At 55.2% G+C, this 140782-nt stretch overlaps 2 protein-coding genes and 1 pseudogene across 2 annotated transcripts in view; 2 read left to right on the plus strand and 1 right to left on the minus strand.

The window, feature by feature from the left end:
• Nucleotides 1-23964: 23964 nt before the first annotated feature.
• On the minus strand, nt 23965-86863 carry LOC118708653 (histidine-rich glycoprotein-like). The gene is made up of 5 exons (XM_036420044.1): nt 86786-86863; nt 61642-61658; nt 59573-60418; nt 25907-26090; nt 23965-24012 (listed from the first exon to the last, which is right to left on the minus strand). Exons 1-5 carry the CDS (start codon nt 86861-86863, stop codon nt 23965-23967), a joined length of 1173 nt encoding a protein of 390 aa, XP_036275937.1.
• Nucleotides 86864-113049: 26186 nt separating this feature from the next.
• Nucleotides 113050-113744, plus strand: LOC118708661 (annotated as a pseudogene).
• A 16322-nt stretch (nt 113745-130066) lies between these two features.
• Nucleotides 130067-140782, plus strand: part of CDH4 (cadherin 4) — a 281683-nt gene continuing 270967 nt past the window's right edge. Inside the window, exons 1-2 of the mRNA XM_036420047.2 lie at nt 130067-130320; nt 132299-132410. Coding sequence (XP_036275940.1) covers nt 130264-130320; nt 132299-132410 — 169 coding nt within the window. The 5' untranslated portion in view covers nt 130067-130263. The remainder of the gene's footprint in view (nt 130321-132298; nt 132411-140782) is intronic.

The raw sequence follows: 140782 nt of genomic DNA on the forward strand, positions 1-140782 counted from the left end.
TTGCCATTGAGTCAAGTGTTCTGCCTGAGTGTGTTAGACCCGGTGGGTTGTTGCATTCCTGCCTCTGTTTCTTTGTGTATCTTCTGTCTGCTTGTATCCATTGCTGGAAGATGAGGGCGCTGACGCCCCCAGCTATTACTGTCGAACCGTCTGTCTCCCCTCCCATCCTATCGGTTCTGGTTTCTTACCCTCTGCTGGTCTGTGACTGGGTGATTGGATGTTTTTAGTTATATCTCCTGCTGTATCGGGATCCTACCTGGATGGGGCTTCCACACCTGTGCCCTTCTGGCAGGGCCACCTGGCTCAGGAAAGTCAAAGATATCCAAATGGATTTGCCGACCCCAGGACCTCCCTTCTGAATTTTAAGAGACAAGTGCTGGCCTTAACTAGTTTGGCTCAGTGGATAGAGCAGTGTTTTTCAACCTTTTTTGGGCAAAGGCACACTTGTTTCATGAAAAAAATCACGAGGCACACCACCATTAGAAAATGTTAAAAAATTTAACTCTGTGCCTATATTGACTATATATAAAGTAATTCTCTTGAATAGGAATCAAATAAACACAAAGAAAGTATTTTATAATTACTTTATTATGAAATATTAAGTAAACAAAATAGTGAAAAATTATAAAATTCTTGTCTTGTCTGCACCTACGGCACACCAGGCAACATCTCGCGGCACACTAGTGTGCCGCGGAACAGCGGTTGAAAAACGCTGGGATAGAGCATCAGCCTGTGGACTGAAGGGTCCCAGGTTTGATTCCTGTCAAGGGCATGTACCTTGGCTGTGGGCACATCCTCGGTAGAGGGTCTGCAGGAGGCAGCTGGTCGATGTTTTTAACTCTCTATCTCTCTCCCTTCCTCTCTGTAACAACAACAACAAAAAATCAATAGAATATATATATATATATATATATATATATATATATATATATATATTTTTTTTTTTTTTTTTTTTTTTAAGAGACAAGTACTGGTCTCAGGGCTCGGTAAGAAGTAGAGACAGAAGCTCAGCAACCTGCCAGGGCCCTGGGGTTATTGCCTCACGGGGAGGATTGCCAACAACTATTTGAAGTGGCTCGCTCACAAAGCACCACAGGGTAGTCCTTCACCTGCAAAATTGCCATGGCAACCCTCCCCTCCCCCCAGGGACTTAGTTATATGTGTGTTTTGCTGAAAACAGTATCTTTTCTAAAAGACCGCTACCTAGATAAGAGTGCACTGGGGAGTCCAAGACAGAAATGAAAGGATGGCCCGTCAGCCTGATGCCTCTTTAAGAAGAGGAACGTGATGTTCTTTGCTACCTGCACCCCAGCTCCTCTCTTCCTCTCACTCCCTCCCCCATCATTCTTATGCTCACACTGTCAGGAACTCTCAAATCAGGCCCTCAGCTCGGAGACCCAGGCTGTGTGTGCTGCCGAGACGGTGACGTGGTCCCATATTTAGGGACGTGGGGGGCCGCAGGCTCTCGCAGGCAGCTCCACCTATTCCTGGAGGCAACTCAGAAGTGCCCGGGAGTGAAAGGACACGGGGAGGCTCCATGTAACTCAGCCTCTTGTTCACTCCATCTCTGAGGGAAGCGGGGGAGGCCGCGGAGCCGCCGCCTCCCAGCTCCAGGGCTCTGGGTACCGGTGGCCGGGAGCCGCTGTTACACAGAGGCGGGCAAAGCCCTCAGATGGCCATGCGTGTGGAGGGCTTGCATCTGGGTCACGTGGTGTGGAGAAGGCCGCCGGCCTCCTGCTGCCTCCCGCCCAGCAGCACACGGAGCTCAGTGCCCTAGTCAGTAACGGGCTTTGCTTTTGTGTTTGGAGGCAGACACGCTCTGTGGGCGCTCCCAGCAGTGAGTCCAGCCTGGCATTCTCCCTGTGCCATCCCCAGGGACTGCGAGGACACCCTGGCTTTGACAGGAGGCCTGGAGGCTGTAGAGCCGGGTACCCTCCCCGTCTGCATAGTCACATGCTCACTGCGCTGGTGCTTCATGAGTTCCCACAGCCCGAGAGTTCAGATGGGCTGGGGACTGGACATTGTTTGAACGGTGTGTTTATTGTTGTTTTATTTCGTCTCAAAGCCGCGCTCTGTGAGTGGGAGGCTGGGTGAGCCCACGTCCCCTCGTTCCAGGAGCTCCCGCCCCGAGGAAGCAGTGGCCAGAGAGGAACTCCCTCGCAGCCCAGAGAGCAGCCCTGTTGGCCAGTGCCAGGTCCACAACATGGCGGTGCTGAATGGAGCCATGAGCTCATGCGGCTGTGTTGTTCCTTCAGACTCCGAGAACAGGCTCCTGCTACCCAGCTCCGCTCCCTCATTTAGTGTTTCCAACCTCGGCCCCACTCAGTGGGTGTGTGGCTGGGGCAGGGAATAGAGACTTGCACAGGGCAGGCCTGCTGGCGAGCACAGTTTCTCTCCGTGATGGACCCGGGGCCTCTGCTTCACTGCCCGCCCTGCGGGGAGCTCGGCTTCCCCCGCACACCGAGGCCACACGTCCCTGGAGCTGAAAGGCCCGATGGCTCGGGTGACGGTGTCAAACGGCAAGCACCACAGCGAGGAAGAGAGGGTCTGACGGCTGGTTGAGGAGCACGGGTATTTTGGAACAAGAAATAGCCTCGCAGCTGCTTTTCTGCTCTGAACATCAGCTGCTGCCCTACACAACCCACCCCGCACGGAGCCGTGACCCTGCAGCCGTGATCACTCGGGCTCTGAGCTCTGAGCAGCAGCCTCGGCACCCTCAGGGAGCACAGCCTGCAGTGCCCTTCCTGGGGCTCTGCCCACATGTGTGCAGGGTCTCTCTCCCCTTCTCCCCCCTCAGCTCCCATGTCTCCTCTCTGCTACTCTCCTGACACCCACAGTGGGTCTTGCCCACCTTCTCCTCTGTGGCTCCTGAGAAGAAGTGAGCGGATCGTCATTAGGGACAGGGATGCTCAGTGGTGGCCCTCCTGGCTCGGGAGCTCTGTGATCGGCTGGCAGCTGGGGGTCCCCGTGCGGAGCACACAGGGGCCCAGGGACAAAGGCAGACAGAGGTGTGGATACGGACTTGGACTAGGGCACAATGTGGACAGGTCACATGCGCAGACAGGGACGTGGAGAGGGTCCTGGGAGCAGCAGATGTCGCTGTGGGCGCGGCACGGACGCAGAGATGGCTGTGGGGGGGGGGGGACGTGCAGCTATGAGGACAGACGCAGGACAGAGGTCACAGCGGGGCAGGATGGATGAATGGACACTAACTGCCTTCCACACTTCCTCTCAGCCCACCCCACAGGCACAGCTAGCACACAGCCCCCCTCGGAGGCCCCATTCCCTCCTCTCTGAAATGGGGTGCAGCCACCTACTCAGAGGGCCGAGGGGCAGAGGAAGAAAGCAAGCACAGGCAGTGGGTGAGCTGGTATCACCATTTCTGGACAAATTCAGAGTCCCCAAACCTGCCAAAGCGTAACAATTCCCAAGGAAAACTCGGCTCTGGACCCGCCCGACTCCAGCTTCAGAATGCCCCCGTGGGCCATGGGCTTTACCTGGGGCCTGGGAACTCCCACAGAGAGACACGTCCAGGAGACACCGGCCTGGCCCCACCCAGCTCAGACCCACCTGAACAGGAAGCCGCTGCTGAGGGGTGGTACGAGGCCTTCCCAATCCCTGGGCCTTCACTTGCCTCAACGGGACAGAGGACAGGAAGGGGCAGCATGAGCCAGAATGCGGACTGCCTTGGGGCCAGAAGCGAGCTCCTCCAAACCCGCCTTCCTTTCCCAATTAAGCATCCTCCGCGGAGGCTGGCCGGTCACCAGGCACCAGGACGCACTGAGCAGGAGCAGGCTGCCTACAAATCGCTGCCTTTACCTTGGTGATTGCACAGCCCCTCCCGCTCCAGCTGGCTGAGCTGCAAAATTATTAAATTCAAACTCACTGATATATAAACACACACATACACACACAGCTCCCCATAGCCACGGGCTGAGTTAATCAAATGTGCTTGCTGCACATCTCATGCAGTTTCACACAAGCATGAATCTCACACGGAGGCAAACGGAGAAAAAGCCGGGAGCCCACGGTGGTCCTGGGGAGGGTATCAGGGGACCAAGAGGTCTCCGGCTTTCCTGAGGCTCCTCTAAACCACAGAACCCTGCAGCACCCTCGGCTCTCACCCCTCCTGAGCTGATGCGTGTGCCAGGTGAGACCAGGCAGGAGCATTCAGGGCCAGTGAGACATCTTGGCTGTGAGATGGCGCAAAACCACACCCAAGTCTCGGAGCCTTCCGCACGCGATTGCTGGGCACCTGCAGAGCTCCTGAGCTCACTGCTCAGCAAGGGCGCAGACAGCAGCCAGTCCCGACGTCGCCGATGACATGATGGAAGCCTGATGCTGCAGCCACAGACCACGGGGTCATGGGTGGTGGGGCTGTGCTTACAGAGGCAGGCATTGGTGGACTCCATCCGAGGGTCACAGTTAGCCATCCCCTAGTCCAAGGCAGCATGGGAGGCGTGTGGAGTCAAATTGGAAAAACACAGTGTCCTGATGGTGACCTCATGGTCAGGGCTAGTTAAAGGAGCCACTTCAGAGACCCATGTCTGAGACAAATGGGACAGCCCATCAGCTCCGAAGCAAACGCTACCCAAACAGGCAAGGCCACACGATGGGGACACGTCACTCCTGGTGTTTCCTTTGGAAGTTCAGAGGTGCACTGTTTCCCTAAAAGGTGGGTTCCGGGCTCCAGACACATAGCCAGAAACTGCTCCGCCATCAGCTCTGCTCAGAGATGCTGTCTGGGCCACAGGGTGGCTGCAGCCTCACCAGCCCCGCCGGCCTGGCTCTCCTGAGCCTCTGTGGGTGTCAGCAGGCACAGTGGTTGTGGTGACATCAGAGAGGGTGACAGAGGCAAGGCCCAAGGAACACACACAGGCAATATTGAGTGCCTGCATGGTGACACCCCCGGAGCTGTGTGACCTCGGGACACCGTCCAGCATTTCCCTCCTGGGCTCTGAGTGATGCTCTGGCAGGTAGTTCTTGAGGCATAAGATTAGAAAAAACCCTGCATTGAACCTCTAGATTGCTGTGGGTGGTGTGGACATTTTAATGATGCTGATTCTATCAATCTATGAACACGGTATGTTCTTTCACTTGTTTATATTTTCTCCTATCTCTTTTTTTCAACGTCATATAGTTTTCTGAGTACAGGTCTTTTACCTCTTTGGTTAAGTTTATTTCTAGGTATCCTAATTTTCTGTTGCAATGGAAAATTAGGGTTTTTTTTTTTTTTTTTTTTTTTAGTTTTTCTTTTTGTGAGTTCAATATTGGTGCATAAAAAAAGCCATTGATTTCTGGATGTTAATTTTGTATCCTGCTACATTGCCAAACTTATTTATTAAGTCTAGTAGTTTTTTAAGAAGTCTTTAGGGTTTTCTGTGTACAATGTCATGTCACCTGTGAATAATGAGAGTTTTACTTCTTGTCCAATTAGGATGCCTTTTATTTCTTCTTCTTGTCTTATCATTATGGCTAGCACTTCCAGGACTATATCAAACAGGGGTGGTGAAAGTGGGCATCCCTATCTTGTTCCTGTTCTTAGGGGAAATGATTTTAGTTTTTGCCCACTGAGTATGACGTTGGCTGTAGGTTTGTCATATATGGCCTTCATCATGTTGAGATATGCTCCCTCTATTCCCACTTTGCTAAGAGTTTTTAAGACTGGATGTTGGATTTTATCAAATGCTTTTTCTGTGTCTATTGATATGACCATGTGATTTTTTATCTTTCAGTTTGTTTATGTGATTTATGATATTTATTGATTTACAAATATTGTACCAGCCTTGAATCCCTGGAATAAATCCCACTTGGTCATAGTGTATGATCATTTTAACATATTTTTGGATTAGATTTGTTAATATTTTGTTGAAGATTTTAGCATGTATGTTCATCAGGGATAGTGGCTTATAATTCTCTTTCTTTATCTGATGATTTTGGGATAAGGACAATGCTGGCTTCATAGAAGGAGCCACAGACCCCAGTGACCACAGTGACCCCAGCTTCCTGCTTCACCAGGCCCAGAACAAACGAGACAGGCTCTTCACCATTTGACCTTTCCCTCCCTGCCTTGGTAACCACAGTCCCTACCCCCACAGTGGGTGGGAGCCATCGTTGCTGGCTCCCCACCCTGCCCCCAACCTGTGCAGCTGACACCTGCCCCGTAAGCCTGGGTCCTCTTTCTCCATCTTCTCTGTGATCCGCCTCCTATACCTGACTCCAGCCCCGCCCAAGTAGACCCTCGCACCTTCCATTAAACCCTGCCTCCTGGAGAGTCTTGTCGGTGTCCATTTTCCACATTCACAGCTGTTTCTAACTCTCTCTCACATGTAGATCTTGGCTTTGCCACCACACACAGACCTGGTGAGCAGGGACTGAACTTGATGTGTCTCTAACGAGGGTGTATTACTTGGACTTCTTCCTTACTTGGTGTCACAGATAATGTGAAACCAACTGGCACCATCCAAGTCCTGTCCTCTTGTGCACCCATCGCAATGGTCAGACACTGCGGCCTCTATATACAGCGGGAGAACAGAGTACAGGTGGCACCTTCAGGGCTTTGTTTGGGGGCTGGCCCACCATGGCTATGACATTGACCTGGATTCTGGAAAAAGTACCTGATGTAGAATCGGACAGTCACCTTCCTGCACTCCCATCAGTTTCATCAGACTGTGCACCTTTCCACATGCTCTATCTTCCCCATAATAAAACCTTCTCTTCAGTCCATTAGATGAAACACAGCGAGCAAAACAGAAGTTTAAATGGATAGAATGTCCACAAATGGGAGTCAGACCATGAATCAGCCACTACCCCACTCACCAGGAAAATGCAAATTAAAACCACAAGTGGATGTCATGACACCCTTTCAGGATGGTCAAATTTTAAGAAAAACACTGGCAATACCAATGCTGGCCAGAAGGAGGAGCGCAGGAGCCCACACTCATTCCCAGGGACATGAGAAAGGCACAGTCACTATGGACCACAGTTGGGACTTTCTTGTAAGTTTAAACTTACTGAATAACGCACAACCCGACCCAGGAACTTACCTCTGTAACACAAAACGCTGCATGCAGTATTGCTGACAAAAGGAAACACTGGTTTTTCTTTTATAATTCTTTATTGTTGAAAGTATTACATATGTCCCCATTTTCCCTCCATTGACCCCCTCCATCTCGCTCCTCCCCTCTACCCGCTCAGCCCAGGCCTTCAGCATTCTATTGTCATAACTCTTTTTCTAAATGTTTTTATTGATTTTTAGAGAGAGAGGAAAGGAGCGGGGTAGCGAGAAACGTGGATGATAGAGGAACATCATCAATCTGCTGCCTCCTGCACATCTCCTACTGGGGATCGAGCCCACAACCACATCCCAGGCATGTGCCCTGACCAGGAATTAAACCAGGGACCCTTTGGTTCCTGGGTCATGCTATTGAGCAACACTGGCCAGGCAGGAAACAACTCCCGATAGACTCAGCAAGGTGCATGAATCTCCAATGCACTCCACTCCTTGACAGAAGCCAGCCTCAAAGACTCCAGACTGTGGCATTCCATTTACATGTCACTATGGAGAAGGTGGGGCTGGAGGGACAGAAACTGGGTTAGTGTCTGCCAGGGACTGAGACAGGGGCTGAAATGTTCTGTGTCTGGATTATGGTTGTGACTGTATGCTTTGTATAGCTGTTGAATAGAAAGAGGGAAGAAAGGAAAGAGAAAGGGATGGAAGACAGTAGATATGGATGGATGGATGGATGGATGGATGACTAGATGGATGAATAGATGGGTAAATGGATGGATGGATGATGAATAGGTGGATAGATTATGGATGAATAGATATGTGGATGGAGGGATGGATGGACAAATTATGGATGGATGGATAATGAAGAGATGGATGAATATGTGTATGGATGGATGAATAGATGGATGGATGGATGGATGGATGAATGAATGAATGAGTGAATGGGTTAGTATATGGTGAATGGGATAGGATAGGATGGGTGAATGGTGGATAGGAAGATGAGTAGATCAATGGCTGGGTTTATGGATTAGTCAGAAGGAAGCAGGTGCTGCTCACCTGGAGTCTTTATCTCCCAGATAAAACACCTCAAAGCTGTGTGAGCAGCCATCACATGCACACCAATTTATTCTCTATCATATAAAGGACTGCAGGTTTATGGAGCAAAACAGCCACCGTTGGTTTTACTAACAAAGACCCTCCAGCAGGTTGTGAGGACCTGCTCAGTAGCTTCAGTTCCACCAGGCCCTGGGCTGTGTGGCTGCTTCTAATCCTGCTCTCCCTGCCTGTGCTCGCGGGCTGTGTCTGTGTCATTACGCTGGGACGCACTCCTCACCGCAGGCGCAGGGAAACCACCACAGCAAGCTCTGATTAAGCACGAGGGAGAGAGGCAGAGGCTGACCTAGTTTGGATAAAATGGGGCCTTGCTCGAACCTCCCCAGATGGTGATGTCAGTCACACGGAGCTCTCTGTGCCGACCCGGCACCGCTTCCCTCCGCTCTCTTATTACCATCTTTTGCACGAGGCTTGTTCTTTTTGCATTGAGCGGGATTACAGAGGATGGAAATAACTGCAGAAACCTGACTGTTCTGCATGAACAAAGCCGAAGGCGCTCCGGCATCCTCAGCGCTGCTCGCAGAGGCGGCTTCAACCTGACAAATGAAGGGCTTTCGGGAGTTACACTGGTCTGTGCAAATGGGGCCGTGCTGGCCGCGGATCCCGCAATGCCGAGAAGGCTCCGGGTGGCGAGACAGCGCCTACGGCTCCGGTGACAGGTGCTAGCTCGAGGTCCCCAGTGGGCAGGGGGTGATGAGGGAAGTGAGGAGCTCAGAAAACTGGCAGGCAACACTGAAAGGTGTGAAAGGACTCTGGCGACAGGGCAGAGCCAGCAGGTAAGAGAATGCCTGTGCATTTCGAGAGTAGAGTGCAGACCCCTGACAGAAGTTTATAGGCAAGATGGCTGTGTTTGAGATAAAACCAAATATTACCTGTGTAACATGGCCCTGCCTTTCTGCTCCACCTCACCTCCCAGCTCTGCCTTCTTCGTTGCTCTGCCCAGCACCCATCCTTCAATCCTGGCAGAACTCCCCTCAGGCCATCTTCTCAGACCCAGGCCATCTGTGCTCCCGCTCTAGCTGCCACAGAGTGCCTCCCCTCCCTGGCCACCCGGCAGGTCCGACCCCATCTCTCTCCGATGTGCTGACTCTGGTTTTACTTCCTTTTCAGCACTCTGCGCCCTCAGACAGTGCGGCCTCTTCCCGAGGACGGAGCGCTGCCTCCCCAACTTGGCACGGACGCGCTCAGGGGCAAACAGCGACCCCTGGATCAGCCATTCTGTCCACAGCCAAGAAGTCAGAGGGCCCTGTTACTTTCAAACACGGAGAGCATGCCTCTGACATGGAGCCGCCCAGCCTCCCACACGGAGAGCACACCTCCCACATGGAGAACACGCCTCCACACGGAGCTGCCCAGCCTCCCGTGCTTCAAGCTCCAGCCACCCTCCTGCCACAGGACTCAGAAGCCCAAGGGTGTGCATTGCAGTCATAGCTCTTGTTTTTAAAAATCTGGAGATTTATGGCAATTTTGTGATTATTTGATGTATCAAACAGTAATCGATATCTCTCTTTAGGGCACTTTTAGACATGACTATATTTCACTGTTTTCTCTAACCTCGCGTTTTCTCCTGCCTGAAAACCTGGGTGTTTCTACATTCAGTTCTCCCAGCTTCCGGTGCGCACGCAGCTCCAAGAAGTCTAATGAACGAGAGTTTATAAAGTGCCCCATACACAACCGCCTGGCACATCGCGGGAGGGTCCCCAGCACTTCTCCAGGGGCTTGGCTGGTGCCCTGCCCTCCGGTGTCCCCATGGACCAGCCCGTCCTCAAGGTAACGCAGGGATGGGAGAGGGGGCCTTATCCGGCCGGTTACTTAGCATGTTACTTTCACATGAAGACAAGCAGAGGCTCCCACATGCACGGAATTCCCCAATGAGGTGGGTCCCTTTTATACTCCAGGGAGCTTTCCAAAATCCACCCAGCTCGGGCGACCACTCCACGTAATTCTTGCCCAGAGGTTTCAGTAAGGAGGTCACCTCTTGAATAAAAGGACGCAGCCCTCTCCTGCCAGGAAAGCGATGGGGTGTCCACAACACAACCACCAGCAGCGGGACCTCCGACGTGTGACCTGAGACTCCACACCTGGCTGCTTCAGAAGGAGACGGTCCCCGACTGCGAACTGCCTGCAGCCTGATTCGCCCAGAACTGAGGCAGCCCCAGGGGGTCCCTGCCGCCTGCGCCCCGTGGCAGCACCAGGTCGTCAGGCATGGTCCGTGCTCACAAGTTGCTGGGCCCACCAGAAGCCCCCAGGATGGAGCTCAGAGCAGACGCTGGCTCTGAAGGCCTGTGTTGCTTTACCCAAGCCCCGTGCAGAGCAGTGGTGGTGGAAGAATCACAGGCTGTGCCCGGGAGGCGGCTCAGGGTGCCGACTCGGCTAAGACACACAGGTGCCCGCGTACCTGAGGCCAGCTCACACAGGACCCTCCAGTTTTCACCTTTGGCCTCGTGAAAGATGAGCCCAGCTGGGCAGTGAGGACGAGTGCCAACTGACCCGACCACCTGCAGTCAAGTCTTTCTCCTCCTCGGCAGGACCCTGACCCTCTCAGGCCTGCTCCCTCAGAGGGGGCACGCTGAGCTGCTCCCTCCGCCAGGGAGAGCGCTCTGCTGCCAGGCCTTTGTGATGCCCGAAGGTCATACAGACTGCTCGGGGCTGCGGGCATTCTCACTGATCCGACACCGAGACGCAGCAAGAGGCAGTTTCTGAACAGTTAGATGCAACCATATCTGAAGTCACATTCGTGACCTTTGCATATCTGACACACTGAACCCTTTACCCATAATGGGTTTACACAGGACTGCTCATTGGATGACGATGGTTCCAAATTGTATGCAGGTTTTCCACTAAAATGATCAAAAACTCACGTTTGCAAATATCCCAGGTCCCATCCAAAGTCTCTGCTGTTGGGGAGGCTGCTGAGCTCAGGAGAGGTAGACACACGTTTTCCAAAATGCTGATTAATTTGGAAACTCAAATTGTATTATTGACAACAAATACTGTCTGTTATTTTGCTCAAAGTGACAGGTCCTCTAGTTCATGTCTTTAAATATATATATATATTTTTAATTTTAGACGAATTATCGGAAGAGAGAAAATTATCCTTTACTGAACAGCCCTGGCTGGTGAAGACAATGACAGTGGAATTCAAATTTCACACTCACTTCCTGGCCCAGCCAAGCACACAGCTTCCTCAGCAGTGTTTGCGTTGCTGGGACCAGGGTGTGATATGGTGCACATGTGTGTGCAAGAGGTGTGCTGTTGTGCTTTTAAGACGTTAGAAGATCCCATAAGAAAGGGCACTTCTCTATTTGGAGCATCATGGCTGTATGAGTCTCTCCATGGACAATACGATGTGTACGCACTGGCATCTCCAATGTCTGTGAGGACTAGTAGTTCGGGAAGTCGCGTTGCATTTCAAAGAAGAAATTGCCAATGCTGCGTGGCTCCGCTCCGCATGGGGCCGGAACCGTCACGGGGGAGGACATGGGAGGAGCCCCTCACCCGCCCCGGTTCTCCCGGAGGCTCAGGATTTGTTGCCCGCATCCATGGCTCCAGCACCCCGGCACGGTCCCTCCCGGCCTCTGGTCCCGCATCCCTGGAGAGGAGACGCCTCGAGGGGAGGCTGATGGGCGTGTGCACAGCTGTCGAGCCGGCGGTTAAACGGGTGAAACCACTTTCCTCTAAAGATGAGCCTCCTTCTTACCAACGCAGAGATCCACTCCGAGAAACAGAAGCAAACGCTGCAAAGCGACCATGACTCTGCAGGCCACCTCCCACTGCCCTGGGGTCTGGCCCCTGGGCCCCGGCCCGCGGCGTCACCAGGCCGAGGAGTGTGGGTGGTGCTCCCACTGCAGAGTGGCTTCTGGGCCCTCTGTCTTCCTGCGGTCTCAGTGCTCCGGCAGGCGGTCGATGCTGGAATGAAATGGAATTCCTATGACTCCAAACACAATTGACTGATGGCGGGTCCCTCCTACCCCCCTAACTGGTGGGTTAAGGTTTCGTGAGCATCAGACCAAAGACTAATTGATCTCGGCGGTGGAAATAGGGCCCAAGGGAAAGGGAAGCATCACTGCAAATCACTAAATCAAATCCATGTGGTGTTTTCAGTGACCAGGCTGTTGTGTTTGAAGTGTGTGTGTGTGGGGGGGGGTGTGGGCAGGGGCCTTCGTGCCATAGGGGTGTGGGATGGGGTCAAGCTTTTGTTCTAAGGTAGGGGTGTCGAACTCAATCAGAGAAGGGGCCAAAATCTAAAATCCAGCCTAAATCGCGGGCCGAATGGTTTACTGAACTGTCATTGTGATGGAAACGCAGCGGAGTGCAGTGATGACAGCGCGGTGCGGGCCACATTGCAAGGCCTGGCGGGACGGATTTGGCCCGCGGGCCTTGTGTTTGACACATGTGTTCTAAGGTCTAAATCTGCAGATCCTACCAGTCTTCGCTTTGGCAGAACTTTCATTGCAGTACTGGCTCCTGCCTGGTTAATCCCTTTGGCTGCGTCCTTGACTCATGTGGCTCTACGTGTGGGGATGGAGCCTCCTTCAGGAACAGTTGGATCCAGGAACTCCGGTGATGCCAGGTTCCCCTTCCACATCTCTCATCTTCTCGCTGCAGGCTCCCACCCTCCCCACAGGAGACCAAGTAGCTGACAGAAGCCCCAGCCCCTAACCTCCCCAGCCCCTAACCTCCCCTTTTGGCCCCCTGGGGAGGGGAGCCCCACTTCCAGTATAGGGAAGGCACCCACAAGTGGACCACAGCAGGAGAGCAAGGCCCTGGGGGACATTTGGCAACGTTGGTGTCAAAATATCCATGAGGCTTCTGCCATCGGCAAGGGGCCTCAAGTGCCAGGCCCCCACACCCCGAGGACGCGCACCCGTCCTCCCGGAGGCTCCAACGCCCATAGACACGCGTGGAGGAAGAAGCCTGGCGCCAGGTGCTGTCCGCCAGCGGCATGCACCCGTGTGGCACACGCCGGACTCCCAGGGAAGCGGGCACTGTGTGGCTCAGGGACTGCAGGGGCGTGGGTATCCCACACGGAGCTGCTCCCCATTTTGGAGAGTCTGGTGGGTTCAAGCTGCCGGACAGCATGCTCCCATGGGTTCTGCTTCATGCACCCTGAGGAGGAGCCAGGGTGCTGGTCCCTGAGTGTTCACACCCAGAAATATGCATTTATTAGAAATGGCTTTCCTTCCACCGGCCTTTCTATCACAGTTAGGGCGTAAACTTGATTTCTGATTAAATTATGTGTGCGGGCGGGGCTGTTATTTCACGGCGGAGCAGCACGTGTGTCCTGAGCACTCACCTCGTGCCGATGCAGAGGGGAGGGTGGGGAAGGACAGAGCCCCCGACCACAGCGAGGGCGGTCCCAGAGGAGGGTCCCGGCTGCAGACAGCGCTTCAGAGCACACACACTGGGGAGCACGTGCAGAAAGATGTGGATGTGAAGTCTGGGCCTGTGGCTCGGGCTCCACCGACCAGAGGTTTGTCATGGAAACCGGCTCTGACCATTAGAGGCGGAGAGGCCCAAGGTCGGCAGAGGGCCCGCTGGGACAGCTGATGGAGAGACTCCAGCCCCAGGACCAACTTAGGCAGAGACTTAGGCAGAGACAAAGGCAGTAGAAGTCGGGGTCCTCGCTTGAAGGGGGGCAGGCAGGACCACTTCCTTCTTTCTAGGTGAGAGGTTGGCTTTTCTATTCCACCCAGGCCTGCGGCTGATTGGGTGAGGCCCCCCCAAGCCGCCTGCCCCCACCAGGAAAGCAATCTGCTTTGCTCAGTGCAGATCCAAAGGCTCACTGCACCCAGGAAGCCCCACAGACACACCCAGGGCCGCGTCTGACCAAGTGCCCGGCACCCTGTGACCCGGTCAGGTGGACACATACATGACCCATTCATTGGGCATGAAAACTGGGTCACAGAGGGAGCGGGGGGAGAGGAGCTTCTCCCAGAGGATCCAGCACGCTGAGCAGCCGGCCCACATGGAGCAACCTGGGTTCCGTGCTCAGGGGGGAAGAGCGCCAGGCGCCATCTTAACAGAATGGCCCGGAAGCCTGACCCCACGTGCCCTCAGACAGCGGCAGCCCGTGGTTCTCTCAAGGCATTCCCCGTTCCCGTCCTCTGGAAGGACTAAAGCATCGTTGTGTAGAGCCCCAACTCAGACACTCATCCTGCTCCTCCTCATGGGGGAGGGAGGGGCACACTGCTCCTCCTGCAGGCAGTGCTGGCTCCTCCCCACAGTCCGGACTGGACGCCGGGATGGCAGAGAGCTGGGCAGGGATACGAGGGGAGCCAGCTGCTGCCGGCCCTTCCGTGGTTGGGACCCGTGGCCCGCCACTGGCCTGGCCCCGCTGTTTCAGACCAACATCTGGGAGCCCTGCAGCAGTGACTCACCGAGCAGTGAGGTCCCCCAGCAACCCAGGGTGCCCACCATTTCATAAACAAGCCAGGCTCCGCCCAGAAAACACTGCGGCAGACAGGTGCCCATGCTCGGCCTGCCCTGCCGCCTGGCTCCGAGCCCGCAGCACCCTGTGGCGGGAAGAGCGGAGAATCGGAAGGGAGCACCATCGGCTCAGCCCCGCCCGCTGGCTCTCAGCCAGGCCTCTCTGGGCGATGCTCACAGGACAAGCCACAGGCAGCACACTGACAGGAACACGACGCTCACTCTTGTTCTGGAGCGTTCCCCGCATTGTGGTGAACTGCCCACGGCCCGCAAGGCTCACCTTTGATCGAGGAGAGAGAAACCCACCCGACCATCCGGCTGCTTACGTCCCTTGACCAGCTTTACGAGGTGTATTTCACACAAGGGGCAGCATGCGCCCATGGGAAGTGCACAGCTCAGTGAGTTAGAGACTCCATCAAGGGGGACCATCCCCATAAATCAGTTCCAGACGGTGCACTCCAAGTAGCACCTTCTTCCTCTTCCCAGTCAACCCTGCTTGGACCCCAAGCCCAGGAGCCCGCTCTCCCCTAGACTAGAGAAACGCACCCGGCCCGCCCTGGGCCACTCAGCACCCACCCGGATTATCAGACCGGCTGGCAGAGGGAAAGGCCTTATTACAGCCTGTGATGACAGCTGCTGCGTTTCATTGTCAGCCACTCCCACCTCACTGCGCCTGATTTACAAACCAAAGGTCGTCCAGGTGCGCGTGCGCAGGAAGGAGCACAGCACACTTAGTTCCCTGCTCCTCCCACTTCGGTCACGCCGGGGGCCTTGGACCACGCCCCCTGTGCACGAGGGGGACTGCTGTACACTCACCGTCACACCCACCCTGCTACAATCCCATGAGATTGGCGATATAGATTCCCATTTTACAGATGAAGAAACTGAGGCCGAGAGAGATTAAGAAATTTGCCCAAAGTCACCCAGCTTCAGGGAGATAATGAAACCAGGGTCCACAGACCCGCCATCCTGGCACAGAGCCCACAAGTCTTATGCCAGCCAGGCCTCCCCTCCCCAGAGTTTCTCCACCAACGGAGTCCTGCAAACACCCCCACAGCCAAGGCTGGGCTCTCACACCTGCCTCTGGGAAGTGTCAGCTTTAACAGAAGTCATTTGTTAACAATAGTTGTTTGCTCAGATTTTTTGCTCGATCAATAGCATACAAATTAAATAAATGCCACAGCCCGGGTGGTGTGGCTCAGTGGTTGAACCTATGAACCAAGAGCTCAGGATTTGATTCCTGGTCAGGGCACATGCTCAGGTTGTGACAGAGGCTGATAATCTGATAGCTAGAGCACTTGAATTAATATCAGAAATAATCATATTATTGTCAATCTTAGAACACATACGTTTATGTGAGTAGGGGGTTAAGTTTCTCTCATGTGATCAGGGGGTTTACATTTTCCTTAAAGTTACCTTTGCGAGGCCTGTGCTAAGTGATCAGGGAGGTGACTCAGCTGTGAATCCAGCAAGCAGAACCAATAAGCATGGTCAGGCCAGCCCACTAGGAGTCAAACATCATCTCATCCACATCCTCTCATCATCCTCCCATCGCCTGATGGCTACAACAGCTGACGACTGTGGGCTCCCAGGGCTGCTCGGCCCCCCGCACCCCCTCTCCTATAGGATCCTGCCCCTGCACCTGCTGGAAGGTGGGGTTTGATGCTTGTAGGTGCCCTGTCTTCTGGGTGGGCTGGCCTCCTCAATAAGCGCCTCATATGATTCACCCTGCCTTCATATGGGACACAGCGAGAGGCAGCCCGAGCCCAGCCAGGGCTCCCGGTCACAGGTGTGGGCTCGACCCCAGTAGGGGATCTCTCTCATTGGTGTTTCTATCTCTCACTCCATCTGACTTCCTTTTGAAATAAATACAAACATTAAAAAATAAGAAACCACACTGGACACACCAAACACCAGCACACGATACATGTGAGTTCGCTCAGAAAATGCAACCTCACACGTTGGCCAGTTTCAGGACACAGCAGGCAGGCGCAGGCCCAGCTCTTGCCGAGTCCCTTGCCGTGTCCTGCTCATTCTCCTCCTCCATGGATGTTTTCTGGAAGGGTCCAAGGCCTGGAGCCCATGGCGGGGCCGCCAGCACCCTTTTTATAAGGAGCACATTGAAGCAATGGTGAGAGGAGAACCCGGGTTTGAACCGGGGCCTGGGTGCTCAGTCACATCTTTAGCAGCTGGGTCCCTCCATAACCACGTGGCTTCTCTTGGACCCACAGTCATCCCCAGGACACACGTTTTCCTTCCCATCAGAGTTGGCATGTGGCCGGTGCCTCGGTGCCAGGCCAGCGCCATACAAGCCCATGTGGTCTCTACCACGGCAAACAAATTGAAGCCATATCCCCATCCCTGCGCTGAGCGCCACCGGAGGGGCACCTGGGGCCACCCAAGGTGGCACAAGGCCTGCCCGAGCTTTGAGCTGCACCATCAGCTTTCCTGGGTGTCCAGTCTGCAGACCACAGACCAGGGCTACCAGCCTCTGGGAGCCTGTGAGCCCATGCTTTGTAATAAATCTAGATAGATACAGATGGAGGTAGAGAGAGAGAGAGAGAGAGGGAGAGAGAGAGAGAGAGAGAGAGAGAGAGAGAGAGAGAGAGAGAGAGAGAGAGGGAGGGAGAGAAAGAGAAAGAGAGAGGGAGAGAGGGAGATGAGAGATAGGTAAGAGGTGGATAGATGACATGTAAGTAGATGATAGAGGTCATTGATGGACAGGTAGGTAGCTAGACGATAGATAGGTGACAGATAATAAATAGCTGGTAGATAGATGGCAGGTGAGACATAGATAGGTAATAGATAAATCCACCCTATTGGTGAGCTTTCCTTCCTTCCACCCACCATCCCTCTATCCAACAAGTTGTCCTGGGGGCCTGCGTGTGCTCGACTCCACAAGCAGATGCAGATAAAACGGTGAAGAAAAGCCAGACTCAGTTCTGCCTCAGAGAGCAGATGGCTTGAACCAGGAGAGAGACGGGCGTCCAGCAAGCACAGGACATGGTCCCATGGGAGGCGGGAGGCGGCAGGAGGCCCGGCTGGGTGAAGCTGCCCCGGAGCCTGTGTCCCCAAGCCCACGCTTCTGGGAGAAGGCACATGGTGCTCACAGGAAACCGCTTTGCATGGACGTGTGCTTTACGGTGCCATGGCAGCCGAGCTTCCCAATCTGACTGACACAACTACCTGTGCTGCAGGGCCAGCGCCGCTCTCAGAAGTCGTAGCTGTGTGCCCCCATGGGCACTTCCAGAAAAGAGACAGAATCTTAGCTGAGACTCACCCACGCCCGCGGCGGACCGCCCACACTCAGGGCGCAGATCGGGCCGCCTGCTCCATGTCATGGCAGGGTGATGCGGGTCAGCTCCTTCCTGGGGATGGAGGTTAGACCCACCCACACTCTGCTCTGTCTGCGGGCGGGCGGGCGGTGGAGAGGCTGTGCCAGGAGGCGCACCCGGTGCACAATTCCATGGGTGACATTGTGAAATGGCAGCTAGCCCTCACCGAACGCTCTTACGCCAATCCCTGTGCTGATGCTAACCTCGGGGGCGTCTCCCTGCCCCAAACCCACTGGTCCAGCTTCCTACCTTCAACCCCAGCACCCACAGGCCCTGGGAGTCGCCCAGTCCTCACTCAGGAGAGCGTCGCGCTTTTTCCTGCCCCGGCAGAGTGTTGGTGGGAGAAAGGATGCCTACCTAGAAAGGATGCCCACCGAGGGCTGGGCCAGGCACACACAGCCTGAGCCTCAGGAGGACGCCACGTTCTGGCCAAAAGCCCGTCAGGAGGGGCTGAGAGCGGCCTGGGCCTGGGACTGATGCACATCAGCGTCGAGGTGAGCTGTGTGGTGCATGCCCAGGCATCGAGCGGAAGTTCTGGTCCAGGGTTCAGCGTGGGCCCCGGAACCAGCGTTTACCCATCACCAGGGCTCTCGCAACCACCTTCAGAGAGCCCGTCCATCCGGCAGCCGCGCTTTCTGCTGCCTCAGGAAGGGCCCGTGTCTCTGAAGCACTAAGGCAACTGCAGGGTGTGTGACCCACTGGCCATGCTCGGGGGATGGGCAGTGACTCTGGGAACACGTTACTGATGGTTGGGTGTCCCAATAATTCCATAAGGGACGTATGCAGGTGAACTAGGGTGCCTCAGCCAGAAATCTGACACGTACGACCCCAGGTACTTCATTAATAATCCACCGAGCATAAATTACACACCAGACAAACATGCAATGCACGATTCACTCACGGTTTGTTTACCAGAGTCCTGGTGGGTTCCAGACCTCGGCAGGCCACCCCACCCGGGGATCCGCACTGACACACACACACAGTTCACGGAGGACGTTACAGCTGCAGCTCAGCTTAAGTTGAGGCCTCTCACGACGGCTCAGGGTCCGAGGCTCAGGGTTGGGGCTCGAGGCTCGGGCAGAGCTTTCACTGGTACAGGCAGAGGGGAGTGGAGAGAGACCCTCTGTGGAGGAGCAGAAGGAACATCTCTGATCTCCTGTGGAGCTTGCTCTTTTTATGTGTCTTCAGTGCTCAGATGTGTCTTTAGTGTGTCTTATCAGCGGGTCCCAGGAGCCTTGCTATCCGGTCTTACATACGGGGTACAGATCACTTTATCTATTTCCTACACACAGGCCACTCAAGGGTGTTTATCAGTTTGTTTACATTCCATTCCATACTTTCAGATATCATACTTCAATTCCACACTTTAATACTTATTCTATATTGTATTTATCCTTATTACTGTTACTACCTGTATAACATTGGGGACCATGCCACCTAGCCACAGGGGGCTGCACCAGGGCACTGGCCACGCCCACCCGCTCACTGTCCCCTGTCCCCTTGGGGACAGAGAACAATGGGTATCTACCGAGGGACAGGGAGTGACAGCACCTACTGCGCTTGGGGCCCGGCAAAGCTCTAGGTCCCTGAGAAGGAGTTCATGCATAATATCGTTTTAAACATTTCAATGCGGAAAAATGTGAATGCTCGAGAAGAGAGACTAGCATAAGACCCCCCATGACGGCCCTGACTTAATCATTACTGCTACTTGGCTCCATCGCTGCACCGCCTTCGCTCAGGCCTGGTAAGAGCTCCTGCCTGTGTGAGCGTCACTAGTGGGGCACTCAGTACGTGTCTCTTAAAGGGAAAGATGCTCATAAACAGGAACATAATCCAACATAAGAAGATAAGCGTCCTCCCTTGATGTCACAGATAGCACGTCCCCATTCACATCTCTCCAGTGGCCCTAAAAACGTCCCCTACAATCGATTGGTTCAGATCTAACCCAGATGGCAGGCACTGGCTGCAGTGGGCCATTGTGTCACTTAAGGAGCTTTGAAAGGAGCAAAGTCCTCGTCTAGCTCCCCCTAGTGGTTGGGGTGAGTGCAGGAACCGATGTGTCACATCCTCTCTCCATTTCTCCTCCTCCTTCTCACTCTCTCTCGAAAAGAAATCAATGGAAAATATCCTTGGGTGAGGACACAACAACAACAAAACCACGGCCTTCATCCATGCCACGGGCCAGGCGGAGAGGTGCCTCGTGGAATCACGGGGCAGCCCCCATGCCATTGTAGTTGCCTGTTTCCAGGAGAAAACCGAGGCTCCCAGAGCCCATAGAACTCAGCACCGACGCTTTGGCTTAGAAACGAGATCCGGCTGGGAGCCTCATCCCAGACACGGAGAGGAAGGCTACAAGACAGAGCATCACCAGGACCCAGCAGAGGAGGCTGGCCAGGCCAACACCTCTTGTGAGGCAGTGGCGGTTCACCCAGTCAGGGCACATGCCCAGATTACAGTTCAATCCCGGGGCGCATGCAGGAGGCAGCGTGGGTCACTCTTCTCCAGTTTACAGCTCAGCCATCTCCAAAGGGACCCCAAGACGCGTCCTCCTGACAAGAGCCTCGGAGTTCCCATCGGGATGCTCTCCAGAGAGAACTGTGGGGAGGCTGTGTCCACCTCTAGACGCGGGTGCGATGCCAGTGTTTCCTGACCCTCCACACGTGGCATGGGGCATTTGGGGAATTTTTCATTAAAAGGGACAAGTGCAGGCGAAGTCATGAGTGATTGTGCATCAGATGGGAAAGCTGGATGTGTGCTGTCTGCCAATGACTCCCAGCCTCTCAGGCAGAGCACGGCCTTGCTCTGGACTCCTCAGCCCCCCCCCTTCACACACATACACACACACACACACACACACACACACACACCCGCCCTGTGCATGGACGAGGACTCTCTGTCAGGAAGAGGAGCAGCCCTCAGGTCTCCTCATACCAGCAAAGTGGCTTCTGGGCCCTTGATTCCCGGTGGGAAGCTCCATCCTAAAAGGAGCCTCGCATCCGTCCTGGGGCATCAGGAAATCCAGCCTCCATCACCGGGTTTACTGACGGGACCAAGGAGGCCGCCCAGCTCCCCAGGAGTGGGCCCAGAAGAGCCAGGCCTGGCAAGGAGGGGTGCCGGCCCCTCCTGGGCGAGCAGCCCCACAGCCTGGCCCACGTGAGGGACGAGCCAGTGAGGAGGAATCCTCCCCTCGCAGCTGGATGCAGCTGATGGTCTTCATCTCTCTGGTCCCCCCTCCCCACTCCTCCTCCTCTCTTCCCCTCCCACTCCACCCCCGCTTCTCCCGTGGAAGCCAAAGACTCTATCCTTACTTTTACAACCAAACGTCGCATTTCACAAAGGCCTGCGCCTTCTCCCTGAGAGCTGGCGGCCCAGCTCCTGCACAGAGTGGCTCTTTGGGCCTGTCATCGAGCTTCGGACAAAAGCCGCCCGCCACACGATGTGGCCTGGAAGCACCCACATGCCACTGGAAAGAGAACCTGTCTTGCCACTCAAAGGTGTGCTGTCTCCCTAGCGCCCTCACAGCGGCGTGTATGTGTGAAGAGTCATTTGACAACGCCTGATGTGAGCTGAGGGCACATCCTAACTGCGGCACAGCTGCTCAGGGAGCCGCCCATGGAGCCCGCAGCGTCTGCTCCCGGAGAGCGCGCCCTCCTTCCCAGCATCTGCTCTCACAGGCAATGCCACTCGGAAGGCAGAGTGCGCGTTCTGGAGGCAAAGCCTGGCCTTTCTGCCTAAAACAAGTGCGCTGCTCAGAGCAGCACCATCCATGGCGATCCTCAGTGCCCCTCGGAGGGAGCCGGCCCAGACCCCCAGGCAGCCGGGCCACATGACAGGCACCTGGTGGTCTGTTTGCAGAGAGCTCCACTCAGCGCTGCCCTGCCGCCTTGGCAGGGAGACTGCACAGCTGTCCCAGGACGAGGATCTGCATCCTGCACCCTCGGAGTTTCAAGAAGCCTTAGGGACTGTGGCCAACACCAGCCGGCCCCTGGCCACTGCACTGCTGGACACTCACGCTGACCCAGGGGGCAGAGAGCCCAGCTGGAAGCACATGTACTACCCAACTCACAGCCCAAGGGCCACGCCTCAGAGCCAAGGTTAACTGGCTTTAATCCAGTGAGTTTCAGAGGGTTTACTGTATCGGAAGACTTAACCAGTGAAGACTTCAAATAGCCTCTCTCTCCCTCTCCTCTCTCTCCCTCTTCTTCCCCTTGTCCCTCTTCTCTCTCTCCCTCCCTCGCCCCTTCCCCTTCCTCCCGGTCTCTCCCCAGACACACTGTTTCCTACATCCAGCCCGGAGCCCCTGGCCACTGCTGCACCCCCAGGGGAGAGGATGGGTCCTCTCTGGGCACAAGGGTGAAGGATACAACTTAGACCATGTTTGTCAAACCTAATCGTCTCTGGAAATTACTCAGAACCCCCAGGAGCTGCTGCCTGTGTCCATCAGCCTTTACCACATCAGAAGTTAAAGCTGAGACATTTCAGAACTCCAGAAAGGGTAACACGCATGCCCGTGGCCAGCAGAGGAATGATGTCATCATCGCTGGGTGGCCTGGAAGGCACCACTGTACCTTACAAAGCACAGTTAGGACGGCCAGCCGCCTCCCGTGTTGCTGTGAAGATAAGCTCACACCGCGTCCTGAGAACCAGGCCCAGCTGGAGTGAAGTCACAGACAGCCCCAGGTCTCCGCTGTGCCCGACTCTGCAAGGTTTGGCTTACGAAAAGAATAATCAGAATATAAATATTAAAAGGCTTGTTCATGTCCAGCCAGTGTGGCTCAGTGGTTGAGTTGGCCTATGAACCAGGAGCTCACAGTTTGATTCCCAATCAGGGCACATGCCCAGATTGTGGGCTCAATGCCCAGCATGGGGCATGCAGGAGACAGCCAATCAATGACTCTCTCATCATTGATGTTTCTATCTTTCTCTCCCTTTCTTTCTGAAATCAATAAAAAAAAAAGTATTTGTTAAAAAAAAACCTTGCTCATTAGAAGGCTGAGGGATTTACTACACAATGGTATATACATATGCTTAAAAACACTCACATAATGTAAACACTGAAATTATTATAATCATGGCATCGCCGTGGTATATTATTTACAATGAATTCTGTGCCTGCAGGGGATTAACTGAGCTAAGTGGGTAGCTAACTACAGGCAGTCCACTCGGGTCCTAAGCTCCTGCTCTCTGAGGCATCCTCTGAGGATCTTCTGCCCTAAGTTAAGGTTCAGTCCCAGCTCTCTCCCCCAGGGGGCGCCATGAACAGCAGATCCTCCAATGCTGTTGTTCTGTTATAACCATCCCGGGGGAGGAGCAGCCTCTGGCCCCGCCTCCCGGGACAGTGAGCCCTTTGGGAAGTGAGGCCTCCAGCCCCAGGGGAGGCCCCGCAGCTGGCGCCTGTGCCAGCAGCAATGAGCTGTCTCCCCAGCCTCCTCCCCGAAGTGGAGGCTCCAGGCCAGTGAACCACAGAGCCCTCAGGAGCCCCTCTGACTCGGTGGTGCCCGAAGCAGAAGACAGCAGGAAGGGGGCGAGGCCAGCCTGGGCCTCCTGGAGGGAGCCCATGCCCCTTTATCTCCCGGCGCTCACTGCAGTCCTATAAAATGTTAGCTGTTCGTACTGGATCTCCTCTCGGCGCCTCCGGCTCCTTCTGGCCGCTGGCTGGGTTTTTGCAAATGCACAAACGGAACTGCTTTCCCAGTGGAAACCAGGGCCTGGCTGCCCAGGTGAGGAAGACGAGACGGTGGTCTAGGTGTCCTGGGGACCCTGAGTCCTGTCCACCAAGTCTGGAGTGGGGCTAACCCCAGTCTGCCAGCCCACTGCCTAGCAGCCAGTGCAGGTGTTCAGTGTGCAGGTGCACGGTGCTCAGTGCTCAGGTGCTCAGTGCTCAGTTCTCCGGTGCTCAGTGTTTAGGTGCTCAGTACTTAGTGCTCAGGTGCTCAGTGTTCAGGTGCTCTGTGCTCAGGTGCTCAGTACTCAGTGTTTAGGTGCTCAGTACTCAGTGCTCAGGTGCTCAGTGCTTAGGTGCTCAATGCTCAGTTCCCGGGCCAGTAGGCAGCGTGTGTCCCCTGGACCTCTCGGTCAGTCCAGACGCACAGTGAGGACCTCCAGCAGGTCCCCAGCTGGTTCCTGTGATCACAGGGGTATGGCCACTGTCCGGGGCAGTGCACCTGGTGCCTAGCCCTGCAGCCCTCACTCTGTCCTTGGAAAGTTCCAGTCTTCCCCTGAGCTGCTCGGCTCAGCAACGTCCAAGATCGCAAAGCCTCCAGCCCATAATGGGGTCTCCTATGAGTTCCCTTTGTTTTGTTGTAACAAATTCACCACTTTACACATTTCTTTTAAAAAGAGTGTATTCCGAGTTAGCACTGTTATAAGAATTTAAAAGAAAAGTCTTATTTGTTTTCTTGTTTTGATTTCTTATTAAATGCTATCAAAGTGGGAGTAGTTTTTCAGCAGCAACAGCGTGGCCTGCATTAACCTCCCCTTTCCTGTGGGAATTGTGCTCCTTGAGGACGATATGCCGCACATGAACGCGTGTTCTGGGGCTGGGCCGGGAAGGCAGGGGAGACACCCCTGCTCCTGAGAGTCAGGGCACCTGCAGAGCCGCCTGTCCGCACCTGAGGCGAAGGGACACACACACCTTAGCAGACACCTTATGTCTGCTCAGCCCAATTAAATAAGGATGTTTTACAGCCATTGGCTTTAATACCGCGATGTGAACCCTCCCATCACGTCCATCATTAAATATGTCCTCCTCAGACCTGCTGTTTAGGCACTTCGGTTCCTGTTGGCATGGTTTATAACTTCAGAGATGAAAGGCTGAGATTGTCACTACCTACACCATTTGTCTCCTGCTAAAATTTTCCAGCCCTTATCTCCTTCTCAAAGGAACATAATTTAAATATGAATAATGAAAAGTGCTTCCAGAAACATAAGCCCAATAATGCTTTCTGAGGTGCAAACTGCTTAATGTGAGACTTGGATGCAGCACAAAAGAATTGCATGTTAGCAAATTGTGCTTCTAGCTTGGCGCTGGGATAAGGCGGGGGCTGGCCGCCGGGGAGGGACTGGGCGTGAGGAAGGCGCCCCTCAGGCTGCCCGCGAGGGGCTTGCGCACAGCCACTCCGGCAAGCCCTCAGCGCGGAAATGGCAATTCTCCACCCCCGACCACGCGCTTTAATACTACACACATGGTTACTCTTCCATGGAGATGAATTTTCAGAGAGAACTGACGTGTTAAAAAGCCAATATGTAAATTTATTTCTTTGCTCCAAAAAAATCAACTTCTATATAAGTTATTCATGGGGAAATAAGGGAATTTTAATCCATTAGGACTTTGAATCTGCCATCTCTTTTTTTCCTTCTCTTTCTCTTTCTCTTTCTCTCTCCCTCTCCTCCCTCTCCCCCAAGCCATGAACACACTTGTGTTTTCCAAGCATAAGTTGGCTGTGAGGGAGGCTTTATATGACTCTCAGGCTCACTACGACACCCCGGTTCCTAGGCTTTTCCCATTTCACACTAAAGCAGAATAAGCTGAGGCTGGACCTTGTAAACTGAGCTGCCAAAATAGGTTCGCCCTCATGGTTTTCCAAATTCGAGCCAAGAAGAGCATTTAGGCTCGGAACCTGAAGGTGATGGAGCGCGGACGTGGGCGGCCGCGCGGGGACTGGGCGGGCTCTGCGGGGACGTGGGCGGCCGCGCGGGGACTGGGCGTGCTCTGCTGGGACGTGGGCGGCCACGCGGGGACTGGGCGGGCTCTGCATGGCAGGTGTGGCACCTCCCGCTCGGCCCTCAGGGCTCTCACCGCGTCCCTGGGTGTACAGAATCCCATCGTTCCGTAGCAGCTGCAGAGGGAGAGGTTGGTTGGTGCTTAGCACTCCGTGCGGTGGGTGAGGCGGTTCCTGCTCAGTTCCGTCTGGGGCCGAGTTAGGCCTTTGTGGCCTGCGCAGGGTGGGCGCTGAGAGCCCGCCAGGCGTCCTGAGGAAGGGCGAGCGCTGGCTGGTGAGGTTTGCTGCGCACGCACCAGGGACCGGCTTCCTTTCGGGTGAGCTACCACCCGCTGCCTGCAGGCCGCTGAAGCCAGCTCCCCGCACAGCAGGTCTGCTCGGAAGGCGGTGAGCTGCGGGACGTAGGGGTCGAAGCAGGACAGCGTCCACGGGGGCAGAGGAGCCCCGAGGCCCTTGCTCTGAGGGAGCTGGGTGGCTGTTCTGCAAGGTGGGGCTTCAGACCCCTGGGTCCTCAAAAGCAGAACTGTCTGCCAGGCGCAGCCCCAGGCGTAACACCCGCAAACGCAAACTCGGGTGTGCACGAAAGTTAACCAAATGGCAGCTCAGCATGTCCAGGCCTCCCACCCTCCCGGGGTCCTTTAAGAAGAAAAGCCGTGGAGAGACCCCAGCCCACCTTTGCTGGCTCCGCTGGCATGCCTCCGTCCAGGCAGGCAGCTGGAATCTAAGGGCCACCACTCCTGTGCCACCGGGACATGGGGGCACTGCCCAGATGAGGGCCACCTATCAGAGACACCCCCCCCCAAAGTCCAGCTGCCACTGAGCTCTGGAGGGTGGTACAGGGGGCTGGGAGGCCCACAACCATTAAAGCCCCTGGCGCCTTGTGGGAGCAGCACGAGGGGCCGAGGCGGCTGGAGCCTCACGGGTGTTGCTGAGCCCTGAGTAGCTGGTGTAAGGAGTTCCGTGGCTCAGCCTGGATTTCTAGGAATTTCAGAGGAAGGGGGGGCATTCTGCCGTGCTGGTACAGAGGTGACCACAGGCCCAGGCACATGTGTGTGCAAGATAGCACCACACATGGGCCGCGGAGGGCACTGAGGGACGCGAGGAGAAGGTCGCCCCGGGAAACGCTGCTCTGCCCATGTGGCTGGCCCCGGACTGAGAAGCCCTACACGCACCCAGTGCCTCGCTTCTCCTCCAAAGGGACGGAGCACACATGCAGCAGAAGCCTCGGCCGGTGCTGGAGTGCAGGCCTTCGGGACGCAGTCTGTGCAGGGACCTGAGTGTGACCTCGGGCAGGCGAGAAGGAGTAGGGCGCCCTTCTCAGTGCAGAGGCCTCGGTGCCAGCCCTCCCGTGCCAGGCAGGGAGGTCCCCGTCCCTGGTGTCTGTGCGGCCCCTGGGCACAGCCTCCGCTGGACCACAGCCGGTGAGATGCCAGGTAGAGGCCCTCCAGCACCAGGCAGTCTGGTGTAAAATTTGGGATAGGAGGGGAGCGGAGAGACAGGAGGGCGCACTGCCATGCAGGTGCTTAACAAGCTGCAGGGGCAGCGGTTCCAGGGGCGCTTCTGGGGTCGGCCCAGAGGGGCTGTCAGAGGCTCCCGAGAAATTCCCTCCAAGCTCCCACATGAGGGGCGGCTCTGGGGCAGGTTTTCAACAGCAGGGGTTCCGTCCCAGGAGACCTCGGCCATTTAGAGGCAGTTGCTTCTGGGTTTACCCTGCAAACGTGGACCTGAGAGGCCAGCACACAGCCTCAGCCAGGGCTCCGGGAAGAGCCCAATCCCAGAAAGACTCTTGGACAGTACTGGTGCCTATCCTGTCAGAGTGTGATGTGCCTGTCACAGTGTGGTGTGCCTGTCACAGTGTGATGTGCCTGTCAGAATGTGGTGTGCCTGTCAGAGTATGATGTGCCTGTCAGAGTGTGGTGTGCCTGTCAGAGTGTGGTGTGCCTGTCAGAGTGTGATGTGTGTGCCTGTCAGAGTGTGATGTGCCTGTCAGAGTGTGATGTGTGTGCCTGTCAGAGTGTGATGTGTGTGCCTGTCAGAGTGTGATGTGCCTGTCAGAGTGTGATGTGTGTGCCTGTCAGAGTGTGATGTGTGTGCCTGTCAGAGTGTGGTGTGCCTGTCACAGTGTGATGTGCCTGTCAGAATGTGGTGTGCCTGTCAGAGTATGATGTGCCTGTCAGAGTGTGGTGTGCCTGTCAGAGTGTGGTGTGCCTGTCAGAGTGTGATGTGTGTGCCTGTCAGAGTGTGGTGTGCCTGTCAGTGTGGTGTGCCTGTCACAGTGTGGTGTGCCTGTCAGAGTGTGATGTGTGTGCCTGTCAGAGTGTGGTGTGCCTGTCACAGTGTGATGTGCCTGTCAGCATGTGGTGTGCCTGTCAGAGTATGATGTGCCTGTCAGAGTGTGGTGTGCCTGTCAGAGTGTGATGTGTGTGCCTGTCAGAGTGTGATGTGCCTGTCAGAGTGTGGTGTGCCTGTCAGTGTGGTGTGCCTGTCAGAGTGTGGTGTGCCTGTCAGAGTGTGATGTGTGTGCCTGTCAGAGTGTGGTGTGCCTGTCACAGTGTGATGTGCCTGTCAGCATGTGGTGTGCCTGTCAGAGTATGATGTGCCTGTCAGAGTGTGGTGTGCCTGTCAGAGTGTGATGTGTGTGCCTGTCAGAGTGTGATGTGCCTGTCAGAGTGTTATGTGCCTGTCAGAGTGTGGTGTGCCTGTCAGAGTGTGATGTGTGTGCCTGTCAGAGTGTGGTGTGCCTGTCAGAGTGTGGTGTGCCTGTCAGAGTGTGGTGTGCCTGTCAGAGTGTGGTGTGTGTGCCTGTCAGAGTGTGGTGTGCCTGTCAGAGTGTGGTGTGCCTGTCAGAGTGTGATGTGCCTGTCAGAGTGTGGTGTGCCTGTCACAGTGTGATGTGCCTGTCAGAGTGTGATGTGCCTGTCAGAGTGTGGTGTGCCTGTCAGAGTGTGGTGTGCCTGTCAGAGTGTGGTGTGTGTGCCTGTCAGAGTGTGGTGTGCCTGTCAGAGTGTGGTGTGTGTGCCTGTCAGAGTGTGGTGTGCCTGTCAGAGTGTGGTGTGCCTGTCAGAGTGTGATGTGCCTGTCAGAGTGTGGTGTGCCTGTCAGAGTGTGGTGTGCCTGTCAGAGTGTGGTGTGTGTGCCTGTCAGAGTGTGGTGTGCCTGTCAGAGTGTGGTGTGTGTGCCTGTCAGAGTGTGGTGTGCCTGTCAGAGTATGATGTGCCTGTCAGAGTGTGGTGTGCCTGTCAGAGTGTGATGTGTGTGCCTGTCAGAGTGGGATGTGCCTGTCAGAGTGTGGTGTGCCTGTCAGAGTGTGGTGTGTGTGCCTGTCAGAGTGTGGTGTGCCTGTCAGAGTATGATGTGCCTGTCAGAGTGTGGTGTGCCTGTCAGAGTGTGATGTGTGTGCCTGTCAGAGTATGATGTGCCTGTCAGAGTGTTATGTGCCTGTCAGAGTGTGGTGTGCCTGTCAGAGTGTGATGTGTGTGCCTGTCAGAGTGTGGTGTGCCTGTCAGAGTGTGGTGTGCCTGTCAGAGTGTGGTGTGCCTGTCAGAGTGTGGTGTGCCTGTCAGAGTGTGATGTGTGTGCCTGTCAGAGTGTGATGTGCCTGTCAGAGTGTGATGTGTGTGTCAGAGTGTGATGTGTGTGCCTGTCAGAGTGTGGTGTGCCTGTCACAGTGTGATGTGCCTGTCAGAATGTGGTGTGCCTGTCAGAGTATGATGTGCCTGTCAGAGTGTGGTGTGCCTGTCAGAGTGTGGTGTGCCTGTCAGAGTGTGGTGTGCCTGTCAGAGTGTGGTGTGCCTGTCAGTGTGGTGTGCCTGTCACAGTGTGGTGTGCCTGTCAGAGTGTGATGTGTGTGCCTGTCAGAGTGTGGTGTGCCTGTCACAGTGTGATGTGCCTGTCAGCATGTGGTGTGCCTGTCAGAGTATGATGTGCCTGTCAGAGTGTGGTGTGCCTGTCAGAGTGTGATGTGTGTGCCTGTCAGAGTGTGATGTGCCTGTCAGAGTGTGGTGTGCCTGTCAGTGTGGTGTGCCTGTCAGAGTGTGGTGTGCCTGTCAGAGTGTGATGTGTGTGCCTGTCAGAGTGTGGTGTGCCTGTCACAGTGTGATGTGCCTGTCAGCATGTGGTGTGCCTGTCAGAGTGTGATGTGCCTGTCAGAGTGTGGTGTGCCTGTCAGAGTGTGATGTGTGTGCCTGTCAGAGTGTGATGTGCCTGTCAGAGTGTTATGTGCCTGTCAGAGTGTGGTGTGCCTGTCAGAGTGTGATGTGTGTGCCTGTCAGAGTGTGGTGTGCCTGTCAGAGTGTGGTGTGCCTGTCAGAGTGTGGTGTGCCTGTCAGAGTGTGGTGTGTGTGCCTGTCAGAGTGTGGTGTGCCTGTCAGAGTGTGGTGTGTGTGCCTGTCAGAGTGTGGTGTGCCTGTCAGAGTGTGGTGTGCCTGTCAGAGTGTGGTGTGCCTGTCAGAGTGTGATGTGCCTGTCAGAGTGTGGTGTGCCTGTCACAGTGTGATGTGCCTGTCAGAGTGTGATGTGCCTGTCAGAGTGTGGTGTGCCTGTCAGAGTGTGGTGTGCCTGTCAGAGTGTGGTGTGTGTGCCTGTCAGAGTGTGGTGTGCCTGTCAGAGTGTGGTGTGTGTGCCTGTCAGAGTGTGGTGTGCCTGTCAGAGTATGATGTGCCTGTCAGAGTGTGGTGTGCCTGTCAGAGTGTGGTGTGCCTGTCAGAGTGTGGTGTGCCTGTCAGAGTGTGATGTGTGTGCCTGTCAGAGTGTGATGTGCCTGTCAGAGTGTGGTATGCCTGTCAGAGTGTGATGTGTGTGCCTGTCAGAGTGTGATGTGCCTGTCACAGTGTGGTGTGCCTGTCACAGTGTGGTGTGAGCATCGGGCAGCACTGCGCCTGTGCCTGTCAGAGTGTGGTGTGTGTGCCTTTTGGAGTGTGGTGTGCCTTTTGGAGTGTGGTGTGCCTGTCAGAGTGTGGTGTGTGTGCCTGTCAGAGTGTGGTGTGCCTGTCAGAGTGTGGTATACCTGTCAGAGTGTGGTGTGTGTGCCTGTCACAGTGTGGTGTGCCTGTTAGAGTGTGGTGTGCTTGTCACAGTGTGGTGTGTGCCTGTCACAGTGTGGTGTGTGTGCCTGTCAGAGTGTGGTATGCCTGTCACAGTGTGGTGTGACTGTCAGAGTGTGATGTGTGTGCCTTTCGGAGTGTGGTGTGCCTGTCACAGTGTGGTGTGTGTGCCTGTCAGAGTGTGGTGTGTGTGCCTGTCAGAGTGTGGTATATGTGCCTGTCAGAGTGTGGTGTGCCTGTCACAGTGTGGTGTGTCTGCCTGTCAGAGTGTGGTGTGCCTGTCAGAGTGTGGTGTGCCTGTCAGAGTGTGATGTGTGTGCCTGTCAGAGTGTGGCGTGCCTGTCACAGTGTGGTGTGTGTACCTGTCAGAGTGTGGTGTGCCTGTCAGAGTGTGGTGTGCCTGTCAGAGTGTGGTGTTTGTACCTGTCAGAGTGTGGCATGCCTGTCAGAGTGTGGTGTGCCTGTCAGAGTGTGGTGTATGTGCCTGTCAGAGTGTGGTGTGCCTGTCACAGTGTGGTGTGTGTGCCTGTCAGAGTGTGGTGTGCCTGTCAGAGTGTGGTGTATGTGCCTGTCAGAGTGTGGTGTGCCTGTCAGAGTGTGGTGTGCCTGTCACAGTGTGGTGTGTGTGCCTGTCAGAGTGTGGTGTGCCTGTCAGGGTGTGGTGTGCCTGTCAGAGTGTGGTGTGCCTGTTAGAGTGTGGTGTGTGTGCCTGTCAGAGTGTGGTGTGTGTGCCTGTCACAGTGTGGTGTGTGTGCCTGTCAGAGTGTGGTGTGCCTGTCACAGTGTGATGTGCCTGTCAGAATGTGGTGTGCCTTTCAGAGTATGATGTGCCTGTCAGAGTGTGGTGTGCCTGTCAGAGTGTGGTGTGCCTGTCAGAGTGTGGTGTGCCTGTCAGTGTGGTGTGCCTGTCACAGTGTGGTGTGCCTGTCAGAGTGTGATGTGTGTGCCTGTCAGAGTGTGGTGTGCCTGTCACAGTGTGATGTGCCTGTCAGCATGTGGTGTGCCTGTCAGAGTATGATGTGCCTGTCAGAGTGTGGTGTGCCTGTCAGAGTGTGATGTGTGTGCCTGTCAGAGTGGGATGTGCCTGTCAGAGTGTGGTGTGCCTGTCAGAGTGTGATGTGTGTGCCTGTCAGAGTGTGGTATGCCTGTCAGAGTGTGGTGTGCCTGTCAGAGTGTGATGTGTGTGCCTGTCAGAGTGTGATGTGCCTGTCAGAGTGTGGTGTGCCTGTCAGTGTGGTGTGCCTGTCAGAGTGTGGTGTGCCTGTCAGAGTGTGATGTGTGTGCCTGTCAGAGTGTGGTGTGCCTGTCACAGTGTGATGTGCCTGTCAGCATGTGGTGTGCCTGTCAGAGTATGATGTGCCTGTCAGAGTGTGGTGTGCCTGTCAGAGTGTGATGTGTGTGCCTGTCAGAGTGTGGTGTGCCTGTCAGAGTGTGATGTGTGTGCCTGTCAGAGTGTGGCGTGCCTGTCACAGTGTGGTGTGTGTACCTGTCAGAGTGTGGTGTGCCTGTCAGAGTGTGGTGTGCCTGTCAGAGTGTGGTGTGTGTACCTGTCAGAGTGTGGCATGCCTGTCAGAGTGTGGTGTGCCTGTCAGAGTGTGGTGTGTGTGCCTGTCAGAGTGTGGTGTGCCTGTCAGAGTGTGGTGTATGTGCCTGTCAGAGTGTGGTGTGCCTATCAGAGTGTGGTGTGCCTGTCACAGTGTGGTGTGTGTGCCTGTCAGAGTGTGGTGTGCCTGTCAGGGTGTGGTGTGCCTGTCAGAGTGTGGTGTGCCTGTTAGAGTGTGGTGTGTGTGCCTGTCAGAGTGTGGTGTGTGTGCCTGTCACAGTGTGGTGTGTGTGCCTGTCAGAGTGTGGTGTGCCTGTCAGGGTGTGATGTGCCTGTCAGAGTATGATGTGCCTGTCAGAGTGTGGTGTGCCTGTCAGAGTGTGGTGTGCCTGTCAGAGTGTGGTGTGCCTGTCAGTGTGGTGTGCCTGTCACAGTGTGGTGTGCCTGTCAGAGTGTGATGTGTGTGCCTGTCAGAGTGTGGTGTGCCTGTCACAGTGTGATGTGCCTGTCAGCATGTGGTGTGCCTGTCAGAGTATGATGTGCCTGTCAGAGTGTGGTGTGCCTGTCAGAGTGTGATGTGTGTGCCTGTCAGAGTGGGATGTGCCTGTCAGAGTGTGGTGTGCCTGTCAGAGTGTGATGTGTGTGCCTGTCAGAGTGTGGTATGCCTGTCAGAGTGTGGTGTGCCTGTCAGAGTGTGATGTGTGTGCCTGTCAGAGTGTGATGTGCCTGTCAGAGTGTGGTGTGCCTGTCAGTGTGGTGTGCCTGTCAGAGTGTGGTGTGCCTGTCAGAGTGTGATGTGTGTGCCTGTCAGAGTGTGGTGTGCCTGTCACAGTGTGATGTGCCTGTCAGCATGTGGTGTGCCTGTCAGAGTATGATGTGCCTGTCAGAGTGTGGTGTGCCTGTCAGAGTGTGATGTGTGTGCCTGTCAGAGTGTGATGTGCCTGTCAGAGTGTTATGTGCCTGTCAGAGTGTGGTGTGCCTGTCAGAGTGTGATGTGTGTGCCTGTCAGAGTGTGGTGTGCCTGTCAGAGTGTGGTGTGCCTGTCAGAGTGTGGTGTGCCTGTCAGAGTGTGGTGTGTGTGCCTGTCAGAGTGTGGTGTGCCTGTCAGAGTGTGGTGTATGTGCCTGTCAGAGTGTGGTGTGCCTGTCAGAGTGTGATGTGTGTGCCTGTCAGAGTGTGATGTGTGTGCCTGTCAGAGTGTGATGTGCCTGTCAGAGTGTGGTGTGCCTGTCACAGTGTGATGTGCCTGTCAGAGTGTGATGTGCCTGTCAGAGTGTGGTGTGCCTGTCAGAGTGTGGTGTGCCTGTCAGAGTGTGGTGTGTGTGCCTGTCAGAGTGTGGTGTGCCTGTCAGAGTGTGGTGTGTGTGCCTGTCAGAGTGTGGTGTGCCTGTCAGAGTGTGGTGTGCCTGTCAGAGTGTGGTGTGCCTGTCAGAGTGTGATGTGTGTGCCTGTCAGAGTGTGATGTGCCTGTCACAGTGTGGTGTGCCTGTCACAGTGTGGTGTGAGCATCGGGCAGCACTGCGCCTGTGCCTGTCAGAGTGTGGTGTGTGTGCCTTTTGGAGTGTGGTGTGCCTTTTGGAGTGTGGTGTGCCTGTCAGAGTGTGGTGTGTGTGCCTGTCAGAGTGTGGTGTGCCTGTCAGAGTGTGATGTGCCTGTCAGAGTGTGGTATACCTGTCAGAGTGTGGTGTGTGTGCCTGTCACAGTGTGGTGTGCCTGTTAGAGTGTGGTGTGCTTGTCACAGTGTGGTGTGTGCCTGTCACAGTGTGGTGTGTGTGCCTGTCAGAGTGTGGTATGCCTGTCACAGTGTGGTGTGACTGTCAGAGTGTGATGTGTGTGCCTTTCGGAGTGTGGTGTGCCTGTCACAGTGTGGTGTGTGTGCCTGTCAGAGTGTGGTGTGTGTGCCTGTCAGAGTGTGGTATATGTGCCTGTCAGAGTGTGGTGTGCCTGTCACAGTGTGGTGTGTCTGCCTGTCAGAGTGTGGTGTGCCTGTCAGAGTGTGGTGTGCCTGTCAGAGTGTGATGTGTGTGCCTGTCAGAGTGTGGCGTGCCTGTCACAGTGTGGTGTGTGTACCTGTCAGAGTGTGGTGTGCCTGTCAGAGTGTGGTGTGCCTGTCAGAGTGTGGTGTGTGTACCTGTCAGAGTGTGGCATGCCTGTCAGAGTGTGGTGTGCCTGTCAGAGTGTGGTGTATGTGCCTGTCAGAGTGTGGTGTGCCTGTCACAGTGTGGTGTGTGTGCCTGTCAGAGTGTGGTGTGCCTGTCAGAGTGTGGTGTATGTGCCTGTCAGAGTGTGGTGTGCCTGTCACAGTGTGGTGTGCCTGTCACAGTGTGGTGTGTGTGCCTGTCAGAGTGTGGTGTGCCTGTCAGGGTGTGGTGTGCCTGTCAGAGTGTGGTGTGCCTGTTAGAGTGTGGTGTGTGTGCCTGACACAGTGTGGTGTGTGTGCCTGTCAGAGTGTGGTGTGCCTTTCGGAGTGTGGTGTGCCTGTCAGAGTGTGGTGTGTGTGCCTGTCAGAGTGTGGTGTGCCTGTCAGAGTGTGGTGTGTGTGCTTTTCGGAGTGTGGTGTATGTGCCTGTCAGAGTGTGGTGTATGTGCCTGTCAGAGTGTGGTGTGCCTGTCAGGGTGTGGTGTGCCTGTCAGAGTGTGGTGTGTGTGCCTGTCACAGTGTGGTGTGTGTGCCTGTCAGAGTGTGGTGTGCCTGTCAGAGTGTGGTGTGTGTGCCTGTCAGAGTGTGGTGTATGTGCCTGTCAGAGTGTGGTGTGCCTGTCAGAGTGTGGTGTGCCTGTCACAGTGTGGTGTGTGTGCCTGTCAGAGTGTGGTGTGTGTACCTGTCAGAGTGTGGTGTGTGTGCTTTTCGGAGTGTGGTGTGAGCTCTGCTGCCCTGACACTGGCTTCCTGGGTGCGCCTGGGCCCTCGCACTGAGGACCACGCGGGGAGCTGGGTGAGAGCCTCCCGGCTCCCTCTGCCCCGAGACGGGTCCTCCCGCCTCACTGAAACCTTCGGAACAGCGTCACCGTGCAGATCACCCACTTAAGGCCTCACACAAAACCCAATTGCCAATTTGCCTTTTATTTCTTACACTTAAAGTGCTTTGCCTTTAAATAATTGGCAGTAGATTGTTCATTTCACTGCCATGCAAAGCGGCTGTTTGTCCCGGGAGCTGTTAAGTTCGCGATTGTTGGCCCAGACCCAGGTGTCTCCAGGGAAGGCTGCGCGGCAGGGAGGCTCAAGAGGTCAAGGGCCTCGGGACCTGCCCCGGCTTGGGGTGCAGCTGAGGCGGACGTGAGGTGCCGTGGAACAGGGTGCCTCTCCTGGAGCACTGACCGTGGTGATGGCCTGGCCCGCCCTGACACTGGCCACAGAAGAGAGGGGTTTGGGCCTTTCTGCCCCTCCAGAGTGAGGGCAGTGGCTGCGGAAGAGAAGCTTGAGATGGGGTATGACCCCCCTTCCCCACCGGCCACCTCCCACCCGGGCCGGGCCCCCTCTGACACCTGACAGTGCTCTCGGGGACTTTCTCTTCTGCCTGCGCCTCCACCCAGGTCCCCACGGCCAGCCCGACCTCAGCACCTCCTCCTCCTCACCAGGGGCTCAGGGAGGGTGGAGCTGGCTCAGCCTAGGGGTGCCGCTGGGCTCCGCAAGGAGGGGGCCCCATCCAGGGCACCATGGCCTCATGGGAACGCAGGCAGGTGTGTGCCATGCACCCCTTCACCTGCCCAGTGTGGCTCATCTCCGGGAAACTCGTGGGGTACACCTGTCCTTCCAACAACCGAGCCTTCCCTTAGGGGGGCAGCGGAGAGGGAGGTGTTAGGAGGCAGAAATTGGTGTGAAAACTTGTCAAGGCTGCAGCCGCCCACGGACACAGGTCCCGCAGCCGAGAGAAGACACGCAGTTCACAGGCACACAGTGGCCTTAACTGTGGCTGATTCCCACGGCCACCTCGGTGTCCACTGTCAGAGGGACATGGACGGTGACCGGAAGTCTGCGACCCAAGGAGCAGTGCCGCGGGGACACACGGCCTCAGGGGCCAGGGACCAGAGGCACAGTGTGCTGTGGTCCTAGCAAACGGACGGCGCTTTGGCAGGAAGTGTGTGCACTCACGGAAGCTGGAGGAGGAAGTCAGTGCACAGGGATGGCTGGTCCGCAGTGGCTGTGTCACTGCTGTGTCTTTTCTACCAAAATAAGCTCACTGGCAGGATGACCTGAGGGAAGCCGTCAGGGGGGTGGCATGGGGAGCAGACGAGGCACCGCCCCGCAGGGAGAGCCGTCACAGCTGCTTTCTCGCACCCACGTGGGTGTGAGATTCATGTCAGCGTGGAAGTGCCACGTGCAGAATCCAGTACTCTTTCAGGCTGGAGACAGCAAAAACACACGCCCTTGGCTAAGCAGCCACCCACACATTGAGTGAACAAATGACAGGATGTGAAAGGAAGGGGGCGCCGCCCTGAGTCTGCTGTGTAGAGATGAGGTACGGGTTGCTGGCCCCCTCAACCAGGTGCCTCCACGCCGGGCAGTGGGCCACCCTGCAGCCCATCTCTCCACCCAAGGCCAGCAGCGGGTGACCACCTCCCCGGGGTCAGAAACGGCCGCACAGGCCATGGGACCAGGCTTGCGGACAGCTTCCCCCAGGGCCCAGCCCCACGGCCTCTGTCGGGTCTGTCGGGAATGATCACTTATGCCCTCTGGGGTCTGTGCGGATCCTCACTCCCAATGGGAGCTGCCTGTGAGGCTGCGTGTGGGGCTGTGTGTGGGGCTGTGTATGGGGCTGTGTGTGGGCTGTGAGTGGGGCTGTGTGTGGGCTGTGAGTGGGGCTGTGAGTGGGGCTGTGTGTGGGGTTGTGTGTGGGGCTGTGTGTGGGGCTGTGTGTGGGCTGTGAGTGGGGCTGTGTGTGGGCTGTGAGTGGGGCTGTGTGTGGGGATGTGTGTGGGGATGTGTGTGGGGCTGTGTGTGGGCTGTGAGTGAGGCTGTGTGTGGGCTGTGAGTGGGGCTGTGAGTGGGGCTGTGTGTGGGGCTGTGTGTGGGGATGTGTGTGGGGCTGTGTGGGGCTGTGAGTGGGGTTGTGAGTGGGGCTGCGTGTGGGGCTGTGAGTGGGGCTGAGTGTGGGGCTGTGTGAGGGGCTGTGTGTGGGGCTGTGAGTGGGACTGTGTGTGGGGCTGTGTGTGGGGCTGTGTGTGGGCTGTGAGTGGGGCTGTGTGTAGGGCTGTGTGTGGGGCTGTGTACGGGGCTGTGTGAGGGGCTGTGTGTGGGGCTGTGTGTAGGCTGTGAGTGGGGCTGTATGCAGGGCTGTGTGTGGGCTGTGTGTGGGGCTGTGTGTGGGGCTGTGTGTGGGGTTGTGTATGGGGCTGTGAGTGGGACTGTGTGTGGGGCTGTGTGTGGGGCTGTGTGTGGGCTGTGAGTGGGGCTGTGTGCAGGGCTGTGTGTGGGCTGTGTGTGGGGCTGTGTGTGGGGCTGTGTGTGGGGCTGTGAGTGGGGCTGTGTGTGGGGATGTGTGTGGGGCTGTGTGTGAGGGGCTGTGTGTGGGGCTGTGAGTGGGGCTGTGTGTGGGGATGTGTGTGGGGCTGTGAGTGGGGCTGTGTGTGGGGCTGTGTGAGGGGCTGTGTGTGGGGCTGTGAGTGGGACTGTGTGTGGGGCTGTGTGTGGGGCTGTGTGCGGGGCTGTGAGTGGGGCTGTGTGCAGGGCTGTGTGTGGGGCTGTGTGGGGCTGTGTGAGGGGCTGTGTGTGGGGCTGTGTGTGGGCTGTGTGAGGGGCTGTGTGTAGGGCTGTGTGGGGCTGTGTGCGGGGCTGTGTGTTGGGTTGTGTGTGGGGCTGTAAGTGGGGCTGTGTGTGGGGCTGTGTATGGGGCTGTGTGTGGGGTTGTGTGTGGGGCTGAGTGGGGCTGTGTGTGGGGCTGAGTGTGGGGCTGTGTGTGGGGCTGTGTGTGGGGCTGTGAGTGGGGCTGTGTGTGGGGCTGTGTGTGGGGCTGTGTGTGGGGCTGTGTGTGGGGCTGTGTGTGGGGCTGTGTGTGGGGCTGTGAGTGGGCTGTGTGTGGGGCTGTGAGTGGGGTTGTGAGTGGGGCTGCGTGTGGGGCTGTGAGTGGGGCTGAGTGTGGGGCTGTGTGTGAGGGGCTGTGTGTGAGGCTGTGTGAGGGGCTGTGTGTGAGGGGCTGTGTGTGGGGCTGTGTGTGGGGCTGTGTGTGGGGCTGTGTGGGGCTGTGTGCGGGGCTGTGTATGGGGCTGTGTGTGGGGCTGTGTGTGGGGTTGTGTGTGGGGCTGTGAGTGGGACTGTGTGTGGGACTGTGTGGGGGGCTGTGTGCGGGGCTGTGTGAGGGGCTGTGTGTGGGGCTGTGTGTGGGCTGTGTATGGGGCTGTGAGTGGGACTGTGTGTGGGGCTGTGTGGGGGGCTGTGTGCGGGGCTGTGTGCGGGGCTGTGAGGGGCTGTGTGTGGAGCTGTGAGTGGGGCTGTGAGGGGCTGTGTGTGGGGCTGTGTGGGGCTGTGTATGGGGCTGTGTGTGGGGTTGTGTGTGGGGCTGTGAGTGGGGCTGTGTGTGGGGCTGTGTGTGGGGATGTGTGTGGGGTTGTGTGTGGGGCTGAGTGGGGCTGTGTGTGGGGCTGAGTGTGGGGCTGTGTGTGGGGCTGTGTGTGGGGCTGCGTGTGGGGCTGTGTGCGGGGCTTTGTGTGGGGCTGTGAGTGGGGCTGTGTGGGGGGCTGTGAGTGGGGATGTGTGTGGGGCTGTGATTGGGGCTGAGTGTGGGGTTGTGTATGGGGCTGTGTGTGGGGTTGTGTGTGGGGCTGTGAGTGGGGATGTGTGTGGGGCTGTGAGTGGGGTTGTGAGTGGGGCTGTGTGTGGGGCTGTGTGAGGGGCTGTGTGTGAGGGGCTGTGTGTGGGGCTGTGTGAGGGGCTGTGTGGGGCTGTGTGAGGGGCTGTGTGTGAGGCTGTGTGTGGGGATGTGTGTGGGGCTGTGTGGGGCTGTGTGTGGGGATGTGTGTGGGGCTGTGAGTGGGGCTGAGTGTGGGGCTGTGTGTGGGGCTGAGTGTGGGCTGTGAGTGGGGCTGTGTGTGGGGCTGTGTGTGGGGCTGAGTGTGGGCTGTGAGTGGGGCTGTGTGTGGGGCTGTGTGTGGGGCTGAGTGTGGGCTGTGAGTGGGGCTGTGTGCGGGGCTGAGTGTGGGGCTGTGTGTGGGGATGTGTGTGGGGCTGTGAGTGGGGCTGTGAGTGGGGCTGTGTGTGGGGCTGTGAGTGGGGCTGTGTGTGGGGATGTGTGTGGGCTGTGAGTGGGGCTGTGTGTGGGGCTGTGTGTGGGGCTGAGTGTGGGCTGTGAGTGGGGCTGTGTGTGGGGATGTGTGTGGGGCTGTGAGTGGGGCTGTGAGTGGGGCTGTGTGTGGGGCTGTGTGTGGGGCTGAGTGTGGGCTGTGAGTGGGGCTGAGTGTGGGCTGTGAGTGGGGCTGTGTGTGGGCTGTGAGTGGGGCTGAGTGTGGGCTGTGAGTGGGCCTGTGAGTGGGGCTGTGAGTGGGGCTGTGTGTGGGGATGTGTGTGGGGCTGTGTGTGGGGATGTGTGTGGGGCTGTGAGTGGGGCTGTGAGTGGGGCTGTGAGTGGGGCTGTGTGTGGGGCTGAGTGTGGGCTGTGAGTGGGTCTGTGAGTGGGGCTGTGTGTGGGGCTTTGTGTGGGCTGTGAGTGGGGCAGTGTCCCGGCTGTGATTGGTGGTTTGTAGTCACCCGGGGTGCAGCAGTAACAGGAAAGGCTGGTCCCCGGGTCACGGTGCCTCCGGTGTCTGTAGGGAGGGGAACGTTACACTGGGCCCAGACTCAGAGGGGCTCCGCTGGGCCGGGTGTGAGGAGCAGGTGGAGAGCAGCTGCACCACTGGGCGCCGCGGCCACAGGGGAAGCTGGCCCCATAGTCACGGCTCCCTGAGGAAGCTGGCCGCTTCCCCTCTGGCCCCGTGTCCCATGCTGAGTGTCAGTGAGCAGTGAGCATGGCCCCTCAGGGAAACAGGCAGTGCGGACGCTGACAGGCATTGGCCGCCAGTTACCCGAGGCCGCCTCTGCGGGGAGGAGCAGGTGCTTGCTTAGCCCCACCCAGGCGTGGGGAATGCAGGAAAATACAGAGGAACTGGGTTCCTCAAAGAAGCTCCCTAAATACCACCTCACACCCCAGGCAGGCGGGGTGCACAGACCTAACGGTGAGAGCCCTCTGAGCTCCCAGCACCGTTACCATCACCAGCCTCCCTGGCTCTCCCGCACCACACAGTGATGCCACCACCGGTGTGGCGGGACCGGCTGACCTTTCCGGTCCTGGGCCTGGCCCACGGCCCACTTCAGGAGCTGGTGTCTTCTGTCTCTTTTTTCCCAGAGCCCTCGACAGGCCGACAGGGGAGTCCAGGGGCCACGTCCTAGGGCAGAGGTTTGGGACTCAGGGGCTCAGGGGAGGAAGGGCACATGGAGGAACAGAGGGCATCTCCACGAATGCCAGGTGAGACCTTGTTTGCTAGTATCAGCATTATAACAGGTAAAAGAAACAGGCAGGGTTCATTTTACTAATGTACTTTATTTAACCCAGTGAGCTCAGCTGACCAGCAGACACTGAGTTACCCTGACGCAGGATGGCTGTGTGAGGTGAAAGAGAAGGCTAAGGGACTGCCTGGCTAAAGGAACCAGACAGCCTCCATTGCCTGCCTCTGCAGGCTTCTGTTGTAACAGCAGTTTGGAATAAAGTTTATCTTTTAGATACCATCAATAGGGTAAGTCATCTTGGGGGGGACACATGTGTTTGCAGTGTCCTTTAAGCAAGCCACCCTAAGATTAAAGATTCCGGTAAATACCTGTGGGCTCAGAGTTATTTGAAAAAGTCAAGGCAGGGTCTGTCACCTTCAGGAAGGTCCATCTAGAGACCCCAGCCTTTCGGAGATTCCTCCTTGCAGACTTTCCAACCAAGGCTCCTGTGCTCCCTACACCAGCACATCCAACATACTAACTTCAACATGTAATCAGTGATATGTAGATGAGGCACTTGACACACTTTTCCCCACTAAAGCTTCAAAGTTTAGCATGTGCTTCACACCACAGCACCTCTCAAACCAGATGAGACACAGCGAAGTGTCCCAAGGTCACCTGTGGTGTTGGCCACCATGTTGGACCCACAGCTGGCCCTGACCCTGTCTGCCCACAGCTGCTGTAAGGGTGAGCTGGGCGAGGGGAGCAGCCAGGTCTCCTGCAGGGACAGTCACCTTGAGCATTAGCTTCCTGGGGTCCTGTCAGGGCTCTGATGGAGTGGAGGCAGCTCATCTTGGCCAGAAACTGAAATGCAGGAAAATACAAACCACAACTTTGAATGGCTGTTTAATCACAGAGCCCACCCTGCGTTATAAAAGGCCACAAACTGGTTCACTTGTTCCTTTTGTTGTTGTTAATCTTCATCTGAGCATATTTTCCACTGATTTTTTAGGGTGGACAAGAAAGAGAAAAGGGGAGGAGAAAGGGGGAGAGGAGAGGGAGAGAGAAACATCGATGTGTGAGAGACATGTTAATTGGTCATCTCCCACATACACTTCGATAGGGGCTGGAACCTAAAACCTAGGTACATGCCCTTGTCCAGGAATCGAACCTAACACCCTCCTGGGCGCTGGCAGATGTGCCAACCACTGAGCCACACTGGCCAGGGCCACTTCTTCCTGTAGTAAATGTGCCCTCTCCCACCAGTGCCCTCTCCCTCCAGAAATTTTCCATCCTGAGACCTTGATCAGAAACACCATGTGGAGCCACCCTGTCCGGAAGTCTCTGCTCTGAACCTGCTGGTCTCGCCCAGTGTTCTTCAGCCACGCAGGCTGAAGGCCACGGGTGGTGATTCTGTGTGCACCACTCTCTCCCTGCTGGATTAGAGGTAGGCACAGCGGAGTCCGCCTCTCCGTCTCCCTCAGCGCCCGCACAGAGCTCGCTCAGAGGCGTTCGGACGCAGCGGCAGGACCCAATGGGACCCCCTGATCGTCGTGGCTCCCCACAGCATGGCCGTGTCTGGTCAGATTTCCCGGGGATGGCAAGGGCTTCCATTTGCCTGACTTTCTCTTCTCCTTCCTGGCTTTGGGAGAACAAATGGGAAGTCTCAATTAACTGCTGGGCTTGTGCAAGACGGTCTAGTTAACCAAATGAATGAATGATTAAAGTTAACCGGAGAGCAATCAGCAGACATTTTTCTGGTTGCCATGAAACTCCTTGCTGAATGCATTTCTAAATATAGACGTGCCCATCTGTCTCGGGAACAGGGAGATAATGAACATAATCGAACTTCTGGTGGATAACATGACAGTTCCGATGGCTGGCTCTCCAGGCGGCCGCCCTCAGTGCCTCCAGCACCCACCGCTGGGCAGCCTTCTCCTAAGGGTGGCAGGGCCCGGGCACTCCTCATCCTCACCATGCGTCAGCAATCCTTTTTCCCATTTCCACCCTAAGCTCTCTGACGGTGTGGAGCAGGATGTGCGGAATGAAGGCCAAAAACATTCTATGAAATCTACCTTCAAATCATAAAAAGGTTGGCAGCTACCGTGACCCAAACTTGCCCCCTTCTTAATTAGAAAACAAAGTCTGTGAGCTCACGCAGAGGTGACCTGTGACTGAGAGGACTGAGCTAGCTCTCAGCCCGGGGACAGGAACCCCGGATCAGCTCACCAGTCCTCTCCACAGGGTGCGTTTAAGGGTTCCTGAAACCTCTGCCTGCGACACATACCCCGGGACTGAGGCGTGGAGGGCAGCCTGGAAGGGGCTCCTGGAGGTTTTCTCTCTGAAAGGAGGCACAGACTTCTCTCTTCCTGCCTGGGGTGCTCCCATGGTCGGTGCCATAGCAGCCACATTGTGACTATGAGGTAAGGTGACCGTGGGACGTGGGACAAATTGTTAAAAATCGGGACTGTCCCGCCAAAAGCGGGACGTCTGGTCACCTTACCATGAGGTCAAGTCTTGGAATTAAAGCCAGCAGGCTGGCAGAGCAGAAAGACGCAGGAAAATTGTTCCAAAGTTCACCACTGGCCATTGGCCAGCACCTGGACACACGGGCCTTGTCCTGCTGCTGTAAGTGGGACTTCTCTGACCTGGAGCCGAAACGTGATGGGAACACAGGGCTCCGCCCTCTCTCTGGCTCCACGTAGAGGCAGTGGACAAAGCTGGCTGGTTACCCGCTCTAACCGCCTGCTTCTGGTGCAGCACAGCTGGAACGTGTATTTGTACATTTTTATCTTCTAGGGGGCTTCGAGGCCCGATCTCAACTGCAGGAGCCCTCCACATGCATCTGCCATCCGACTGGCTCTTGTCCTGAGCCTGCCTTCCTCACCCTGGGCCTCCGGGGAAGGACTGTCTCTGAGCCTCACCAGCGCGGCTGCCCAGACCGCTGTGTTCACCGAGGCTGGCGCTCCTGCCACCGCGGGCTGCGCTCAGCCTCAGGCCCCGACTCTGGGCCGGTGACAGCATGCGCCCCGGCTCCTAGCCATAGGCGGACGTCTGCACGCCACACTGCTTCCTCGGAAAGGGCTGCAAGTCCTACCAACCACAGGAAATATCTCCCTCCCTTTGGCCACCATTTTATTATTTTTAAATCTTTCCTACAGCGAAGTTCACCTTTCTGGTGTACAAGTCAAGCTTTGGCAAGAGCTTACCAGTATCTTCGGGTAACCCCTCAGGGTCAGGATACAGAGCGGTACCCAGGTCTCCCCCGCCCCCAACCAGCCCAGCCTCCCCTCGCTCCCCAGCTCTGCCTTCGGAGGGATGCCGTGTGAGTGGGTGCGCCGAGGGACGCTGTGTATCTAGCTCCTCATCAACTGCCGTGCGCAGCCAGCTCAGCTCTTGTTGCCAATGTTCTCTGTGGTGGGGGCCGCGGGCTGTAGGCTGTTTGTGATTGTGACTGTGAGTCTCTGTGGTGGGGGCCATGGTTTGTAGACTGTGATTGTGACTGTGAGTCTCTGTGGTGGGGGCCATGGTTTGTAGACTGTGATTGTGACTGTAAGTCTCTGTGGTGGGGGCCATGGTTTGTAGACTGTTTGTGATTGTGACTGTGAGTCTCTGTGGTGGGAGCTGTGGGTTGTAGACTGTTTGTGATTATGACTGTGAGTCTCTGTGGTGGGGGCCATGGTTTGTAGGCTGTTTGTGATTGTGACTGTGAGTCTCTGTGGTGGGAGCTGTGTGTTGTAGACTGTTTGTGATTGTGACTGTGAGTCTCTGTGGTAGGAACCTTGGGTTGCAGGCTGTTTGTGATTGTGACTGTGAGTCTCTGTGGTGGGAGCTGTGTGTTGTAGACTGTTTGTGATTGTGACTGTGAGTCTCTGTGGTAGGAACCTCGGGTTGTAGACTGTTTATGATTGTGACTGTGAGTCTCTGTGGTGGGGGCTGCAGGTTGTAGGCTGTTTGTGACTATGACTGTGAGTCTCTGTGGTGGGGGCCTCGGGCTGTAGGCTGTTTGTGACTATGTGAGTCTGTGGTGGGAGCCGCGGGCTGTAGGCTGTGATTGTGACTGTGAGTCTCTGTGGTGGGGACAGTGGGCTGTAGGCTCTTTGTGATTGTGACTGTGACTGTGAGTTATGCTGCCGTAACCTTTACAGACATGGTGCTCCATGAGTGCTCACTTTCCTGTGTGGAGGGCTGCGTGGCTGACCCAGGAGGTGATGGATGCGCCGCACTCTCCCATCGCAATGTGTACTGTTCCCCCACAAAGACTCTCCCCGATTTCCCGGGGAGACTGGGAGTGAATCTCAGCCAGGCAGCTCTCACACAGTAGGTCTATGAGGGGTGCTCATGCCAACCACCTGAGTCAACAGGAGCTCAGGTAGGTGCAGGGCCTTCCGTTCTTGGGGTTGTTGTGTGCCTGTGTGTGTATGGAGCGGAGGGAGGGCTGGGTGCTCAGCACTGATGCTCAGACCCACTGATTGCTCACTTGGTTGAGGTCAACCAGCGTAGATGCCCTCCTCCCGGGTACAGGGGGTGGCCAGTGTCCCTCCTCGTGTCGGACTGACCGCAGAGTGGCCACCTGTGCAGGGCGGTGGAGGCGTGAGCTCCGGAGGAGAGGACAGAGGGGCCTGGTGGGTCAGAGGCCCTGGCTGTCACATGAACTTTATCCCACCCTGGACCCAGCAGCAGTCTCACAGATCTGCACCCAGAGAACACTGCAAGGCCCTCTGGTTACCCCTGGTCTCCTGTCACCCAGGCCTGTCACCCAGCTGTGCAGGGCGGGCCTCCTGCCACCTCGTCCTGGACAGACAGGATCACTGAAGGGAGAGTCTCTGGCCTCACAGTGCATCCTGTCCCTGTCTGACAGCTGACCCCAAAGGGTAAGGGAGGGTGAGGGGCACTGCAGGGGCAGGGAGTGGGGGAAGCAGCCACAGCTCAGGGTGGGTAGGCAGGCTGTTTCAGGAAGCGGCTACGTGAAAAGAAACAGAACCAGCGGGAGTGCAGGGGAGCCTGAGGACAGCGGGCTGCAGCCTGGGTGCCTCCAGCCCCTCCTCTGAGGCTTCCCCCTGGGCCCCCCTGGCAGCTCCTGCCTCACCGGCCCCAGGTGAAAGTCACCCAAGAAAACACAAAAGCTCACACCTCTTCATGATCCAGGGAAACCCTCATTGTGTCTCCCTGACTCAGAGAGGCCACAGGTCACCAATGGCCAGGTGAGGGTATTCTATCACCTGCCAGCCACCTCTCTTTCAAGTCCCTCTGGAAATCTATTCCTGCAGCGAGAGGGAGGGGCAGAGGGCGGAGAACCCCTAGGCACTTACCTCCCCACCTCCAGGTAAAGTTTCCCCCCCACCAGGACTAATGCACAGTTTGGGGGTCAGGTGGGGAGGAAATCGCAGTGCAGGGGTCTCCGGCGTCTCTGCTGTCCCCCCCGTGGGGGACCTCCAGGCCTTTTATTTCTCTGGCCATCTCATGGCGGTACCTGACGGGATGCGGAGGGCTTCGGCTCCCACCCCTTGTCTGCACCACAGGCTCCTTCCAGGCTCTCCTGGACCCGAAGGTCTCAGCGAAGGGCTCCGCTCAGGCGCACACAGGAAGGGGTGCTGTGGAGGGGGCTGCCCCATGAATGTAAGCGGTGAGGGGTGTGCGATCCATGAGGCACTGTGTGCAGGTTCAGCCAACCAGCTCCCCAGCCCCAGCCCCTCGCCAGGCGCTGTTCCCTGAGGCTGAAGCCACTGATAGGCATTGACGGCCTCCATGCCACTGGCGCTCGGAGAGGCCTGCCGCCTGCGCCGCTCCGGTCAGCATTGTGAACACGTCCGAGCGCGGCATTGAACCGCTTTGCGGTGAGAGCGGGTGAAGTGCCCGCGATGGTGACTGATCACCGCATATTAACTGAGATTATTAGCAGAGGAGAGTATGACGCCTCCTCGCCTCCCCGTCAACCATCCATCTTCCTGTCCGTTTCTCCTTCTGTACCTGCTTTGGGGCCTCAATTAATTACTCGATCGGACGATGGACAAGTGATTCGCAGTGCCCTGCGGCGGAGACCACCTCCTGGGGGCGGGTTCCATGCAGAACCTCCGCAGGTTGGGCCTCCCAGCTTCCCTCTCTGCCAGCGGGACGCCTGCTGGGCCTCGGCGCTTCAGAAGGCCGGCTCCTGGCCAGCCAGGCGCCTTCAGGGTCTGTTTCCACCATGCCCTTTGTGTCCTGGGTGGGCCGGAGCGGGCTGTGACCTTGGTTTTATAGAAGGAACGTCACATGTTCTGCACATTTCTCTGTGTCTGGGCTGCTGTGTCCTGGGCCCTGGAGGAAGGACAAGAGTCAAACTTTCAACTGCTGAGCAGGCAGACGGCAAGAGAAATCGCCAAACTGTTCTGCCTGGCTGCGGACCCCCATGCCACTGCCTGTCTCCTAGGAGGACTTCTGTGAGGCAGAAAAGGGAACTCACTGAGACTCCAGTTGGATTTACTCTTTCAGTAAGCATTTAGTGAGCACCTGCTGTATGCCTTGGGCTACAGGAGGAGCTGTGAGGACTGGGGGCAGGGCAGGACCCGGGGACCTGTTCCCTGACAGAGCAGTGGTTACTGGAACGGGTGCTGGAATGAGACTCTGTCCTTGCACCTGGGCAGTTCATCCAAGCCTCGGTTTCCCCATCTGTAACCCAGGGAGAGGGCCATTCTGTGCCTCGTGTGGTTGGTAAATTCCATGAGATCCTCTTGCCCATGACAAGCCCAGTACAGCTCAGTAGATGCTGGCTATTAAGTTAATTAGGGACAAGGCCATGCAGAGGTCACAGTACAGAGCAAGCTGCACTTCAGCCACGAGGAGGCTCTGGTCATTCAGACCTCAAGGTCACCTGCAGCATCAGCATTGCCAGGGAGCTGGGCAAGTGACCTGCTGAATTACACATGAGAAGGAAACACTCCTTGTTTCCAGCCTCTGGGGTTGGGGCTGTTCGTTACTCAGCGTTATTACAGCTGCTGCTGACTGATACAGATGAGTCTCACTGTGAGGGTCAACAAATCCTATCTATAATAATAAAAGCATAATATGCTAATTAGACTGGATGTCCTTCCAAATATCCTCCTGTCCTTCTAGATAAAGCTGGGGCTGCCAGGGAAGCCCAGGTCCTGGGAGCCTGCCAGCAGCTGGAGGAAAGTCCAGGTCCCAGATGCCAGAGGGAAGCCAGTGCTGGCAGCTGGAGGAAGGAAGGCCTACTCTTGCTCAAATTTCATGCAGTGGGCCTCTAGTATAATGAAAGGGTGATATGCAAGTCAACCAAATGGCCAAACAGTGAAACGACCATCCAGCTGACCATCCGAACGACCATCTGGAACTGTCCTATGACATCGCACCCGCCAGGCCAGCCAAGGCGGGTGTGATGTAATTGGTCGGGAGCCTGGCCATCGCCTCATGATCTCCCCGCAAAGGAGGTGAAGGCCGCTGACTGGCGGGCTGTGGCAGGTGGGCAGGGCCTGCCTCTGCGAGGGGAGCCCAGGTCCTGTGCACCAGCAGCTGGGGGGAGGGAAGTTCTACTCTCACATGAACTTTATGCACCGGGCCTCTCGTATGAAACATCCCTTAGGAAGAACATGACAGGCATTCTCTCACCCCAAAGTGAGGGCAGCATTAAAACCCAGAACAGATGGCTCCCTGCCTCCTGGGATAATGTGGCTCTCTACAATTTAACAGGAAATTGGAATTAAAATGAGACAGCCTTTTGGTTGAGGTCTTCTGTAAGGTGTATAAGACTAGTGCACTTACATCTCAACTTAACAAAAATTTTAAAGGTTTTACCCTGGCACAGAAGGATCATGGGTTTGATTCCCAGTCCCAGTTCAATCTCCAGCCCGGTCAGGGTACGTACAGGAGGCAACCAACCTATGTGTCTCTCACAGAGATATTTTTCTCTCTCCCCTCCCACCCTCTCTAAAAACCAATGGGAAAAATATCCTTGGGTGAGAATTAACAAAAAGACATTTTAAAGGTTTTTTTCTTTGTCTAATGCTTAACTCAGTCACTTTAATTGTTGTTACTAATTGATAGTCTAGTAAGGTCGACAAAACCAGCAGCCCCTGGCAGCCAGTTTGCATCACTGTCCTCCTCGGGAGCCTGTCTCCACAGAGACGTCCCATGTTCGGTTCTAATGCACGCACACGTTTCCTGCCGGCGACACCCTGCTTCCTCCTTCAATTTATAATTGATAAATAATCAATTATCTCTCCCTGGGTGTCTCCCAGCTAACCCCCTTATTGAAAGTCCCCCTGTTTTCTGCCATTACCTGCGGCATCTCAGCGTTCCTCTTGCCTCTGCTCCCCTGGCCCTTCCCATTAACTTGCCTTTTTTTGTTCTTTTGTTACGATGTCTTTTCCCCTAACAGGAGCTTTGAACTTGAAAACCTGCAACCTATGTTATTGGAATTAGGGGGTCTGGGGAGCCACGTGCCTGCCAGCTAGCGTGTGGCTCCCGAGGCTGCACTTCAATCTCCCAGAATGCCTGGCTCCCAGCAAGGCCTCCTGCCTCCAGGTCGGTATGGCCCCTCAGCTGCTCTTCACAGGAGATGATAATCCTCTGATAACATAATCATCCCCACGGCAACCGGAGGCCAAACCACAAACAAGATTATGACTTCAAGGGCCGATCTGCTCTCTCACCGGCAGCTTAAGTAGCTCAGGGTGAGAGAGTCTGGAGGCTGCGAGCCGGTGCTTGGGCTAAGGAATCTGAGCCTGACGTCTCTCCGTCCCATCAGACAGTCTCCCACGGTGCACTGTGTCTTTGTGTCATCCCGCCCGCCCCTCCCACTGTGAGCAGGGGTGTTTTAGAACACAGGTGAAAAAATATATATATAAAATAAAATAAAACACAGGTGAGCGTTGCTCGGGTGACCGGCAGGCCAGAGCAGGCTCCTGGAGTCCCACACCCTCTCCTGACTCTGGGCTGGGGTGTGCGGAGGGCGGGGGGAGAACCAGCAGACGAACTGGTCTGCTTCTAGGGGAGGCGAGGGCAGTGTGGCCTGTCCAGGCTCAGTGGACGGCACCATGAGCCCGAACCCTGGTGTCCGACCCACTGGACTTCAACTTCAGCTTTTGGCCTTTGATGAGTTACTTAGCTGAGTAACGCTGACTTTGGCCCCTGAGGAGAGATGTGTGGTATTCTTCCCAATTCTGTTTGAGCGGCTCAGCGTATTCCAGAGGCCAGCGAAGGTGGTGTAAACGCTGAGGAGGTGCTGTGGTCTGGCCAGTGAGGCCCACGAGCCCTCTGTGTTCTGGGGACACTGTATGGGCCCCTGGCACCTCAGCTGGCTAGGCAGGACAATTGCCCATTTCACAGATGTTGAAACTGAGGCTTAAGGAAATTCCATGAGACTCCAGATCACAGAGCCAAAAGTAGAGGGTGGGGGGTGGAGGGGGGCAGGGGGAGAAGGTCATGGCTCAGACCATATGGTAGCTCCAGCACCCTGGCCAGCGCATCCGCAGCCCCTGAAGGACCTAGACGCCCTGCAAGCTGCCAGGCTCTAGGCTGAGAAACAGGGACTGGGCAGGGAGGGTGGGACAATGCCCTGCGGCAGCTGCCAGCGTGGGAAACTCCCGTCAGCACCACACGCGCGGCCACGGGGACTAATTCTCGGGCCCACGCAGCATTCATGGCGGTAATTGGTTCTGCTCACAAACAGCAATCCCCAGGGCCCTAACAACCAAAATAAAAGCAAATGAATCACCAGCCTCTCAGGGGCATCCACACTTTATTTAAATGTTTAATACCATAAACCAAGCCTGGCACCAGTGCACGTGCCTCCACTGGAGAAATTGCTCTTCTAAGAGAAAGAGGGTCGTTGTGGGCGTCCCCAGGGAAAAGGAGGGAAGCAGGTTCCCCGTTGGCCAAACCAGGCAATGATTCTCCCAAATGGTCCCAATAAAGGCCCACAGTTGTGAGTTGGGGCTGATTTATGGTCAAAAGCAAACACGTCGTCCCCAAAACGACCCCAGGCTGCTGACTCCCAGAGGGGCGGGAGGCTCAGGGGCCCCTCAGCACCCCACTCTCTCATGGTGCCTCTCTCACCTCGCAGCCTCTGTCCCCTGCCATCCCATGGGGGAGCAGAGACTGCCTCTGGGGACCCCCCGCAGGCCCCGAAGGCAGAGCACAGAGTTCCCACACGTGACTGTTTTCATTGAACTTCCGCCAAATGCAAGAGGAGAGATATTCGTCCCCACAGAGGGCATCTCTGAACGGCAAACACTTCCTACTTCAACATCTCCTGCTGAGAACACGGAAATTGCGTGCGCCCCGGCAGGTCTGGGAGGTCTCAGTGCCGTTCGGGGGCCCTGTGGTGGTGCCCATGGACCCACACTCACTGTTAGGCTGGCTCCGCGCTCCCAGCCAGCAGGGCCTGGGTGGCTGCGACCCCACACAAGGCTGCAGCGCCTGCCCTCGCTGACCCTATATTGGGCAGAACAACACCTTGGAGCAGGATAAGGAGAAGCGACATAACCTGGGGTGGGGGGGTGTCTCTTACGATTTCCACGAGTTCTGCTCTGTCCACTTATCCTGTCCCTTGGAAATCCTGCTGTGACGGCGCCCTGGCTCCCCTTGGGGCCACCACGTGCCCCTCCTCTGTCCCACGGCCTTGTGTTCCTTCCAACAGACTCAGGGCTCAGCCAGGGGACCTGCCTTGGCCTCTAGGACCCAATTCAAAACTTAAACAGGCCCTCAGCTCTCTCCTGTCCCCTGCCCAGCCCCACCATGAGGGCTCACTCAGGCAGCCTTCCAGAAAGAGTGTGAGAGCCGCCGGGAGGGGTGCCAAAGCTGGGAGCCGGAAGCACCCTGGACTGGCAGAGCCCAGCCGCCAGCCACAGACATCAAGGCCCTGAGCCCGGCTCAGAGCAGCAGACTGACCCGGAAGATAAACCGCGGTGGTCCCAAGAGCCACCAGTGGAGGATTGTTCCTTATCCAGGTGCTGAGGCAGCAGATCTAGCAGAGCCCTTCCCTTTCATGAAGCACTTGCTGTGTGCCAGGCAGAGTGCCTGGTGCTGACAGCTCAGCAGTGGCTGCCCGCCATGCCCCGCCATGTCCAGCCATGCCCTGCGATGTCCTGCCATGCCCCACCATGCTCTGCTGTGCCCCGTGATGCCCTGTGATGCCCTGCTATGCCCTACAATGCCCCCTGGTGCCGGATGAAGTTGGGTCATGCCCGTTTCTGCCTTGCACAGGAGTCAGTGAGCAGAGGACACTGGGCTGAACCCAGAGCCGTCCGTCACAGCAGGTGTCCAGGAATGTGGGCAGGTGACAGTCCACCTCACTCCATGGCACCAGCGTGTCCTGCCTGTCCCTGCGAATGCTGCACCCGAGTGTCTCCCTCGGCCACAGTGAGGGGCTCCTCTGCAGCTGCCCGTCCATGTCCCATGCTCACCCGCACCTTCTGCCCCCGCGGAGAGCAGCCTCTGGCTGGATCGCTCACCTGGAGGCACAGAGCTTACCTGCACTAGTGGACTCATGTGGCCCCCACAGTTCATGGAAAGGAGAGGGCTGCTCTGCCACGTGGGAGTTTTCCGATTGCTGGGACAGCCTTAGCACTGCTTCTTGGCATCTATTGGCTCTTCTCCCCGGCTGCATGACGGACTCGCCTGCAGTGCTGGGACAGACCAATGACCTGGCCCCGCCCTGGGCCACGTGAGACTGAGGCCTGTGTCCCACAGTCCTGGCCTTGAGGCAAGTCCTTCCCCAGGTGGGCTTCCAGGTGAGACCACAGCCCTGGCCAACACCTGGATCCTGGCGTCAGGAGGAGCTGCAGCAGAGAGCTGAGCCAAGCTCCCGGCTCTGCCCACAGAAAGGGCAGGGCGAGGTGGTCAGGAGGCTGGCTTTGGCAAAGCAGCAGGCAAGGAGCACACCTCATCTCTGCAGTTGTGGGTGAGGGTTAGTCTGCCCACCAGCTGCCCCCATCCAGATGTGGAAGTGAGATGTGGAAGCGAAAAGCTGCCATCTTCTGGAAGCCATGGGCTGTATCTGCCCGAGTCTGTGCCAGGTCAGTGGCTGGCCATGGCATGGGCCGTGGCCACCAGCTGCAGTCCGAGCAGCTTCCCAGTCACGACAGCATCAGACTTCAAGTCCATTTGCCAACCGAGCAATTCCTGCTGCTGGAATCAGATCTCAGCGGCTGCCTCCCGACCCCACCTCCTCCATGGAGCAAGGCGGGGGCTGCCCCCAGGTCACACCCCCAGCGGCCAACCTGGTGCCAGGGAACAGTGTCTGGCCATCTTCCCAGTGTCTGGGTTTATCTGCAGAGACGAAGTCTGCGCGTGGTGAAACTCAGGAGTTGCCGAGCTATGGCTCCCAGGTAGCAACTTCCATGATGATGGCCCCGACACTGTCCCTGAGTTCCCTCCCAGGACGAAGCACAAAGGGAGGATTTATGTGGACCTGAACCTACTGGGCTCCATTGCAGCCTCATGTCCCACAGTTCCTTTCAAGGTGCACAAATTTGTGCACTGGGCAACTAGTCTTGATTATAGCAGCATTCACAGTGCCAGTGTCAGCTCCTGGCACCTATAGGTGCTCAGTAAATATTTGTTAATAGATGAATACATTCTCAATGCCATTGCTTCAGAGGTAATTACGTAACTAGTAACTGACTATAGGAACTGTCCCAAGACCTAGTGCTGAACACAGCCATCAGTGTTACAGATTCTAACACTAGTTGGAGTCAGGCTTGTGAGCAGATAACAGACCTGAGTCCCCAGCTGCTTCTAGAAAATGATTTTTAGGATAGGCTCAACTTCCAGGTCTGGACACACCAGGTTTACCTCCACTCATCTTCCCTCGCCCCCCCCCCCCCCGCCCCTGCCCCACCCTGGTCTTCAGGCAGTGAATAGTAGATGTGATCTGAGGTGGGGACCAAAATCTCCCAGGCATTCTCACTAACGGGAACTGGCTTCAAGATGGAGAATGACAGTCACACTGGGTGGAGAAAACTAATCAGAATTGGGTTGCTGAATGGCTGCAATTTGTAGGCCCCAGAGCAGGGCAGGGTGTGCAGAGGGGGTCCTCAGGGGTGTGGAGAGATCCTCTGAGTTGCCAGTGAATGCTGAACTATGCATGCACAGGGAGATTCTGAAGAGCCTGGCAGAGAACCACTCCTGGTGGGCTGTGGCTGAGTCAGAACCCAGACACCTCGCTGAGCATTGCGGAGGTGAGATTGAGGCGAGACCAGCCATGGAGGCAAGACCCAGGATGGTAATGCCTGAGGACTGGAGCTACGGACCCCTAGGCCACCCTAACACAGACTAAATTCGGGGCTGAAAGGCTAAACAGATCATCTGCCCACCGGAACAAGACCCACCACTCTTTTTTCAAATTCCCACCCAAGGACATGCTTGTTGATTTTTAGAGATTGAAGTGGATGAGAGAGAGAGGGAGGGAGAGAGAGAGAAACATGATGTGTGGAAAAATATCAATTGGTTGCCTCCTATATGTGCCCCAACTGGGGATCAAACTGGCAACATTTGGTTTATGGGTCAATGCTCCAACCGACTGATTCACATCGGCCAGGGCCCAGCACTCTCTGAGGAAAGACCATGCAACCTAGATTTATCACATGGATCGTCCCAGTGTCCAGCACACAATACAAATTACTAGGCATGAACAGAAAGACTCAGTCATATCCAAGGATGATGCAATGTGGCATTATCAGATGAGGATTTTGAAATAGATATCATAAATATATTCAGTAACTTAAAGTACAAGGTGGACACAATGAGTAGGTATACCAGTTAATAATGTGGATTTTTTTTCAATAAATAGTTACACATATGTTGATATATATGCGATTTGATATGTATGCTATTTTGTTGTATTGACAGCAAGCTTCAAAACTTCATATGTCAAATTTGCTAAAGGTCTTAACATCGTAGATATTTTTACACTTAAAAATGTCAAAATTTGTGCCAAAAAAAAAAAAGAACATTTGAGGGAAGTTTTAATTCGTTATTTTATTTTGAAGAAAAAATGATCGTATACTTCGGGAAGCTTATGGTGAACATGCTCCATCTCAAAATACTTGCGAACACTGGTTTAAACACTTTAAAAGTGATGATTTCTATGTGAAAGACAAAGAACGTCCAGGTCAACTGAAAAAGTTTGAAGACCAATAATTATAAGCATGTTGGATGAAGATGAGTGTCAAAGTCAAAACAACTTGCAGAAAGATTAAATGTTGCTCAGCAAACAATTTCTGAACATTTATAAGCAGTGGGAAAGATTTTAAAGGAAGGAAAATGGGTGACACCTTAACTGAACAAAAGACAAATGGAAAACTGAAAAGTCATCAGTAAAATGTTGCTTCAACGGCACAAAAGAAAGTCTTCTTTGCATCAAATTGTGACTGGTGATGAAAAGTGGATTTAGCCGAGACCGGTTTGGCTCAATGGATAGAGCTTCGGCTTGGGGACTGAAGGGTCCCAGGTTCGATTCTGGTCAAGGGCATGTACCTTGGTTGTGGACATATCCCCAGTAGGGGGTGTGCAAGAGGCAGCTAATCGATAACATTCTCTCATTGATGTTTCTAACTCTCTATCTCTCTCCTTTCCTCTCTTTACAAAATCAATAAAATATATTTTAAAAAAGAGAGAGAAAAAAAAGAAAAGTGGATTTATTTTGAAAACCCCAAATGCACAAAATCATGAGTTGATCCAGAGACCCAATTTGGTTGATCCATAAACCAAATGTTGCCAGTTTGATCCCCAATTGGGGCACACATAGGAGGCAACCATCAATATCGACTACAAGGCCAAATCGCTTTAGAAAGAAGACAATGCTCTGCATTTGGTGGGATCAGGAAAGTGTGGTGTATTATGAAAAACCAGGTGAAACCATTAATACTGATTGCTACCAACAACAAATAATTAATTTGAACCACGCTTTGAGCATGAAATGGTCAGAATGTGCCAGAAGACAAGGCAAAGTAATTCTGCTTCATGATGATGCACCATTACACACTTCAAAACCAGTTAAAGACACATTAAAAGATCTTGCCTGGGAAGTCTAAACCCACCAGTCATATTCACCAGACCTTGCACTTCAGATTACCACTTGTTCCAATCAATGGCACACACACTTTCTGAGCAGCACTTCAAAACATATGAAGAAGTGGAAAATTGGGTCTCTGAATGGTTTGCCTCAAAACAAGAAAAGTTCTGCTGAAACCGGTTTGGCTCAGTGGTAGAGGGTCTGTCTGTGGACTGAAGGGTCCCAGGTTCGATTCCAGTCAAGGGCATGTACCTGGGTTGCGGGCGCATCCCCAGTAGGGGTGTGTAGGAGGCAGCTGGTTGATGTTTCTCTCTCAACAACGTTTCTAGCTCTCTATCTCTCTCCCTTCCTCTCTGTAAAAAATTAATAATATATATATATATAAAAAAAAACAAGAAAAGTTCTATTGGGGTGGTATCCACAAATTGCCTGAAAGATGGGGAAATGTGTAGATAGAGATGGACATTATTTTGAATAAAGCATTTTTGATGTTTCTCTTGAAATTATTGTGTTTTCTTTTATTACAAAATCTGCATTATTAACCCGTACACCTAGTATACAGATGAAAGGATCTCAGTGGTAAAGTGAAAACTATAAAAAAAAAATATGGTAACTTTGTAATTGAAAATATAATATCTGATACAAAAAAAATCCACTGAATGTACTTAACAGAGAATGGGTCCTGGGGAAGGAAAAAATTAGTGATTTTTAGGGCAGAGAAATTAAAGTATGTAAAATAAAACACAGAGGGGCAAATAGTAAAGAGAGACTTCGTGGCCTTGGCCAATTGCTCAGTGGTTAGAGCATTAGCTCATGCACCAAAGGTGTCGTGGGTTCTATTCCCCATCACGGGCATGTACCTACATTTCTGGTTCACTCTTCATCCCCTGGGTGCATGCAGGAGGCAACCCGTCGATGTGTTCTCCCATTTCTCTCTCTCCCTCTTTTTCTCCCTCTCTCACTCTCTCTCTCCTACACTCTTTCTGAAAAGCAATGGAAAAAATTGCCTCAGGTGAGTATTAATAAGAGAGAGAGAAACTCAGTGCCTATGGGAGAATATAAAATATAAAAGGCCTCACATAGATGCAACTGGAACCCCAAAGGGGGGTGCCATGTGAAGAAATGGTAGTCAACATTGCTCCAAATTAGAGGAAAATGAACAGACTTTAGGTCTAAGAAGCTCATTATACCCAGAGCAGGGTGAACACACAAACATAGTAACACACAGCATCCATCTAGGTACATCCTCGTAAAAAAAGTGAAAATCCAAGGTAAAAAGGAAATTTTAGAAATGGTCAGAAAAAAGAAATGGGGCATTGCAAATTCTGAGTCCAAATTTGGGAGGTAATAAGTCTCTATCACCCTGAAGCTCTGAAAATATCCACACTTCCAGAGAAGCTGCAGTGTTGACTAGCAGGTAAACTGAGCAGCGATGACAATGCAGAAGGAACACGTTGCTTATTCTCAAAGAACATCACGTTGAAACGCCGCTCACAAAGTCTGGGAGAGAAGAAAGAGCTCTGAACACCCGTTAGGCTCTGACTGAGAAAGACCTGCTGATTTACTTTGGTTTCAGAAACAGCAAAACACTTTGAAAGTCTAACGGTGAAACATACAGGATTCTAAATATTTCTCTAAGAAAAATAAATAGCATCCTCCTTTTGTTAAGAGATCACTGCAAAGGTGGGACAGAATGGTACTGCCAGCTTGCCTCATCGGCTGCCATCTGGCAAAGGTACCCTCACCTGTCAGAGAGAAAAGAGGTAATCGAACTCAGCCTAGATTCTATGACTCCAGGATTACCTTCTGCCCTTCCCCATCTCCCTTCTTTATTTATTTTGTTAATTATTTGCTTAACTTCAAATGTTAATAAAACATTAAAATATGATGTTCACTTCTTTTTATTCCTATACTAGAGGCCCAGTGCATGAAATTTATGCATGGGTCGGCGGGGCGGGTGTTCCACAGCCTGGCTTCCACCGTCTCCAATCTGGGATCCCTCAGGGGATGTCTGACTGCTGGTTTAAACCCTCTCACAATCCAGGACCACTGACTCCTAACCACTCACCTGCCTGCCTGCCTAATGCCTTCAACTGCCCTCCTCTGCCAGCCTAAACATCACCAACTGCTCTCCCCTTCTGGCCTGATGGCCCCTAACCCCCTGCCAGCCTGATCTTGTCCCTAACTGCTCTCCCCTGCCAGCCTGATCACTCCTAACTGCCTCTGCCTTGGCCCCCACCACCATGGCTTTGTGCGGAAGGAAGTCGGATGTCCAGAAGATGGCGGGTCGACACAGTCTAATTAGCATATTACCTTTTTATTAGTATAGATATGAATTCCCCCTTTTCTACCTTCCATAGCAGAGCGAATTGGTATAGTAATTTTGATGTGTAGTTCATGGCTTTTGTATAATGTGTGTGTGTGTATGTGTGTGTGTGTGTGTGTGTGTGTGTGTGTGTACGCTAATTTACAGAAGTATCGGGTTGTGCATGTTGACCTCCTCAGTAGACTATACATTTGTTACATCTGTCCACACGGCTGTGCATGGTCTGGTCTGTTTATAACAACCACTGCCTGGTGGTCCCCACGTTGTCCCCGCCCCAGTGATGAGTACGTCCCCCACATATCGATGAATATGTTCCCTGCTGCTGACAAAGGGCAAAGGCAGCCTCCCACCTGCCCGCTGCACGAGGCAGGAACTCGGTGGGATTGCTGCACGTGCACCTGAGCTTCCCTGTTCCTCAGGTGCCCACACGGTACAAATCTCCCTCCCTGCGGAGAACACCCACCAGCGTCAGCCCTGTCCGGCACCCGCGCCCGCTGTGCTCAGCCTTCTCTCTGGCCAGGCCTGGTCGTGTGGGTGAAACGTGCTCCTAATCCCTCCACGAGTCCCAGCACATGGAGTGTCCTCCAGCGTCTCCTCTGATCTCATCCCAGCAAGCCTACTCCTCCCCACCCCCACTCTGGACCCCCGGGATGCCTCTGACACCTGGGGCGGGGGTGTCTACTGACGGCTTTGGTGTTCTCTCCCCAGAAGGCATGTTTGAAGACAATAAAATAGCCTCCGGATGCACCTTTTACGCATCAGCCTCTGTGATTGCTGTCGGGTGGTGTGCAAAGGTCCACGTGTGGAAACCGAACAAGTCCGTGAGTGCAGCCGCCTCAGTGATGGTCTGGTTCCCTGTCTGTTATCCGGTGAAAAGAAAAGCAACAAGCCAGCAAAGCTTTATTTAAAAAAAAGGGGGGAGGGGCGGGGAGGGAAGAATTATAGGAGGGAAAGAAAGGAGAAAAAAGGCCAGAAATCCCCTCCCCCACTTGGAGCTGCCGCAGCGAGGCCTGATGCTTGTCAGGTCTCACCCATCTCCCCCACCTCGTGGTGCCCCGCCATCATTCCCTCCCCAAGGTCCCTGAGCATTTGGTGAACAGGGGTCCTCCTTTAAGAGAGACCCTAATCAGAGGGGAGCAGCCCGCAGGTCTGGGGTGGGGCCTGAGGCGGCTGCAGAGACCCCACCCGGACGCCTCCCTCTCCTGGTGGCTCTTGGGGTGAAAGAAACGGAGAAGCGTGACCTGATGAAGTGGCCGCAGCACCGATGACCACGCTCCAGCGTGTCCAGGCTGCTGTTGTAAGGGATTCCGTCCTGTGGGGGTGGCTTGGGCAGCTCAGCAGGCCCAGCCTCGCTGTCGGCAGGAAGGCCCGGACCCCTCTTCTCCTTTTGCCGTTTTGAAAGGAAAGTATTTTTCCAGGAAGTTGGTGACACCAATGAAAACAGGACGTTTCCATTGCTTTAGAGTCCAATGGCTCATTTTTGCGGGTCCAGATCACTAGAGCAGCGTCTGAGAAAGGACAAGAACAGGAAGCTGCTCAGAGCTGTGCAGGGTCGGGGACCCATGAGAAGACAGATGCTGAGGGAGACGGGTCGGGTGGCACACACGCAGGGCATCCACGCAGGTGCCAGAGACCCACCCTGACCTGTGGCTGTGGCGGGGCCCGTGGCTGTGGCGGGAGCCGTGGCTGTGGCGGGAGCTGTGGCTGTGGCGGGGCCCGTGGCTGTGGCGGGAGCTGTGGCTGTGGCAGGGCCCGTGGCTGTGGCGGGAGCCGTGGCTGTGGCGGGAGCTGTGGCTGTGGCGGGAGCTGTGGCTGTGGCGGGGCCCGTGGCTGTGGTGGGGCCCGTGGCTGTGGCGGGAGCTGTGGCTGTGGCAGGGCCCGTGGCTGTGGCGGGAGCTGTGGCTGTGGCAGGGCCCGTGGCTGTGGCGGGAGCTGTGGCTGTGGCGGGAGCTGTGGCTGTGGCGGGAGCCGTGGCTGTGGCGGGAGCTGTGGCTGTGGTGGGGCCCGTGGCTGTGGCGGGAGCTGTGGCTGTGGCGGGAGCCGTGGCTGTGGTGGGGCCCGTGGCTGTGGCGGGAGCTGTGGCTGTGGCGGGAGCCGTGGCTGTGGCGGGAGCTGTGGCTGTGGCGGGAGCCGTGGCTGTGGTGGGGCCCGTGGCTGTGGCGGGAGCTGTGGCTGTGGCGGGAGCCGTGGCTGTGGTGGGGCCCGTGGCTGTGGCAGGGCCCGTGGCTGTGGCGGGAGCCGTGGCTGTGGCGGCAGCTGTGGCTGTGGCTGTGGCTGTGGCAGGGCCCGTGGCTGTGGCGGGGCCCGTGGCTGTGGCAGGAGCCGTGGCTGTGGCGGGAGCTGTGGCTGTGGCGGGAGCTGTGGCTGTGGCGGGAGCCGTGGCTGTGATGAGACCTGTGGCTGTGGCGGGAGCCGTGGCTGTGGCGGGAGCCGTGGCTGTGGCAGGAGCTGTGGCTGTGGCGGGAGCTGTGGCTGTGGCGGGGCCCGTGGCTGTGGTGGGAACCATGGCTTGGCGGTGCTGAAGGCTCCTGGGAGCAGAGCCCTCTCACCTGTGAGGCGGTTTCTTCTCTGATTATGGGAACTCGTGCGGCCTGGGATGTGCAGTGCTTTGTAGACTGAACGCGGAGTCAGCATGGGCATTATTACTCCACGTGGGGGCTCTCACCCACGGCCACTGTGAGCACTTAGGCTGAAGCCTAACTCTCAGTGAGGTGACTGTGACATAGGGAGCCGGAGGGAGTGGCTGGGGAGCTGTGGTGGGAAGGCCTCCTGAGCAAGCTCAGTAAGGAGGCTCTGTCTGTTTCCCCTTCTCTGCTTCATCCTGTCTGCATCCTCCTCCAGTTTCGGGCTGGAGAGCCCATTTCTGCCCCAGAATGGTGCTCACTCTGGAGGGGGGCTGGCTGGTCCCCATCTTGCGTTCCATCCAAACCCACCTGGACCCGCCAGGACCACAGGCACCTCCCCCTGGTCCCAGCTGCCTCTGGAGGGGCGTGAGGCATGCATCGGGCCATCCCTCCGCCCTGATAACATCCTCCCTGAGCCACGGGGACTCAGACACTGTCCCGGTGGGAGTTTCCCTGTTGGCTGCCCTCAGGTGGCACCGAGTTTCCTGTTCCAGAGAGTGAATTACCTGATCGATGTTTCTCTCTCATTGATGTTTCTAGCTCTCTCTCCCTCTCCCTTTCTCTCTGTAAAAAAAACAATAAAATATATTTAAAAAGAAAAAGTTTTGGGGGAGCAATAGCAGGTGGGAGGAAAGACTCACACTGTGCGCTTCCCTCTGCATCGGCACCCACAGCTTCTCACAGCTGTGCGCACCGCAGTAAAGATCAGTCACTCCTGGGGTAACGGGTCTCTCAGAGGGCAGCTCTGGGGGTGGCGGGAGGTGTGTCTACAGGAACAGTGTGCAGCTGCGCCTCCGGAGAGCACCATTGTTGAAACGCAGAGTGATCCCTTCGGTGGAGCCTGTGTCCGCACCCGCCGCAGGTTCAAGTCGGCCATGACGGCGGGGGCACAGGTGGGAGGGGCAGTGTCTCTGCGCCGCGGCCGGAACTCACTGAGCTGTCGCTGCTGACTCACGTGGGTCAGCTATGGGCTGCAGGGCCGGCCTGCCCACAGGCTGCAGGCTCCGCGCTGCAGGAGGAGAGCTAGGGCCTCCCGAGGGTGGGCCAAGGCCAATGCCAAAAGGTATTCCCACCCATCGGCGGCCAGACCTTTGCAGCGTGAAGGTCTAAAGGGACAAGGAAAAGCGGGGAGTCAGGTCTGTGCCAGGCTGTGCCCATCCGCGTGCCCCTCTGCAGAGCATGCCATGTCACGTAAACACAGCCCCTTTCAAATGGAGTTGTACCGGCCCCTGCCTTCCCAGAGGAACTGCCCTATGGGTCCCACCTCCACCCTTTGGGTATTGAAATGGACAAGTGACCTCTGGGCTGACCTGGAGCAACATTGTGTCCCAAACAGCTGTCTGCAAAGGTAACAAGGAGCACACCGTGTGACCGCAGAGGGAAATGACAGCATTGTTTAGATCAGTGTCACCGTGTCACCGGGGCTGCACCAGCAGCTACGCCTTCCTGCTGTGAACGGAACGGCCCCTCCCTTTCTCCCGGCCGCCATCGCCCGTCTCCTGCCGGGACACTGCTGGGCTCCTGCCTGAACCCGTGCCTCTGGAAGAGCTGTTCTTACTGATCGCAATCCCATTTGTAGCGGTCACGTGGGCCTTCCATTCTTAGATGGACACACGTGTACTTGAGCCGGAGAGAAAGCCGGGCATCCCTGCCAATGGCTGAACCAGGGGCTTCGAGGGGGCCATGCTGGGCCCACCCACTGGGAGAAACGAAGGCGGGAGAGCCCCGGCTCCTGAGAAACCCCTCCTGGCTCCATCTCTTCCCGGGAAGCGGCATCCTCCTGCCCTCGGTTCCTCGCTGTCTCCTTGGCTTTTACCACAAACTCACCCTGAGCCACTTGCAGGAGCAACCCCCGGGCTGTGGCCCCATCCTGGTGACAGCCACTCCTCCCAGTGCGTCCCGGAAACGTCTCCTTCAGCATGTGGTCCCGAGAAACAGAACCTTCCAGAAACAAGCACCCTTCTACCAAAGCCTTCTGCCCTAGAGCGTTCGGGGTCATGCTCTGCCCAACCACGTGTCTTCTCTGACCAGTGGCCGCTGTTCCCCGGGCAGGACTGGCAGGCATCACGCTCAGCCACGCAGGTGCCAGGCGCTGGGTGCACAGCTGGCAGCACTGAGCTTTCCCTTCAAATGGATGGGAAGAGGCTTTGCTGAGCGGGGTCCCTGTCCTCTGTCCTGAGGGCCCCCCGCCAACGCCACAGGCAGCCCACGAAGCAGAGGAGCAGCATCACCTGGGAATGACGCAGCTCATTTCAGCCCATCGCCCCCTCTCACTTGGACTGGGCAGTGCCATCCCCGCCCTGCTCTGTCTGCCCGCCTCTCTGTGGGGTGGGGTGTGTGACATCAAGGGCAGTGAGAGCCTCTCAGGGACCTTCTCCCACTGGCCCATTGGAGGTGGAGCCTCTGTCCCAGCCTTTGGGCAGGAGACCAGGCAGAGTGAGAGCCCAGTCTGTGTGGAGGGACAGCAGTGCCACTGAATCTGAACCACCACTGACTTCCCCAGAGGGCCCGCCTGAAGGCTCCTGGGGGGGGCGCTCCGTGGTTAACTCCGGAAGGTTCCAGAAGGGTTAGTTGTAAGCACACTGCGACACGGACACAAGGTGGACTGACTATCCAACCCGGTCTCAGAAATGCTTCGGGAAGGTGGGAAGTGCCCGCACTGCGTGGACACGGGAAACGGCGAGATGTGTGACTTCCGTTTGTGATTAGAACAAAGCCATCTTTCTGTAAGTAAATAAGAGCAAATGTGGGGAGTTCAGAGGCCAGGCTGCCCTGGGAGCTCAGGAAGGCGGCCTCTGGAGCCCCAGGGCCCGTGGTGGGCATTCAGGGAGCACAATCCACAAACCCAGATTGCACCGCACTTCCCTGGCCCCCCCAAAATGCCCTCCCTCGGGCAGGCCAACCATCCATGGGGCCCAGGCTGCAGGTGACCACTCTGCCTCAGTTTCCCCTCCCCCATGGAGGCCAACGTCCAGGCGCCTCCAGCAGAGCAGGGCCCTGGGGAGGCAGGACCCGCTGTCCTGAGAGGGAGGTCCAGCAGGGGGGAGAAGGGAGAGAGCAGGAGACACTGGACCTTCGGAGACCGTGTCCCTGCCCCCGCTGTGCGCCCAGCACGCAGTATGTTCCTGTTATGCCAAACTGCTGACGTCATGGAAACCAAGAAGGAAGTGGGACTGGAGGAAACGTTCCTCACAACGTGATGTCACCACAATTTCACACATCTCTCACTTATGAGACACATTTCTGTGCCTTTGGAGTCCTGGCAATTGCTAATGGAGCCGCCGCTTCACGTGAAATTGGGTTCTCCCTGGATTAATATCTTTGAAAATTGAGTTGATATATAACTAATTTTCTCCTCATTTAAACAGCGACCCTCAGGGCTCCTCTGGAGAGCCCACGGGACCAGCGGGTGATAGGTGCCAGGGTGCCAGAGGCGGATCTCTGCCAGCATGTACCTATGGCTCCTTGTTTTCCTCTCCCACCTTAACGTTGGAGTTACAGGCTCACACTGCTGGCCGGGGAAGCCCTTCTTGGCCAATCACAAACAGCCCCACCTGACTTCCCGGTTTCCCAGGGAACAGGGTCCCTGTCCTGGTGCACGGACCACGTGGAGGAGGGGCAGCCTCTTCAGCACCGTGGACAGGTCCCGCCTCCGGCCTGGTGCCTGGACACACCCTCCAGGCTTCCAAGGCCCAGTGGGTCCTCTCTGGGCACTGGGCATTGGAAGGCGGGTCTATCTGGAATGGCTGCTGGATGCCACCCGGAGGTGCAGGCTCCCCAGATGTGGTCAGCGGCACCCCCATCATGTGTGCAGAGAACACCTACACTTCATTGTTTTGCGATTGTGTCCTATGTATGCCGAACATCTGTGGCAAGGACAGAGAGCTGGTGAGGTGCTGCTCTTACAACTGCGATTGCCCACAGGACATTAGGACAGCCACCTCCCCAAAGTCTGTGCCGGCGAAGGCCACCCTAGGGAGGGAGAGCCGTCTCGGGGAGGGAGGGCCACCTTGGGGAGGGAGGACCGCCTCGGGGAGGGAGGGCAGCCTCGTGGAGGGAGGGGCTGTGCTTTGCTTGGGGTGCCCCTCAAGGAGAGTGTGGCCTGGCCCTGGGTCCCTGGGAAGCCCACTGTGTGGACCCGTCTCCATGGGAATGCCGGCCATGGCCTGGGCGCCAGGAGTGGAGGCATTTGTGCAGGCATGGTTAATCTGCCCACAGCCCGACCCCTGCCCTGGGAGGAGCTGAAGGGACAGGGAGGCTGGGACCCATGTGGGGACGCAGTCCTTGGGGCTGGCTGGAACTGGAAGGGCAGCACAGAAAGCCTCTGCGCACACTGGTCCTTCACTTGTCACTCCAGCCCGCGCATCTCACGTGAAAATTTGGGAAGAAAAACCCACAGAAGCAGTGGGGCCACTCCAGCCAAAGCTATCAGTGGTCCCACCAGAGCAGGCGTCTACCTGGGTGCAGAGCGAGCCCATGGGAAGCGCGCTTAGCAGGACTCCAACCAGGACCTCCGAGCCCATGGCCACGCTGAGCTAGGAGGCCCGGCCGAGAAGCATCTGACCCAAGAGGCTGTGTGGCTGCTCAGACACAGGCAGCTGGAGGGCCTCCTGCCCGGGGCATCTCACAGGCAGGGTCCTGCCTGCTGGCTGCCCTCTCCGGGGCCGCCTCACCTGGGCAGCCTTCGCCCCCTACCTCACAGGGACTGTCCTGTGGTGCTGAGGCTTCAGAAAGGCTGATGGTCAGGGCCCCACCAGAGCAAACAGAAACCAGGGCCGGCTGACTTCGCGGTGAGGCTGCACGCGGGGGTCAGCTGGCCGCACTGGTCTTGCTTGATTGTAAATGCCTCCTGGGACACATGTGGGGATGCGCAGTGCTTGGGGCTGGCTGGGTGACCCACCCCTCACACTCTGCCCACGTGTCCCCTCAGTAGGAGCATGTTGATAAGGCCTCGAATGGCCTCCTCTCAATGGCTCACCCATGCAGACCCTCTCCTCAGATAAGGGCAGGTCCTCAAAAACAACAGCACCATTTCCCGATTACGTATGTGGGCAGTGAGGCTCAAACAGATGACCAAATGTGCCCAAGCCACAGCCTGAGAAGTGAAGGAGCCAGGACTCAGCCCAGCAAGTGCCAAGCCTAAATACTCCTACACTGAGCTCCCAACGACACAGCCTGCACCTCTGAGAAAAAGCAGGTGGTCCCTGAAGACAGACAGCGTCACCCCCTGGGATCCCCGGTGGGGAGGCCGCAGAGCGTTTGCCAGGGACCCACACGGAGCGGGGCAGCCGAGTCTGGGAGCCCCAGGCAGCGGGTCCCCGGCCAGGACTGCAGGCCGAGGCTGTGGCAGACGAGACTGGGAAGCAGCATCCCCCGGAGGAGTGTGCTCCCACATCCAAGGGGTTTGGGGGCTTTTTGGGGTGCAAGAATAGAAAACAACTTAAGTTAGTGCAAGCCAGGAGAGGGGAACTCTGGGGAGGGATCCCAGAGTTTCTCTAGCACAAGTGCAGGACATGGTGGCGAGGTGTCACCAGCCTCCCAGTTCGCCCAGCTCTCGCGGAGCCCAGGCCAGCGCTGGCACAGTCTCCGCGTGTCCCAGTGAATGTGAGCCTGTGCTGGAGAGACGCTCACACGAGACCTCTGGGACCCACACCCATGCTGGGCACAGACCCGATCGCCCAACTCTGGTCATGTGTTTCCCGAGCACCCACCCCACTGTGGCCAGCTGTGAGCTCGTGAGGTGCAGATGGGGTGCTGGCCCACCCCAGGGCGTGGGAGGGGGGTGCCATGTGCTGAATGACTGGATACTGCTGGGCATGGCTTGGCATTCTCAGAGCGGGGCTTAGAGCAGGGGGTGAGGAGAAAGGAGATGGTGCCTTCATGTGAAGAAGGAAGGGGGCTGTGGAGAGGGAGGTGCCCCCCACCTGCCAGCGCCCCAGCCGGGAGGGTGTCCAGCTCTGAGCCTGCCTGCCTGCTCGATTCCTTAGCAACTACAAACCTGACTAGTATTCCAGTTTTTCCAGGACATTTAGAGCCATGGACATTAATTCCAAGTAAGGCATCTAAGTTGTTTCTCTGAAAACAAACACGGTTCTGGGATGGACCTCTGCCTCCGTCTCCAGCCTGAGGCTCCCCCGCTCTCTGCGGTGCAGAAGCCCCTCCAGCCTGCCCATGCTGGCGCTGCTGTGAGCTCACCCGCAGGCCAGGGCTCTGGAGCACCAGCCGCCAGGCGGGGCCCGTGGGCGGGAGACCTGCTCGCTCCCGGCGGCTGGACGGGCGCCTGGCTGGAGAAACCTCCCGGATGGGCAGCGAAGCCTCCCCAAGGGTCTGCTCCTGCCGTGGCGGGCTTCGGCGACTCCCCAGACACCAGGCCTGTCTCCCCGTCTGCTCAGTGGTCTGTGCTATCCACTGGGACAATCACTTCAGCGGCTCTGACATTTCCCCGAATCACAGGCAACAGCACCCCGGGTGCTGCGCCATCTCACGCCGACCACAGGGCCCGCTGCTGGTGGGCTGCCCGTGACAGCCGTTCACAGACGCCCGCTGAGGCCCGGATGCTGTTGCTGAAAGTTCCTTCTCTGGCGGCCAGGCCTGGGCATGTTCCCGGGTGCAAACACCCTAGTGGAGCCCAGCCCGCCTGGCCCAGCGCTGGGCACAGCAACGCCCCCCAGGCACCCTCACCAGGAGCCCTCCTTGCCCAGCCCTCACACAGCGCAGTGAACAGATTCATAAGGAACGTAACTGAAATTGTGTTTAAAATGACTTTAGTGTTAAGTGCCTTTTATTCTAATTCCTTGGAAATTGGGCACCAGGTATAGTGAGCGGGTAGCAAAGCCTTCTCCACGCCTGTGTCCCATGGAAGAGGAGCAGCGTGGCCGAGAGGGCTTCTCCCACAGGCTGACCTGCAGCCCGCCCACGCCTGGCCCTGGGCACCCAGAGCTTCCCAGAATGAGCCCCCGCTTTAGGAATATGTTTATGAAACGAGGCCACATTTCAGCCTCATCAAAAAACCCAGTGGAGAGCATGGCCCAGAAAACAGCCTCTCCGTGGCCTTCACAATTAGCAGGCAGTAAGAGCTGAGGTCCTGACATTGCAAAGGAAATCAACCCCAGGCTCCCAGTCCCTCCTCTTCCAACCCGAGAGGGCCCATGCACCCCTCCTGGCGATGGGGAGCCCAGCCCTGCCCCCTCCTGGCTATAGAGAGCCCAGCCCTGCCCACTCCTGGCAATGGGAAGCCCAGCCCTGCACCCCTCCTGGCTATAGGGAGCCCAGCCCTGCCCACTCCTGCCAGTGGTGAGGCCCAGCCGAACGGGGAGCTAGTTATCTGGGAAGCAGGAGGGAGGCCTCAGGAGGGCAGGCAGGAGGGGAGCTGGTTGTCCTGACTTGGCCGAGTCCTCTTCCCGCTGCATCAGGAGACACTCCTAGTGCTGCGAGAGCAGCAGTGTGGGATGTAAAGCCAGCCAAGGACATCAAGGGACATCCCTCCCTCAAGCCCTGATGTTAAAAGAATGGCTTAGAGGTCTGAGACCACAAAATGCCCCCTGGGAACCCTCTGCCAGAGAAGTAATATAGATATTCACACTGACGTCTCCATTCATCACCTGCTCACACCCCAGTGGGACCTGCATGTTCTCACAATAGGGCTGAATACCCTAACTACCTAGTTACCTCCAGGACCTGCTTAATTCTTACTTATTCTAGTTTTCAAGAAAACATCCTAAATAATAAAAGCCTAATGTGCAAATTAACCAAACTGTGGAATTACCAGCAGAATAATCGGTCGCTATGACGTGCACTGACCACCAATGCAGGAGTGCCCCCAGCCTGCAGACCCCAGGCCAGCCAAGGCAGATGCCAGTGGGGGCCCCCTAATCGCCCTGCCGTTCACCCCACAGATCAGCCCTGATTGCCGGCCAGGCCTAGGGACCCTCCCCATGCACAAATTTCGTGAACCGGGCGGGCCTGACCCTGGTCCCTGGCCACACCCCAGACTACCACCCCCGGACACTCACACCGGCGGATCCCGTTCCCCCACACACCCACAGCGCCCTCCCCCAGTGCCCTCCCCCTGTGCCCTCCCCCAGCTCCCTCCCCAATGCCCTCCCTCAGTGCCCCCAGTGCCCTCCCCGCATTGCCCTCCCCCAGTGCCCTCCCCCAGCACCCTCCCCCAGTGCCCTCCCCCAGCACCCTTCCCCAGTGCCCTCCCACAGTGCTCTCCCCACAGTGCCCTTCCCCCAGGGCCTTCCCTCAGCGCCCTCCCCCAGCGCCCTCCCCCAGTGCCCTCCCCACAGTGCCCTCCCCCAGCACCCTCCCACAGTGCCCTCCCGCAGTGCCCTCTGGCCAGCCTGGGCTGTTCTCTGCTGGGCAGGCGCGTGGGGGGCAGACGTGCCTCACAGGCACCCAGTACTGTCCTCCTCCTGCAGCGCCCCCACATGGCTGAGCCCCTGCCTTCCAGGCACTCGAGGTTCCAGAGAAGGTAAGTCATTCTGTGCTTAGAAGCCCAAATGGCAGCATCACAGCTCAGTTTTGCTTAAATATTTACCCCACGTACTGAGGATTTTTCTGCGCCAAATCTTTGCAAGAGTCTTGGTAGAGAAGAAATGCCTGGGAGGGTCCTATTTTCGGAGCTGGTGGTGGTGGCGGCAGCGGTGTTTTAAACAAAGTGCAGTGAGCAGCTGTCCTGTTCAGTCTCCGGGAACAGCCGGCTTGTCCCAGGATCTCTTTCGCCAGGTGGCAGGTCTGTGCCTTGGTGCTGGGGGAGCCGGGCTTTGGCTCTACCTGCTAAGCCCTCCTCCCGGCCTGGGGACACCACGCTCCGGCCACTGCTGTGTCCACAGGGGAGTGCCCGCTGCAGGCTCCCAGGCAGCAGCCGGAGGTCAGAGGCAACTGGCAGTGCGCACAGCGCTTCCCTTGGCGCTGAGGCCAGGCGGCCTTGTCACTTCAGAGACGTGGAGTGCGGAGAATTGAATTAACGATTTCACACTCTCTTGTAGGTACCAGAGCAGTTACATTTCTGTGATAAATACCGAATCTTCAAAGATGTCCTCTGTGCAGCCTGTGTCTTCCTCACGTTAATGGGTCTTAGAGTTGGCGAGGGAAGCTCCTGGTCAAGGCAGGATTTGTCACATTTTTTTGTTAGTTTTCAATGTGGAAAGTCCAGTCTGCAGCCACTGTTTACAAGCACATACATATCCACATGTACACACATATGCATATACACATGCAAAAACACATACACATGTGCATGCACAGATATATGAACAAATTAAAGGTTCCCATTCCCAATTAATATATTTTACATAAATTATAAAATGCGAGACACACACACACCTCACAAATGTTGGGCGTAGTCAAATGTTCATGCAATTTTTTTGCTACAAATCTTTCTTTTTTGTTAATCCTCACCTAAGGAGATATTTTCCATTGCATTTCAAACAGAGCAGAAGAGAGAGGAGAGAGGGAGAGAGAGAAACATCAATGTGCAAGAGACACATTGACTGGTTGCCTCCCACACACACCCCTACCAGGATCAGGGAACAAACCTGAAACCGAGGTACGTGCCCTTGACCAGGAATCAAACCTGCAACCCTTCGGTGCCCAGGCCAACACTGAGCTGCCAGCCAGGGCACTACAAAACCATGTTTGTCCTTGGTCCATAAGCACAGCTCGGTTGTGTGTAGACACATCTCCATCCTCCTTGTCTGACTGTCCAGTGTTTTCCCGGCTAATAGGAGAGTGAGGAGCACCAGCTCAGAGGCAGGAACGTGGGGGCGGTTGACCGGAATTAGCATTAGATTGCCTTGTTTCATTAAGTCTGTGAACCACGCGACGGCATCCCGCACTGTGGAACGGTTGTGCTCAGTGTTTATGTGTGTGAGGGCAGGGCCCTGGCTCAGTCCTTTCCTTTGGTTCTGCTTCAGAGGGTGAGCTGCATGTCAGGGGAAACTGAAGCCCTCGCAGCACCACAGGCCATGTCCTCCCCCAGCGAGTAGGAGGGGGAGGGGCCGCCAGAGGACCCCTGTGCGCCTGCAGCCCTCGCTGGGCCATGGTGGGGGGAGGTGTGGGGGCCTCAGAGCCAGAATGGAGAAGGTGGGGGGCCCCAGGAGGCCCCAGGCTGCTGATGACTGAGGCCTGGAAACCCCAACACCAAGGTCACACCGAAAACACCTCTGGACACAATGCCCAAAGGCTGCTGGCCGCGAAATGAAAAACTGTGAGTGTGTCCTCACCCTCTGCCGCCCGCCGACACATCCTGGGAGCTGCACCGTCTCAGCGTCTCAGCGGGAGGCTCAGCTGATTCCGGGGCAAAACTGGAAATGGGCGTCAGCCATTTAGTGTCCGGCTTCTCCTCTGAAGACACCAGTCCGGCATGCGCCGTGGCTGAGGCGCTGCCCCCAGACTCCCCGCCGTGGCAGGCAGCAGCAGCTGTGTTCGGCTTGAATGGCGGTGATGGTTTAACTTGGGGGGCGGGGGGGGTGAAAGGCAGGTTTGTGCCATCAGTTTCCAGGGCTGAGTCTGTGCAGCAGTTTCTCAGGTTTGCAAAGCGTCTCCCTCCTGCGCAGACCTGGGGAGAAGGCCTGAACCCTCAACCCTTTGGCTGACCGAGGCGGCTTGTCCAGAGCTGAATTAGCTGAGCGAGAATGGTCCTGGTGGACAAGCCAGGGGCTTCCGGGCAGAGATGAATGTGAACGCCACCTCTCACAACCTGAAGGTGACCAGAGAACAGCCCGGAAAGAGCAGCCCCCCTCAACCCCTGCAGCCACCCCCCCATGACCCTCCCAAGCAGGAGGCACAGAAGGAAGTGACAGAACCGGGCAATGTTCAGAAAGCCAGCCTGTCCGGAGGCCGCAGGCGCCAGTTCTGGGCCGCGGTGGCTTGGTGACCTGTAGGCCTGCCTGTGGGTCTCAGTGGGCATTCTCTTCTGGAGCAGCAGGCACGGGGGATGGTGCCCCAGGAAAGCCTCTGCTCTTGGACGAAGGCACCCCGATAGAAACAGGGTGCACCCAGACCAGCCTGTGCCCAAATGCTAAGTATACCAGTGTGTGTGTGTGCATCCCACCTACCTCACACCTGCGTGATTCATGGGTGCTCATTGCAAAACCCACAGCATCTGACTAAACGCTCCCGTCACCAAAAAGCGAGGCTCTTAGGCTGGGGCTGTGTTGCCCTCTAGTGCAGGAGGTCCGCACCGTGCCTGTCATGCCATCCTGCATCATTAATGTATGCGTGGGGGTGAGGGGAAGCAAGCCAGCCTGTGCCCAAGTGCTAAGTATACCAGTGGGTGTGTGTGCACGTGTGCACATGTGTGCATGGAGGTGTGTGTGTACGTGTACGTGTGTGTGCGTGTGCGCGCGTGTGTGTCCCCGTCCCCTGAACAGCCCCACCCCTTCCCTGTACTTAGCATGTGGGAGCCATTGGCCTTTCTGTCCCTTTTAGTTTTGGGCACAGAAGTTGGATTCGCTGTGACTATCAGCAGGCACAGATTCAAGCCTAAGGAACAACCCAGCAGAGTTCATCGGAGACACAGAACTCCACCGCATCTGTGTCCTTAATGTGTCTGCTGAGGAAACGCCTGGTGTCCCTGCCTCCAAGGAGCGCAGCCGTGCAGCGGTGATAAACTGCCGTCCTCACCTCCGAGGGCCCGGCCGACGCAGGCAGCAGCCAGGCTCACCGCTCGGGCTCGGGCAGGGAGGGGGAGGAGGAGTGCCACCCCCCAAAGCTGCCTTTCTCACAGGCGGACCCGTGTGGCAGGAGCAGCTCTGAGTGGCAGCCCATGACCACCGGCTGCTCCTGGCTGGCCATCGCCAGTCCCGCCGTGTCCTGCAGAGGCAGCCTCCAGCTGCAGGGAAGCCAGGGCTGCTCCAGGGAAGGAGGTGGCTGTGCTCAGGCTTTGGGTGTGGGCGAGGCCCTGCACCTGCCCTGGCTTATCTGTGAAGGTGCCTCTGTCCGTGGAAGGCGGCGGTCCGTCCCCGTGCTGACCCCTCCGACTGCGCCCCAAGGCCAGCGATACAGGCGGCAGACACACCGTCTGAGTTAACCAGACAGGGCGGGTTGCAGAGGGATAAGGCGGGGGCTGTGGGCTGTGAGAAACTCACCCGGAAGCACTCACTGACACATCCAGACTCATCTCTCCTGTGCACCCTGCCTTGCTCCCTCCTCCCCCAGCTGGGCACCGGCATTGGTCACCGCAGGGCCCTGGGCCCTCGGCCGCCAAGGAGGGCCCTGCTGACGCCCTCCATCGGGTGTTTGCTTTGCAGCCCGGAGCAGAGGCCGTGTGGCCGGACACAGAGGCCCTGAGCTCTGCTCTGGTGGGCGGCAGACAGCTCACCAGGGAGGGAGACCCGGAGCCTCCGGCAGGCATCGCACCGCCTGAGGGGTCGCCCGCAGCCGTCTGGTTCCAGAGGCAACTGTCTTTCTCCCGCCTTGTAAGAATCTTCTTTCATTCACCGACCTGGAAGGAAGGCCTGGGCGCTGTCTCCACGGAGCCCGCACCTTGTCCTCTTGTTTGCTCCTCTGAGTTGTGGCCTATAGTCTATTGGGCACGTGAGAAGCCGAGATAGAAAACTTACTTCTGACGCCATATTGGCTCTAAATGTCACAGTGTTCTTCCTCACGTCAGGGCTTTGCCCCTTATTTATGTCTCCTGGTTTATTTCTGAGGCGGCGCCTCTGCTGTCAGTCGGGACGAGAGTTCTGCACACTGGGCTCTGCTCCTCCTGCTCACCAAGTCCCCGGGGGCAGCTGACAAACGGCACTCTGGGGCCCAGGCCCCCTTGAGGCGTCCGGCCAGCATCCAGGCTGGTCACGCAGCAGCCGCGTGCATGCAGGGAGCTCGCTGTGTTAGTGAGAACCCAGAGGCGCTCCGACTCTTAGAACCTGATAGACGGGTGGACTCTGACCACTGGGCTCCTGGCACTCGGGGGATCCGCCTGGACGGTGGCCGAGCCGCGCTCCAGGTCAGGGGCAGGGAAGTGGGGAAGAGCGCTGAGTCAGGCAGCACCCTCCGCCCCTGGATGCAGATGGCGCCACAGGAGGCGGTCCCGGTGGACTCAGTGAGGTGCAGAGGCCACAGAGAGGGGCAACCGAGGGCTCAGCTGTCTTGTCTTCTTACTCTCATCTCCCAAACACAGCAACAGCCTCGTCCTCCAAGGAAAGGAGACCCCCGCCCGGGTCTGCGCCGGCTCCAGCCGAGCTGTTCTCCGTCATTCCTGGTGCCTCCATCAGCTGCCTGGGAGTCCGTCTGTGGCTCAGGAACGGTGCTGTGTGCTGAGTCCCCTGCACTGCGAGAAGCAGGTGCCATTGCCCACAGAGACCATGAGGTGTGGTGTCAGAAGCCAGAGGCAAGGCTGGAAGCAGAGAAATAAACCACCACAACCCGAATGTGTGTGCAGGAGGCTCCTCTCGGGGTCGCTTCTCACAGACGCTGCCCTCCCACCCCTGGGCCGAGCTGGCTCCCTGGCGCCCTGGCTCTGAGGAGCAGGAGGCCCTGGGTCACCCCTAGACATGGGGTCGCATCAGCTCTGACACAGCTGCTTGTCACATGGGCTGTCACTCTGGCCATCGGAATCCCACGTGGCAGATGGAGGAGAGGAAAGGACGGCACCTTAGAACGGATTTCAATGAGCTGCTCCCATGGGTGAGCCTGCCCACTCTCCAGGGGCGCCTTGGACAGGCACCTGACCACCTCTCCGTGGGCCCCAACCCCAACTTCAGAGCTCTGATGTCAGACCGAGGTTCCCAGCTTCTAAGACAGCTTTTCCTTGGTGCCTCGTGCAGCCCCTTCTGGAAGTGTCCAGGGACAGGGCTGTGTGCCCGTGTGGAGACAAACCACAGGGTCCTCTGCGCCTGGGGACACACGCCTCTCACAGCCCGGGCGGCACTCACACGCTCACGACACACAGCTAAAATGCAGCACTGAGCCCTGCTTTCTTTCTTGTTTTTTAATCTTTATTCTTGTGCAAAACGCACTCATTCTGGTTGGTTTATCTGGCTGATTCCACTATGATTTACCATGATCTACAGCAGAGTAGATGCCAGTGTGGGGAGAGTCCAGTGACCAACCCTCAGAGAGGACACAGGGTAATAGCAGCCCAGCATGGGGACCTGTGTGCACCCCACAACGTACTGAGAAACACCCACTTAACTAATTAACATCTGTGTGAGGTACACCCACCTAACCAACACCCACATACTGAACACCCACATAACTAACACCCACATAACTAACACCTGCATAACTAACACCCACATAACTAACACTCTCATACCTAACATCCTCATAACTAACACCCACAAACACCCACATAACGAACATCTGCATAACTAACACCCACATAACTAATACGCACCCACATAATACCCTCATAACTAACACCACATAACTAACACCAACATAACTAGCACCCACATAATACCCTCATAACTAACACCACATAACTAACACCAACATAACTAGCTCCCACATAACTAATGCCATCATAACTAATACCCTCATAACTAACACCTGCATAATGAGCACATGCGTAACTAACATCTGTATAACTAATATCCATATAACTAACACCCACATAATGAACACCCTTATAACTAATACCAGCACAACTAGCACCCACATAACTCATGCCATCATAACTGACACCTGCATAAGCAACACCCACATAACAAACATCAGCATAACAACAGGTAACCAGCAGGGGTTACTATCAAGCTCTGCCAAGTGCCAACATGTCATATCAACCTGAAGCAGCTTAGCAGCCAGAGGCCAGCAAGACCTGTGAGCCAAGAAGCCTTTCCCATCACCATCTCCTCTGTGCCACAGAGCCGGCTGAAACCTCCAGCCCCCGAGGCGGTCACATGGCGGGACCTCCTGCCATCAGTCTGTTCACTGATCAGCTGGGCAGGGGTTTTAGCCCAGAATAATCACAGCTCACCATTCTTGCATTTTCCACTCCCTGAGTGATATTCATAGGGCCGCATGCACACTCTCTGTGCAATGAATCAAAAACAAGACAGCCTTGCTGCTGGTTTATCTCGCAGGCGACTCTAGTGGTGTCTTGCCGCTGCAAATATTTCCAATATTTCTTAAAAATCATAAGATACGGGTCCTGAATGTTGAATGGAGTGGTTATCTCCACACCCAAACTTTATTTCAGGAGGATGCTTTTTCTTTCCTTTTCCGCTTCTAAAGCACGTACTATACCCATTGTGTCAGGCAAGCACTCGCTGTGGACCTTCTCACAGGGACTGCGCTCCAGGCCGCCTCGCAGAGGAAAGATGGACCATGGAGGCCACGGGAGCCGCGCACCAAGCCTGTGAATCAGAAAGACGGAAACGTGTCTCCGTCTGCACAGACACAGCGGGGGTTGTGAGCCTGAGGGAAAATAAATGTGTGCGCTCTGCACACTTTCCCTATTTATTCAGCAAAGGGAACCCCCCCACCAGTGTCTCTCCCCTCCAGCCCCCCCGCCCGCCATTTGTCCTGTAAGCCTGGAGCACACAGACAGCCGCAACGGGAGCCAATGGGCTGGCTGATACACACTCTCCTTGCAGGACACCCTCATGGGTTTCGACGCCGCTGCTTCGGAATCTGTGGTGAGGCAGCCCTGGCTTAGACACTAACTCTGTGATCTGAGGGAAATGAGATTCAGCCCAACCTTCCCACACATCTGATCACAGGAGCTCAGGGGCACACGCTGCTTCCAGACAGACATTCTCACCCTGTGCTGATGATAAACCTCACCAACCCGTGTTTAGTTCATGCTATGAAAGGATATGGCTTTTTACAATTAAAAACTGACTCCAAAGTATATAATATCAAAAGTGTGGTTTTTTTCCATGTGTGCTTCTCAAATGATCCTCACCTGTTTTTTCTTTGTTTAATCCCCATCCTGGGAAAGGAGGAAGGAGGGGAGGGAGGAAGGAGGGGAGGGAGGAAGGAAAGGAGGGAAGGGTGTCAATGTGAGAAAGGAGCATTGATCTGTTGCCTGAGTGGGAGGAGACCAGCAGCCTTTGGGAGCACTGGACGATGCTCCCACCAGCAGAGCCATTTCCCTGGCTCCTGACCAGCTTACATCAGTAGCCCGGAGCGGCCCTTCCTTTTGGAGGTCAGTGTGGAGGAACCGAGCTGCCGGGAAATGACACTCACTAATTCAGAACTCCCCGTGGGCGTGGTGGCGTCGCTCCCCAATGTGCCCTTTGCAGCCCTCATCTACCTTTGATTGCCAGAGGTCTTGCACTCCTGTGAGAAAGCACAGCTTTGGAGGCATTGCTGTTCCCTGCTCGCCTCAGAGAGCGCCCAGGTGTCCTTGTTTGAAAGGCAGAGCTGCCTGGTGAGGCCCTGGAGCTGGCAGAGGGAGCTCAGAGTTGCCTGGAGCTTCTGAGGAAGAGCAATGCCTTTGGAAGTGGGGGGCAGAGGCAGCCCAGGAAAGGGTGAGGACCGATCTGGAGGGTGGTCCCTGCAGGCTCCTGGCAGACCCTGCCCTCACAGGACATGTGGCCTGGGCAGTGCTCTGACCCTGCAAAGATTCCCACACCTGAGCTGGGATGGGAGCGTCAGAGATCCCCAACCACGGAGCTGTGGGCGGACGAGGTGTCCCTACTGTAACCAATGAAGGTCAAGGTTGACTCACAGCCCCCAGGTTCTGCAAACTCCTTCCTTGCAACACACACACACACACACACACACACACACACACACACACACACATCAGCACTGACCTGGCCTGGGGTGCAGCCTGTGCATGAACCATTGGATTTCCTGCCATGGGGCTTGTGCTCCAGAGAACAGATCTGATAGCAGCAGCATGTACACGGAGAGGGCGGGGGGGGGGGGGGGGGGGGGGGTTATAGGAATTGGCTCTGAAGATGAGAAATCCCGGATCTACAGTTGGCAAGCTGGATACCTCAGAGAGATGGTGGTGTGGCTCGAGTTCGCAGGGGGCAGGAGGCCTTTCATTCTATTCAGGCCTCCAGTGGATTGGGAACTGCCCACCCATGCTGGGGAGGGCAATCTGCTTGTCTCCGTCCACCAACTTAAATGCCAGTCTCATCCAGAACCCCCTGCAGATGCCCAGGGTAACGTGTGACCAGAGAGCTGGGCACCCCATGGCCCAGCAAGCTGGCAATAATATTACCCAGCCCAGACCTCACTAATGATTGTATGTGCCTCAAAACAATAGCTCTGCTGTGTCTTACCCATCCTCCACTGTGAAGTAAGCTCACCCTTTTGCAGCAGCAAACAGGCATGGCAGGGAGGAGTTCCTCACAGGTCCTCCCTGAGGCGGCTGCTCCCCACCCTCCAGTGCCTGCCTGGCTCCTCCCATCTGTCCTCTGTGCACTCGGCCCCTGGGACCTGCTTCATCACACCCAAACCCAACAGTGACAGCACAGCCCTCTCTGGTGACTCAGCACACCAAGGGTGCACGGGTGACTCAGCATGCCAAGCCCTCGGCCGAAGAGCCCTGAGCAGAGCAAAGGGCTGCCCGTGGCCGAGTCAGAGCCACCTGCCAAGGTCTAATCTCTGCCTGGGGCTGTCCTTCCCACAGATGCCGAGCTGGCGGGCGGATGCAGAGGCTCCTGGTTTCCGATGGGCTCTGCCGGCCCACGAGCAGGCCGAGGGGCACCGCATCCACCGCCTGCCCAGTCACTCCTCATTCACTGACCGCCCACCAATGGGCACTGGCTGGTTGGACAAAAGCAGCAGTGTCTGCCCGAAGCTACATGATGGTGGGCCCCGAAGAGCCATCCCCTCCCCACTCCGTGTGCCCCAATGTGGGCAGGCCCCTCCCAGTCCGGATGGCGGAGCTGGTCCTGCCTCCCTGCAGCACAGGGTCCCTCCCAACGCACCTCAGCAGCCGCGCTGGTGGCATCCACAGGACGATGGGAGATGTGGGGGAGCAATGGGCTCTCCTCAGTGCCTCTGGGCTCTGGCTTCTCACTCCAAAGGTCACGGTCGGGAGTGCAGGAAATCGGGAGAAAGGCAGGTCTGCCTTGGGATGCAGGTGACCCCAGCACAGACCACAGGCCTGGGCTGAGCCCCTGGCACAAAATTCTGTCAGATTCCAGGGTCCTCGGGCCTCTGCCCACTGTGTTTGCCAAGAAAAGACACTGTCTGGCCCAGGCCCGAAGCACAGAGCCCTCGCCTGCTGCCAGAACGGCCTGGGCGCAACCGATCTGGAGGGTCACTCCCTGCCCCCGGCCCAGCCAGCCTGTGACAGAGGGCACAGGTCTGCCCTCCACCTGCACTGCCACCGCCTTGCCCCACCCCATCCTGGCGGGAGCACACAGCCCCTTCAGGAACGGGGGCCTAGGGTGATGACACAGGTCATTCATTGTCCAGCGTCTGCACCTGGAATTATGTTTCCACGGTGAAGGCCACACCAAGGCTGAGACTGTGGGTGTCCCAGCAACCAGGAGTCACCACACCCCCTCTCCAGTCCGAAGCATGTGGCTACCAGACGTGCTCTGCGCCTGTGTGGCTCTGCACGGGGCCCCACAGGGACCACGTGCTGGGGACACGGCCAACGCACCCATCTGTGTGAGCAAGTGGTGGTGTCCACAGGACAGCTTTCCTGCTAGCAGCAGGCTCACTTATTCTCGAAGCTGTCTACTGTTTCTGAACATGACACAGAACAAGGGCTTCCGGCTGCACCTAAGTGCACACCTCTCCCTGTCTCTGCCTCCTAACCGAAGCCTGGGGCAGGGTTCAGGCCCACCCATCCAAGTCTCAGACAGGCTCCTGTCTGTGGGGAGGCCGGGCTGGCCGGGCACTTGCGTGCCTGGTCCCAGGGGCCCAGCCCTGGGTTGACCAGAGCGGGGACTAATGAAGCCCTGACCCGCTGGGACCCGTTGGAACAAGGCGGAGGCTCGTGGGGCGCTCTGGTCCAGCATGAAGCTCCCTCCTGAGCGGGAGGAAATGAAGCCTCTTCCAGTAGATGCTGTTTCTCTGTAATGGGAGGCAGGAAGTGGCCGGCTGCCAGGCCTGCATGCCGTCAGTCTGGCTGCCACGAGGCAGGGAAACCGGAGAGCGGCCAGCCCCAGTGGGTGATGTGCCGCCATCCAGGAGAAGGCCTAATGGAAGTGCACTCCGGCGGGAGCGAGCCACAGGGTCTTCAGCACCCCGCCTGGAATGGCAGACGTCCCAGACACCTCTAGCAGCAGGGACTGCACCCAGGCCTGGTTCCCGGACCTGCCCAGGGGGCGCCTCCGGGAGGGAAGCCCCCAGGCCCAAGGCCACTCGGCCTGAAACTCTGCCAGGCTGTCTCCCCTGGTGGCATCCAGGCCTCCGCTCAAGGTGCGGCTCCAGACACTGCTGGCATCCCCACAGCTGCCCGCCCTGCTGTGCGCAGGCAGCCAAGGACCCCCTTTAACTCTGACGGGCACAGGGGCCAAGAGACCATGGACAGCCAAGTCCACCTCAGATGGAAGGACAGAGTCCCCTGAGCCTGTCCCTTCTCCCCTCCTCGCCCCCGGGCCTCCTCCCCTGGGCTGCCAGCTGTAGCGGCTGTCCAGGAGGGTGGGAGAGGGACACCTCTGTTCTGGCCCCCGCCCAGCCCCTCCATGAGAGGACCTGTCTGCCACGGCAAACAGCCTGTGCCTGTGCACCCAGTGGGCTCCTGGCTCCGCCCAGCCTGTCCCCAAGGTGAGCTCGGGGCCAGCAGCCCGAAGGCCCAGTCCCTGTCTGAGCCGCTCGCAGGGCAAAAGCTGGGCTCCCAGCCGGTTCCGCGCTGGTTCCCAGGGACTCAGAGATCAAGCGCAGGCTCGGAGGCGGGGTTGCACAGCTTCAGGCCCTTTCACAGGTCTGAGCAGCAAGTGGGTTTCCTTCTGTTGGAGCTGCCTCCCACCGGAGAGGACGGAAAACGCCGGATGTCACACCGGAGATATCACAGCGCACCGTCTAAAGTCACCTGCAGGCCAGCCGCTCCCTTAGCAGTGAGGCCTATGCTGGGCGTGTTGTCCTTCACCATGCCCGATGCTGACTGCGTCTCCCGCCAGCTGCGGTGTGCGGTTCATTAAGGTGGTGCTGGTGGGTAGCTGGGAAAGGACAGTGACTAAAGGGCAGTGGTTGTTCTCAGGAGGAGATGGTTAAGGGTTTGGGATCCCTATTACTGCAGTCCTCAGGGAGGGGGCCTTCAGGACCCTGCCCCCGCTGCTGGTGTTGGGTCTGCGCCTGCAGAGGGGGATCCAGAGTATAAGGGCATGATTCCCCAAGGTCCAGCCCAACACTGCAGCTTCCTTCCAGAAAGAGCCCACAGCGGCCCCACGGGGAGCCGGGTGGGGTATGGCCGCCTGGCAGGGCTGGACTGGGAACTTTCTGTCAGGTGACCCACCGCCACTCACGGGAGACCGCAACTGACAAAGTCATGCATGTCCGCTGTGGGGGCTGTGCTGCGGGGAATGATAGTCAGCCCCGGGCCCAGGACCGTCTGAGCAGCGATGGCCAGCCTTTTCCAACGCGTGGCACATAAACGAATCGCTGAAATCCTGCCACACAGCAGACAATGCAGCAGCCGGCCAGTGTGGCTCAGGGATTGAGCGTCGACCTAGGGACCAGGAAGTCACGGTTCAATTCCCGGTCAGTCAGGGCACACGCTCAGGTTGTGGGCTCGAGCTCCAGTGTGGGGCGTGCAGGAGGCAGCCGATCGATGATTCTCTCCCATCACTGATGTTTCTATCTTTTCCTCTCCCTTCCTCCTGCAATCAATAAAAACATCTTTTTTAAAAACATGCCAGATTTCTGCCAGTCTGAGAAAGAAAAAAGGTATCATTTTGATTCATTCCCACTGGATGGCTACTGCTGTGATGGCTGTGGTTACTTTTTTATCTGACAATCTAAGACGACAGAGGGGGCCCCGGCTCAGTGGGCAGGTACTACCTGTGTTAAGAATTCTTGTAGCTCACAGGTTGAAAATCGCTGGTCTGCAGAGAGAACAGCAGAGAATGGTGCACATGTGTGTGCACACACAGAGAGACACGTGTGCACACACGGACACACATGCCTGCACAGACACACATACAAACATGCACATAGACACACAATAAAGGCAGTCTTCCTTTGTCTTTGTAACAAAGTTAGGGTTCCACAGAGCAGGGCACCCTGTTCCCCGCACTCCAATCTCTGCACTAACGCCATGCCCTGACATGCCCGTGGCCCTGCGCGGACGGACCACGTTCTTGGCACGCTGCGTGGTGCTGTCTGAACGCGCTCGGCAGGTCTCTCTGCTCCTGCGCATGGAGCCCGGCTCTCGCTGGTCCTCATCCCATGATGAGGGTGGTGCTGCAGGAATCTCCATGCATTGCTGCCTCTCATGCTGACGGCGTTTCTTGAGACACAATTGACCCTGAGCCCCAGGAACGCTCTGCCCGTGGTGGAGGAGTGAGCATCTCAGAATCATAGCTGGGGAGAGAAAGTACGTGTTCTCCTCCCTGGGAATTAAATTCTCCCAAAGCAAGTGAGCGCAGCCATCGTGGGGCTCCCCCGCATGCGGCCCTCGAGTGCCCCTTCGCTGGGACCGCCCTGACCGCCCACATTGGTCAGCCTCCGGGCACTGGTGTGACCGCCATGCTGGCATAGTTTCCTTTGGGAGGAGGTGACACACTGATATTGGGGTAACGCACTGGAACACGTATGAGATCGTCATGAGCCACGCACTCTGAAGCAGCCCGGAGCCTCTCTCCTGGAGATGGACGGCCTGAGCCGGGCAGGGCAGCGGATCCAGGGAAGACACTGCCTCATGTGACTGCTCCCCTCGCTCAGTTTGTGACAGGGCATGGCAGGCCTGCCTGAGGAGCCCCCATCAGAAATACAGGAAGGGGGTCATGGGGCTCTCCCCAAGGCTACCTGCTCCTCATTCCGCTCAGAGAAGAGCATATTCTAATTAAGACTTGCTGACGACGGTGTTGCCTGAGGACTACACACGAAGCCAGATGTTCTCGTCTCACCTTTGCGACAACAAAATGTGCTTCTGACTTTAACAATGAGAGTCACGGAAACTAGCAGAGCTTTTGTCTCCCCACCCATCAGACCCTGGCACCGGACGAGAAGTTCGACTTACTTTGCAAAGTGGGTGCCACCCACAGCCTGAAGGGTTTAACTCACTCATTCGTCTAATTGGTCTTACAGTAGCTCTGACATGAGGTTCGCACCGACAGGACACCCATGGGCAGCAGTGGCCAGAGGATGGCAGCCAGCAGCTTTGCGGCCCCTGGACACCTGGACATTGGTGTGGTCTCAGGACACAGTGCTGACTCGGTCTCGTTTTTGGGACTTAATTCAGAAGCAAGTACCCCATTTTAACAAGACCATCATGCTTGCTACATTTGGGGAAAAGAGTGAAAAAATAGATACAGAACCACGATTTAACAGGACTGGCATGCCATCCCCTCAACATGTTCCCAAAGCCCAGGCCTGCAGCCTCGGCCTCATTAGATAGCCACTGAGCAGGATGAGGATATGGGCCCAAACGTTTTAATCACACCCTCGATTTCCAGCCGGCCAGCTTCTCCCTGACTCCAGCAACCTCGCAGCCCAGTGCAAACCCTGCTCGTTAATATCCAGCTCAGAGAGCACAGCTTTTATTTGTAAAATAAATTGCGAGAAAAAGCAATGGCCACGGGCACTCTCCTGCTCCCAGCCCTAGCATGTATCTTCCTGGGAAATTTACAATGTTTCCTGAATCCCCCACATCTCAGAGCGGGGTCTTCGCACACACTCAGGTGCGGATGGACGTGGTGTGGTGGTTTTTTAATGACGACCCAGGTGAATTTGAAAGGAGGCTACTTTCGGGTGCATAAATTAAATAGCTCGCATGGAAGGGTTAGAAATGAGAAGCAGAGAGAGAAGAGCCACAGACCTCCGGAAAACACCAGCTTGATTACCTTCTGCATTTCGTATGGGTCTCTCTCACCCAACCGCTGGGAGCCGTGAAGCAGTAACCTCACTAGATTGGGGAGTTAATACCAATGACTGTTGGAATTAAAGCCAGGAAATTAGGGCATTTGTGGGAGAGTTCAGAGTTATTGATTGAACGTTAAGTCAAGTAATGTTAGCATCAAGTAGCGAGTGCAGACTGGACCAGTAAATAAAAGAATGAGACATTTGAAATGCAATTGTTGCAAAGGGCAGTAAGCAATCAGTCTATTATATAAATTGCTTAGTGTGAATGCATTTGAAGCTTGTGTGCATAAAATTCAGCGAAACGGGGCGGGGTGGGGGTGGGGGGGGTATGTGCTATCATAATGTGAGCAAGACAGAGATGACCTGTCAAATTGGGCTGCTGATAATAACAATTTGGGTGACAGCAGGTCAGGAGCCAGCAGTGCACTGGGTGAGCAGAGTGTTAATAAACACAGGGAACTGGGTGAGGATAAGGCTGAGGTCCATAGCAGGCGCCCAGCCTAACCACCTGTCACAAGTGGAGTTCCAGGCAATATTGGTGTCCGACCTGATGTTGGGAACCGAGCAGGAGCACAGACCGGGGTCGTCAGCCTGCGTGTCCTGCTGGTCGCTTTGCTTGGCTTATGATTTCATTTTGCTTTTTAGTTGACCCGCTCATATTTAAGACTTGGAACCTTTCCCATTAGAAGTCCGGATTCCTGGTTTTTCATAGAAAATTAATATTTGTCAGCACTGGGGCACCTTCCTGTGTGCTCAGAATTAGCTAGAGCCCCGGGGAGGGGAGAGGGGAGTTTGTCTGCTCTGCAATTCGCTGTTACACTCGTCTACACATTTGACCCTGTTGAGAGCCCATGTGTGAGCAGTCCTCCCCCGACAGGCCAGCTAGACGGGCATCTCCCTGGGCTCGGCCAGGAGACAGGTGCCCGGCCCTCACATGCTCACCCTCGGTGCTGGCTCTCTGTACCTCACGGAGCAGATGACATAAAGACTGAGTGCATGGGCTCCGTGCCGTCCGGGAGAAAATCAATGTCTCATTCTTCTAAAATGCTTGCTATGTGCCTGGAATTTCACCTGAACCAAGTAGACAGAATCGCCATCTCCCCTGAATGGGAAAGGTGTTTTGAAAGTCTCTGTCTTCTATTCTCTGCTCTCCTTTCATTACCAAGTCCACCTGCTTTCTCCAGCAACGGGGCTGCTGTGGGTCAGTGTGAAGAAGAGCTCTGCAGAAACCATGCTCTGGGGGTTGTAATGGAAACATTTTAAATGTAAATCCCAGGGCGACATGGGGCCCTGAGGTTGGGAAGCTGTGATTTTTTTTTTGGGGGGGGGGGCATTTATTTTCTGTGAAAAGGGCAGCCGGACACAGCGCCGGCTCCTCCACTTGACTGTCTAATCATATAGTTGGTAAAGCAACGGAGGAGTGAGTGAGTGACCTTGGACTGGCCAAGGTCATGGTAACAAGCTGTCCCCTGGGTATAGACCTGGAGCACCAATTGCAACTTTTATCTTCTTTACATACTTGGCTATTATTGCCTTTCCTACTCCTGAGGAGGGAAATATTTTGTATTATTGCTACCAAAGGCCCTGTGCACGGATTCACACCGGTGGGGTCCCTCGGCCTGGCCTGTGGGAGGAGCCCTAAGCTGGCTCTCCACCATCCCCGGAGGGGTCCTGGATTGCAAGAGGGCAGTTCGCAGGTGATGCACCCTGGAACAGGGCTCCCTCCTCTCTGGTTCCTGGTGCATCACCCGAGAACCCAGCTGCCGAGTTACCACAGTTCAGCAGCTCCTGCCTTGAGCATCTGCCCCCTGGTGGTAAGTAGACATCATAGCTCCCAGTTGGATGGTCAAATAGTTGGACAGTCATTTCAGCTTTTTTATAGACTAAAGGCCCGATGCACAAAGAGATTCCTTCCCTTGGCTTCCAGAACTGGTTTTCCTCTGGCACCCGGGACCCAGGCCTGCACTCTGGCAGGAGTCTGTGGCCAGAGTCTGCCTTCTTTGTCTTCACTGCAGGTTCCAGCCGTAGTCTGTCATCTTGTCTTCGCTGCAGCTAGAGTGCCGCTCCTATAGTCCCTTTGCCTCCCGCCCTCCCTCTCATCCTACCCACCCAGCCACTCAGCAGCTGGGAAACTGCCATCTTTGTCCTTCTCATTTTCATACTCCCTCCTGATTGGCTGGTGGGCATGGTGGCATGATGGTCAATTTGTTTCTCTTTTATTAGTGTAGATTATTAATCCTCACCTGAGGATGTTTGTTGATTTAAGAGAGAGGAAGGGGGGAAGAGAGAGAAAGAAACATTGATGTGAGAGAGAAACATGGAACGGTTGCCTCCACATGTGCCCCGACTGAGGATGAAACCCACAACCTAAGTGTTGCCCTGACCAGGAATCAAACCCACAACCTTTTGGTGTGTGAGAGGACGTTCCAACCAATCAAGCCTCCGGGCCAGCCCTCGGAAGGAAACCTGGCAAGTGGAGACAGTCTCTGGGCCGAGACTTCACCCGGACGCAGTGCGAGCACTGTCTCTCGGTGCTGCCGGAGGCCCAGCAGCGCAGCCACAGGCCTGTCAGCTGCCGCTTAGCAGTGTCAGCGTGACCCGAGCCCATTTCAGGCGCCAGCGAGCGGGCGGAACCTCTGCTAGAGTTGCTGGGAGTTTCTTTGGCACAAACTACAGTCCATTAATGGGAGCACAAAGGGCACCAGATAATGAGAGCGAGAGGGGACCCTGGGCGCTGGGGCGTGCTCTGCTCGCAGCAGAGGGCCTGGGCTTGTAGGAAACTTGGAGACTAGAATGAGCTGGGTTTCCTGTTTGGGATTCAAGCCAGACGCCATGTCTCTTAAACGGCATGCGCACTCCCTTGAATGGCCCCGTTGTATGTACTAACACAGAGAGAAGCAAGCCCCAAACCCACAAACTCGCCATACACGCACCCAGGCAAGCAGCCGCCGCCCCGGCATGGCACATCATAGTCTGCACAGGATCCCAACAGCTCCCCATCAGTCGGCAGGAACTGGGGACCCCTTTGGGGTTCCCGCTCATTTCCCACTGATGACCTCATTCTTCCAGGGGGAGCACTGCCTGCACCTCTCCAGGCTTTTCAGAAGTTGCTTGAAGTGCAAAGTGAGAACCTGTATTAGTCACAGCAGCGAAGCCCATGTGCGGGTTGTGCTTCCTCAGCGTGTTGGAGGGGAATAACCCTCCATGTGAACTCCGGAGTTTTCTCGCATCAGCAAAGAGCTGCACCCATGTTCAGGCAAGCAGCACCCTGCTGAGCCAAGCGCTCCGAGGCCACTCCCCAAGCTCTCACAGCCCCTCTGTTGTCTTCAAGAAGACCTACCACCTGCTTCCAGCCCTCCGAAGAGATGACGGTGTCCACGTGTTTACCGTACGTGAGCCAGCTCTGGAGCAGGGACATTGCGAGCTGCACACCTGCCTCCGTCCTTCGAGTGCCGAAGCTCGCGAGGCTGCTGCTCGTCAAGGGCTCCGCGTGTCCCAGCATCTGCCTCAGTTCCCGTCTGGATGTCAGCGCCACCTCTGAATCACTTGCTCCGAGCCCTGCGTCCTTCCTTCCCTCCTGTGAGCAATCTGTCTCCCACACAGGCGTTTCCTGCGGCTGGAAGTGACATCACGCTCTGGGCTCTGGGCCCCCACAACCCGGCGGCCCGGGGAAGAAGACAGAGCCCTGTGGCCGCCATCTCAAGTCCTGCACAGAGTGCTCGGTCGACTTTCAAATTGCATGTGGGCCTGAGAGTGTCGTGAGAGCCACGCAGGTGCCGCCTGTGGACGTTTGTCCCAACAAAGTACCTATATACGCACCGCCTGCCCGGCCGTGCACAAACGCAGGAACCGCCCGGTCAGCCGAACCTGAAAGCTACGTGTGCTTTCTCCTCGGTGTCTCTGTGTTTTTAAATCGCTGCTCCTTTTCACTTTGCTGTCCCAATGGCTGGGACAGTCTGTCCTCTGGTCAGCAACCTTGAGGCGCTCCGGTGAAGCAGCCCCTCGAGGCCTGAGAGCACATGAGCCGTCAGATCGCGCCTTTCCCAGGGACTTCAAGTCTCCTGGTCTCCTCAGGAAACCTCGGGCTCTGGGCCGAGAAGAAGAGACCACAGAGGGGATGGCCGACCCCTCCCACCTGCTCTACCTCCCCCCGCACCTGGTGTCAAAGGGAGCCAGCCCCTCCTCGGCACTGTGCCTCAGAGCACGGAGGCCACGGTGGGTCCTCCCACCCAGCTCGGATGGAGACATTCCATGAAGGCATCAGTGGTGTCAGCAGACCTGGTCCTTCCATGCCACCACCAGGATTAAGTGGGCAGTTAAGGGGTTGAGCAGCGCCTGCCCTGGTAGTGACATCTGCTAGCCAGCACAGGGACTCCGGTCAGGTCAGCCCGTCTGTCCTAAAGATACAATAGGAATTACTTAATTGAACAGGCTTTCACTTGGAATTGAATTCCATTTTCTAAATCCTGAATAAATACATTACAACTGCCGCTCCGGTCAAACGGAGAGAAAGAGCCATCTCTTAATGACTCCCTGAGGGTTTAATGCCTATTCTCTCCCGGAGAATAATGAGCCCAGCACCCCTGGAATTCACTGACAGGATAAGGGTTACTTAAACATGCCCGGTCTTTATGGAGCACGTAAGTATTTTCATTTGCATTTATGAAAATAAATCAGAAAGTCAGTGTGCAAACAGGTGCCAGTATGCCCACGTCCCAAGCTCAGGAAGCAGGGAACAGCAGAGTCGGGAAGACAGAGGGCAGGGAAGCTTAGTCAGGTCAATCACGCTGTCCATTCCTTCCTGACAGGACCTCCCAGCAGCAGGCTCGCTCACACACACACACACACACACACACACACACAGCGTTCTGGCCAGTGGTCCTCAAACAGCACATACCTACCTGTCCTCACACCTTTGGTGGCTTCCTGTTGCTCTATCAGCAAGACCCAGAAACCCAATGAGGGGCCATGACCTCTTCAGCACCGCAGCCTTGGCACTCTGTGAGTTCTTGCCTTCCTACTCACTGCTGCCTTGCACTCAGGACCTTTGCACATGCTGTGCTGGGTCTGTAAACCGCAGTGTATAATTATCTGATTACTAGGCCTGGTACACAAAATCCGTGCATGGGGGATAGGGGGGTCCCTCATCCCAGTCTGCACCCTCTTCAATCTGGGACACCTGGGGATCAGGTCTAAATCAGCAGTCAGACATCCCTCTCACAATCCAGGACCGCTGGCTCCTAACTGCTCACCTGCCTGACTGCTCCTAACTGGATTCCTGCTAGCCTGATCACCCCTAACTGCTCCCCTGCTGATCTGGTCACCCCAACTGCCCTCCCACAAGCCTGGATATCCCTGACTGCCCTCCCACCAGCCTGGACATCCCTAACTGCCCCCTCCTGCCAGCATGGTCACTCCTCACTGCTCCCCGTCAGCCTGTTCACCCCCAAACGCCCTCCTCTGCCAACCTGGTTGCCCCTAACTGCCCCCCTGCCAGTCTGGTCACCCCTCACATGCTCCCCTCGCTAGCCTAGTTGTCCCCAACTGCCCTTCTGCAGACTTGGTTGCTCATGTCTGCCCTTCCCAGCAGGCCTGGTTCCCCCCAACTGCCCTCCCCTGCTGGCCATCTTATGGCGGCTGTCTTGTGTTCACATGGGGGAGGCCATCTTTGACCACATGGGGGCAACCTTCTTGTGTGTTGGAGTGATGGACAATTGCATATTACCTCTTTATTATATAAGATTCCGACATGATTGCATTAATGTTTAGCTTCTTATAGGCAGTAATTTTTTAGTCTTGTCTCATATGTCAATTCCACAGACGGAGCACATTTTTTAAAAAATATTTTTTTTGTTGTTTTTAGAGAGGAAGGGAGAGGGAGAGAGAGATGGAAACATCAATGATGAGAGAGAATCATTTATCAGCTTCCTCCTGAATGTCCCCTATTGGGGATTGAGCCCACAACCCTGGCATGTGCCCTTGACCAGAATCGAACCCTGGACCTTTCAGTCTATAAGCTGATGCTCTATCCACTGAGCCAAATTAGCTAGAGCAGTCCAAGCACATTTTGTCAATGCTCAATAAGTTTCTGGTTGGATAATGACTGAAGCTACCAATCCATCGATTGGTGCCCTATTTTACAAATTATGGTGAGCCTAAAAATAAAAAAGCCATGTAGTCCAGCTACTTTTTTAGTACAGCCACAATCTAACGTCTCTTAAGTTCATAATTTCCATCTTCCCTCCCTAACCTCCCTTACTTCATTCCTTGCCATTTTCACATGGGAGACCCATCACAGTTTATGCTGGACTCCCTCCCCATCCGCAGACCAACGCTCTCCAGGTTCTCTGTCCGTGTGCCTGGGGCTGCATCTCGGCCTCTTCCTCTTGGGGCTGTGTGCCATGGGCGAGGGCTTGCTGCGGACACAGCCCCTGAGGACGGCTCCCTGCAGAGCTTCACTCCCTCTGCGTGCCCGGTCTGCAGGGGTCTCTGGCCCTCTCCTGCTCCTTGGCCTTGGGTGCTGCCCACACATGTGAGCTCTAGGAGGCAGCCCATGCACTCATGAGCTGGCAAGAAGCTTTCAGGAGAAGAGTGGAGGTTCCGATGAGTGGTGTTTATTGATTTCAGGATGCAAGTCCTCTCACTCTGACCAACTCCAGTCCCTAGTGTGCCTGCAAAAACAGGGTGCACTTTGATTCATGGGCTCAAGAGCCACTGCGAACACAGCAGGTCCTATAGGCCCAATGATTAGATGGAGTGGGGAGAGGGAACAGTAAGTCATTGTGATGGGGCAGTAAGTCATTGTGATGGGACAGAAAGTCATATGAGGGGGAAGTAAGTCATATGATGGGGGCAGTAAGTCATATGATGGGGCAGTAAGTCATATGATGGGGCAGTAAGTCATTGTGATGGGACAGAAAGTCATATGATGGGGCAGTAAGTCATATGATGGGGGCAGTAAGTCATATGATGGGGCAGTAAGTCATATGATGGGGCAGTAAGTCATATGATGGGGGCAGTAAGTCATATGATGGGGCAGTAAGTCATATGATGGGGCAGTAAGTCATATGATGGGGGCAGTAAGTCATATGATGGGGCAGTAAGTCATTGTGATGGGACAGAAAGTCATATGATGGGGCAGTAAGTCATATGATGGGGGCAGTAAGTCATATGATGGGGCAGTAAGTCATATGATGGGGCAGTAAGTCATATGATGGGGGCAGTAAGTCATATGATGGGGCAGTAAGTCATATGATGGGGCAGTAAGTCATATGATGGGGGCAGTAAGTCATATGATGGGGCAGTAAGTCATATGATGGGGCAGTAAGTCATATGATGGGGCAGTAAGCCAGTATGATGGGGGCAGTAGGTCATTAGGATGGGGGGCAGTAAGTTATTAGGATGGGGGGCAGTAAGTTATTAGGATGGGGGGCAGTAAGCCATTATGATGGGGGCAGAAGTCATTATGGGAGCAGTAAGCCATGATGGAGTCAGTAAGTTATGATTTGTGTGTGTGTGTTATTTTGGGGAGTCTGCATGTTAACATGAGACATGAGAGACGGGAGGAGGTAGAGAACAGAGACAGAGGAGAGAGGAGGGCCTGCTCTAAATGGAAGAGCGTTGCTCGATGGGCCCTAATGCAGACGTGTGTGGCAGCCCCGTACAGCTGGTATGCTAATTCACATCTCAGAATTGTGAGTCAGAGGTCCAGCACAGGCAGCAGAGCGTGCGGAGCACAGGCAGCGGGGCGCCTTGCTGAGAGCGCTTCTCGGAACGGGGTGGTGCAGGCACGAATGGCCCACTCTGCCCGACAGCTGAGCAGCTCTGTGCGCTCCCCTCCGACCGGGCGCCCAGCCTGTGTGCGGCGGGAGCAGCGAGGCCGTGCCCGCGGAGCGGCAGCAGCCCGGAATAGGCTCCTCTTGGCGTGGTAATTCTTACATGTCCCTTTTCAACTTGAGCTACTTTTTACCTGCAGCGCAGCAGCGCCTCCTCTTCCCTTCATGGACCCCCAGGATCTGTCCACACGGGGCTGCCCCCAGGACACCGCTGCCACTAAGATGGGGTCAGCCATCCTGCTATCCTCGGGAAACAGGGGGCTGTCAGCCTATGGTCTCAATTCGGTGTTGCCATGGGTGTGGGGACATGAGCTTTTTAGAGAGAGTCTATCTATGGAACTTTCACTTTGTTTTCCTATATTGGTTTGATTTTTTTAATTCTTTTCAGGGTACTCAAGCCCTATCGTGTCAAAATTAAAATGTGCACGCCCTGACCCAATTTGATTTCCAAATCTATCTAGAAATAGCACTGCAAAGGAACAAGGGCACCCACAGATAGACCATCGTCATGAACACTGGTGAGAACCAGAGGCCAAGGCTCTGCTGGTTGAAGTGAACGGGCGAGCTTGAAATCGGGCACAGGTGAGGCAGGAGGTGGAGGCAGGTGCTGCGGGACACACCCAGGGATCCGCCAGGGACACTGGTGGGAAACTCCAAGCACAGGAAGCTGGCAGAGCCAGGCCTCCATCGAGAAGGAGCGTTTGTGGAAGAGGGGAGAACAGCTGTGGTTGGCAGCACAGCTCTACTGGCGGCTGACGGTGGCTCCGGAAGGGAAGGCAGGGAGTGTAGGAGATGGTCGGAAGATAAGGCTGAGATGGACGGAATGGAAGGGCAAAGGAGAAGGAAGCATTAGGAATGGTTCTTGGGTTTGAGCTTCATCTCGTTGATGGTGGGGGTTGGCTGGAGGGAGGGACAGGAGGCCAGGAGCCGTTGGTCCCATGAGAAAGAGTCCTGGTAATGAAGATGTGGCTCTTCTGGACTGAGGAGGGTGGATACTTCATGGTTAGCCACCAAAGAACCTTTCCTAAAGAGACAGAGGGTCTTGAGTCTTTTCCTGAGTTATTCAAACATCGGTCATCTAATGGGAGTGGCCATGCACTAGGTTGCCGTGGCTGTGGAAGGAGGAATGGGTCACCCCTCAGCAGAAGTAAGGAACTGACTTTATCAATCCACTAGAAATGGTGAGCATGGATTGGAGCCCAGAGCTGCCTGTTCCAGGCATAACAGCCATTCGAAGGGCACCTTGAAGAATTAGTCTGAAGAACTCTCCTGTGGAGTTTAAAAGAAAGAAATCCTGAGGGTAATGAAAAGGCGAGATAACATCCCAAAGATTTCTAGCGGGAGATACGATGTGAAGATGCTCAGGAGCCTTGGCAGGCACGCCACAGTCTTTTAGAAGATGCACCAGCCAGATACTGGATAAGATCGAGCTTCCGTAATGGAATTTTTCTTTACCGAGAGAGATCCAATTCCAGCCAAGTGGAGTCAAAGGCGCCAGCTTCTACTCTGGCAGGAAAGACGGTTGCTTCCTGCTTTACATCCCGTGAAACCTAACAAACCGCAAGCCACAAGCTTTTCTCAAACCCAGCAAAGAGGCACGATTGCCGAGCAAACAAAAATCTCAAACCCGGGGAGAGCCAGATGCAGGCAGGGAGAGGAGAGCGGGCATTTCTCACACAGGCAGCTGCTGCCTGACGTACATATGCTGGCGGGAAAATACAACTTAAACTGCGAACTAATTGGTAAAGGCAGCTCGGCAAGCCTGGGAGTGAGGGCACCTGAGCAGGACGGACCTGGGTCGGGGTCACACCCTCTTGCAAACGCTCATGGAGTGTGTGTGCAGCAAACGCAAGTGAAATACTAAACAGCAACCGCACGAGGGATGGGCGGGAGGGTGAGGAACGGGCAGTTGGAAGCTCGGGCTCTGCGTAGGAAGTGCTATCGTATTGCTGTAAGTCTATGTTGTAAATATGAGGAAAACATTAAAAAATAGGTATACATACTCAATAGAAGAAATAAAATGGAATCATAACATGGTCCGTTAAAGTCAGTGAAGACAGAGGCAAATAAAACAATGGAAAGACATAGAAAACAGCAGACAAAATGGTAAATTTCCATTCAAGAATATCAGTAGTCATTTTAAATGTAAGTGGTCTAAATGCAACAGTTAAAAGACAGAGATTGTCAGGTTGGATTTTAAAGTGTGAGATCAACGATATGTTATCCAAAAGAAGCCATTTTAAATATAAAGACGATACATTTAAAGTAAAAAATGGCACGTGACATACCATACGCACACAGTGACAGAAAGCTGGAGAACTATGTGAATCTTACCGGAGATATTATGGAGACATAGGGACAACCAACACATAAGGATAAAGGAGTCCGTTCTCCGCAAAGAAAGAATGTGCTGTGTTTGCGACTGACACCACAGCTTCCGGGCACATGAAGCATAAAACAGGCTGGAGGGAAGGAGACATGAAAATCTGCCATCATGGCTGAGACGTCACACGCCTCTCTCAGCTATGACACAACCAGTGTCTGCCTCCAGCACGCAGGCAGCCGTCAGTCAGGACGTGGATCACATACACAACCACGTGCCTCACTGACACTTAGAGAACACTCTGCCACCAACAGCAAAACACTCACTTTCTCCTAACGAGACTGTGATATTCACCAGGAAAGATTACACTCCAGGCCATAAAAACCTTAATACATTAAAAAGAAGAGAAATCACAAAATCATGTTCTCAAAGATGGAACTAAACTAAAAATCAATGACAGAAATATATCCAGAAAATCTCCAGATATTTGGAAAGTACATAACATACTTCTCAATTACACAGATTTTAAAAGGGAATTCACACCCAGACCCACACCACACAGACACTCCCATGCACGCATGCTCACAGGCACACACCTGCTCGTGTGCACACACATCCACACTGGAGATGCCCTCCCTCATGTCTTCGGGCCTTCCCCGGTGTTAGCTCTTCCTGGAGCCCTTACCTACGGCCAGCTCGGTGCTCCTCCACTTCCTCACAGCTCAGGGAGGCACTTTGGCAGCGACTTCATCTCTCTTACCCTCTGTGGCCCTGGCACCCAGCACGGAGCCTGGCCAGTAAATATCTGTCTGAATCAGAGAGGACACAGGTACAGTGTCCAGGGGGGAGGGATGGTGAAGAGGGAGGAGGAGGCAGCAGAAACAGGGTGGTCCTGCCCGGGTGCTGAGGCTTGTTCTCCCACAGTGGACCGCGGCCCCGCAACAGTCCCCCTAAGGTAACCCCACGCCTCTGATGGAACAGACAGGATGGGAGTCTGTCTGCCTTCCCACGAGTTACGGTCTGGGTGACCAGCCAACACGGGTTCCGCTCCCCGGTTAGAATGCGTTTCCATGGTGACCTTCTGGTAATTAACTCCTTGGAAGGCATCCCAGACAGGCCAGCCTTTCCCAGGACTGGCACCCAGAGTCCTTCCAGCCTAGGACCACCCACCCATTCTGGAAAATTAGCTTCGTGTTCACGTTGTGAGGAGGGGTACCTGCTCCCCTTTAAAACTGGAGGCGCTCACACTCCCAGGCGGGTGTCATCTATGCTTCCTCCAGGTCACAGGACAGAACCAGGGTGCCCACTGGGTCCGGTGAGCCCGTTAACTACAGATCGCGGTGAGAGCCTGCAGAGCCTGGAGACAGGACGGCCTGGTCTCCAGCACTTCCATCCTCTCTCCAGCTTTGGAAACGCAAGCAACTGCCATGGGTGACGGACCAGGGCACCAAGCACAGACTGCAGACGGACAGGCGTTGTTTTGCCGCGCACGCGGGCAATACTTGCTGGCATGTGAAATTCACTGTTTAGCTTCTCTCTGCTCGGCCAAACCCCGTGATAGGAACACGAGGTGGGCCCGAAGGAGATGGATTCTGCGTAGATTACTCGCCCAGGGCCTGACCCACACCTGCACAGAATCAGTGCGGACGCTGGAAAGGCGCCCTCCAAGGAAACCTCATTTTCCAAGAGAGAGCGGTGGAGGGAGATGGCACTGCAGACGCAGCTTCGGAGCTGGTCAGGCGCACAGGGCGAGGGTCTGGCCTGGACACAGCTCGCCCACCTCCCAGCCTGTCCTCGGTGACATGAAAAACATTCTAGAGAGCGTGTGCCTGGGAGGCAGGCCAATCTGCAGCACAGACCACAGGCCGTGGCAAGGCGAGTCGCAGGCCCGAGAGAAAGGGAGTCAACTCTCCGAACCGAAGGCCTGGCCCCGACCTGCAGGGACGTCTGGGCGGACCGTGGGTCACTGAGCAGGAACTGGCATCAAGGGAGCAGCGGGCATGGAGGCGCTGCTGAGGGAGCGAGCACCCACTCCGGGAGGGCAGGGCAGGTGTCCGGCAGCGGCCTGTGGGGTGAGAGTGAGGCCTGCTCGCTCCATACCTCAGCTCTGCCTCAGACTTGCTATGAGTCAGGATGAGTCTCATCATCTTCTCAGCTGGAGCTCCTCACCTGAGCTATGCAGAGCTGCCTCCTGAGGCTGAAGATAAAATGAGACGAAGGCCCTGGCCAGTTGCTCAGTGTTTGGAGCGTCAACCTGCAGGCTGAAGGGCTGTGGGTTTGACTCCCAGTCAAGGGCATACACCTGGGCTGCAGGTTTGATCCCCGACCCCACTCAGGGCACATGTGGAAGACAACTAACCAATAGATGTATGTCAGCGCCCTGATTCCCCTTGAGTCCTACGGCTCCTGGCTTCCATCTTGAACTGGTTACTTCTAAGCATCCTTGAGGGGAAGGGTCCATGGGAAACCAGGACACTGTCTTAACAGAAACAGGAGGCCTGGGTCCAGGCCGGGGATGGGAGGGTGGAGAGTGGGCACCAGAGCAGGTAAGTGATGGGAAAGCAGGGTCAGTCCTCAGAGTGCCATGACTCCTGATGCCATGTCCTACAGCCCTGCCTTAGAGCCCCCCTCAACCCTGAAGGACACACATGCCATAGAGCCATCTCCTGCAGCCGAGATGGGACAGGTTCAGAAAGCAGTACCTGGATAGGGGGGGGGGGGGGGGGTGGAGAGCCAGAGCAGAGCAGGAAGGTGATGAGCTGAGACAGCAAGGAAAACTCCCCTTTACAGAAGCCTTGCCCTGCTCATGCAGGGTGCATGCCACACTCAGAGGGTCAGACCACAGCTCCTCTGAAACCATCCACGTGTCATCCTCCAGATCACAAGCTCCACCAAGCCCAGCACCTAGATCTGTCTTGTTCTGAACTTAACAAACCTTAAACCTAACCCTGACCCTAAACTGAATTCTAAGCCTAACTGTAACATTAAGTCCAAATCCTAAGCCTAGCACTAGCTCTACCCTTTACATTAGCCCTAAATCTAACCCTAAACCAAAACCTAACCCTAAGCCTAGCCCTAACCATAACCCAAATGCTAGACATAACCCTAACCCTAGACCTGGCACTAGACCTAGCCATAGCCCTAACCATAACCCTAACCCTAATCTTAGCTTTAACCCTAGGCCTAATCCTAGCCCTAACGCTAACCCTAAACCTAACCCTAGCCCTAAACCTAAGCCTAACCCTAATCTAAAATAACCTAAACCTAACACTAACCCTAACCTAAACCTAACTCTAAACTAACCTAAACCTATCACTAACCTTAACCTAGCCCTAACTCTAACCCTAACCATAACATTAACCCTAGCCATAGCCATAGCCCTAACCCTAACTCAAACCCTAACCTTAAGCCTAAACCTAATCCTAACCCTAGACCAAGCCCTAATCCTAAACCTAACCCTAACTTAAAACCTAACCCTAATCTTAATCCCAACCCAAGACCCAGCCCTACCTATAACCTTAACCCTAGATCTAAACCTATTCCAAAACCTAAATCTAGCCCTAACCCTAATCCTAACCCTAATCCTAAACTTAAACTGAACTCTAACCCTAATCCTAACACTAGCACAAATCCTAACCCTAGCCCTAGAAACACTAGTCCTAACCCTAACCCTAAACCAAATCCTAACCATAGGCGAAAGCCTAGCCCTAACCCTAACCTCAACATAACCTTAAAACTAACCCTAACCAAACACTACCCATAGCCTAAGCCATAACCCTCACTCTAGACCAAAACCTAGCCCTAGCCCTAACCTTAAAACTAACCTTAACCCTTAACCTAGCCCTTGCTCTAACCTTAACCCTAAACCTAACCCTAACCCTAAATCTAGACCTAACCATCTCCCTAACCTTAGCTATATAACTAACTCTAACAATACCACTAGCCCTAGCACTAACCCAAGCCCAAGCACTAAACCTAATCCTAGCCCTAGCTCTAGTCATAAACCTAGACCTAACCTTACCCTAACCCTAGCCTTAGCCCTATTATTAATCCTGGCTCAAAACCTAACCCTAACATTAACCCTAGACCTAACCGTAACCCTAGTACTAACCTGAACTAAATCTAAACCTAGGCCTAACCCTAACCCTAACCCTGACATCAACCCTGTCTTTAACCCTAACCCTAACTCTAACCCTAACCCTAGCCGAAAACCTAATCCTAAACTGAACCCTAAACCTAACTTTAGCCTTAATCCAAGCCCTAACCCTAAACCTAGGCCTAGACCTAACCCTAAACCTAGCCATAACCTAAGCCCTAACCCTAACACTACCCAGCCCTAGCCCTAGCCCTAACCCTAAACCTAACCTAACCCTAGCCCTAGCCCTAACCTTAACCCTAAACCTAGTCCTAAACCTAGACCTAACACTAACCCTAATTCTAGCCCAAATCCTAACCCTAATCCTAGCCCTAACATTAAATCTAACCCTAACACTAGCTGTAGCCCTAGCCCTAGCCCTAACCCTAACCCTAAGCCTAACCCTAGCCTGAAACCTAAATTTAACCCTAGCCCTAGCCATAGCCCTAGCCCTAACTCTAACCCTAACCCTAATCTTAACCCTAGCCTAGCACTAGCCCCTCCCAGGACAACTCCATGCCTGGCACAGAGTGGCTTCCAAAGACAGGAAGAGTGAGCTCGGGGTCAAGAATGGAGTAGCCATGGTCAAAAAAGCAACCACAGCCTGGTGGTGTGTGGCGTGTGGAGGAATTATCGTTGCAGGTTCAGGGAAACACTTAGGCCAACATACTAAATGCAAACACAATCCCTTTTCCACACTGGAGTAAGATGTGCTTCACCGACCTCGAGTGCAGTCATTAATCTGTGAGCTCACGTTGTAACACATAAACTCCTTCCTGTGTCTGCCAGCAAAGGAGCCTTCAGGATCACCGGGCCTTAGACACACGCAGGGTTTGCCCCGAGGCTGGCCTCCGACAGAAGCACCAGAGCTCCGTGTCCCGCAAAGAAAGGAGATGAAGAGGATCCTGGGCGGGAGCTGCTGCTGGCGGGCCCGGCCTTTCTAAATGGTCACAAATCGCATCGAAAGGCTGAGGCGCTACCAAGAGGCTCCCCATGGGCACACCAGGACGATGTAACCATCACCAGGAAAGTGGCCGTCACAGGAATCAGAATGTCCATTCAGGGAAAACCGGCCCACAACGATGCCCCACGCGGGTGGGGAAGTTAGCGTAGAGCTCCCAAAACCTTCACTGAGCGACTGGTGGGGTGGGATGTGCGGGAGCAGCCTGTAGCCCCCAGAGTACCTGCTGGCTGACAAGAGAGCTACAGTCACACACTGGGGAGATCCGACAGCCCCCATCCAACCCGAAGGTGGAGCTCAATTGTCACCGCAGTGGAGCAGACAGACGTGTGCCCCTGATGGGTCGATGCGACAAACCAGCCCTCATCCACGCTGCTGAGTGCAGGAGCCGGTGCCCTCCAAGTACTGTTTAAACCGTGCGAGTTGGGTTTTTAGTGTGAATCAGACAAATAGCAAAACGTAACCAGGAAGCATGATGCCCAGTGTGGGACCCTGGGAAAGTGCACCCCTTCCTCTGGGTGGACGGGCTGAATGCTGAGCACCTCGAGTTCCTGTTGTTCTGGTTCTGATCTGCCTGAGGGACTCCGAAGGCCCACGCCTTGGTAAAGTGGGCGACCTGGGCTGGGGCCATGTCCCAGAATATCTAACGTCTCACCCTGCTGGTCTTACTTCCCAGATGCTAACGCTGCTGCAGAGCGACGCCTGTTTGGAAGGAGCAGTGACCTGTGAGGAACTGCACCACACTTCCCGCGGAGCCGTTCGTGAAACCCTGGCGTCCCATCTCAGCAACCACAGGATTCACCTGCTGAGAGGGGGTGAGGAGGTAGCGTCTCCTGCTGTTTCATGCGTATCCGAAGTCTGCTGAGTGTGATGTGGCCATGGGCTGGGGCAGGAGAGGAAGTGGGCGCTGAAGTCTCGGCCTTGGCTGCTCACACGCCGTTTCTTCTGGGACTAAAGCTCCCGGCTCAGGGTCGCTCCAAAGCTGGGCTTCACACAAGGATCTCTCTGCACCCCCACAGTGTTGGAGGGACTGAGACAAATACTGTAAGTCACGGACCAAAGGTTGAGATTTCCTGATGCTCTAAGGACCAGTGCGAGGCTGTGGATGGAAAGAGGCTGTCACAGGCCTGTCACCCACACGTGATGCCGTGAAAGGAGGACTGGCTCACCTCCACACTCAATGGATGACCTAAAAATACCACTGCAAACTGGTGTTCATTTTCCATGGAAAAGGATAAGTCCCTGTTTCCTGCTGGGAATTGACTACACCCTAATTCTGTTTAACCAGTAACACCATGGGCTCTTGAGAATCGCATTTGCATGGAAAGCCTGCAGCCGTTTTCACTGGCCCGGGCAGAACAGCAAACACTGCACTTGGGGAAGCGCAGGCTCAGTGCATGTTCTGCTGGAATAACAAGGGCCACAGCCAAACTGCTGGTGGCTCAACTGACACACAGCCCTTTGCCCGCCGCTGGCGCTCTGCTCTGGCCACGTGAAGCCATTCCCCCACTAACTCTCTTCTTTCCCGGGTCCCAGTCCCCACAGCCAAATGGAATAAAGCCAAACCGAGGTTGAGGAGGGGCGTGTGTGGCGCGTGGCCTGCTTCTGTAAGACACACACACTTAGTAATTTCCATCAAACCTGATGTGATTGTCCAGGTTTCAAACCACCCATAACTGTAGCTCTCCTCATTTCTTGCTGAGCTGATTCTGTCATCTCCAGGGGGTGGGGGGCTGTGTTTGTAATAGACTCTTAAGAGTTGAGACTATTCAGACATAAGCTGGATAGTGCTACGAACACTGTAGCCTGGGGAGTGAGGAAGGGCGTGGCCAGGTGGCATATGCCTGAGGAGGGTCCTGAAGACAGCGTGTTGGGGAGCAGGGACAGGTCTTTCAAGAAGGAAGACGAGAAAGCGGCATTTGGAAGAACGTAGGTAAGGACAGGCAGGGCTGGGAGGCGGAGTAGAGGGTTGTGTCCCAGCAAGAGGTGCTGCCTGAGCCCCTGTACGCCCCTCCTGGGACGGGTGAGGACAGTGACATCCGGAGGGGACTGAGCCGAAGAAAGGCTTATGGGAAGACATTGTATGAGTCCAGCTTGTCCAGCAGCACAGACCAGAGGACACATCATCAGTGTCAGAGGAGATTCTCCATCTCAGATCTGCCTTGAGCTTCCAGTGGCCATGCCACTTCCCCTCTGCCGGGTGCAGCCCTTTGCGGCCCCAAATTCAATGGGAGAAACTCCTGACAGACTTGGCACCGTGGACAGATGGGAGCTTTGCTTTCCAGCCCCCGCAGCCCGGAGCTCTAAATGCACTTGGCTGTGGATGCCCTCCGGGCAGGACAGCTCCAGACTCTCATCACCTCTCCGGCTCTCGCTGGCCTCCAAGGATAATTGGCTTTCTTGCCGGCACATCATGCATTTTAAAGACTCTTCCCAGAACTTTTCGTTGGTTTCAGTGGTGGTGTTTGTCATACCTAGCCTACCATTCTGCTTAGAAGGCATTCTTCGTAATAGCTGTGCAAAATCCAACATATAAATGTCCCCTTTTAATCACTGATGGATGGCCAGCCAGCTTGTCGGTGGTTTGTTATTGATGCGAAGAGGCCTTGGGCATGTGTCTTCCTGAGTGTGAGCTCTCCCTTCCACCGGACCTGCTCCGCCTGTCAGGATGGTGATGGCCGTCTGTGGCTGCATCTGTACATACATGAATAGACTCAGAAATGCACCTGCACCCTTTCACAGTGTACACATCTGCCCCTGGTTTTGCAGAACTAGTATGGTGAGCGCACCTACACACAAACACACAGACACAAAGACATTCTGACACACAAACACACAGACACACTGACACACTGACACACTGACACACTGACACACACACACACACTGACACACAGACAGACACACAGACACACAGACAGAGGCAGACACAAAGACATACAGACATGGCCCCACACTTAAAGGATGTACTGCTTTAGTGAGCCATGTGACTCACACAGCCATCAGGACTCCTCACACCGAATGTTTCAACATGCAATTCCCAAAACAGCGGCATTCTCCTACCTAACGATCATACCAGTAGAACAGACAAGAAACACAACATGGATGTAATTTTATTATCTAAAATGCTGTTTGTATTCAAATTTCTCCAGTTATCCCAGTAACCTTCTACAGACACTTAAAAATTCCCTTTCCATCTGGACCAGCCGCTGGCTGGCGTCTAACTGGGGTCTTCCTGGTGTTGCCCACCTCCTGATGCAGGCGGTTATTTCGCACGCTCCCCCTCAGATGCATCTGTCTGATGATTTTCACAGACCTCATTCAGAAGAATCATTTTTGGAAAATTCTCTTCCTGGTGCATCCCAGCTGCAGGCCATGAAGTGGCTTTTTCCTGTGTCCCTTTGGAAGGTTGGAGCATTTGCTTAAGGGGGAGTCCTCCAGCCTCTTTCTTATTAAGTTATCCTTTTCCAGAGTAACTGATTGCGCAGTCAAACCTCGTTTCTCTAACGACTCCCATCTCGAGCGATCAGAAAAAGTATCTCTGTTGTTGAACCAAACTTCAGTTCTCCACCTGACAACCTTTTAGTGCCGATACCTCTGCTTGACCAAAAGCATCTCTCAGGCAACAAAGGAGCGAATCCTTTTGTCGCTGGTGAAATCCTCTATTAGCACAATTTCCAAACCTGTGGAGGCCCTCAGTGGTGCTGATGCTGCAAAGGGTGTGAGAGAAACAGTGAGCGCAGGCCTTGAAGAGGTCGGAAGACGGCTGAGCATATGGATAACCGGAGGCAATGGCATATGAACCAGCAGAGATGCAGCAGGCTAACCTGAAAGACACCCCTGAACCGAGCGCTAAGTCACTCCTGTAAGGCCAGAAGGGGCTGGTTTGATAAGTTTAAGAAAAGAAGTGTTTATTTATAGATTAAACAGTATATTAGACATGCACTGTCTATAAGAAAGGTTAAAAACAGGGAATCACGTAGAGGTCTGGAACAGATTAATTCCATTTACATTGTTTCTGAAGGGGAACAATGACTCTGTTTTCGAACAAATCGCTTCTCAGCCTTCCAGAACAAGGAAAGTTCAAGAACCGAGGTCCAACCGTAACTGACGACAGCAGACCGACGGAGAGAGTGCAGAGATCCTCTTCGCCAGCAGCGCACACCCCGTGACTGTGCCCTCTGTGACTGGAGCACCTGCTGCTGCTCGCCTGGGTGGTGATGGTGATGTTGGCGGGAAAGGCAGAATGAGCACCTAGTTTGCACCTCAGACCTTAGACGCCTTTCTCACTCACGGTCTCCCCTGCTGGGCAGTGAGTCCCTGATCCCTGGGGCCTGCCGCAGGGCGCACAGGGGCACTAGGCGAATGCTCACACACGCTGGGGGCTGAAATTCTTTGTGCACGTCTGTGTATCTTGGGCCTTCAGGAAATGACTTCCACGTGCCTCGTTCCAAATGCATGAAATCACATGCCTTTAGTCTAAGACGATTTTCTTTCCGTTGCTCAAAATACTTCCTTAATTTGGAAATTGGGGTTCGGGAAACAAACCCTTCTCCCTCCCTTTATTCCCCTCCTGACTGAATACATGCAATTCACATCCCCTCGACCTTCCTCTCGGAAAATGACTCCTCCTCTGGCCTGTCTGCTGGAAGCCACTCTCTGCTCCTCTCAGAGTGACTCTCTGTGGACCCCGGTGGTTCCAGGAGTCTCGACCACCACCTTCCGACTCCTGGGGAAGAGGAGACAAAGGAGTGGAGAGTGGAAGGTGGGTTCTTACAGAGGTATCACTGGAGCTGCCAGATAGGAAATAAGACATCTAGTTCAATTTAGATGCAATAAAGGTGTGTGTGAGCATATGCATGTCCCATGCAACATTGTTCTTAGTATTAGTATATCCCAACTACAGCATGGAGCACACTTAAACCAGAAAACCACTCCTGTTTTTCCTAAATTCGTATTAAAGGAGTGTGTGTTTATGGGATAAGCTGAGGACACAGCGTGCTCTGCGGTGACAAACCCTGTCATGGACCGTATGTCCCTACTCAGCTCTCATGAAGGCCCAGTGAGGGGGCAAGCAAATGAATTACTGCTTCGAAAGGAAGATGTTTAACCTCCAGGTGGCAAAACGTTTACCAAACCAGGCCTTTAGGCTGTTATTTCACCATTGTCCATGGCTTTCCTGGAGGGACAGGTGACCTTCCCCCAGAGGAAGGTGACTTGTGCCTGCGTCCTGTGGGTATCATCAGGGCACCAAGTACCATATTCCCTTCCGGAAGCAGCTGGTCCCATCCTGAGTCCATGTGCTCACGAGAGACTGTGCTCGTGAGAGACTGATCCCAGACCCAGGACAGAGAGCTTGCAGAGCTGCCCTCTGGCCTGGTGCAGATTCATGTACTAGTAAGGGTCCCTCGGCCTGGCCTGTGGGGATCAGGCTGAAAATGGTTCTCCAACATCCCCCAAGGATTGCAAGAGGGCCCAGGCCAGGCTGAAGGACTCCACTGGTGCATGAATCCCTGCACTGGGCCTCTAGTATGAATATTAGATATTTGGTTAATATTTTCCCACCCCTCCTCCCCCTTCCCTCTGAGATTCATCAGTCTGCTCATGTTTCTATGCCTGTGGTTTCTGCTCCTGCATTGAGCATCTGCCCCCTGGTGGTCAGTGCACATCATAGCTACCAGTTGGACAGTTAGCTGGTCACTTTGGCTTTTATATATAGAGATAGCGCAGACCTAAGGTAGGCCAATGAGACACAATCACAGGTCTTTGGCTAGAAATTACTGGGAAGGAAATTTTGTTTTGGTTTGTTTTTGAGTTTTTTGTTTTTGTTTTTCCAACTTGGTAAGCATAGAGTACTTGATCCCACAGGAGAAAACATGCCTGAGACTTAAACCACCCTAACATAAAGCCAGAGGGAGGAGGGGTATGAGGAGCAAGGAAGAATGAAAGGTGGGAAGGCAGGGGGCCTAGGGGGACAAACCCTGAGAAAGTAACTTGAGCACCTGATCCAGCCATGCCTGGAGTTCAATGGCCCTGGACCTCTCAGTGATATGTGAGCCTGCCCATTTTTTCCCTCAACTCAGGTTTAGTTGGATCTCTGCCACTGGCCAAGAAAAGGGCCCTAAACACCTGCTTTTACATTTTAAATCTGTCCTGGCCAGAAATCTGACAGTTATTTACAGGACACTTACTGTGTTCTAGGCACTGTTGTGAGCACAGAGACCCAGCGTGAATAGGAAGTAGGCCCTATGCTCAGGGAGCTGGTACTTAGTCATCCAGATGCCCAGCACACCAGGAGGCTGTGCTTCTCAGTCTGAGAGGAAGCTCCTGAGGCTGTACTGACCCCACCTCAGGAGCAAACCCCAAACAGAGGATTCTTCAGTGCATCAGCCTTCTCCCTGAGGCCGTGCACACGACCACAGGTTTGCTGGAGAAAACCCCAGTACATTTCCTCTGCACTCCCCTAAGTGCCTGCATCTCCCAGCATCACCCTCGATCACCCCACCCTCCAGCGTGTCCAAGTACATCTGAGACCCCAGAAGGCGACGAGGCCTACCTGTGCCCGAGATTCACATTCTGAGGAGAAATTCAATAAAAACTAATTCAATGTTTACCTCATTTCCTTGGAAATGACCCTTACATGCCACTGTTTGTCAAACTGAATCAGTATGTAGGCACAACCTCTCCTCAGTCAGGGCTAATTAATTCCTGCTCACAAGAAGGAACATCACCGCAGCCACTCACACCTGCACAGGGGCTCCTGCACATGCGTGGGAGCACTCACACCTGGTGAGGGTGGAGAGGCTCCTGCACATGCGTGGGAGCACTCACACCTGGTGAGGGTGGAGAGGCTCCTGCACATGCATGGGAGCACTCACACCTGGGGGTGTTGGGATACTGCACATGCGTGGAAGCTCATTTCTGTAGGAGGAGGAGCCCAGCCACGACTTGGAGGCTCTGAGCAGGGAATCAGGTACAAACAACCATTAAGGTAATGGTCATTAGACACTCAGTTCCCAGCATCCTTATCAAGGGGTTTTATTAAATAACTAGAGGCACAGAACATGAAATTCGTGCACAGGCCTGGCCTACGATCAGGGCCATCTTCCTGCTGGCTGCCCTCTGTGTGTGGGGCGACTGGCTGGGTGATGGGGGGCCCAGCGCCACCCATGTCCACTGCCACCCACCCCCAGTTCCCCGTGCCCCATTGGGTGATCGGAGCCTGCCGGCTACGGGAAGCAGGAGGGGAAAGAAGTTGGCGGGTAGACCCTGATTGGGCGATCAGGGCCTGTGGGCTGGGGCAGCTCCTGTATTGAGTGTCTACTGCTAGTGGTCAGTGCACTTCATAGCTGACCAGTCGTACTGCCGTCTGGTGATTTGCATATTAGTATTAAGTAATGCACTTTTAATGGCACTAACTTCAGCCTCATTAAATAATCTCCTTGAATATCCTTCTAAAAAGCTGGCACATCAAACAGATGCTCCTTGTCATTGGCCACGATGCCATCGTTAAAGGAGCTCCCAAACTAGAGACCGAAGTCATAAATGGCACCATGCATAGAGAGCCACCAAAGGGCCTTCCCAGAGGGGGTTTGAACTTACATCCAGAATCAGTGAACAGGAGCCTCAGCTCTTTGCCAAGGCCTCGGGTCTGATGGGTTAATAATGGTGTGAGGCCGAGGGGGTGCTCAGTTATTAAACCAACCTCTCACGTGCCACTGAAGTGGCCATTCATTGTCCGTGGCCCATGGACAGCAGCTCAGTAGGCCTCTGGCCAAGCCTGTGTGCACGTGTGTGTGCTCGCCAGGATAAAAGGCAGCAGTGATAGCTACCTGCGAGAACGTCTCTCCCGCACTGACAGGTGTGGAGGTCAAAGGCGCAGAGACTGCAGAGCCGGGGCGTGGTGGGGCACACCACAGTCCTTCCCGTGGTGCCAGACACGTCCTGTGCCTGTGCGTCCAAGGCCGCAGCCTCAAGCCACAGGTGCCTGTTGAGCACTCAGAGTGTGGCTAATGCGACTCAGTGAAGTTCATTTTGATTAACCTCACTGCAAAGGCTGTGCCCGGCGAGTGGCTCTTGTATCAGAACTGAAGGAACACGTGTGAAGTTAAAAATGTCTATGACCCTCCATGGCCATTGGCCTTGGAACATCAGCTTTGTGGACAGACTCATCCCAGCCTCCAGGATCGGGAAATAGAATCCTTCCGTGAAAGCCATGCTCACTCATCCATCATCCTGTCATTTTCTTAAAGAGCCCTTTATTCTGCATGTCTTGTTCTATTTCCTCCATTACTGCACCTGTCAATTTGCATCACACATTGTCCCTCAGCTGAAATACACGCCCTGGGCCGGCCCACGCATGGTGTGTTTTTATTGCACATGCAGAATTGATGCGAGAGCTAATGATACAGCCACTGATTAAAAACATAGCTCACAAAATGTCCTTGAACTTCTGACAGGCAGATATCTTGTTGAGCAAGGACTGTCCTGGGTGTCCTACCCAGATTTCCCCAGGTGGCTGGGGGGTGGGGGAGCTTTATCTCACCTCTCCATCCTGGCACCCAATGAAGAAAGAGCCTCAGAGCCACGGCCTTGCTGGCCTGACAGAGGCCATTGAGACCCAGTCTTACAGCTTCACTGTGACAGTCACAAATATCGCCTGATGTGTCAGAACATAGTCCAGGTTGAACGACATTTTTAAATGAAGAAAACAAGATTTGTAGATTTGCTTGCCAGTTTCACGCTTTGATCCTCATACGAAGAAGTTCACGTGTGACAAGTGTCACTTAGGGTGCTGTCTGATGGGGTTTCCCAGAACCACGAGGGCCCCGGTTCCCCAGCCCAGCGAGGGGGCCACCGGGATCAGCGCCGCCCTCTCATTGGTGTCGTCTTCCACTCCCTCCTAAGAGCCCGTGTTGCAGTCCACACACTGGCTGTGAGGTTGTTTTATGATCCCGGGGGACCCAGGGCCCTGCTGACAGTGAACTCCCAGAATCCCCCGAGCACTCTGTGCGGCTCTTAAATGTTTGCTCAGCCCAGGCCGCGCTGCTCCCGAGTCAGTTAAAGGGCCAGGACAGACCGGCACACACACTCCAGGACTTTCGGAAGAGGACTGCCCCTAGGAATTGTGGGCAGGAGTAAGTCAACATCCATCCCTCTGGGAAAGACAGACAAACAAAAACCAACTGCACTTTCCCGGCAACATACACTTAGGTCCACACTGTTCCCCAAGTGTGTTCCCCGGCACACTGCTCTCATCCGCAGGGTTTCAAGCACAAGTCAAGAGACTCTGACTTCAACCACATCAAGTGGAAATCGCTTAAAGGGAGTTAATGCTCTGACCAGTCCTGCTCCAAACCACCAGGCCAACCAGCTCTGCCACACTTCACCTGCTACCCCGGTCAGACAAGTGAGCGAGTCAGCGGTCCTTCGGGGCCTCCTTTGAGCTGGCCCTGGAAGTCCCATCACCTCTGCTTCTGGATTTGAACTTATGGGAGGTCAGCTGCCCCCCCCCCCCCAGCAGTGTGGGAGCAGCAAGCGGTTTTGATGGGCAGGTGGCTTTAGGATGCTGCCTATTCAGAAGGGGAGATGTACGCAGTGTTTGGGGAGCATTTAAAACAGAGGCAATATTTTAATAGCTGGAAATTAGAAAACATCCAAAGGCCAGCGGGAACGGGAGGCCAGTCGTGAAAAGCGCAGTAGAAGGGAAATGACGGTTGGAGGGCTTGTGTAGAAAATTCCGGGCAGCAGTGGGCTCTGTGATTAGCAGAATGATGGCCCCCAAATACTCTCCCCTCCCAACGCTGCAACCCTCTGAACATGCCCCGCACGTGGCAAAGGGGACTTGGCAGGTGTGAGGAAGGCTATGCACCTCGAGATGGGAGATGGCTCTGGTGCCAGGTGGGCCCAAGGCCCTCACGTGAGCCTTAAAGTAGAGGTCTCTCCCGCTGTGGTCAGAGGGAGGTGCCAAGACAGAGTGTCGGGCAGATGGACGCGACAAAAGCTTGAGCCGCTGCTGCTGGCTTGAAGACGGAGGGAGGGCAGGAGCCAAGGCCGCCTCCGGAGGCTGGGGCAGCGAGGAACCACTGTGCCCGGGGAGCCTTGGAGGAAGCAGAGGAGAGAACAGCCCTGGGCCTCCCCCAGAGGGCAGCCGCCACAGCTCCTGGCCGGGCTGGAGACTGTGGTTCATGTACAGCACGGAGGGAAAGGCATTTCGTCCCACACACCCCAGCGTTTGGAAATGTGAACTGTTCTCTTTCTCCTTACTGCCCAGCGGTGCAACCAAGGTCTTTGGTTACCCACACGGTCCATGTGAGGCCATTCCTTCCTCCTATCCGGATCCCAGCAACCTGCGCCCAGGCATCCGAGCCGTCCTATTCCCTCCGGGCCTGGCCCCGTGCTGGTGGCCACTCAAGGACCCATGTCAGCCTGGGAGCCTCTGATCCTCCTGCACAGTGGCTGCCCTCCACCCAGCCATGGAGGTGGAGCTGCAGATAGTGCCACTTAGTGGCTGAGGGCCACAGCTGCACCCAGGGCCAGGTCACAAGGCCTGTTTTGGTAGGGGTTTTTTGTCACCTTTTCATTGTATCCCTAGAGTAAGGTGACCAGACCCCCCGCTTTTGGCAGGACAGTCCCAATTTTTAACAATTTGTCCCACATCCCGCGGAGTTTTAAAAAAGGTCCTATCGGTCACCTTACCCTAGAGCTCTCTGGATCTGAGAGCTATATTGGATTTGCAGGTAGTGGCACAGAATGAGTGAAAGGAATTAAATAATGCCTACACTGAGGTATTGAACACCTGAAATGAAGTGGTCTAGTGCTTCAGCCTATTCTGTATATATAAAAGGCTAAGTGACTGACCATCCGACCTATGGGCCAGTACAGATGGCACACACTAGCAATTTAAAAATCAGTGTAGACTCACGCATGTGCAATACATATAAAGCTCTCACTGGCGCCATTCGCACATGTGTGTTTTACTCTGTCATTATCGATCATGAATTTGGTTGACACTTCTGTTATAGAGAAAGGGAGATGTTAAAATATTTCTTCTAATTAATTTCCTTTCAATATGTATGAATCTGTGCACTGGGCCACTAGTATTTGTACTTTTCTATATGAGAAATGGTGAAAAAAATATGATCTATTACATACCTATCTACATATGCACACATCCATACTCACATACACAGATACATACATGTATACACACAACCACAAATATGTGCACACCACAGATACACATGTACACACATATGCCCGCACACATTCCTGGGAAACACTGACCTGACTTTAAGAGAAGGAGAAGGCTGGAGGCTGCCTGACATGAACTGCAGTGGAGTCATTGGAGTCAGAGCCCAGACACACAGGTTTGCACCAGGGTGTTTGCAGGGCGTGTTGGACACTGAAGAGCTGCCTCTGGGTGGGGGTGCGAATGTCCCTGGCCGTGGGGACAGGGCCTCACCTTTGCCTCCCTGCCCCCCACAGCGGCTTCCAAGCTGGCTGCCTGAGCGTGAGCGCTCTGACCGAGCTGGAGGCAGTCTGCTGTGAGCGGAGGAGGCTGCACACTCCTGACAAGGGCCGGAGCTGTCCTCTCTTCAGCGCTCAGCTTCACCACCACCTGGCTTCCACAGCTCAAGGTCTTCCTTTGTTTCTTTCTTTCTTTCTTTCTTTCTTTCTTTGTTAATCCTCATCAGAAGATATTTTTCCATTGGCCTTTTTTTTTCTTTTGAGAGAGTGGAAAGGAGAGGAAGAGACAGAGACAGAAACATCAATGTGAGACACACAATTGGTTGCCTCCTGCATGCACCCCAACCGGGGCCAGATGGAGCCTGCAACTGAAGTACGTGCCCTAGACTGGAATCAAACTGGACCCTTCAGTCCACAGGCTGATACTCCATCCACTGAGCCACACTGGCCAGGGTGGTCTTGCTGTTGTTCACACATCTGGCTCCTGCTCTCACGGCTCACTATAGCCTTCTCAGCTCGCTGCCTCTCGCTGCGCCCACGTCTGTTCCAGACCCTGAGGGGAGACCACAACTGGCCGCTCCTGGCCACGAGGAGCGTCCCCACAGGCCACACATCCATGATGGTCCACTTAGCTGCGGTTCCTGTGTTCTCCCCAGGCCACCGCAGGCCCCTCCCAGTCCTGGCCACTCCGCCTGCCCCCGATGCTCCCGAGTGCCCCTTCCTCGGGGCTTCCGACCCCCCACCACGCAGACATCTCCGCTGAGTCTGTCTTCTTCTTCTCACGTGTCCCCTGGAGATCGCTCGCTACGCTGGCCCAGGTCTGTGCCCATCTCCTCCACCACGTGGAGGCTCCAGCTGAGCCAGCCCTGGTCCTATCTGCTATTCCCTGCATGCCAGGCCATGGCAGGCACACCAATCTGTGACTCCCAAAGAGGAGTCTGTCGCTGTCAGACATCTGTGCTCCTTAGGGACAGCGACTTTCCTCAGCGCTGGCGCTGTCCCCTAGCCCTTGGCTCTACCTGGAGGTTAGGAAGTTGCTCTGATTCTGGTCACTGCCACCCACTGAGGACAATACCCCAATGTGGGTGCTGTTCACCAGTTCCCCAACTAGCACCGGTGACATTTGGGCCCGATGAGTCTTTGTAGTGGGACCATCCTGGGTAGCATTCCTGGCCGCTATCCATGAGACACCATTGACACCCTCCTCCCCACCCTGGGCTTGCCGGAGTGCTGACAAAGTGGCAGCAAAAATGTCTCCAGAACTGCGTAATGCGACAACGAAATAGATCACAAACGAAAGAAATGGAGGACAAAAAGTGTCTGGATATAGAGTTCAAATCTACGCTTATAAGGTTTTTCAAGAATTTCCTAGAAAAGATGGATAAGACCTATGAGGATATGAAAAGAGATCAACTATTGGAATAGAATTAATAAGGAGTCATCAAGAAATGATAAGGGATCAACAAGAAATAAAAATACATTGTCTGAAATAAAAAATATTTTACAGAGTCATAAAAACAGAAGGGAAGATCACAAGAATCAATTCAAAGATTTGGAACATAAAGAGCCAGAAGACACTCCTCCACAGAACCTATTGTAGAAGGCAAGAGAATCCAGAAAATTGAAGATAATGTAAGAAACCTCTGGGACAACTTCAAGCGAACCAACATCAGAATTATAGGGGTCCCAGAAGATGAGAGAGAGCAAGATATGGAAAACATACTGAAAGAAATAGTGACAGAAAACTTCCCCCACCTGGTGAAAGAATTAGACTTACAAGTCCAGGAAGCGCACAGAACTCCAAACAAAAGAAATCCAAAGAGGACCACACCAAGACACATCATAATTAAAATTCCAAGAGCAAAAGACAAAGAGAGAATATTAAAAGAAGCAAGAGCAAAGAAGGTAGTTACCTATAAAGGAACAACTATACGATTGTCAGCTGACTTCTCAACAGAAACCATGCAGGCCAGACGGGAATGGCAAGAAATATTCAAAGTGATGAATAGTAAGAACCTACAGCCAAAGATAATCTATCCAGCAAAGCTATCACTCAGAATCGAAGGTCAGATAAAGAGCTTCACTAATAAAAAAAAAAAGCTAAAGGAGTTCATCAACACCAAACCAGAATTATATGAATTGCTGAAGGGGGTTCTTTCAGAAGAGAAAGTAAACAAAGATAAAAATTATGAACAACAAATACTTAACTATCAACAAGTGAATCTAAAAACCAAGGAAATTAAAAAAAAATCCGATGAACAATAGTAACTGTTGAATATAATAGAATCAGAGCTGTAGTAAATTATATTTACCATCTTATTCTGCGACTACAGGATGTGGTAAGAGTAGCTTTACAGTGGTAAGTACAGAAAACAGTTTATTTTTGTATTATTATTTATTAATGATTGTATTATTTTCCATACGAGCAACTGTAAACCTGCTTTTGCTGCATTCTGCATGTACATTTTCTTCCCTATAAGTCTGCTTCCCACAATTGCTTTCATTTATTCTTCATTTTAATTCAGAATAATTGTTTAAATATACTTTTTAAGTTTTAAAACTTCATTTTGAATATTTCTACAAAAGACCCATTTTCCTTAATATTTGTGTGTGTGTTTTAAATATACCTCTGAGGTTATTGGCATCACAGAACAGCCTTTGAAGTACACTTGTTTTGGCAGCACTTGCTGCACCTCCCACAGCCCATTAGCTACCCAGGAAAGATCTAGGGAGCTTCATAAGGTCAAGCTTAATTATGCTAAGAGGGCTGTGCCCTCTAAGCTGGGACTTGTTTGTGGCTTTGCCAACAGGTCAGTCCGAGGCTTTACCCTATAACTGCTCTCTACAGTTGAGCATTGGAATTGCCTCCTCAAAAATCACTTTAGAGGTTGCTCGGGGCTTATGCGGCCTGAGCGGGGCCAGCGGAGCCGGGATGGATCTGCTGGAGAGTGAGCAGTTCCTGACGGAGCTGACCAGGCTCTTCCAGAAGTGCCGGCTGTCAGGCAGCGTGTTCATCACCCTCAAGAAGTTTGACGGCCAAACTAAACCCATTCCAAGGAAAGGTTCAGTGGAGGGCTTTGCGCCCTCAGACAACAAGTGTCTGTTAAGAGCTACCGATGGGAAAAAGAAGATCAGCACAGTGGTGAGCTCCAAAGAAGTGATAAGTTTCAGATGGTTTATTCAAACCTGTTTAGGGCAAACATGGATGGGCTGAAGAAGAGGGACAAAAGGAGCAAGAGTAAGAAGAACAAAGCAGCACAGCGAAGGCTCCAGACTCCCTGCTTTCACCAACTAACCACCAAAATGCTATTTTTCCTTTGGTTTTTACTTATGGCCACAAAATAGGTTTCTGGTTCCCCTTCATTAAGTGTTTTCATGTGAGGTTATGTTCATTTTGGACGGAAGAAGAATTGTGATGTTTACAGGGTAGTTATAAGAAGCCGGTTTACTTTAGATCTGGCTAATTGGTCTATGTTGCTTACTTGCATATTCCTGGATTTTAGTTAAAGACTCTGCAGGCATCTGTGTGAAGAACAATGCATCATTAAACTTGTCTTTTTATCAAAAAAATAAATAAAATCACTTTAAACCCTGAAAAAGAAAATGCCTCCAGATTTTGTCAAATGTCCCCTGGGGCAACTCGACTGCCTCCCCCTCCCCGCCCTCTCACATGTCAAAGCCTCCGCTCCTCACCGTCTGCCTGCAGAGAGTCCTCATTCTCTCTACAGAACAGGAAGTTGAGCTCGGAGAGGTGAATTCACTTGCTCTAGGTTACACAGCTAGTAGACCAAGGAGCAGGGGGGAACCCATGCATCAGCCTTGCTGGAAGTCTCCAGAATAGCATCTACCTCCCTCCATCCCTGTACACACACGTTCATTGGTTCTCAATGTCTCGCTGCAGGAACTGAGATTGGTCAAGGGCATCCTGATTGTACCAAGTGCAGATGGGAAGTTATCCCTCCCATGCTGAGATCGGCTCTGGCTCTGTGGGCAGAGATGAATGTGTGAGCAGTGGGGCTGGAGCTTGGTGTCTGCTCCGCACCTAGAACCTCCTTCAAGGTTCTGAGTGAGGGGGGAGGGGCGCTGTACATCAACGCCCCCCCGCCCCCCCATCAGTGGGATTCCCCATTCCTCGTTAGTTCTCAGGCAGGTGTTAGCAGCCCCAGACAAGGATAGAGCAAGCTAGGCAGCTAAGGATGCTTGCCATTTCAGGGGCGGACCCTGCATGTGCAGCCTGAGAGAAAGAGCTGCCTCACATTTGCACCTGGGCCTCCCTCAGGTCTGGTTCTGATTCTAAGTCTTGCATTCTTGGCCTTTAAATTCATACTCATCTGAATTGCCCTGTGTAGCCCCTGATATCTCCCCTGCCCCAGTCTTTTCCGGGTATGTTCAGAGAAGGGTATGTAACTCCAAGGCAACCCTTCCAAGGATAAAGACTCATCCTCCAAGAGGCCTTCTCAAGGGAGGCTGAGTCTGCAATGAGTAGTCAAAATCTGGCTAGCCACGTCAATGTAGGTCAACCCAGGCTCACCTAAGTCAACTCAGGCTAATGTAGGCCAACCCAAGTCAACCCAGGCTAACCCTAATCAGCACAGGTCAACCCTAGTCAATTCAGGCCAACCCAAACAAAACCAAGTCAACCTAAACCAACTCAGGTCAATCCAAGCTAACCCAAATGAACTCAGGTCAACTCAAGCTAACTCATGTTAACCCAGGCTAACCCAAGCCAACTCAGGTCAATGTAGTGTGATAGGGCTCAGCAACATTGCCATTGGGTGAATAGACCCTGAGTTCTAATGCCAGAGGGAGCTGAAGGTTGGGACCAATTCAATCCTGTCCGAAGGTCTTTGGAAGTTCATAAAGGGCACATCTTCCCCTAATTGTGCACCACCCTTTAAAGGTCTGACAGAGACCGGCCTTCAGTAGCTGCCAGTCACAGCCCTCGCTCAATTGTATGACAGCAAGTTGTGCCTCAAAATCACTACTCTGCCAGCTACTAGACATGACAGAAACACTGCTTTATCTCAATAATTACAAGACGTCCTGGCCTCTGACAAATAAGTGGGAAGCCTTCCACATGTGGGCAGAGCTGGCATCTGGGTGGCCTTGCCCTCTGCCCTCTTCTGTTCTCCCTAATTTGTGTTTATGCAGAGACGAGGGAGAGCCAGAGACTGCGTCTTACTCCTCCCTTGAGTAATCATGACCGAATATGAGTTCGGGGTGAATTACTCAGGTGTTATATTTTGAGGAATGGGGAAAATGCCTGTGGAGAGAACAGAAATGTGTGTGTTTGTGTGTTTTAAGAAAATGTACATCTCCAATTCTGCTTCCTATAAAGACTATTCTGCAAATCTGGGAGGCGGGAGCCCTGCCTGCCGCGAGCTGGTAGAGAGGGACTTCCCACCTCTCTGAGTGTCATCTGAAAGTGGCAGTGATGGTGAGACCCATACCCACCCTCTGAGCTGTGGGGTGGGTATTTACAAAGTGTACAGGAATGACCCGCATACTGCCAGGTTGGACGGAACAGTTCCCTGCTCCTTCAGCCAGGGACAGGTATGACCAGGGTGCTGTCTGCGAAACAGGTTTGCAAGAACACACAAGACCAAAGAGGGTCCCAAATCTCATGAAAGTCACCAGTGACTGCAGCCAGCACTAGAGCACCATATACTGCCTGCTGAAAGCGCAGGAGTTGGCAATGGGGTGACTTCCTCGTGAGAGGTGGAGACACCAACTTGCCCCATTCTCACCTCTAATAAGCTGGGAGATCTTCCACCAATACTGTGTCTCTGTCTACTCACCAGCAAATAGGGGTGGCTCCTGATTTTACAGCAGCCTCTTTGGTGACCAGACTGGGCCCCAAAACCCTCAAAAGCACCATCATGGAGGGACATGAATTTGTTTCACATCTTCCCTTCCTCCTGACTGATTTACTGGCTAATCACCTGAGCCAGGCAGGAACTTCCTTCCTGTTCAGATAACCCACAGAGTCTGCTCAACCGGCCACCCACACAGCTGTCAGGAACCTCCCTCACTTGCAAACCCACCTCTGGGCTCCGAGCTGAGCTGGCTTCAGGGTCATGTTATTACTGCACCTCCTCCACCTCATATTATTAATTTCATTTATAGCAGAGCCAATAACTCAGACATTGAAGGCAGTTTGTCATGCATACCTGCAAATAGATTGAAAGTCTACTGAAGCATGCTAGGTAAACACAATCCCGTGTTTGCTTGTCTCCTGGACATGGGCCAAGTTCTTTAGATTTAATATATATATATATATATATATATATATATATATATATATATATATTGACATCAGAGGAAGGGAGAGGGATAAAGAGATAGAAACATCAATGATGAGAGAGAAACATTGATTGATTGCCTCCTGCACACCCCACACTGGGAATCGTGCTCGAAACCCAAGCATGTGTTCAGACCAGAAATCATAGGTTGATTCTCAACCACTGAGCCACACCAGCTGGGCTCGGCCATATTTTTGATAATGCGTATGAATTTGTGCCTCAGAGGCAACCTCACACCCGCACCCCTGGAATTCCGTTTGGTTCCATTTTCCTGCTCCGCCCACGTGTCGAAGGTGAAATGTGGCCACCAGCACTCTCGTTTGGATTTGTGCGCTCTGGCTCCTGCGGGTTCCTGCGGTGACCTGCGCAGGGAGCACTTTACTGGTACACTCTGCACAGGAGAGCAAAGGGACAGGGCTCCCCTGGGAAAGTTCAGGGACAGAGGCCCACCCTGCACGCGACCCCCAGGTGGGCTGGAGTCTGAGGGTCCGTGGTGCAGCCAGTTGGAATAACTTAAGTGGTTCTGCCAGAGGTGCAAGCTGCTCGCTTAGAGCAAACCTTTTATTTTCCTTTAAGGCTGCATCTGAAGACAGTAATCTGGAAAGCCTGCCTGTGCACTCACAGATGATACTGTCAGGTAAGGGCACTGCGGGAAGTCCACAGCAGGCCTGTCTCATGGATGCCTGTGCTGTCTGCCTTCCCAGCATCCACCCAGCCTTCCGCTAACAAACAGGCCCACAGTGTTCACCAGGGGTCCTTCTGCATCAGAGGCTCAGGTTGAGGGACTCCACCCTGGCCTCCAGCGTGGTCATGTGACCCAGAGCTGACCAATCAGAGCACTGAATCACCCTGGACCAGTGATAGTTACAATCACCTGGAGACCAGGCTGGTCCCGGGAGGCTCAGCTCAGCATTTTGCAGAGACTATTGAGTCGGTCAGTTCTCCTGCTGCTGGGGTCACTGGAAAGGTAGGGTCCAAAGGGCAGTGGCTAGTGGCCATCTTGCTACTAGAAAGAGACAGCCTCGTTCCGAATGAAGCTAAGATTTGCAGCATGTGCAGCACAGAGGGGACAAAGCCCAGAAGTCAAGAAAAATCTTTTGAGCACCTGGATCAGCCATACCTGAAGCCAACATATATCTTTGCTCTTGGGTCACCTGAGTCAAAATATATTCTTTTTAAAAAAAAAAAAACATAAGCCAGTATGAGTGGGGACTCACTCTCTTCTGACTGAAAAAAAAAAAAAAAATTCCCCTGATAATACAACTGAGAACTCCAATACCAAGAGTAAGGGTCTCCCTAACCTCCCGGCAGGCAATCGTTAAGCTTTCCTCGCAACCCTGGGTGTCCGAGTCTGTGTTGGTGGCAGTCTGGATTCTTTGGGAGCTATCCTTTTTAAAAATCAACCCATCAAGTTTTCTGAGGGCAAAAGGATCTGACTGTGTGCAGGAAATGGGTCATTTTAAAATGAAAGGGGAACATTTTTCTTCTTTGCGACTGTGTGTTATCCACTCCTCCCAGCACTTTCAGCCCCCCACCCACCCCTTCCCAACTCATGTTCCGGCCCTGGAGGCAATAGCCTGCAGATGCCTTTCTCCCCAGCTGGGCCAGCCCCTGCCCTTGGGTTCAGGGAACAAGGCAGATGACTGAGCCCTGTGCCCAGCTGGCGGCCACTGACCCCTCTCCCCACTGTTCTGAGTAACACATGTGAATACACTTGACTCGAGTTGAACTATCAATTTTACTATTTTACGGTGGCATTTTGAACACAGCAGGAAACTCTATGTGATTGAATAAGTGCAATTATGTGGAAGGCTACGCTAGCACGCACCCCTGGATGTGGCAGGGCTGCCACAGAATTGCATAGCCCGGGTGACCTGTGCCCTTTGCTCCAGACCTCAGGAAAGCAGCCGCGGCTCAGACAGCATGGGGGGTTCTGACCACAGTGAAAAACTCAGCCTGGGTGGAGGCCTGCGTCTCGCTTGGACTAGGGGCATTCCTCAGTTCAGTGGCACTGAAGAAAAAGCCCGAGAGCAGTGGTCTGGTCAAACCCAGGACTGGGCTTTTTTTTTTTTTTTTTAATTAGTTTTTATTGTTCATATTATTACAAATGTTCCTTTTTTCCCCCCACCATTGCTCTCCTCCACCTCTGCCCTTTCCCCACTCCCCATTGTCCTCATCCATAGGTGCACAGTTTATGTTCAGTCTCTTCCCACATCCCCCTCTCCCCTTTTCCCCAAGAATCGTCAGTTCACTCCCCTTCCATACCTCTGATTCTATTATATTCAACAGTTACTATTGTTCATCAGATTTTTTTTTAATTTCCTTGGTTTTTAGATTCATTTGTTGATAATTAAGTATTTGTTGTTCATAATTTTTATCTTTATTTACTTTCTCTTCTGAAAGAACCCCCTTCAACAATTCATATAATTCTGGTTTGGTGTTGATGAACTCCTTTAGCTTTTTTTTTTTTTTTATTAGTGAAGCTCTTTATCTGACCTTCGATTCTGAGTGATAGCTTTGCTGGGTAGATTATCTTTGGCTGTAGGTTCTTACTATTCATCACCTTGAATATTTCTTGCCATTCCCTTCTGTCCTGCATGGTTTCTGTTGAGAAGTCAGCTGACAATCGTATAGGTGCTCCTTTGCTCTTGCTTCTTTTAATATTCTCTCTTTGTCTTTTGCCCTTGGAATTTTAAGTATGATGTGTCTTGGTGTGGTCCTCTTTGGATTTCTTTTGTTTGGAGTTCTGTGCGCTTCCTGGACTTGTAAGTCTAATTCTTTCACCAGGTGGGGGAAGTTTTCTGTCACTATTTCTTTCAGTATGTTTTCCATATCTTGCTCTCTCTCATCTTCTGGGACCCCCATAATTCTGATGTTGGTTCGCTTGAAGTTGTCCCAGAGGTTTCTTACAATTATCTTCAATTTTCTGGATTCTCTTGCCTTCTACAGTAGTTTCTGTGGAGGAGTGTCTTCTGGCTCTTTATGTTCCAAATCTTTGACTTGATTCTTGCGATCTTCCCTTCTGTTTTTAGGACTCTGTAAAATATTTTTTATTTCAGACAATGTATTCTTTATTTCTTGTTGATCCCTTATCATTTCTTGATGACTCCTTATTAATTCTAGTTGATCTCTTTTCATATCCTCATAGGTCGTACCCATCTTTTCTAGGAAATTCTTGAAAAACCTTATAAGCGTAGATTTGAACTCTATATCCAGACGCTTTTTGTCCTCCATTTCTTTCGTTTGTGATCTATTTTGCTGTCACATTTCGCAGTTACAGATGGGACGGGGTTTCAGGGTGGAGCCTGCAGCTTTGGCTTCCGTCAGCCCCGCCCTAGGCGGCTCCTGTGTCTCAGGGTCCTTCAGTACTCTGTTGCAAGTGCTTCTTAGAGAAAGGTGCCCTCGATTTTCGCCTGCTGCCAAACAGTCTATGCTCTCCCCCAATGAGCCCGGTATTGGGGTTCAGTTCAGTTGGAAGTGGAGTTGGAGGTGGCGTTCAGAGCAGTCTGGAGCCCCAGTCTCCTTCCCGTCAGGGAGATCCCACGGCACAGCCGACCTCCCTTCTCTGCACGCAGTGTGCGCGCCTCCAAGACCTCCTTTCACGGCTCCCCGGGGTTCCGCCTTACAGCCCGGCTCCCTGTGGCTGAGCCTGAGTCCCCGGGGTCCGGCCTAGAACTGGGGTCCAGAGCAGTTGGGGGCCCAGCACAGTCGGAGTTTTATCTCCTTTCCGCTAGGGAACGCCCGCCAGGCACTCCGCCTCCCTCCTCTCCGGCTCTGTCCTCTCTGCGCGCTGCGTCTCTGTACCTTGGGCTTTCCCAGCTCCTCCGCTCCTCCTTCTGGTTTTCTCCTTGCTTCTCGCTGTAGAATTTCCAGTCAGTTGACTTTCCTGTAGTTCTGGTCAATGTCCGTTTTATATTTTAGTTGTATTTTATTGAAATTGTTGTGTGCGGCTGCAGCTAGGTGTTCACCTGGGCTCAGCCATCTTGGATCTCCTGGGCTTTTGATTTTATATAAATACAGTTAAAACGCATTGCCTGCCCTCCATGCAAACACCATGCTTTTAGTAACTTTTTTGCAAAAAACTGTTGCTGTGGTTTCAAAAGACACAGGGCCAGTGTCTCCTGCTCCTGGGGAGGAGGCCCCTCTCACAATCCCCCTGGTGTCCAGGTTCTCTGCTCTCAGCTGGGTTCCCCGAACACAGGGCCTCGGACAGTGACGTGGGTGCGGTCTGTATAAAGATGATCTGAGCCCTAAGTGGTTTGGCTCAGTGGACAGAGCGTCGGTCTGCATACTCAAGGGTCTCAGGTTCGATTCCAGTCAAGAGCATGTACCTTGGTTGTGGGCACATACCCAGTAGGGAGTGTGCAGGAGGCAGCTGATTGATGTTTCTAACTCTCTATTTCTCTCCCTTCCTCTCTGTAAAAAATCAATAAAATATATATATTTAAAAAAGAAAAAGATGGCCAAAACCGGTTTGGCTCAGTGGTAGAGCGTCGGTCTGTGGACTGAAAGATCCCGGGTTCAATTCCAGTCAGGGGTATGTACATTGGTTGCGGGCACATCCCCGGTAGGGGGTGTGCAAGAGGCAGCTGGTCAATGTTTCTCTCTCCTTGACGTTTCTAGCTCTCTATCTCTCTTCCTTTCTCTCTGTAAAAATCAATAAAATTTCTTTTAAAAGAAGAAGAAGAAGAAGAAGAAGAAGAAGAAGAAGAAGAAGAAGAAGAAGAAGAAGAAAAAAGAAGATGATGATCTGAAGTGACTTCTGTGTGTTGATTTATTATCCTCAATTTACAGAAGTCCTTTGTGAAGTCTAAGAGGTTTGTTTTATGGAGTAGAGGGCTTCCTAGAAATCAGAACATGTCCTTTATAAACAGATCATTTATCCCACCTCTCCATTTGGATGCCTCTACCTCTTTTTCCTGCCCGATTGCTCTGGCCGGGATTCCCAGTACTGTGATAAGTAGAAGTGGTGAGAGTGGGCAGCCTCGCCTTGTTCCGATCTTACAGGAGAAGCTTCTAGACTTTCACCAGTGAGCAAGCTGTTCTGATGGTCTATTCTGTAATCTATGGCCTTTATTATGCTGACATTGTGTCTTTCTCTTGTGTGTTTGTTGAGAGGTTTTATAATGAAAAGATCTTCAATTGTATAAAAACATGTTTTCCACATCCACTGAAACAATCATATGAATTATTTAAAAAATTCTCACCCAAGGATTTTTTTTATTGATTCCAGAGAGGGAGGAAGAGGAGGAAGAGGAGGCGGAGGCGGAGGTGGAGGAGAGAGAAAAAGAGAGAGAGAAGTACCAATGTGAGAAAGAAACATCAACCGGCTGCCTCTTGTGAATGCCCTGGCGGGGATAGAACCACAACCTAGGTAGGTGCCCTGACCAGGAATCAAACCTGAAACCTTTCGATGCACAGGGCCAATCATGTGATTTTTATCCTTCCTGCTGATACTGCGGTGAATTACACAGACCGATTAGGGTTAGGGGTTAGGGTTAGGGGTTAGGGTTAGGGTTGGGGGTAGGGTTAGGGTTAGGGTTAGGGTTAGGGGTTAGGGTTAGGGTTAGGGTTAGGGTTAGGGTTAGGGTAGGTTAGGGGGTTAGGTTAAGGGGTTAGGGTATAGGGTTAGGGGTTAGGGTTAGGGTTAGGGTTGGGTTAGGGTTTTTTTTAAGGGTTAGGGTTAGGGTTCGGGTTAGGGTTAGGGTTCGGGTTCGGTTTAGGGTTAGGGTTAGGGTTAGGGTTAGGGGTTAGGGTTAGGGTTAGGGTTAGGGTTAGGGTTAGGGTTAGGGTTCGGGTTAGGGTTAGGGTTAGGGGTTAGGTTAGGGTTAGGGTCTACTGGAGCATCCTTGGGTTAAGGTTAGGGTTAGGGTTAGGGTTAGGCTTAGGGGTTAGGGTTAGGTTAGGTTTAGGGTTAGGGTTAGGGTCTGCTGGAGCATCCTTGGGTTGGGGTTATGGGTTAGGGTTAGGTTAGGGTTAGGTTAGGGTTAGGGTTAGGGTTAGGGTTAGGGGTTATGGTTAGGGTTAGGGTAGGGTTAGGGTTAGGGTTAGGGTCTGCTGGAGCATCCTTGCATCCCAGGGAGTAATCCCACTGGGTTGTGGTATGCGATCCTGCTAATGTGCATTCGTGCTCATTGTCCCAGTCTTTTCTCGGGGATGTTGGCTTCAGTGTTCATTAAGGATACTGCCCATGGTATGGAGAAAGCTTTTGTTTGTGGTGCCTTTCCTGATTTTGGGATCAGGGAAATGCTGACCTGTTCGGAAGTGTTCTATTCTCTTCAGTTTTTGGAAGAGTTTGAAGATTGGAATTCATTCTTTAAATGTTTGGTAGAATCACCAATGAAACCACCTGGCACTGGGCTTTTCTTGTTTGGGAGTTTTATTACTGACATAATCTTAATTATTGGTCTGTTCATCGTTTCTATTTCTTCCTGTCTCTTTCTTGATAGATTGTATGTTTCTAGGAATTCACCCATTTCTTCTAGGTTGTCCAGTTTGTTGGTATAATATCATTCATAGTAATCTCTTATGAACTTTATTTCTATGGAATCAATTGCAATGTCTCCCTCTTCATTTCTGATTTAATTTGTTTCAGTCATCTCTCCTTTTTTCTTATGTTTTTCTTAGTCTAGCTAAAGTTTTATCAATTTTATTTGTCTCTCCAAAAACCAACTCTTAGTTTTGTTGATTTTTCTATTTTTTAATCCTTTATTTTACTTTTTTCTTCACTATTCTTTATTCTCTCCTTTCTGATAATGTTGGTTTTGGTCTGCTCTATTTTTTTCTAGCTCTAGAGGTGTTTATTTGAGATCCTCTCTTTTTAATGTGGGCGTTTATAGCTATGAATTTCCCTCTAAGTATTGCTTTTGCTGCACCTCAAGTTCTGTTGTTTGTGTTTTATTCTCACTTGTCTCAAGGCATTCTCTAAGATCCTTTTGATTTCTTCTTTGACCCACTGGTTGTTCAAGAATGTGTTTTCAAGTTTCTACATATTTGTGAATATTTCTGTGTTCTTTCAACTGTGATTGGAAAAGATACTTGATATGATATCAATCATCTTAAGTTTGTTAAGACAATTTTTGTGACTCAATATGTGATCTGTGTTGAAGGATTTTCCTTGTTTGCTGGAAAGACTGACACACACTCTCTCCTCTCTTTGCTGACTGGTGGAAGTAACTAGATGGGGGCCAGGTCAGCCGCTACCCTGCGGAAAACACCCCTCCTCCACCCGCCAGCAGGCAGCTGCCAGGCCAGCGTGCTCCGGCCCAGGCAGTGAGCACAGGTTCCTTCCTACACCTGAGCATTTCTGGCGGCGTAAGCAGGCGATCAGACACCTGGAGGGCCTGAGTCCACCCACCTCTCAAGCCAGCCAGGTCACCCATAACTCAGTGTTTTAAACACTCACCTCACCCTGGCTAATTTGGCTCAGTGGCTAGAGCATCAGCCCAAGGACTGAAAGGTCCCAGGTTCGATTCTGGTCAAGAGCACATACCTGGGTTGCAGGCTTGATCCCTGGCCCCAATCAGGGTGCATGTAGGAGGCAATCAATCAGTATGTCTCTCTCACATCAATGTCCTTCCCTCCCACCCTCCTTCCCTCCCATCCTCTCTAAAAATCAATGGGAAAAGTCCTCGGGTGATGATTAACAAGAAACAAAAAAATACAACATCCACCTCTGGTCCTGCAAAACAGGGATTTAGCTGGCCTAGCTGCCCATTCTTTGTTCTGAGGGGCATGGCAGGAGCTCGCTCTGCTGGGGCCTGGCCAGGCCAGGCTGGGAGTCCTGGAGGCTTCGCTCAGGGGGCACAGGGCAAGGACAGCCATAGCCCTGCCCGGCCTCTCCTGCGCAGCAGCCTCCTGTGCCCGCCTCCTTCCAGGCAGCACAGGACCAGAGCGCATGCTCCCAGAAGCCCCATGGGAGCTGCACAGCGTCCTCCTGGTCTCCTGGGACTCCAAGGTCAGCCTGGCCAAGCTCATCAGGAGGACAGCCCGGACCCAGTGGGAAGGCCCCTCCGCCTCCAAAGGGAAGATGGGCAAAGAGCCCCCTCCCCCCTCTGCAGAGTGCCCCTTCCAGGTCTTGTTTCCTCCTGGCAGAGGGCAGGAGGGTGCTGCTGCAGAGGGGCTCGAGAATAAAACGGGGTCGCACATTTAAACACGGTGACCCCTGAATGGGGCCCAGGGAAGGGCTTGTCTCTTCCTGCTCCATCGGAAGCACAAGCTCCTGACAGCCATGCTGCCTCTCCCGACGTTCTCAGGGCCTCCTAACACCATCTCTCTGGTGAGAAGTGGCTCCCGGTTGGACGGCTGTGGGTGGCTGAGGGCGGCCGGGGACTCCAGGAAGACCATCTAAGAGCAATGTGTAGCGTTGAGACTGTGCCTTCCCAGCAATCGCCGCTCAGCAGAAGTCACAATCGGCGCTGAAGCCCAAGCAGAGGAGACTGTCTGTGCATCAGAGGGCTCGTCCCGCCAGTTCCCGTCTGAGGTACCGAAGTGGGAGTGAGGGCCACTTTGTAAGTCTGCATCTCCATCTCAGAAGACAATGGTGTCGCCTGGCCAGTGTGCTCAGTGGTTGAGCATCGACCTATGAAACAAGAGGCCACAGTTCTGTTCCCTGTTGGGGCACATGCCCAGGTGGCAGGCTCCATCCCCCCAGGAGGCATGCAGGAGGCAGACTATCAGTGATGTTTCTCTCTCATCAATGTTTCTCTTTCTCTCTCCCTCTCACTGCCTCTTTCTCTAAAGATCAATAAAAATGTATTTTCAAAAAGAAGACAATGGTGTCACAGCAAGCTGGAGGGCAGCTGGCTCACCCCGGGGGAGGGTCACTTGCCATGGAGGTGACAGGATGGGAGGGAGCTGTCCTGAGCCGCACCTCCAGGCTACCCCACCCCAAGTTCAGAGGCTGGGTTGGTAACCCCACCACCGATGAGGGGGGAGGCATGTGGTCTGCAGGGGGACCCTAGGACCAGTAAGTCAGGAAAGCACCATTGGCTCACCTGCCCTCACGTCGGGGAAGGTGGGAAGAAATCGCCACTATTAAAGCCCAGGGTACTGAAGCAGACAGTGCGTGGACCAATAACTGGTACAGCCAGCCAGGGGAGTGTTATTCGGGGATAAAAAGACACGGGGGCTAATGCCTGTGGCCAAGTGAAAGAGCCAATCTGAACAGGCTAGTACTGTGTGATTGTGAACTCAGAACCTTCCAGAAAAGGCAAAGGCATTGAGGCAGGAAAAGGCCGGTGGTGCAGGAGCTGGGGTGCAGAGCGGGACGGACGGTGGGCACAGGGACTCCTGGACAGCGGGGCTCTCTATGGCACTGCCACGGTGGGCCGAGCAGACCCCCGAGTAGCTGTGGGCTCTGGTTCCTAACACTGCGCCTCCATCGAGTGCAACGAGTGGCGCCCTGGCCACTGTGTTCGTGATGGGGAGGCGGAGCGCGTGCCGGCCGGAGGAGTAGGCATGCTCTCCATCCTTCCCACTCTGTCATAGACAGTTCATTCATGTCAAATGGGAGCTGAACCACCAGGGTGTCCGCTAGAGATGCGGAGACTTGGGGGGAAAGCTGAGGGCAGCCTGAGCCATGGTGGCGCCACAGCTGAGGCCCTGAAATGCAAGCGCCGTGGGGAGACGAGGACACTTGTTCCAATGAGAGCGAGGGCATTTCTCACCGGTGAACGGCGCGGATGCTGAGCAAACACATGGGTAACAGGATGGACAGAGACCAGCCGTGGGAGCACCAGGCACTGTGCTAAGCACATGGGGCTGTGTTCAGGCCAGACTTCCCTCTGGACTAGGGTTGTCGAACTCAATCAGAGAAGGGCCAAAATCTAAAATCCAGCCTAAATCGCGGGCCGAATGGTTTACTGAACAGTCATAAACTGTCATTGTGATGGAAACGCAGCGGAGTGCAGTGATGACAGCACGGTGCGGGCCACATTGCAAGGCCTGGCGGGACGGATTTGGCCCGCGGGCCTTGTGTTTGACACATGGGCTCTGGACTGTGAGCTCCATGGGGGCAGGGCCGGCGGCTCCTGTCCCAGCTGCATCCCTGGAACAGAGGAGCACGTGAGCATTGTCGTTCTGGATGAAGCAACAATCAGAGGGCCCAGCAGGGACCCGAGAAGCGGGCCTGCCTGGGCATAACCTCCCTGACCCGGCAGCCTCACCCGTGAGCACACTCCGCCCGGCGTGCCCAGCGCAGACTGCTGGTGGTCAGACAGGCCTTCCTCATCTGCGGAAGGAGGTGCCCACCCGTGGTCCTGGGGACACCCTGAGGGGCTGTAACAGCCAAGCTCCGGTCAGCCCCAGCCCCCACTCTGCCTCCGGGCGGGAGGCTCCCACAGACGCCTCCTGTGTGATGGCTGTGGAGTGAGGCCCCTGCTGGCGGACCCCTGGGTAGTCAGCAGGCAAATGGAGGGGTTGCTCCTTTAGGACGGGCGTGTCTCTGGCCACCACACATGGCCGAGTGCTCTGCACTGTGTTCTGGGCTGACGATCAGCATGAACCCTGAAGTTCAAGAACAAACCAGGTTAAATAGGACTGGACGGCATCCAAGCAGGGAGGCCTCCTGGGGACAGAGCTGAGGCTGGCAGGAAGCCTCGTAGTCCCCGCAGGAGCCATAACTTGTCAAGTCCACTTCCACCTTCTTCCCGGCTCCCTGGCCCCTCGTTCTTTATGGCCGCTCTCCGTTTACTCAGCTTCTCAGCTTCTCCCCGTTGTCTCCCTCCCTCCAAATCTAATATTATCTGCTCCGCTGTTTGATGGGCTTCCTCTCCGCAGACATTTGTTCTATCCTCCTCCTCAGACATTTGTTCTATCATCCTCCTCCCCACCCACCCTCTGCCTCCAGAGCCTCGGACCCCCTGGCCGGCTCTCCTGCTGCCCCGGGCTGTGCAGGAGGCAGGTGAGCTTGGCGAGCAGGCCCTCCAGCCCCCGGGCCAGCCCCCTCGGTGGTGAAGGCACTGCCTCCCTGTGCTGCCTGCCGTCTCTCTGCCTATCTGTCTCTCTGTGTCTCTATGTCTGTGTCTGTGTCTGTGTCTGTGTCTCTGTCTTTGTGTCTCTGTATCTTGCTTTTTCCTCTAAGAGGATGCTCATCTGCTCTGTGTCCTTGGTACCGTGAACATCTTTATTTGCCACAGAAGTTCTTTTATTCCAGGAATATACCTTTTGCGTTCTTTACTCCCTGCATTCTTTACAAAACAGCTTTTGTTTAACATTGAGAAACGGGGAAAACAAATCAACATCCAGTGAAAAGGCAGGGGAGCGCAGGTTGAGGGGAGCTCTCGATTTGCTTCCAAAGAGGAACCCCTCCCCAGACCCACCTCACAGCTGGGGGGAGGAGAGAAGTCCTACCCGCGAGCGGACCAGTGAACGGCTGTGGTCCAATCATGCCAAGGTCAATAGTCTGCAGGTGCCGAGGGGACGCAGCACTTGAGGCTCCCCGCCAGCTGCGGTTTCTAGTCTCCCTGAGAAACCGGGCACCCTTCTCCCGGCTCTCCCCCCAGGCCCAGGGCGGCAGCTCCTCTTGCAGGTGCTGGGCGGGGCAGCTGGGGGCCCTGAGGGCAGCGTCTCAGTGTCTGCCCAGTGCTGCCTCCCAGGCTCCACCCAGGACCCGGGGTCAGTGGATACAGGGCAGGGCCCATGAAGCAGCATTGTCCCAGGCTCCCGGGAGCTGTCTGTTCCCTGTGGCACAGGCCAGTGGTCCCTAACACTGTCTGCATGAGCACCAGCCCCAGACCTGGTGAAGGCCAGGGCCCACTCCCCGGGGCTCCAGGTCAGCAGGTCTCTGGGGAGCCTGGCATCTGTGTTTTAGGGGCCTCTCAAGGGTTCTGAAGCAGGTGACCCCAGGACTCAGGTGAGGACACGGGTCAGTAGCACGCAGACTCCCACAGCGTGGCCGGCGGTTGCTTCTGCATTTTGACAAGCTCCTGGGAGCGCATGCTGCTGGTCTGGGCCCTCCAGGAGGCCAGGCTACAGACCTCCTCTGTAAGCCACTGCCTGGGGTTTGCGATCACACTTCCCTCCTCTCTGACAGCCTCCTCCCGGCCTTTACCAAGCAAATCTGAGAAGCCGGTGCTCTCTGCTGGGCTCCCCTCGGTCACTGCAGCGTTTCGGGCTCCTGTTGTTGAGATGCCAGCTCCCGCACATGATCTGCTGTGTACGCGGCTCTCTCCACCACGGCACTGGGAAACGCTCCCTGCCAGGGCCTGGGGCCTGGGCTAGGAGGCCCACACAGCAGGGCAGCCAGCCGCCTTTCCGCCGGGCCTTCCGCACGGCCTCTGTGATGGGGATGATAGTGGTGCCCACGTGCGGAGTGCGGGAACTGTGCGTTAATACACACAGCGCTGCACCTGGGCCTGGTTGTGAAGGGATGTCCATGCCCTTCCTGGACGTCACAGAGCCCTTCATCCAACCAAAATGCTCAGACACCAGCGGCAGGAGACGGGGTTCAACACGGGCCCCACCCAGCACCTCTTTCTTTTTCTTTTTTTCAAGTTGGCACACCTGTTTGCCCAGGGCTGCGGAGCAAGTGCTGGGCCCGAACTGCATCACCCTGGGGCCTCTGAAGAGGTGATGTAGGACCCTGAGTAAGTGAGAGATGCGAGCACAAGGCTCAGAATAGACCTCCCTGTGGGATCCAGGAAGCATGCACCATGGATCCTCCCTAAGGTGCAGGACCCTGTGTGAGTCTGATGCACAGCCAGCCCTGTTCAGGGAAACCTGTTTCCTCCCACCACACACAGAGAACGGAGCAGGACAAGGCAGGCGTGGTGCGCTGTTTACTAGTCACAGTTGCAGGGTGAGGAACTACACCTGCCTCCCCCCTCAGGGACAGACCTTACCCTGCCTTCTTTCATTTCCTAAAACCTGATTTCCTGAAGATGAGCACACGCCTGCCTAACCAGAGGCCTCCTGCTCAGGTGCTGGTCTGGGGATGCAGGAGGGGGAAGTCGGGTCCTCCCCTCCCCTCCCCTCCCCTCCCCTCCCCTTCCTTCCTTTCCTTTCCTTTCTTTTCCTTTCCTTTCCTTTCCTGGGGTTTCTAATTTCTTTCTTGGCTTCTCAGGCCTAGTACTGCTGCTGGTGCACCAATAGGATTTGGTCCCTCCCCAAGGCCTTGGCCAGCAGGCCCAGACTTGCACTGTCCAGAGGCCTTGGAACCCAGCCTAGGTACTCTCTTTGGCTGATGCGGGTGCATGGCCGGGAGGGCGGCCTGGGCCTGGGAGTCAGTGAGAAGAACCTGAAGCACTAAGGTCTGAATGGCGAGCCCAGCCCAACATGCCCCCCCTCGCACCCGCAGGAAGCTGGACTAAAGCAGCAGGGGCTCCCCATCCAGAAGGGGTGCCCAGGTTTGGGGGCGGGGACTTCTTCCATCCTCATGGCCCCAAATCCCCACCCCCCACCCTCCACCCCCATCCCCACGTACTTTTACTTGTAAACGTTGTGTCCAAAGCCCCTTCGGCCAACACGGGCTCCAGATACCCGCACCCTTGCCCAGCGCTGGCAGAGGCGGGGCGGGAGGGGGGTGCGGGCGCGGCGCGGGGGGCGCGGCGCCTTTAAGGCCGCGTCAGGCTGGAGCGCGGGGCCGGGCGGCGGGCGGGGCCTCGCGGCGGCGGCTGCACCTGCAGTTGGGAGCGCGGAGCAGAGGCGCGGCGGCTGGGAGGCCGGCGGACTCACCGCCCGGGGGAGCGCCGCGGGCTGGAGGCGTGGAGCCCGCGGAGCACGGCGGCGGGGGGCGAGCGTGGGGCTCCGGCACCGGCTCCGGGAGACGGCGCCGGGGCGGCGCGGCAGGGAAGATGCCCGCGGTCCGCGGCGTGCTGGTCCTGCTGCTCTGGCTCTCCGGCGCGCTCCGGGTGAGTTCCGCCGCCCGCCTGGCCGCTCGGAGCCGGGGCGGAGCGGGGCCGCCCCGGGGCCAGCGGAGCGCGCGTACGCCCGAGGCTCCCCGGTTCCACGGCCGCCGCGCGCCCCTCTGCAGAGCCGGCTCCGCGCCCCGCTAAGCGCCTGCGGTGGAGGAACGCGGAGCCCGGGCAGCGGGAGCGGAGGCGTGGCCGGTGCGGGGTGCGGGCGGCTGGCTGGTTGGGGTGGGGACAGGGGAGCTCTACCCGAAGGGGACCACGGAGCACCCCTCGGCTGCCCTCGGTCCGCGGTGCTGCACCAGCTCGGTCCGCCCGCGCCAGGCAGGCTGGCGGCTGGCGGAGCCGCGCGCCCTCCATCGCCGCCCGGGAGCCTGATGCCTCCGGAGTTGGCGAGACCGCCGGGCAGGGCTGGGGGCGCGGAGACCTGACCGCAGCAGCCAGGAATCAGGGTGCCGGGGACACCCGGTTTGGCCACCCTTGCCCGGGTTAGGCGCCTCCTGGGTCCTCCGGGTGCCAGCCAGGACCTGCGCTGCGGGTGGCGGCGATGGGGACCCGGGACACCCTCGCGGCCGAGACCCCGCGGCGTGGGTGGAGCTGGCGGGCCCTGGCCGCTCGGAGCGGGGCCAGGGAGCCAGGCGGCCGGCGGCCGCGGAGCGAGGGGGTCCCGGAGCGTGGTCCGGCGCCGCCTTGGTTCCTCCGGCCCCGCTTGGCGCCTGCGGGGGGCAGGGCCAGGGTGGGGGGAGCAGCGGGCTGCATGGAAGCGCCCCTGTGGGAGGCGCAGGGGACGCGGGAGTGGCAGGAACCCCCTCTCGTGGCCGTTCGGCCTCGCTGCTCCTCCCGGGCAGAGCAGCGCAACCTCAGAAATAAACCAGCTCCGGCCGGGCGCCCCGAGGCTGAGGGTGCGGGTGCCTCCGCACTCGCCAGGCGGCTCCAAACTTTCCCGGGCCAGTGCGCCTCCCAGGCCCGGCTCCTGGAGCTTCGAGCTGGGAGACCTGCCGGGGCGCCCCGCTTTCCCGAGGAAGGACCCCCGCCCTCCCTCCCGGCGTGTTCCTGGGTGAGGGGCGCCGGCGCCAGCCCGCGGTGGATGCCTGGAGCGGGATGAGGGCGGCGTCTGGGCCAGGGGCGGCGGCGGCCCCGGGGGGCCAGACCCACACAGCTGGCGGCTGAGGCATGTTCTGCTCCGCAGCCCTGGAAAGCATGGCTGCGGTGCGGGCTGCGCCCCGGCTGCAGGAGCTGGCTGGCTGCAGGAGCTGGCTGGCTGCAGGAGCTGGCTGGCTGCAGGCGGTGGCTGGCGGTGGCCGCGGACTGGCTTCCCTCTGGCGCTGGGACCTGACCGCAGCGGTTTCTCCCTCCTGTTTCTCCCTCCATCGCCAGTCTGTGGCTGAACTGTAGCTCCCCTCCCAGGCCTGGAGGGGCCATCCCACCTGCCTCTGCTCCCTGTCCGGCTCCAGACCCCTCCCACGGGGCAGGAGAGCAGGGGGCTCTGAGAACAGTTAGGACTGCTCTCCCTGCGGGGCTGGAGATGGGGGCCCTGGAGGTGGACAGGGTCCAGGGAAGTAGAGGACACCAGGCGGAGAGGACACCAGCCTCCTGGCAGCTCCCTCTGAGCCAGCTCTGGGGACCACCTTCCTGGTTCTGCCCCCTCACTTCCCCGGTGGCTGCAGAAAGGAGACAAGCCTGCAGGTCAGCTCAGCGGGCATTGGCCTGAAGGTGAAGTGGCTGGCCTCCCTCCTCTCCGTGGTCATTGGCTAACTCCTGGCTCCAGGGCCTGATGCCTCTGGACACTCCGCACACTTGCATCCCTGTCGTGTGCCGGTGAGGCCCGGACAGGTGCCCCTCCCCCTGCCGACTGCCCTGGTCTGTTTGGAGCGGAGTTACCAGGCCTGGGGGAGCTGAGACCTTGCACCACAGGCCCTGGGGTTGTTTGGTTAGAGTTCTGAGGACTGACCTTTGCTCTAACCTCTCTCCCTCTCAGGCCCACAGTGGGGGTCTTACAGCCAGGGAGACCTGCAAGGCTGGATTCTCCGAAGCAGATTACACGGCATTGATCTCCCAGAATATTCTGGAAGGAGAGGAGCTCCTCAAAGGTAGGGTGGGCGTGGGGGCGAGGAGGAATTGCTCATCTTTCTCTGGATTGGGCAAGTTTGTGATGTAAAAGGCCAGGCTGATCTGGCTCTGAGCTGTGCTCTTTGCAAAACGCTGGTTGTGAGGTCAGTGAGGTGTGGCTGGGGCCCCCTGAGAGGCATTTGCATCGCAGGGGAATGGTTAGCAGTCCTGTCGGATCACTGGGAATGGTTAGCAGCCCTGTCAGTTTTGAGTGAGGCGAATCATTTCCTGGACCACAAATTAGAAATCAGAAGTAGCATCACCCAGGTAATATGCAGAGAAACTTTCCTACAAGTTTACTTATGTATGAGATTTTGGATTCTTAAATCATCCCTGCTTTGAGACACATGGCAAAGCAGATGATGATGTTGGAAATGTGGTAAATAAGCCCACAGACTTTGTGCTCGCCAGCATGGCATTCATTTTCCTGACTGTCCTACCGACAACACCTCAAAGCGCAGGCAGAGGGAGCACCGTGGATGTCCGTCTGGTTCCTGCGGGATTCGGTCCCACGGGATGGCAAGTCACAGACGGCTTCAGAACACAAAGGACAGTGGGTCCTGTGCCTGTCCATCTGTTGGCCTTTGAGGACAAGCGTGTTACTCTGGGGAGGGGAAATGGCCTGCTCTCCCTTCCCGGAGGTGCATCTTGGCTATGCGTCTTCCCTCCAGGCCTCAGTTTGCCAGAAAGCACAGCCTTTAGCGGGTTTAAAAGGGGCGGAGGGAGTGAGCGTCAGAGAGCTCGTCCAGGCTCAGTTTACCAGTCAGACCAAACAGTGCCCGCTCCGTGGCGTGGGTGGCTAGGATCTTCCCTGGTGGCTGGCAGCCTCTGTGAGCGGGGCTGAGACTTCAGAGCTTCCCCTGGGGACAGAGCTTGTGCGCTTGCAGGTTCCTGTTATGAGTCGGGATTTTCATTTTACACCTTTTTGTTGCCTTCTGAGTTGACTGTTCAGCAAGGGTGCGATGCTCTTGGCTCTGTCATTGATGAAAAAAAAAAAAGGTACACACCTCTGGGCGGTGGCCTGGAAGGGGTGGGCATGTGTGGTCAGCGTTTCTTATGGCACCTACATGGAGAAGACTAAAGAGCTGGAAAGGTCAGCCGTCCTGTAGGCTGTGGCTCCCTGGGCACCGGCGCCTGGGGAGGAGGCCAGACGCTCTCGCTCTGCGAAGAAGCAGGTGCCGCCTCTGCACGTCCCACAGCGGCCGCCTCCGCCGCCCCGGTGTGGGCTGCCCGGGGTGGGATGCAGGAGTGTCAGTGCGACTGAGGGTCTAGAAACACTGCCTCTGCTGTAGTGATGACCCGGGCTGCCTCTGTGGGGAGAAGGGCGGATTCTCGTCCTTCTATGAGAAATGTGGCGTTTCATGCACATCCCTCCTCCCTGTGCTGGGGGCTGGGAAGCCTTGATCGCTGGCTGCTAGTTGGCCTGTCCTGTGCAGACAGATGGTTTGCACCTAGGGCGGGACGAAGAGCCCCTCCTTATAGGTGGACCTGGGCCGGCTTCTGAGACTCACTTTCTAAGCCCGTACTTACACCTGAGAGGCCCAGCCCAAGCCAGGGTATGGAGAGAGGGTCCCGAGCCTTGGGTTCCTGCACCTCCCTCCCTGGGGCCAGAGTCCCATCACTCTCCCTGCCCCTCGGGGTGTAACAGCCCCTCACCGCTCTCTTCCTCTGGCTCTTCGGAGGGTGAAGGTCCCCAGGTTCAGAGAGAGGTGGTAAATCTTAGAAGCCATTTTACACCTGAAGGCGAAAGCTGACATACACTTAAACCAGGCAGATAAAGTTCTCCATATACGTAGGAAATTTTGCACATGACAAGACCACAGTATGCACATGTGAAAAGTAAATATGAGGCATGATATTTCTGTGGTTCTGGTAGGAATCAAGTTGAGCAGGTGATGACTACTTAAATGAGTTATCCAGTGAAGAGGCTTAGCATCGACTTGGCAGGCGAAGCGTCACTGACGGAGCATTTTAATGCGTGCCATCCGCCACCGGAGACTGCTGGGTGGCCCTTCCCGTCCCTCGAGCTGGCCACCAGCAGCCCCAGCGCCAGGTCCAGGGGAGCGATTTGCTGCACAGTAATTAGCTTGTTTATGATAAATGGATGGGAGAAATGTCATGGCATTTTGTTTTATGTCTAAATGAAAAGCATTTGCATTCTAAAAATTTCCTGCTAATTGGGCTTAAAATGGTTGCCCATAGGATGGCAGATACTGTGGCATCGCAGACCTTTGAACGCGGGCCCGCCACATTGGGCAGCACTTGGTGTTGGTTTAGCTGCGCCTCACAGTGTTCCTTGGTCCCCTCGGCGCCCCTGCCCTTTCTGAGAGCTGCCGACATGCTCGCACGGCAGCTCTGTTTTGGGGATGCTTCCCTCGTGGCCAAGGTCCGGGCATGGTAATGTCTAACTGGGCTGGCTAAGCCATCTCCGCCGGCTGGAGTGGATCTGGTCTCTAAGCCTCGTCCGGGCAGTGGTGAGCCGGTGTCGGTTCCCTGCCTTGTTAATAATTAACCGCCAGCCGCCGAGCCTGTGCGGAGCCGTGACCTCATGCACAGAGGGCTGGGAACACAGGCCAGCTTCTCTGAAACCCCCAAGGATGGGCAGTGCCAGGCGGCGTGTGGGGATGCAGGCCTGGTGGGTCAGGCCCCTGGCCCCGGAGGAGAGGCTGACAGGTGAGCAGAAGCGGTCTGCCGGGCACGGAGGGCGGGGTCTGAGGAAGCGGGTCCAGGGCGTCGCTGCAGAAAGGCAAGCTGTGTCTGACCCTTCGTTCCGGGAGGTTCCTCAGAAAGCCTCTCCCCGCCCAGCCGGCCAGCACTGCCGCGCACTGCCCGCCCGCTGGCCCCCTCAGGGGATGGCATGTCATCTGGCCCTGATCTCCCACAGACACCGTTAGGTTTGGGAGGGCAGCAGCCCTATTGGTCCGCTTTACCATCTAGATTAGGGGTGTCGAACTCAATCAGAGAAGGGGCCAAAATCTAAAATCCAGCCTAAATCGCGGGCCGAATGGTTTACTGAACAGTCATAAACTGTCATTGTGATGGAAACGCAGTGGAGTGCAGTGATGACAGCGCGGTGCGGGCCACATTGCAAGGCCTGGCGGGACAGATTTGGCCCGTGAGCCTTGTGTTTGACACATGTGATCTAGATCATGCTGGAATGTTCTGGGCCAGAGGATAAAACCCAATTGACAATTTCCTCACAGAACAGTGAGAAGACAGGTGGTCGAGGGCTGGAGCGGCGGATATGTGGCACCATCACATGCCTAGTATTCACTCTGAGCGTTCTGCCATCTTCCCTTTGCTAATTGACCGCTCATCATTGCAAACTGGCCGCTGTGGCTCCAGACGTTGCGTTTGAGTTTGCAGCAGAAGAAGGAAGGATGGTAGCAGCGTCTGCCTCCTCCCCTGCGTTGGGAGCGCGCCTGCTCTGAGCCCTTGCTGAAGTGTCGTTGGCTGGAACTAGATCACATGCCACAGAGCTGTGAGGGCTGGCTGCGGGGAGGCGGGGCATTGTGCTATCACATTGGGCTGGGACCTACTATGATCCATCACCGGCCAGACTGGTTCTGCTTTAGGGAGGAAGCGGGGAGGATGGATGCTGAGGAGAACAGCATCAGAATCTACCAATGAGCTTCCAGGTTCCAGGAGCCTACCGCAGCAGCTGGACAAGCAGTGCTTTGTTGAATGAATGCCTCATTTGCAGAACAAGGCGCACCCAGGGAGGGAGGGTTGGAGAGACCAGAGGCAGGTATCCAGAGTGGGTACCTAAGAGCTGGCCACAATGTAACAGGCGTGGCCAGGACCGGCGTTACCTTGTCTCGGCGTTACCTTGTCTCGGCAAGCAGGTTGGAAATAGCCTCTTTGCCATGCAGTTGGAGTTGACCCACATCTGTCCAGTCAGGTAGCTTGCAGAGCTGAGGGCATCACTAGACATACAGGTAAGAGCCAGGCAAGGCTTATTGCACACCCGACTCCCAGTACCATGTCCGCATGCGGGGCGGTGGGTGTGCAGGCAGTATTGTCGGTGAAGTAATGAATGAGCCAGAAAACTCACCACTGTGTGTTCCTGAGTTCCCTGCAGAGAGAGGGGTGGGACACGCCATAGAGGCTCAGGAAAATGGCACCAATGGTAAGCCAGCCACGTAGGTTTATCTAATGTGGTAGAATTAGTAGGCACTGCAGCTGCCTGTCATATCCATTCCCTCCTCTTCCCCACTCACAGAGCCTCGCCTGCACTCACCCATGGGGCTCACGCTGAGCCCGTCTTGATGCTCCCACCTTTAGCTGACTGGCACCAAGGTGGCACCTGGACCCTTTCTGATCATGAGACCTAATCAGGTTGTTCTATTGGCTGAGCTCCTGGAAAAGCTGTATTTGTTCCTGACTAAGAGGAGCAGGCGTGGCTGGCGGTGCCTTTTGCCTTTACCTCCTCTTCCTGCCTGGAATGTGGGTGTGTTGTCTTGGGCAGAGCAGCCATCTTGTGACTGTGAGGCTGGGGGACAGGAAGTGGGTCCCGGGTGGCACCTGGAACAGCCACAGAGCTCTGGGTGCCTCTTCCTGGAGAGGTCAGGAAAGCAGGGTCTGGGCACCGGGGCCCAGTCCCTTCTCCCACACAGTGAGCCATCCTGACTGAGGGGACACAAGGGCTGCCTGCTAACAAGTGCCTGTCCTCCTTCTGCCAGCTCAGAGCCTGGCATTTCTTCCTCTGCCCTGAGCCTGGGTTTCCCAGCTCCCTCTACTCATCCTCCTTCCTCGGGCTCGGCCCTCGCTGGCTTAGCGGCCCCACTCCTTGGAGAACTCGCAGAGAGCTGTCACTGGCTGGATGAAGTGAGCAGTCAGCATTGTCGACTACCCCCTGGCAGGACATCCGGGGCTCATGCCACTCATCCTACCCAGCCCGGCGTCCGAGAACGCGGGCTCTCCACGGCGTCTCTCAGCTGCCTCCTTTGGAAGCCAGGAGGGCACATGGGGACTTGGTGCACACTGCCAACTGGTTCCGGGGACCCTGGTCCCCTCAAAGAAGCAGCGATGAGTGGAGGCAGGCGGGACGCAGCCAGGATGCCCCTTGCTCTGGAAACCAGAGGAATGCTGCTTCTGAGGACTGAGGCCTCCGGCCTCCACTGAGAGGGCATGTCACAGGGCTGGGAAGCCAGCATGCCGCGGCCTGTCTGCGCTGGCCTTGCCCTCGGGGACGGGGCTGCTCTGGGCTTCTCAACAGCCTCTCCCCGCCGTGACGGTGCCCGGTCACAGGCTTAGAGATTCAGAAAGGCCGTCTGTATACTTAGAACTCGGCTCCTACCAGAGGACAGGGAAGGCTGGCAGGCCAGGCACACACGGAGGGTCCTGATAGACACGCGGAAACATAAAGAAGGCCCCTGCCGCCACGGCTCTCACCATCCCTGTATGTCACCGCTCCCCGCCACCCTGCAGACAGAGGCGGGGGTGTGGGCCCTGAGGGTGGCTCCGAAGGTGACGGATGGGAGTCCCTGCACCCTCTGAGCTCTGCCCTCTGTGCTGGCCGTCATCCCATGAGCCCTCGCTGCAGAAGAAGGCGCAGCCAGTTAGCGGCATGGGAGTGACGGGCGTGGGTGCCTTTCCAAACAGCGTGCTTTAGTGGCACCTTGAGATGAGGGCCTGAGAGACAGCGAATATAAGGGAGTAACATTGAGTTCCGCCGCCAGGCCAGCCTCGGGCAGTGTGTCCTGTCACCCCCACGGAGGCCGTTCCAGGGAGGTGAGATCACTCCCGTCGGACGGCAGTCCCTGTGTGCGGCCAGTCCCACGTGGGTCCAGACCTGGTGCATCTGCCACACCGGCCCGGGAACTGGGAGAGCCAGCCACCGCGAAGCCAGCGCTGGTCAAATGGCAGAGCGTTCCGCTGAGCAGCCGGTCGGTCTGGAAGCCTGGCACCACACTGAGCTGAGCGGGTGCAGGCATGGGGCCATCGTTATCAGGTACTCACCTGTGGCTTGGAGCACTGCGGACTTGGCAAGGCGTTCAGACCGCGAGCAGAGCTGCCGGCTCTGGTCTGAAGGAGCCACAGACCTGCCAAGGCCAGGCTCGGGGTGAGACCGCCCTCTGTCTGCGGAGGTCCGTTCTGCCTCCGTCTCGGGTCCTGGGGGTTCGAGCTAGGTTCCTAGGTCTCTCTTTTTCTTTCCTTTTTAGAATCTCCTGCACCCCCCCCCATATGTTTTCATTTATTTGTAGAGAGAGGAAGAGGGTTGGGGGAGAGGCATTATCAGCTGCCTCCCATAGGGGCCCCAGCCAGGGATCAAACCCCCAGCTGAGGCACGTGCCCTGACCAGGAATTGAACCCACAGCATTTGGTGCATGGAACGATGCTCCAGCCAACTGAACCGCCGGCCAGGGCTCTTTCTTTTTCCCCTTCCTTCCTTCCTTCCTTCCTTCCTTCCTTCCTGTAGATGCCAGAACTAATCGCAACCTGAGAGTGGGTGAGCAAGCAGACATTTGTCTTTTCAAAGAATGTACCTATTCTGACCTTTTGAAGGGGCAGTTTTTACTTGGAGTGAATTCCATTGTGAAAAATGCCGGGAGCTGAGTTTCTCTCCATCAAGGCTGAAGCTCTCCTGAGCGTGTTCTTGTAACACCTTGCGGCCCTTGCTTGTTCTTAAATCCTCCGAGCAGGGACCCTGGCAGGCCGGAAGCTGGGCCCCTGAAATCACTTGCTTTTTGTCAAAAGGCTCAGTATTTTGGTGACTTTTTGCCTGGGCTCTAGGCTGCCCTCTCCTGGTGGCCTCTAGTACTGTCTCAGGCTGGCTCCCTCCCCCACCCTCCTTTAAACAAACAAACAAAAAAGCCTAATCTGTTTCATTTTTTTGGACCAGTGCGTGGTATCAGAGGCCTTTCCTGTCAGCCTCCGTCGGGGCAGGCTATGTTTGTGAGACTTCGCACACACTAACGCGTGCCTCATCGAATGCCTCCTAAGCCATCGGCTCAGGGCAGCCACAGCTTCACCGGAGGCGTGCAGGGGGCCGCCTCTCCCAGGGAGGCGCTCGCTGGGTCCTGGCTGTGTGTGCTTGGTGCAGCGCCAATGGCCGCAGCCTCAGCACTTCGCTGACACAGATTGTCTGATGCTGGCAGCCCAGCTCAGGCCCCTGCTCCCCTCGCCGTGTTGCCGGGGCTGCCTCCCCCTGGAGGCTCCAGGGAAGAAGCCCTCTCCTGGCCTTTGCAGCACCTCCTCTGACACGCCTGCTCTCCTAGGCTGGGGCCCCCTCCACCCCCCAGCTGGGCCCCCGCGGCTCCCTCTCCCTGTGCCAGGGCCCCAAGCTCCCATCACCCACTCCTGCTCTCCCTTCTGGCCGCCGTGCCTGCTTGCGGACTTGGGCCCTCGTGAGGGCACTGGGCACAGCTGCAGGCGTGGACCGCCTCCCCTCAAGGTCTTTAATCCTCCGCCTTTTGCTGCATCAGGCGGCTCATTCACAGGTTCCGGGCCTATGAGGCTGCATCCTGGGCCTCGCTCCTGCCGGTGTGAGGACAGGTCCTCCCAGCCCACTCACTGAGCACCAGCTGTGTCTGGGGCACGCGCTCAGCTCTGCTCTCAGGTCTGGGACCCTTTTGGGGGTTCTTGCCCCCCCCCCACCTTCCTGTGGAGGAAACGGCCGGGGCAATTGAGGAGCGAGGCCTGTCTGAACCCACGCTGAGCCCTCCTGCACCTGCCTGCCTCTCCGGCGCTCGCCGGGCCTGGCCGGGAGCGGCTCTGCTGCTGTGTCTGTGGGTCCCGGCTTCGCGCTGTGGAGACGGAGGTGAGCTGTGGGCTCTGCAGCAGCAGCTCTGATCTGGCTGCTTTGAACTTCGCCTTGTTTGGCTTTGCTGTTTTTCTGCGACTGCGTGTGGGGATTTAGGAGGATTAAGGTAAGCCTTCAGTGACAGATAGCATCCTAGGCGGAGGGCAGCGCGCCAGCAGGACGCCTCCTGGAGGACAGTTCCCTGCCAGCGGCTCCGGCTCTGGCTCCGGAGGGCGCTCGGGCCCAGACCAGGTGCGGGTCCCTTAGGAACACAGGGTGGGGCAGCCCAGCCCCAGGGCAGGGAGGGCGTGTGACCCCCTGTCTGTCCCGGAAGGACCTCTCTGTCTCTGAGCCAGACGGAGGACCACCCCCTTCCTGTGTGCGCCTCTGCCTTGGAGAACGCCGGGTTTGGGTTTGCGTTGGTGTTCGCCGCCCTCGTGTAAGCCTGAACGCCGTGAGGTGGACCCCGGGGGAGGCGAGGGGCCTGCGGTGCCGGTTTGCTCCAGCAGGACCCGGGAGAAGGCGCTGATGGCAGGAGCCGCCCGGGAGCAGGGGACTCATGGGAGGGGGCTGAGTCAAGGAACCCTCCCTTCTCTGAGCCTCAGTTTC

Source organism: Pipistrellus kuhlii, unplaced genomic scaffold, assembly GCF_014108245.1.
Source record: "Pipistrellus kuhlii isolate mPipKuh1 unplaced genomic scaffold, mPipKuh1.p scaffold_m20_p_60, whole genome shotgun sequence".
NCBI lineage: Eukaryota > Metazoa > Chordata > Mammalia > Chiroptera > Vespertilionidae > Pipistrellus > Pipistrellus kuhlii.

Bases quoted from the DNA above. Each gene is read 5' to 3' on its own strand.
- LOC118708653 (XM_036420044.1), bottom strand. From the start codon at position 86,863: ATGTCCCTGCTCCAGAGCTGGCTCACGTACGGTAAACACGTGGACACC. The intron at 26,091-59,572 runs GTCAGGGTGGGT...CCCACCTTGCAG, and splicing joins GGGCCCCGCCACAGCCACAG to AACAGCCACCCAGCTCCCTC. The intron at 24,013-25,906 runs GTGCGTGCGCAG...CTGTGATCACAG, and splicing joins CGAAAGGAAGCCGGTCCCTG to GAACCAGCTGGGGACCTGCT.